At 47.8% G+C, this 141,745-nt stretch overlaps 4 protein-coding genes and 1 long non-coding RNA gene across 13 annotated transcripts; 2 read left to right on the forward strand and 3 right to left on the reverse strand.

Annotated features, from left to right (window-relative positions):
• Nucleotides 1–3,353: 3,353 nt before the first annotated feature.
• Hpca (hippocalcin) lies at nt 3,354–13,195 on the forward strand. Of its 3 annotated transcripts, none has more exons than XM_013120265.3 (4): nt 3,354–3,457; nt 6,035–6,433; nt 12,080–12,185; nt 12,296–13,195. In XM_013120265.3, exons 2-4 carry the CDS (start codon nt 6,056–6,058, stop codon nt 12,391–12,393), a joined length of 582 nt encoding a protein of 193 aa, XP_012975719.1. In that variant the 5' UTR covers nt 3,354–3,457; nt 6,035–6,055; the 3' UTR covers nt 12,394–13,195. The 3 variants fall into 3 exon arrangements, with proteins under 3 accessions (XP_012975719.1, XP_005079537.1, XP_012975718.1); XM_005079480.4 differs by lacking the exon at nt 3,354–3,457 and adding an exon at nt 3,691–3,823; XM_013120264.3 differs by lacking the exon at nt 3,354–3,457 and adding an exon at nt 4,755–4,885.
• Nucleotides 13,144–19,028, reverse strand: Tmem54 (transmembrane protein 54). 2 transcript variants are annotated; one of them, XM_005079479.4, is made up of 6 exons: nt 18,835–19,028; nt 16,576–16,769; nt 14,356–14,415; nt 14,068–14,256; nt 13,838–13,972; nt 13,144–13,458 (listed from the first exon to the last, which is right to left on the reverse strand). In XM_005079479.4, exons 1-6 carry the CDS (start codon nt 18,848–18,850, stop codon nt 13,384–13,386), a joined length of 669 nt encoding a protein of 222 aa, XP_005079536.1. In that variant the 5' UTR covers nt 18,851–19,028; the 3' UTR covers nt 13,144–13,383. The 2 variants fall into 2 exon arrangements, with proteins under 2 accessions (XP_005079536.1, XP_021088392.1); XM_021232733.2 differs by lacking the exon at nt 18,835–19,028 and adding an exon at nt 18,285–18,446.
• Nucleotides 19,029–35,116: 16,088 nt separating this feature from the next.
• Rnf19b (ring finger protein 19B) lies at nt 35,117–64,055 on the reverse strand. Of its 5 annotated transcripts, none has more exons than XR_005881234.1 (13): nt 63,279–64,053; nt 51,780–51,985; nt 50,129–50,270; nt 47,892–48,054; nt 47,335–47,449; nt 44,775–44,915; nt 42,998–43,205; nt 40,293–40,424; nt 39,081–39,575; nt 38,229–38,337; nt 37,554–37,671; nt 36,179–36,368; nt 35,117–35,962 (listed from the first exon to the last, which is right to left on the reverse strand). XR_005881234.1 is itself a non-coding variant. In XM_040756583.1 (9 exons), the coding sequence occupies exons 1-9, from the start codon at nt 63,893–63,895 to the stop codon at nt 39,110–39,112; spliced, it is 2,190 nt and encodes a 729-aa protein (XP_040612517.1). In that variant the 5' UTR covers nt 63,896–64,052; the 3' UTR covers nt 38,765–39,109. The 5 variants fall into 5 exon arrangements, 2 of the variants coding, with proteins under 2 accessions (XP_040612517.1, XP_040612518.1); XR_005881236.1 differs by having other exon boundaries at nt 36,167–36,368; XR_005881235.1 differs by lacking the exon at nt 38,229–38,337.
• Nucleotides 64,056–87,726: 23,671 nt separating this feature from the next.
• On the forward strand, nt 87,727–91,860 carry LOC121143924. Its single transcript, XR_005881237.1, has 2 exons — nt 87,727–88,078; nt 89,046–91,860. It is a non-coding gene; the product is annotated as an uncharacterized LOC121143924 (long non-coding RNA).
• Nucleotides 91,861–105,434: 13,574 nt separating this feature from the next.
• On the reverse strand, nt 105,435–126,590 carry Ak2 (adenylate kinase 2). 2 transcript variants are annotated; one of them, XM_040756586.1, is made up of 7 exons: nt 126,406–126,588; nt 119,781–119,906; nt 116,684–116,794; nt 116,459–116,553; nt 109,782–109,854; nt 108,840–109,035; nt 105,435–106,371 (listed from the first exon to the last, which is right to left on the reverse strand). In XM_040756586.1, exons 1-7 carry the CDS (start codon nt 126,496–126,498, stop codon nt 106,367–106,369), a joined length of 699 nt encoding a protein of 232 aa, XP_040612520.1. In that variant the 5' UTR covers nt 126,499–126,588; the 3' UTR covers nt 105,435–106,366. The 2 variants fall into 2 exon arrangements, with proteins under 2 accessions (XP_040612520.1, XP_040612519.1); XM_040756585.1 differs by lacking the exon at nt 105,435–106,371 and having other exon boundaries at nt 108,669–109,035; nt 126,406–126,590.
• Between the last annotated feature and the right edge of the window lie 15,155 nt (nt 126,591–141,745).

A 141,745-nucleotide genomic window follows, 5' to 3' on the forward strand; every position in this document is an offset into this window, starting at 1 on the left:
TTAGGGTACCTAGGTGCTTGTACCGAGCGCAGGGTACCCAGGCACCACGTGCGGCTGCTCCTCGCCTTCACGACCACCCTTCCAGGGCTGACACTGACACGGTCTCCCTCCACAGAGGACAGAACCAAACCAAGCTGATAGAGGCCCAGGATCCAGTGTGCTCTGCGGGCAGCTGTGCCGCTGTGTGACCTGGGTAGACTGAGTCCCGCATGGCAAGTGAGGCTTCCCCAGAGAGACCCCGGCTCTGGCATGCCCACCCCACCCTGCTGGCCATGATTTCAGGCCCGTGGCCCCGGAGCCTTGGACTTTTCCACTCCTCCCCAGTCATTCCCTACTCGTGGCCAGCTCCCTGGGGAACTGCCAGGCCTGCCCCGCCCCCTCCCAGGCTGTGCTCCTGGCGGCTCTGCCACCCTGGGCTCTGGTCCGGGGGTGGTCCCTGGCGTCAAGAGAAGCTGACAGAGACTAGGATTAATGAGGTTGAGACCCAGGGCATTCGGGAGACCCCCGGATTCCATTTCACAGCCCACTGTGCTCCAAGCGGGGTGGGCCGGGCTTTCTGGAAAGGGGTGGGTTGAGGTTTTAATCACTTTATCAATGTTTGTTTGTGTCACTCAGCCCCCGAGATGCTTTCCCCCCATCTGTCCCCACCATCTGCTTTCATCAGGATTTTCCAAGCCGTTGGGGACCCAAGGGACATGGGATGGGCTTGAGAAGGACCAGACCTGCCCACTTCACTGATAGACCTCCAGAGTGGGGTTGCAGCTCCCAACTCACACAGAGCTGGGTTCAAATGTATACTATTGGGATGTACCTCAAGGAGGAGACCCCAACTCCCTGAGCCTCAGTCTCCACCTCTGTAAAATGGCAGCAATATTAGAGATCGTCAGGACCGAAGGTCGTGAGATGCGGTGGTCGAGGTAGGGCGCTCTGCACACAGTAGGTATGAAGGAGGTAAGTGATGTCCTGGCAGTGTGGAAGAACAGGATAGCCATCTCGGTTTCTGAGGCCCCCATCTCACTTCTCTGCTCTGGAGACGTGCTCCTTCTTCCATGGACCGCCTGCTGCTGTGTCCTGTCTCTCCTGGCCCCACTTTCACGCCAGGCTGTGGCCCTTTCCCTCTTGGACACCTCTTTCTGAGTGAGAGGGTGGGGCCTCAGTGGCTAGAGTCTGAGCGTGCGCACAGCAAGCCTTCAAATACGGCAAACCCAAGGCCCTGGGGACACTGGTGCCTCAGCTGACATTGGCATGTCACCTGCCCAAACTGGGCCAGCAAGGGGAAGTTTTACCTCAGGAGCTGCCGGAGGGATCCAGGCTTCCCAAGCAGCAATCCCTCTGCTGCCTTTCCTTTCTTTCTTTCTCTTTCTGAGACAGGGTTTCTCTGTGTAACAATCCTGGCTGTCCTGGAACTCACTTTGTAGACCAGGCAGGCCTCGAACTCACAGAGATCCTCCTGCCTGTACCTCTTGAGTGCCAGGATTAAAGGCGTGCGCTGTCACCACCCAGCTATCGGCTGCCTGTTCTGAACTATTCTGCAGGGCACTTGTCTTGGACCCAGGGTCTTATAGAGTGTGGGGAACCCCTAGGCCTCCTCTTTGGCTCAGGAGCCTGTCCAGTGCCTCGATGGCTGTTGGAAGGTAGATTGGCTGATATGCGCAGCCAACAGCATCCAGGAGGGCTCAGGCTCCATTGTGAGACACACTCTCACAGTGACATACAGAAATGGGCAGAGAAAGCAGGTGCCCTGGACGAGAAGACTCAGTCCCACCCTTGGAAGCACACTGCTGTGGAGGCAGGGTACAGACAAGGGTGCTGAGGGAAGGTTCCAGAATCATTCTCCCCAAAAAGAAAAGCATGGGAGCCCACTGAACCTGTGCCCATGATAAGTGTCAGTCTAGGGAAATAGGGGCACGCTGAGACCTTCCACCCAAGAATAGAGAAGAGAGACCAAGCCGTGCTGGGCGATCCCAGCTTCAGGCAGAGAGAGGGGAAAGGAGCGGTGGGGACACAGGGGATGCCTCTGGGCTTGGCTCCTTCCCATGCCCCAAGCATGGCTGTCCTGGGCCCACCCGGGAGAGAGGAGGGAGGCTGTCATTGGAGGGGTCCGGGGTGGGGGCTAAGCAGTTCTCCACTCTCTGCCAGCCCGCAGGTCTTCCTGAAGGAGGCAGCTGGGAACCACCCACGCTCGTCTGGCGTCTGTCAACGCCTCCACTGGGGGGTCCCAACACAGGAGCCAAGGCACACAGTGGAGCCGGTGTTCCCAAGGGCCCAGCTGTCCCTATCCATCAGGGTCTGGCTCTCCAGCTCTGTCAGTGTACACCCCCTCTTCTCCTCCAAGTACAAGAGGTGAAGGCTAGACCGACAGCCTGAGAGGCCTGGTCTAGGCACCCGGAGGGGAGCTTGGTTTGGCGTCATGGGTAACCAGAATGAACTACAGGCAGAGAGAACACCCTGGGAAGAGCTGTCCAGGAAGTGAGAAATGCTGTCAGCTCCACCTTCTACGGAGGTTCAGAAACCAGCTTCACTCGGCCACTCTTTTCTTGACATAACGCTCCGGCTCCAGCGAGTTGTTGCATGGACACCAAACCGGCTCTGTTCAATACCACAGAGACTCCTGGTCTAACCTGGAATGCAGTCTGAAGTGCCCATTGCTCTCCATCTGCCACTGTCCCAAGCTTCCTTCAAATGGCTTGTCTAGCACAGTGTGTACGTTCTACCGTTGTTTCTTCTGCGTGATTGCAACCCGACTGTCTGGAACAGCGTGGCATGCAGAAGCAATGCTTGACAAATATTTTTGAAACGGATGAATGAGAGCTCCTGAACTGAAATCACTGACGAGCTGTTAGACACTGGAACAGGCATTTAACCCTTCTAACTCGCAGTTTCCTTATCTACAGTGTAGAACACAGGAATGTCCACATCCTAAAGATGGAGAAAGGACAGAAGTTAAGCTGTAGGGATTGTTCCCAGGGCTGGAGGAGGGAGGGTGAGGCCCCCTATACAGGCAGGAGGAGCAGTGACCGGGTCGGGGTCTCTAGAGAGCAATTGTTCTGAATGCAGACCAGAGGCCTACCCACCTCAAAAACACCCCCCCCACACACACACACAGGTGAAGACTGTTTCTGCATTCTCAGGTCTCAGGCCTGCACCCGCAAAGGCTGGGGGAGGAGAGGATGCCTTGCAAGGAGGGGTACTGGGAAGAACCAGGTACATCGATGGTAGGAGGTGGGATTAATTCTTAGAGGGGGTGAGGGATGACATCCGGAGTAGTAGGCTGGAGAGGGGGGCGTGCTCTCTGAGGCGGAGGTAGGCAGGGGGCGTGTCTGGCCCCTGGAAGACCTCGAGACTGTGGAACGGGCTCTCCTGCCCCCAGCTCATCTGGCTCCGGAGTTGAGGCGCGGGGGCAGCGAGGGTGCCTATCGGATCTCGCCCTCGGAGCGACAGGCGGCCCCGCGCCCAGGTAGGGGTTGGGAGGAAGCCGGTGGCGCTGCCTCTGATTGTTCCCGGCTTAGGAGAGCGGTCCCTGGACATCCGCCTCTTTCCTTGGTCTCCCCGAGTCGATTTGCAGAACTGGGGGTCCCGATCTTCTTCCCACGGCGGGGTGCTCTCGAGAGAGAGGGGGCCCGGGGCAGTGAGGTCGTCTCGTTCCCTCTCCCGGGCGGGGGCGGAGCTTAGCTGCCGGTGGAGACCCCCCCCAGGGGAGGGGCTCCGGGCCAACGCTGCGGGGCGTCTCCCTCGCAGTCCCGCCCGCCCCTCCGGCCGCCTCTGCCGCCGCGCGCCGCAGCAGCGCCGCCTTCCCTGCGCAGTCGGTGTCTCAGCGTCGCTGGTGAGTGGGGGCAGCTCCGGCCGGGGCCGGGGATGCGGGGAGGGCAGCCCCGGAGCCAGGAACCCACGTCCAGGACTCCCCAGCCCGCTCCTCCCGGTCCCTCGTGGGATTCCTCCCACCCGTGGTGGCGCCAGCCCGGGTCTGCCCCGGGGAGGAAAATCGCGTGGCGCTCTCCAGGGTCCTGACCGCCGAGTGGCCGGTTCCCCGGAGTCGCGCGCCGTCTGTCCCGGGCGCCCCCTCCAGGAGGGACCTCGCACCGAGTGCGGGAAGGATGTAGGCGGGGGGCTCAGGGCCGGAGCCGGGGAGGCTTGGAGGGGATACCAGGGCGGGTTTCTCGGATCGAGCTGTGAGGTTCCTCCTATTTTGGGAAGCGGGGGTCTTTGCGGAGAAAAGAGACCCTCCTTCCAGCTGGCAGAGGCAGCGCCGTGGGTGTCCGGGAGGAAGGGGCACCTGGAGGAGCGCTCCTGCCCAGCGCATCGCTCTGCCCCCGCCCCGCTGACCCAGTTCCTTGGACCTTGAGGAGGGGAGTAAGAGACACGCTCCCCTGCTCAACCCTGTGCATTTCCTCAGTCCCTTCCCACACACTTGTTCTGTGGCTCCTCATCCTGGGGCAGACGAGGCTGATCTAAAGGGGAGGGGGGGCACCAACTTACAGGAACATGCATGACACACTGCTGAGGACAGACACAGGTCCCCTTACGATCCCGGGTACACTCTTCTTTTTGTGACAGGTGCATAACCTCTCAGCACGCATATAGAATTCGCATGCAGACATGCATAGAAACGCACAGGGAGACAGACGCGGTGCAGAAGCCAGGACCCACATCATGTATGAGCACACGCATTCCACATGCACCCACACACATGTGCACAGAGCTTCATGTACCTTCATGCACAAGGAAGCCTCTTCATCCTGTCTTACTCGTATCTCCAGCCTCAGGAGTCTCTTGTACATGCCCCTACATCTGTGCCTAGGACTGCCTGGCTACTCCCCTCCACTGCTTGTCCTTAGCCTCTCACTTTAATCCCTGCCCTGAGGAGACCTTTCGAACCAGATAAAAGGTGAGTGTTGAGGGAGGTTTGGGTGGACTGGGTAGGGCTTCCCAAGGAAAAGATCCCTCAGCAGGTCTGGAAGGGTTGCAGCTCCGTCTCCCGGGACCTGGCAGCACCTCGAGTACAGAGAGACAAATGAGAAGGGTCCCTGAAGGTCCCACGTGCAGCTGGCCATGTGAGAAGTGTCAGCATTCGAGTTGGCGTGTGATGGCATGTGTGAGCCATGTGGGGTCGTGGGCTGGTGTGTCTTGATGCACAGTGTACAGGAGTTGCGTGTGGTGCCATGTGTCAGTGCGTGTGAGTTGTGGGGCAGCGGGATTGTTGTGTGTGGTGGCATGGTGACCCATGTGTGGTGTAGGATGGTTGGTGAGAGGCATAGACCCTAACGGCTGCCTTTAGTGACTGTATGGCATTACGTGTGCTGGGGACATGCACTTGCATATCATGCCTGACTCTTGTGGAGTCCGGGTACGTGTAAATCATCTTTGCTCATGTAACGTGTCTACTCAGTCATGGTTCCGCGTGCTCACAGGGATTCACTAATTTATTCCCTCAATAACCCTGTGAAGTAAGTACTATTATTAAACCCACTTTGCAGTTGAGACAGAGAGTTTAAGGAAATTGTCCGGGGCGCATAGCTGGTAAGAGAGGGAGAGCTGGGATTTGAACTCAGGTTAATGCCTCTTGTGAGTACAGGAAGAGAACCTGACAGTGTCTGTGCTGCAGGAGCCTTGCGGGGTCAGCAGGTATCTGGGAAACCACGAGAGGGCAGCAGGTACAGAGGAAGGCTCAGAAGCTTGTGCACCCTTCTAGGAAACCTTGGGGGTCAGCTCTACCCTCTAGTGGCCTTGAGACCTGTAGCAGATCATCTCGCTTTCCTGAGCCTCCTGTCTCGTGGAGGATGGAGCTAATCCTCTGTTGTCTCCTTGGGAGGGGCGAACAGTGCCAGAGGGCGTCAGCCAGTGTGAACTGGCCCTTTCCTCTTCCTCCAGGTCTGCGCTCCAGACAAGCAGGCGGCAGAGCAGGGTGCTGGCTGTGTGATCTGGGGCGCGCCTCTCTCTCCCTGGGTCAAACGAGTTTGGGGTGTCTTGTATCTAAGGGCCCTTCTGGAGTGGTGTCACGTGGCCAGAAGGACAAACCCATTGCTCTCTGTCCCAGGTGGGACTTGGCTCGTCTGCCATGGGCAAGCAGAACAGCAAACTGAGGCCGGAGATGCTACAGGATCTGCGGGAGAACACGGAGTTCTCGGAGCTAGAGCTGCAGGAGTGGTACAAGGGCTTCCTCAAGGACTGCCCCACTGGCATCCTCAACGTGGATGAGTTCAAGAAGATCTACGCCAACTTCTTCCCCTACGGCGACGCCTCCAAGTTCGCCGAGCATGTCTTCCGCACTTTTGACACCAACAGCGATGGCACCATCGACTTCCGGGAGTTCATCATCGCTCTGAGCGTGACCTCGCGTGGCCGCCTGGAGCAGAAGCTCATGTGGGCCTTCAGCATGTACGACCTGGACGGCAATGGCTACATCAGCAGAGAGGAAATGCTGGAGATCGTGCAGGTGGGCTGCCACTGCCAACTGCCACTGGCTTCTCAGTCATGGGCTCAGAACACCCCCTTTTTTTTTTTAAAGATTTATTTATTTATCACATATACAGTGTTCTGCCTACATGCTAGAAGAGGGTACCAGATTGAATTGTAGATGGTTGTGAGCCACCATGTGGTTGCTGGGAATTGAACTCAGGACCTCTGGAAGAGCAGTCAGTGCTCTTAACCTCTGAGCCATCTCTCCAGCCCAGAACACCCTTTTTAACCTCTTGACACACCTGGTCTACAAGTAGTGGTAGGGGCTTTTCTTCCCATCCCATTCACAAATCCTTTAGACAATTTTCCATTTAAAGGAAAGCTGAGGGGCTTGAGAGATGGCGTTTCCCAGGATTGCTTTATCTCTGCCTGTGTGCCATGCTTTTGGTTGTTCTCAGCATTGACCCTTTACCCCTCAGGTAAAGGATGTGTTTCCTAAGAATAATAAGGTATTCTCTTACATAACCACAGCATGATTATCCAAGTCAAGACATTTAACACAGAAACAGCTGTTCTAACATGCAGATCCTATGCCATTGTCCACTCTCTGCAGAGTGTTCTCAGTAGCATTTTTTTTTCTTGGTCCTGTGGGACCCTGCATTGAATTTTGTTGTCCTATTTTGTTAGTCATATTTATTTAGAAACAGAATCTCACTATGTAGCTCTGGCTGGCCTGGAGCTCGCTTTATGGCCCAGGATGGTCTCCAACTCACAGAGATCTGCCTGCCTTTGCATCCCGAGTGTTGGGACTAAAGGTGTGCCACTATGACCATCTTCGCTATTCTGGAATAGCGAATAACTATTTTGTAATAGTTCCCATCTTGCTTTGTCTTTCCCATCTTGCTGTTTCTGCCTTAGACAAATTATATTTGGTTTGATCCGGTTGGCAACAAGTCTCTCTATGTAGCTCAGACTGACTTTGAACTCATGGTCCTTCTGCCTTAGACCCTGAGCCGTAGGGTTTAGGTATGTGACTCTATGCCCAGCTATGCTCCATGACCAGCTATGCCCATTCATTCATTCATTCATTCATTCATTCATCTGTTTGCAGTGCTCAGATCAAACTTGTGCTTGTCAGGGAGTGCTCTCCCTCTGAGCCTCATCCCCAGTCCCCAGCAAAAAAAGTGCTGTTTTGCTGGAAGAAGCGCACTTGCTGGGAACCTCACAGCCTGTGAGTGGGCCACCTGGATTTAATGTTCACATGCCATCTGGGCCCCCAGACGTCTCCTGACTAATTGAAGGAGGCACCACCCGAGCCAGTACCGCATGAGGCACTCAGCCCCCTGTGCTGAGGGCACCCTTTGGGCAGCCCCACAAGTCTCAGGCAGGTGGAGTGACTTTCTTGACGTGTGGGAGCGGACTGAGTTTGGCCACCACTCCGAGATGCCTTTTGTGAAGGCTCTGAGCTTCTGTGCGGAGTTGAGGCTTCCAGTCCTGGGCTGGCTTTAGCTCTTAGGTTGCTCATCTGTAAAACTGGAGCAGCGACAGTGATGCTGATTGCGTGAGGCGATTTAGAGACCTGTCATGCATGTCTTTTCTTAGTACAAATTTAAATATGAAACACACTAGACTTATTTTGAAAAAGACAATTACTGCCACTCAGCATTGAGGGTGCCCGGTGCTATGATTCTGTTTTATTCACCCTGATCCTTGCCGACTTTAAACATTTGCTTTTAGACAGGGTCTCTGTGTGTGTAGCCCTGGCTGGCCTCCAGACATTTTTTTTCTTTTTTTTTTGGTTTTTCGAGACAGGGTTTCTCTGTATTGTTTTGGAGGCTGTCCTGAAACTCACTTTGTAGACCAGGCTGGCCTCGAACTCACAGAGATCCGCCTGCCTCTGCCTCCCGAGTGCTGGGATTAAAGGCGTGCGCCACCAACGCCCGGCCCAGACATTTTTAAATTATATTTATTTAAACATTTTTATTATATTTACTTATTTAAGTGTGGGGTGGCATGCTCATGCTGTAGTACACATGGGGAGGTCAGAGGAAAACTTTTGAGAATCCATTCTCTCCTTCTGTCATGCAGATCACAGGAATCGAACTAAGGATGTCAGGTTTGGCAGCAAGCACCTTTATCCATTGAGCCATATCAGAAAGCCACATACCTGCTGGCTCTTGTCCACTACTCCTCTGAGCCTTGCCAGCAGTGTGTGATGATGTATGTGGGGGTGTCAAGCCCCTACTTCCAGAAGCTCTCACAGAGATCAAGGGGGATGGTAGCTCCATCTAGGGCTTTGTAGGTACTCAGATGACTGTCAGTCATTTTTTCTCCATACGTCATCTGCACTGGCTGAAATGGTCTTGTAAGCGTCCCCAAGACATGCCTTGAGACATGCTGCCACACAGCTTTGCATGAGGCCCCTTCCTGCATCTCTGCTTCCTTTCCTTCCAGCCCCTCTGCTTCACGGACTGATATCTGCTCCGACTTAGCTGACCCACTGGCTCCTCTCTTGCTGGGGATGTGGAGCTCAGCATCTAGTTTGAGTGGAATGGCTGTCTTGAGAAGTGATATGTTCTCTATGCCAGTAGCTTGCTGCCTCAGCATTTGTCCCAGAAGGCCGAGAACCATGAACTCTTCTTTGGAGGCAGGATGATGGGGAACTCTGGGAGTGAGCCATCAGAAAACACAGGCAAGGGTCAAGATAGTGCTGGGGTCGGGCGGTGGTGGCGCACGCCTTTAATCCCAGCACTCGGGAGGCAGAGGCAGGCGGATCTCTGTGAGTTCGAGGCCAGCCTGGTCTATAGAGCGAGTTCCAGGACTGCCTCCAAAGCAACACAGAGAAACCCTGTCTCGAAAAAGCAAAAAAAAAAAAAAAAAAAAAAAGATAGTGCTGGGATCATTTGGGATCTGCTGGATACCCACACATTCAGAGAGATACTCATGTTTTCCCACTTGTACACTGGTAAATCTCAGCCCTGCTGAAGCCACCAGGCGCAGTGCAGTGGTTAAGCTCGCCCGTTCCGTAAGGCCCCTCATACTCGCTTTTCACCAGCTTCCGCCCTCTAGACCCCGACTTCCACTATGACAGTCCAGAGGCTCCAGACAGCTGCTGCAGACAGAGCTCTGTGAACCCCAGGGTCTGATTAATGACAAGTAGGCTCCAGTGAAACTCTGAGCGAGCAATCCAGACTTAATCTAATTAATCTAATCTAATTAATTACTTAGAAGGATTGTCACAAGGAGAATGGCCATTCTCTAAGTCTCCCATTCCAGTCCTACAGTGGGAGGAAAGAGGCAGTGTGCTTCTTGGGACTCCCAGTCTGATAGGAAAAAGTAAGGCACCGGCCACACTAATGAGGTCAGTGACAGGTAAATAAAATAACATCCAGGAGTTCTGGGGACTAAAAAACCAGAGGACACAGTGGATGGATAATGACAATATAAACTGCTGTTTAGCAGTCACTTACTCCAGTCAACCACGGTTCTGTTTTTCTATCCCATTTAACCCTCTAGAGCAGTGGTTCTCAACCTGTGGGGTGCGACCCTTGGGGGGTGGTGTCTGAGTGAGCCTTTCATGGGAGTCACCTACGGCCACCAGAAAACACAGGCATTTACATTACAATTCATAACAGTAGCAAAATTACAGTTTTGAGGGGAAGCAACAAAAATAATTTTATGGTTGCGGGTCACCACAACCTGAGGAACTGTATTAAAGGTCACAGCATCAGGAAGGTTGAGAACCACTGATCTAGACAATCCTGATGAGACAGACACAGTGTTCAGTTTACAGATGGAGACCGAGGTTCAGAGAGGCTAACTTATTACCCAAGGGTACACAGCAAGTGCAGAATGGGCCAGGATGTCACTCCAGAGCTCCTGCTGCCTACCACTCCAAACTGCCCAAGCATCTGTCTAGCAGCTAAGAGGGAGCAAGCCCTGATCTAGAGCCTTCCATCAATTCCCTTTGTTTCTTATCCAGAAAAGGGGAGATTTGATACCTACTTTTCTGAGCTAATGTACAGGTATATGTCAGGTGCTGTGGTGTATCCATTTGGTCCCAGCACTCGGGAGGCAGAGATAGGGAGCCCCTGAGTTTGACGTCAGCCTGGTCTACAGAGTGAGTTCCAGGACAGCCAGTACTATGCAGAGAAACCCTGCCTCAAAAACAAAACCAAGAGGAAAGAGAGAGAAAGGCAGAACAAAAGTCCTGCACATAGGACCTGGCACAGAGTGCTTGCATGAGAAAGGCAGTTACGGTATTCCAGGCAGAGTCTAAATGCCAGGGCGTCTGAAAAGCCCAGGAGTGTTCAGTTGTGACAGAGCTACCCCTCCAGCGAGGCCTGGTGGTGGCGAGGCCAGCATTGGACAGCTTGGGAAGTATCTTGAATGCCAAAAACAAATGGTTTGGACTTGGTACAGAGGGCGGTGGGAGGCGGCAATGGCCTTTAAGCAGGGAGTTCCCTGCCGGTGCCAAGGCACTGTACTGGGATTTGGGAATCTCTGAGGTAGCTGGAGTCACTGTTCTTATCTGAATGGTGGGAAGTAGGCACAATCATCTAGGGAATTAATTATGTCCTGAGAGGTGTCCTCAAGGAAGAGCCCAGGAGGCTCTGTGCAGTCGATGTGCCCCGACCCCGGGGGATCACAGATGCTCTTGCTAGGGGAGCATTCTAACCCCAGCCCCGAGGAATCATGGGAGCCAGCATCCTTAAGTAAGCGGTGCACCGTGTGGGCCTAGAGCGAGGTCTGCGTGTGCTGGAAGCCAGGGGACAACCTGCTGGTTTGGGGCCATGGTAGTGGAGATTTGTGTTTGGGAAGAGCGTGCAGAGGCAGTGTGTGGGACAAGTCTGAAGGAACGAGGCTAGTAAAGAGTAGTGCAGAGACGAAGCTGGACGTGAAGGGGGTGGGGAAGGTTATAGCATGGGGAAGAAAGGAAGTTTCCTGGGGCAGGTGTCACTGAAAAAAGCTGGAAGTTTGAGGTGACTAGTCTGGTCTTTGAGCTCCAGGGAGCATCAACATAGCCCATCCCACAGTGCTCTGTACATTTAGCTCAGAAACTCTCCTTCGTGTTGCCTCCTGGAGCACCTACACGTGGCAGCTGCCGCCCTCAGCCTAACAGAGCTCAGGCTGTCCCTGGCCCGGTGGCAGGTGCTCATTTGCAATCGTTTGCATAATATTCCCGCCCCTTCTGGGTCCCAGCTTGCATTGACGTTCTGCGCCCCCTACCGGCCACAGGCCGCAGCACCGCCCAGTGCCCTCTCCCTCAGCTTAGCGCCCCCTATCGGTCACTGAGCGAGAGCGCTAACTCAACCCTTATCCCCAGACGTACACCCTGGCATTCTAGGGACTTTGCTATCTGCGCTTCGATGCCCTCCAACATCACATGACTCTGTGCACCTCAAATTCTTGGCGTTCGCCTGGAGCTTGCAAGTTTCAGTGCCTTTGTTCATCATCTGTATCAGCAATTCCCGTCTGGCCCTCCAAGGGACCTACCTGCCCCAGGGCACTCTTCAGTCACCCCGCTGCTAGAAAGTCTTTTCCAGACTTTCCTTCCCTCCTCCATGGCCCGAGGAGCATGATCTTGAGATGTTTATGGAGACAGGGATGGGGATGGAGGCTTAAGGTGGCTCTTCTCACTCCCTGATGCCCTCTCCCCTCCTGACCCTCCCATCCCCCCTAGGCCATTTACAAGATGGTTTCGTCCGTGATGAAGATGCCTGAGGACGAATCGACCCCGGAAAAGAGGACTGAGAAAATCTTCCGCCAAATGGACACAAACAATGACGGTGAGTGTCCAGGGTAGGGGTGGGCAACCTCCCTCCCTTCCTCTCCCGCACCACCTGCCTGCCTTTGTGGCTACCTTCTCCTCACCAATGGTCCTCCCTTCGCCCCTCAGGCAAGCTGTCACTGGAGGAGTTCATCCGTGGGGCCAAAAGCGACCCGTCGATCGTGCGACTGCTGCAGTGCGACCCCAGCAGCGCCTCCCAGTTCTGAGCTGGGGAGGAACCAGCTTGCAGCCTCCCTGCCTTCACCGGCCCTCCGCTTCCTCTCCCTCTCCTCCCAGGCTGGGGGCCAGACTGGGGACCCCTTTCTGGGGTCTGCACTGTGGGGGGCCTCTGGAGAAGCGAACCGGCAAGGAAAGGGCTAAGCGAGACAGCCGTTAGCATCCACGGCCCTAGAGACAGAATCTCCCTTAGTGGACTGAGATGACCCTCTGGTTGGTCTGTCCCTGTTCTGTATTCTTTATTCAGACAGCTGGGCCACCTTCCACCCACAGCCCCGAGACCCTTCCACAAAGCGGGGGGTGGGGGAAGTTCCCCTTGGGTGGCCCTCAGCTTGGAGGGAGGTGGGGGAGACAGAGGGTTGATTCTTGGGCCGTGGGGCTTTGAGGAAGTTCCCGAACTACTTCCCAGCAGAAGACTACTTTCTGTTCCTGAGTTTGCTGGCTGGAGGCCATGGTAAAACAGATCTCCCAGGATTCCAGCTGGGGGTCCCCAAACCCAGCCTGCCTCTTAGCATTTGGATGACCACAGATTTAACTCCTCTGTATTCTGTATTTCACCCTCCTTCATCCACTCACAAGCACACACACACAGACACACACACACACACACACACACACACACACGCATGCACGCACGCACGCACACATGCACGCACGCAGAGTCCCTCCACAGCATTCTGTGTGGGAAAGAAGTGCAGGCCCCTGGCAAAGCCCTCATCTCCCTCTGCATGCAGCACATGGAGCTTCTCTGTTCTTTTTATTATCTTCAAAATAAAGTCTTGTTTCAGTGCAGAGTGCTGGGTGGCCAGGGAGGGCCTTCAAAGCCATCTCCCAGGTCCCCAGGGGTCCATTGAGCCCTCTTGGGCCTGCTCTGGGGATCCTGGATCCATCTAGGCTTCCATGGCTCCATGGTCAGTGTGGGCTTGGTCACATGTCCAGGCTTGGTCACATGCCTCAGTAGCCATGGCCCCATTGAGGTGTCAGATGGTCAGCTGCACAGAGCTGGCGCAGCTCAGCAGGTCATGGCCATCCAGGGGCTCTGGGCTCATTTGCATCTGCAGACACAGAAACCTGCCTGTTTCACTGGGTCTGGGCTGGGCTCTCCATCTCCGGGACATCCTCAAACTGGAGGCAGGGAGGACTAGGGGCTTCTGGGGTATGGGAGAGGACATCGCTATCACTCAATCAAGACAGACAAGGCCCCTGAGTGTCTCCTGTTTAAGCATCCAAAATTCGGGCTTCCCCTCAAGACTGGGAGAGCCAGACACAGCCGTGTGGCTTAGCTGGCAGATCTGGCTTCTCTGGACTTTGGAGCCCTTCGGCGGTGGTAAGCAAACTTTTACCCCAGTTATCTGAGGCCCTGTTCAGAGGTGGGTGGGGCTGGCCAGCCAGGGATCCCAACCGGGACTTCCCAGGACTATGGAGGGGACTCACCGTGTGGGGGCAGCTTTTCCCCCACCAGGGCTTCAGTTCCAGCAATCGGTGTACGAGCTGGGCACAGCGCACGGCAGACACGCTCTCCGCCACGCAGAACACGAGAGAGACGGCCCAGAGGCACAGGCTAGAGCTCTGCAGGGCGTAGCGGCACAAGCGCCCACTTAGGGATGCGGTGCAGGTAGATCCCAAGAGCCCTGCCCAGCCCCTGTCAAGGCTGAGGCACTCACGTAAATTCGAGTGGGGTCAAATGGACAGTCAGGTGCCAGTGTCGGGAGTTCAGGGCTCTCAAAAGTACAGGCTGCCAGTAGTGCCCGGCCCTGGGTGGCAAAAGTCACTGCGATGGAGGCCAGGAGTCCAAGGGCGCAGGTCAGAGAAAGCAGCGCACAGGCCACGCTCAAGCTAAGCACGGCCCAGCGCTAGGTACGGAGAGCACTGGTCAGTGGATGCCATGCTTGGTTGGCCCCAAGGGGGCTGCTGACCCTGCCCACAGTCCCATCCAAGGAAGTGCCACATACCAAGGGGGTGCTGCGGAGGTAGCGCGACAGGACAACAGCTGCAATTCCTGCAGTGGTGACCTGTGGAGGGAGTGTGGGTCAGCTGCAAGGGTGGAGGAGCGCTCCCGGGTCAGATAAAGACCCCGCCCGGGTCAGAAAAAGATCCCGCCAACGTCTTCCTTATTCCGCAATCCCCACTCCCTCCCGGGGCTCGGCTTCACTCTCATTAACTCTGACTTCGCAGGGGCTTTGCCTCCTGATCATGGCTCACTGCCTACAACCTTCCAGAGCTCCACACTGCCTAGAGCTGTGAGTCTCCAACAGGGTCCTCTGCATCCTGTTTGTAAACACATGTCAGGGGCTTAGGGTATGGGATACACGTGACATGGAAAAGACTTTGGAAGAAATGCATTCCACTGACAAGGAACGAGAACCAGAATGATCCTAACCAGGAATCAGGCATAGTGACATGCCTACGATCCCAGCACCCAGGCAGGTGGACTGTTGCAAGTCTAAAGTCAGCCTGCCTTACATTTTTTGTGTCCCGGGTCAGCCAGGACCATGTGGTGAAGTGTAGTGAGTTGCTCAGCAGCCATATGAGGAAGGCACGGGGAAGGTGGCCAGTCCTGGGGTCACCGTCTTAGAGAAGCCCCATCTTAGACAGACAGGGCACATTATGAACAGAACTCATAATCTCTAAGAGAGGGGCCGAAGACAGAGTTCGGGAACAGAATGCTTGCCTAGCATGTGTGAAGTCCAGGTTCAATCCCTGAGTACCACAAAAGACAAAGAAAGCCCTAGAAGTATCTGATGTTATCCCAGGCTCTTAATGATCTGTTCCTGGCCCTCTCTCGTCTACCCTGGGCCACCATCTTCCCTCATCACCTGGATAAGGGCACCCAATCATAGCTGTTACCCACAGAGCAACCTCTCCAGGAACACACTTACTGCTCCTGCATCCTAATGCCCCTCGGCCCCAGAGACAGGACCTCCCATGCACTGGTTTTTTTTTTTTTTTTTTTTTTTTTTTTTTTGGTTTTTCGAGACAGGGTTTCTCTGTATTGTTTTGGAGACTGTCCTGGAACTAGCTCTGTAGACCAGGCTGGCCTCGAACTCACAGAGATCCGCCTGCCTCTGCCTCCCAAGTGCTGGGATTAAAGGCGTGCACCACCACCGCCCGGCTCCTCCCATGCACTGTTGAGCCCAGTGGCTGCCCTCCCCCCAGATCACTAGCTCCATTTAGCCTATCTACCATCTAAGGTTCACTCTCTGTAATGGATGTGTATCGTGGTAGTGTTAATTCACTGTGCAGCCATAACAAAGTGCCTCAACTTTGCTGGGCTCAGTCCCTGTCTGCAGGATGAGCTCACAGGAAGTGGGGCGAAGCATGGGCAGCTAAGAGTGGTGAGGATTTGCTGGGGAAAAGGAAAGCAAGGTTGAAGAGGTCCAGCCCAGAGCCTCCTGACCGTGGGCAGGCCACCTTCTGTGTCTTCCTCATCTGGCTGCTGAGCAATAGATACTGATTGGGACATAGTACAATACCCTTCCGGTTGTTGGAGTGTCTACAGGTCAGAGCCTGGCTTACCACACCTGGAGGCAGCAGGTCTCTGAAGTTGAGCAGATTATGCCCAAGTCTGCAGCTGCCTTAGCTGACATTCAGAGAAGAGTTTTATAAACCTAAGTATACTAGGTTATTTCATTTAGTTGTTCATCAAACGGCCAGGTGTCACATGGCTGCTGCTTATCAGGTAGTTCGTGTAGGCCCCTTCTATCGCGGAACTCCTGTCTAATTCCATTCTGGCACTGACACCTGCCACAGTCTGAACACGGAATGCCACCCTGGCATGCTTTTCTGCCTGCTAGCCCCAGCATGCCACATACCTGAGTTGATAATTACAGTCCATTGGGAACACCCACTCCTCCATTAATCCCCAGTCCAGAGATCTCCACTTCCCTGAATCCCTTTTGAACCCTCCCTTGCTAGGCTGGTGTTTATTCTTTCTGTACCACCACGCTGGGAATATTTGTCACAGCAGTTCACCCGAGCCGTGTGCCAGCCCTACGGGAAACACCTTCTGCGGATGACCTCCGATAACCACTAGGAACCTCTGCAGTCTGGGCACACTCTCACCACTTCCATTTTACAGATGACAAAATTGAGGCAGAGAGAGTTTGAATGCCTGCACAGCTGGTAGACGGCTACTAGGGTTAGTGCTTGGGACTGTCCCAGCCAAGCCATACCACAATGGCAGAGGTGACGGAGAGGATGTCCACCACACAGTACTGTAGAACCACGGCGTCACTGGTGGCAGCCACGAAGCGCAGCATGGTGCCGTGGAGCACGGCGCCAGCAATGAAGCTCACGTGACCCAGCACTACCAGCACCAGGCCCGTCTTCATCAGCACCTTCCGGAAGTCGCCCACATTCAGGCCACCTGTGGGGACACATGTCAGGGTCACAGCGAGGCTCTTCCTGCTCAGCAGAGGAGAAAACCCAGGCTTTGGGTCCTCTGAGCGCCTCTGTTTCTTCGTCTATAAGAGTTTCACAGTTGGAAAACACACAAGTGTCACACAAAGCTGTCCTTGCTAACTAGTTAATTATGACTAGTAGGGATCTATCATGATCTTCCCACTGAGCCATTCATTCATTCATTCATCCATTCATTCATTCATCCATACACAGGCGTTTCCTGAGGGCCTGCTTTAGCTGTGCACTAGGTACCTACAAGTCCAACAGGTAGTGTCCAGGCCTCGGGGAGCCCGCAGTATCCTAAACAGGAGTCATGCCCTGCTCAGCAGCCAGTCTAGGAGATGGGGACTGCACACACATGGCACTTAACACGCAGCTGCTAAACAAAACCTGTGGAGAGCTGTCAGTCTCCACTCCTCTCCAGGACAGCAGAGACCTTGTCTCTCAGTGTGGACAAGGCCCATGGGCAGATGGGAAGTCCCTGGGGACTCTTAGTGCAGGGGCTGCTAAGTGGAGGTTGGGGCTAGAAGGGAGGCTGGCAACAAATTCTCCCCTCTGAGTGGCCACGTGCCGAGTCCTACACATCTGAAGAGCAGGAAGCCCCCTTCTCCCCTGTGAGTGGCTTCTCTGCAACAACAAACATCCCCCGCTGCTGTTAACCCTGCCTCAAGGACATGGCCACTTAGACCTCATATATATGTATATGTATTTCTTCAGTAGTATAGCCACTGGTAAGTTCCCCATGTCCCAGTAAAAAGCCCGCTTGTACTCCTGTAAGCAAGTCCAATGAACCTCAGAAACATACACCCACACACACAGGCAATTTTGGGGAGAAAGGAGGAGCCTGTCTAGATAGCACAGAGGTAGCAGGCCCTCCTCCCCTCTGGACCCTGGGTTCTCCATGCATAAAGCCAGGAGGGGCTGGCCTGAGTGGTCCCTGGGCTCTCCCCTAGAGCTGGCGGGCTCTGGGGCTGGCATACAGCAGAGGACAGACCATGGCTGGGAGAGCGGAGGAATTGGCACGGCCTTGTGGAGACACACAGCCGGCCAGACAGGAAGAGGGACTGCAGCCTTGATCCAGGGACCCGAAGTCCCACCCCACCCTCCTATCCCATCCACCCACCCATCAGCCAGGAGCAACCCAGATACTCCTGGGCTTTAGCTGGGCTCAAAAACAGAAACATCTCTAGACCAAGGCTTTGGATAAACAGGAGGCCAGGGTTGTACCTCGGCACTGGTCAGAAAACCCTAGGGCAGTTGTAGGCTTTATTTCTCAGTTCCCATGCGGGGAGCATTGGGCAACGTGGTTGGCAATAGCGCTAAGCCTTCATTGTCAGGAGCCAACTTCATCCTGGTCAAGCAAGAGGTGGATGAGGATGTCCCCATTTTACCGAGGAGAAACAGGCTTTGTATGTGAAGAGTGGGAACTCCTTAGACCCCAAACAGCAGGGTTTGCCCAGGGAGTGGGGGAGGGGCGCACCAGTCCACTCCGTCGGTGATCGCGGTTGACTGGCCCTTCCCTGCAGTCTGGTCAGGTGAGAGGCGGATATGGAAATGGGACCTTTGGTAAGTCTAAGGACCCGAGGCCCTGAACCCCGGATCCCTATCTCTCCAACCTCCAGCATCCTTTCTCCCGTCTGCGGATTCTGGAGCCTGGTTTCACCCCTTAGAAAGGAAAACAGAGCCAAGAGGTGGAGGTGCCACCGGCCAGAGCTGGGCCTCGGTGGCACAAACCTGGAGTCCCAGCTACTTAGGAGGTTGAGGCTGGAGGACCCAGAGTTCAAAGCGAGAGCGAGCTGAGTACTGAGTACCTTCACTGCCTTGAAACTTTGGGGCTGGTGTTAGCTCCCTGGCAGAGCGCTTGCCCAGCCCCTTGTCACCCCACCGCCATCTTACTTATGGGAGAAACTGAGGCTCAGAGTGAAGTGACCTGCCTCAGGCTAGGATGTGAGGTAGGGAGGGATGGGGCAGGCGGCCTGGCTTCGGGTTGGGTCCCCCCAGGAATGGGCCTCCCTTGAGCCCCAGCTCACCCATGCGCAGACACATGTCGCTTTCAGTCGGTGGCCCCAGCCGGCGTCAGCGGTGTCTCGCTCCCATCCTGCTCACCCACGGCCTGCGTTGCTCTTCCCGCCCGAGCAGGCGCTCGGCGGCCTCCTTTCCCTGCACCCCTCGGGCCGCCCAGCCCGGCGCCCAGCGCGCGCTGCCGAGGCCGGTCTGACCGGCTGGGCGACCCCGGGACTGTGCGAATGAGTCACAGCCCCGCCCCTGCCGCGGAGCCAGGTGCCCGGCGCCAAGTCGCCCTCGTTCTCTCTGGCTCGCCCATTCCACCGATGGAAATCGAGGCTCCAAGGGGTCGCCATTGCCCGTGCTTGGGGGTGGTGATGTAAGTGTGTCCGCAGTGATCCCCGAGACCTGGAGGAGGGAGGTCACCTGGGCGAAAATTCCCTCAGGATGAAAGCTGGGAGTAAGCAGGGGCGGCCGTGGCTGCCGTGGGTGTTGAAAGCGCTGTCTGCAGGACCAGTGTCTGCTTTAATCTACCCCGTGAGTTCTGACCAATCACCTTTCCTACCTGGGGCTTCACTTCGCTGCAAAGAATGCCCTGGGTCTCAATCTGGTCTCCACGTTGAGCAAGTCGCTTTTCCTTTCTGTCTCGATGGTGGTGGTGGTAGTGGTGGTGGTGTGTGTGTGTGGAGATGTCCTTATTTTCTTCTTGAAAAACCAACTATAATAATTCTTGTCCCCTGATATAAGAAAACAAACAAACAAAACAAAAACGAAAGAAAAGAAAGGAAAAGAAAAAATTGCAGGGACCAATGAGATGGCCCAGCCAGTAAAGTCACTTGCCACTAGCCTGATGACCTGAGTTCCATCCGTAGGACCCAGGTGATGGAAGGAGGGAACTGGCCCCTGAAAGTTATCCTCTGATCTCCACTGGAGTGCCAAATGGCATTGACATACTATAACACAAGCAACATATGGGTAGACCAGGCTGGCCTTGAACTCACAGAGATCCTAGAATGTCTACTGTGGGGGCTGGAGAGTTGACTCAGTGGTTAAGAGCACTTAGTCTTGCAAAGGCCCCAGGCTTGACTCCCAGCACCCACATGAAGGCTCTCCACCTCCTCAGGCACAGGATGTGCATGTGGTATACAGATGTATATGCAGGCAGAACACTCATAAAATAATAAAAATAAATCTATAAAAAATTAAAAAATAGCCGGACGTTGGTGGCACACGCCTTTAATCCCAGCACTCGGGAGGCAGAGGCAGGCGGATCTCTGTGAGTTTGAGGCCAGCCTGGTCTACAGAGCGAGTTCCAGGACAGCCTCCAAAGCCACAGAGAAACCCTGTCTCGGAAAACCAAAAATAAATAAATAAATAAAAAATAAAAGAATGTTTATTGTGAACAAGTGTAGAAACGACAGGACACATAGTAGGAGCTTTGCTGATTTTATCTGTCATTGAGCCCCTGGCTTTGAGTTACATCAAGTGCCAGGATGGGCATGGCCCTTGCTGCATTCCTGCATCCCTACTGTGCACACAAGTCTTGTGCTCTTCCCTCAGATTCAGACAGCCGGGCACTCACCTAGGAACACAGTCTGAAGTGCTAAGCAGGCAGGAGCAGGATTCCCACCCAGGTCTCCGCCAAGCACTCCGCCCTGGATATGGTAGGGCCACCTCCCTGGACCACTGAGGTCTTTGCAGCAGACCTCTGGGAAGTGACTAGTGGTACCACAACCTGTTCCACACTCTGTACCCCACCAGTTAGTAGTCTCCACGGGAGAGGCTGGCCTGATGTCTACAGGTTCTCAGAGCCTAGAGCCCAGGTGACGGTGACTGCGTGTCTATAGTAACACCTACTGTGTGCCTTGTGTCACCTCGACTAGCACATCCAACTTCTGGAGTTTGAAAAACACAATAGCAGCAGAGTGAGAGCCAAGCTACTTCTCCTTGGAAGCCCCGGGCACTGAGAGGCGACCACAGGTCAGGCCGGCTGCTCTGGTCACTCTCAACAGATGGGTTTTCTTATCAGCTGATGTCTCAAGTGGACGCTGTGCAATGGGTGAAGGATGAGGAGAGAGGCTTGGGGATGAAAGGGAAGATGGAGGCAGGTCACTAAGCCACTAGTTGGCACTCTCCCTCGTGGACGTTAAGTGCGATGTATGTGGGGACCTATTAGCAGTCTCTTGGGCAGTACTTAGCCCTACTGCAAATGGTTACATGTGTGCTCATAATTGTGGCTCAGAAACTCTAATTTTAGGTTTTAATCCTGCAAGAGATTCAACTCCTAATAGAAGCAGGGCACCAGAGCGATAACCACTGTGAGGGCCTGGAGGAGGGCAGGGAGGCCTTCTGCTCGTATACACGAATATGTTGTTGGAGTCCTGCAAGAAACACTTATTCATGTCTTGTTTCCGCTGGAAAAGAAAGGGCTTCCTCACACTTCCCCCTACCCCAACTCCACCAATAGCTCTCAGATGCCAGAGACTCCTCCCAGGGTTGCCCTGAGGAGAGTATGGTCACTTCGATGCCAACGTCAAATCTCAGGTGTTTCTCCATCAGTACAGGGCACCGAGGACGGCTGGGACTTCTGGAGCTGGGTTAGGGACTGGGCTGGAGGGATGGCTCAGTGGTTCGCAGCAAAGGGCCTGGGTGTAATCCCCAGCTCCCAGCCATCTGTAACTCTAGAGGAGCCAATGTTCTTTTCAGGCCTTGAAGGGCACTGTGTGCATGTGAGGTACCTGACCTCGGGCAAGCACATGCACATACACACGAAAATAAATTATTTAAACGCCCTCGTTATCAGACGCATTCACAGTCTGTGTTCCTAGAACAGCAGAGTTACAGGGCCAGGAAAGTAAAGGGCTCTCCCATGATCTCCATACATACAGCACAGAGCTGAAACTTGAGTCCAAGCTGGCCTGCAAGGCAGCTCCTCACTTCTGAGCGTGGCCTAGAGGATGAAGAAAGCCAGAGCCTGCAAAGCTGCCCAATCCTGGGGCCTCTGAGTTGGAAAAACTGCAGCTCCACATGCTTCTCTAGACTGTCATCTTCCAGCGATCACCCAAGTTTAGGGGCTCAACATTATCGCCAGTTCTTTTCCTGGTGACTAAAGGTCACCGTTCAGCAACCTACCTCTCCACACACTGCCTTACATTCAGGAAAAAACCAAAGACAAAAAGCCTCCAGGCCAGAACTTTAGTTTCCTGCCTCCCACCAACTTAACTGTGGTCTTCTATTGGGTCACTGTCATCCTTGGGGCCTCAGTTTCCAGGTCAAATGGGACGGTAATGTGTCTTCCAGGCTCGGTCATTTCTAAGGCGTTAATGACCTGAGAGGTGCAAAAGACTGAATCCAAGTCAGGTAAACACAAGAACACAAGAAGTGACGGTTTTTTCTGTCAGCTTAGCGGCTGCCCATGAATCTACTGATTTTAATTATTGTCTGCCATCCCACGGCCCCTCAGTTAGTGCCCCAAGGGCCACTAAGTCTGGGGCTTCCAGTCCCTTCACCCTGGCTCTGCTGCAGCTGTGATTTATAGGCTTCAATTAAATCTCTACCATTCAATTTATCAATAAAAGTCAGTCTGCTAGTTCAGGGAGAGGTTGAGTAGCAACTAGCTGACCTTGGTTTTTGGCCAGAGACACGCCTTGTCCCTCATCCAAGAGCCAAGAAGAGGAAGCCCAAACTCTCTTCCCTGCCATTTCTCCCTGTGCAAGTTCTCTATCCAAATTGCTGGCTTCTCTATGGGCAATTCCACCAGCTACTCACTGGCTCCGCCCCCCGATTGAAGGTATAACTTTATTGGGCAGTCTCAGGAGTGTCAAGAGTGCAATCAAAATATCCCACAATAAAGGAATGAGGCTCTCTCTCTTCCTGGAACACTGTACGAGGTGTGGCCCTGTGGACTGCACTGGAGGGTTTCCAGGGTGTGACCTCCAGGTGGCTGTTCTGCTGGAGAGGTGAGTCCATGTGAATCCCCCCCCCCCCCCCCCTCTGTCAGCTGTATTGTTGACTTGTCTCCTTTGGGGACAAAATACCACTTAAAGGAGAAAGGGCTCACAGCAGGCACAGCCTAGCATGGTGCAACAGGAGCTTGAGGCCGCTGGTCACATTGCATCCACAGTCAGGAAGCAGACAGGAAGTACTCGACTTGCTTTCTCCTTTTTATTCATCCTAGGACCCCGTCCATGAAGTGGCATCACCACATGCAGGCTAGGCTTAACCCCACCTAGGGAACCACTCACAGGCACATTCAGACGCTGGTATCTGGTGACTGTAGCTTGTGCCAAGTTGACACCATTAACCATCACAAACCCCCAGTCCGTACTTCCTCCATGTAAACAACATGGACATAAAACTGAAGAGAAGCACTGTTGCCATGGCTGGGGGCGGGGGTGGGTAAGGGCACTGCTGTCGACCCCGATGATCCGAGGTTGATCTTGAGACCCACATGGTGGAAGGACAGAATTAGCTCCCACAGGCTGTCCTCTGACCTCCACATGTGTGTCACGTGATTTGTGTACATACAAACATACACAAATAATAAATAGATGTAATAAAAATTTAATGGGGCCGGCAAGACAGGGCAAAGGTTTTTTTTTTTTAGAAAGGCTCTCACTATGAAGCCCTGGCTGTCCTGGGACTCACTATGTAGACCAGGGTAGCCGCAAACTCACAGAGATCCACCTGTCTCTGCTTTTTGAGTGTTGGGATTAAAAGTGTGCACGACTATGCCCAGCTGAATAAAGGCTCTGCCCCTGAAGTTGAGTGTGACCCTGCAGGATGCACATGGCAACAAGAACTGATTTCTGTAATTGTCCTTTAAACACACACAAATAAATAAACATGCCAGCACTTGGGAGGCAGAGGCAGGAGGATCTCTGTGAATCTGGGGCCAATAGAGTGAATTCCAAGACTGCTGGGACTAAACAGAGAAACCCTGTCTCAAAAAGACCAAAATAAATAAACCCAAGCCAATGTGTGTGTGTGTGTGTGTGTGTGTACATGTGTGTGTGTGAAGGTATGCGTGCCTGGCATCTGAAGGCCAGTTTAGCTGTCCCAGGAGGTGGGACATGCAGGGGGTTTTGCAGGGAAACTGGGACTGTTGTAGAATATTCCTTTACACTATGTGAAGATGTGTCACTGTTATTTGTTTAATAAAGAGCTGAATGGTCAATAGCTAGGCAGGGAGAGGTTAGGCGGGACTTCTGGGGACAGAGAGGACTAAGACTAGGGGACATTGCCAGCTGGATGCAAAGGAATTAGGACATGTAAAAGGCAAAATAAAAGCCACAAGCTGGGGCTGGAGAGATGGCTCAGCAGTTAAGAGCACTGACTGCTCTTCCAGAGGTCCTGAGTTCAATTCCCAGCAACCACATGGTGGCTCACAGCCATCTGTAATGAGATCTGGTGCCCTCTCCTGGTGTGCAGACATGCATGGAGGCAGGATGTTGTATTCATAATAAATAATAAAATCTTAAAAAAAAAGCCACAAGCCACATGGCAGTACATAGATCAATAGAAATTGGTTAATTTAAGTTATAAGAGCTACTTAGAAACAAGCCTAAGCTAAAGCAGAGCTTTCATAATTAATATAAGTCTCTGTGTCATTATTTGGGAGCTGGCTGGTGGGACAGAGGAAGACTCGTTACATGGGACATGAGATTTGCATGCACATTGAAATCCGGGAAGCATTTGTGAGAGCCAAAGTGACATTTTAAGTTTTAATTACTATGCCTTAGAGATCCATGAAACAAAGATGTCTCTGATCTGAAAGTGTCTTACCCAACGACAGATAGTTCCTGAAATACTGGAGGCTATTGTTTATGGGAGATAACAAGCCACATGCTTTCACTCCCTAAACAAGTTTGTTTGACCCATCTGCACCAGATGTGCTTGATCACATACATGAGGGTGGGAGGTTCACAGGCAGGGAGCAATGTCAGGATGTATGCTTGTCCCTGATTGGATCTGATGGGAAATGCAATGAATTATAGGTTTTCCTTCTTAAGCCCTTGCCTTACTTGATTCCGGGCCATTTCCCAGGAATCTGGGTGTGGACCTGGCCAGAACCCATCCACCTGCCCTGTTTTAATTACAGCTTGCTTCAAATTTGGCTTTAAACTGTGGTAGTGGTCTTATTCTCTGTTGGTGGGATCAGCACACTGTTCTGATGCCTTCCACTCCCCTACTGCCAAATCCTAGCCAACCCATTCAGGTCCCTGCTCAAGACCATGATCATAGCCCCTGTACTCCTGCCCCACACCTCTTTCTGGGGCATCTTCTTTTTTTTTTTTTGTTTTTGTTTTGTTTTGTTTTGTTTTTTCGAGACAGGGTTTCTCTGCGGCTTTGGAGGCTGTCCTGGAACTCGCTTGGTAGACCAGGCTGGTCTCGAACTCACAGAGATCCGCCTTATGTCTGCCTCCCGAGTGCTGGGATTAAAGGCGTGCGCTACCAACGCCCGGCCTGGGGCATCTTCTTGATTCCTTCTCAGGCCCCCACTGTGGACTTTCTGTCCTCAGCAAGGTCTTGAATGCTCATTTTCCCCCTGCCTCGTCCTCACTCTTCCTGCTTCCTCCATTCTTCCTGCATCCTCCTCTTCCTCCTGCATCCTCCTCTCTTCCTCCTGCTTCCTCTACTCTTCCTTCAGTTCCTCCTGCTTCCTCCACTCTTCCTCCACTCTTCTTCCTCTCTTCCTGCTTCCTCCACTTCCTCCTGCATCCTCCACTCTTCCTCCTGCTTCCTCCACTCTTCCTCCTCTCTTCCTGCTTCCTCCTCTTCCTCCTGCTTCCTCCACTCTTCCTCCTCTCTTCCTGCTTCCTCCTCCCTCCACTCTTCCTGCATCCTTCTGTCTTCCTCCTGATTCTTCCTCTCTTCCTCCTGCTTCCTTCTCTCTTCTTCCTGCTTCCTCCTCTCTTCCTCCTGCTTCCTCCTCTCTTCCTCCTGCTTCCTCCTCTCTTCCTCCAATGTCCTTTATTGTCCTCTTCTTTGGCACACTTGTTTCCTCTTGGTTTGATGGTTGCCAAACCCCTGATCCCTGGGCTGCAAATGCCTATCCACTGACCTTATCATCCCATGTGGGTGTCCCAAAGTCACCTCAAGCCCATCTGATCACTTTATCTCCCCAACATTGTTCTCCTGGCTGTTTTGTCTCTTGTGGTGGCATCGTGTGTCCCCAGGCAAAAGCCTGGGAGATCTGGAGATCTCTACTCTTCTCTGAAAGTCACTCACCAGCTCCTGCTGGTTCGTGTTGTGTTTCTGTAACAAGGGCCTTCTCTGTCTCTGCTCACGCAGCATCCCTCCGCCTCCAATCGCTTTCCCACACTTCTGAGTTGTCCCCTTTAAAGTAGAAATCAAAGTCAGGCATGGTGCTACATGCCTGTACTCCCAGCTTGCAGGAGACCAAGGCAGGAGGACTGACCGCTCCAGGCCAGTCTAGACTACATAATAAGATTCTGTCTCAAGCCATAAACAAACAAACAAAGAAATAAATAAAGCCATTCTTCTGTTTAAAACCAGTAACATAAAAGAAGTTTAGGAAGGGCTGGGCTGGAGGGATGGCTCAGCTGTTAAGTGCACGGGCTGCTCTTCCAGAGATTCCAGGTTTGATTCCCAGCACCTACATGGAAGTTCACAATCATCTGTAACTCCAGTTCCAGGTGATCTGATGCTCTCTTCTGGCCTCCTTGGGCACCAGGCATACAGGTGGTGCACAGACAAATATGCAGGCAAAACACCTATACCCATAAGTAAATGAACAAACAAACAAGTAAATCGAAAGTAAGGGAGCTGGATAGTTCAGAGGTTAAGAGCCTTGCAGTTCAGCTCCTTCTACCCAACTGCTTATAACTCCAGTTCCAGGGATCTCACACCCTCTTCTGGCCCTTTCGGGTACTGTACACATGCACATACCCACCCCACAAATACACTCAAAACAATAAATATAATAAATATAAATCTTTTAAAAATTAAGCAGGGCATGGTAGAGCACTTGGGAGGCAGAGGCAGGTGGATCTCTGTGAGTTCAAAGCCAGGCTGGTTTATAGAGTGAGTTCCAGCACAGCAAGGGTTATACAGAGAAACCCTGTCTTGAAAAACCAAAAAAGAAAACACTAAGAAAGACTTAATGAATGGAAAGATACAAAAAGTTGAGGACTGAAACCTGAAATACTTGCCAGTGTTAGGGTGGTCGCTCTCCCTAGACTGACCCATGTATCAGTGCGACAGACACCAACAGACAGATCCCATATTTTATACAGAAATGCAGACGGTCCAGAGTAGCCAGAGCAACATTGGAGACTCAGACTTTAAAATGTCCTATCAAAACATCCTCAAGACAACGAGGGATTGGCATGAAGACAGAGGTACAGACAAGGGGGAAGAGGAGTAATAAACCAGAAAGGCACAACATGCCCCCCATGTATACACATTTCCAGTTGATTCTTTTCTTTACTGAAACAGGTAAAGCTGTGGACTCTAACCCAGCACTACAAGAAAATCCAAACAAATGAACAAACACCATAAAAAATTCCCTCTCCACACCCCATGTCATTTGATGTAGTCCATGCAGGGGTGGTTCAGTGATGTCAGGGCCAGTGACATGGTTCAGGGGGTAAAGGAACTTGTCACCAGGTGGGTAAAGGAACTTGCCACCAGGTGGGTAAAGGAACTTGTCACCATGTGGATAAATGTACGTCTACCAAGCCTAACACGCCACCAAACCTAACGATCCCCTTCAACTTGTCATCTGACCTCCACACCCATGCTGAGACACGGGAGTGCCCACATACATATACAAACATGGATAAATAAATGCAATTTTTGTCTAAATTACGTCTCTGCCTTTGGCTGTCTGTTTCTCAGTCCTGCCTTCCCTGTATCTTTACAACTTTTTTTGCAGTTCTGGGAATGGCTAGAGCCGGGAGATGCATGGGAAACACCTTACCACTGAGTTACACCCTCAGACCCTGGTACATTCAAGCCCCAGGCAGCCAACTATCTACCTAGTGGCTGCTGGGAAATCCTTGCTCTGTCTCTGTCTTTTCTACTTAGAAATCTCAGGAGAGAACAGTCCATATTCTCTTGGAAATCCCAAAAAGTTCACTGTTTCCGTTAATTGCTCTAGTTTTGCTCTTTGTAGATTTTTTTCTTTACATTGTATGTGTGTGTGTGTGTGTGTGTGTGTGTGTATGTGTGTGGTGTACATGGGCCTCAGCTCGTGTGTAGAGGTCAGAGGACAACTTGCAGGAGTTGGCTCTCTCCTTCCATCATGTGGGTCCTGGGACTTGAACTCTCAGGTCCTCAGGTTTGGTGGCAAGCCCCTTTGCCTGCTGATCCATCTTACTACCCCAAGTTGTGTTCGTTAGCCTTGCAGTTCTCAGAGTAATACTACATGTGACCAAAGAGACCGGAACCTGCACAATGAGAGAAAGGAGGCGGGGCTGTGCCCCACCCCACCCCACCCTCTATTCTATACTGGGAATTTTGCATTTTCTCAGTCAATCAACCAGACTTCCTTCCAAGATGAGCAGGGAGGAGACCGTAGCCGACCCCTCTGCCCGAGGTCACCGCTCTATCTTCTGAGATCAAAGACCCGCAGATCTCTTATGCTGTGCTCTCTCTGTACCGTTTGTCTTTTCCATTAACAGACTGAGCAGAGAGTGGCTGTCCCCCTCCTCACCTCCCACTCACTCCTTAGCAGAAGGAGTCTCTGTCTGTGCTGTCCTCTCCTGCAATTGCTCTCTTTAAACTTACCGCTTACTCTCACGGCAAACCCAGCCTCAGCCGACCTGATGAGCTGCCCTGCTGGAGCCCTTGTCCACTTGGCGTCCATGATGCTGTCGTTCGGCTTCTTCACCCTCCCTGGCTGCTCCATTTCCCGCCTCCGTCACTGGCTGATGCCCCCAAACACACCTTGGGCACTGTCTGCCCCCATCACTGGCTGATGCCCCCCCACCTTGGTCACTGTCTGCCCCTCCACCCTGATCACTGGCTGATTTCCCCCGCTCCCCATTAAGGGCTGGGAGAAAGGAAAGTTGGTCCTCTCTTGTTGGCACTGAGAGTTTCCGGGTGCCATGTTTTTGTGAATGACCTCCTTGGTGACAATGTCTGGGCCAGTGTGTGGGCAGCAATTTCATTGCCTTGGCACAGGGCCTGTGCTGTGTTTGAATGTGTCTCCCCTAAACACATACTGTATTAGAGGCTGTCTACAGAGTGAGTTCCAGGACAGTCAGGGCTACACAGAGAAACATGGTCTCGAAAAAAGTGAAACACAAAAACCACACATGTTGTAAACTTAATCTCTGATTCTCTTGCTTTCTCTTCCTCTCTCTCTCTCTCTCTCTCTCTCTCTCTCTCTCTCTCTCTCTCTCTCTCACACACACACACACACACGTACACTCAATCCCTCTCCCTCGATCCCTCACACAGATGCACACACACACATACATGCTCCCTTGATCCCTCACACACACATACATGTACGTTCACATGAAGTCACCATCGTCCTTCCTGTGCACTACCTTCTACTGTGAGACAACATAGTAAGGAAGCCTTTGCTTTGGTCTGGAGATACTGCTCACTTGTAGAGTACTTGCCTAGCAAGGATGGTTTGGGTTGGATCTCCACTGCTACATAGACTAGGTGTGGTGGTGCAGACCTGTAAGCCCAGCATTTGGGAGACAGGGGCAAGAGGATCAGGAGTTCAGGGTCATCCTTGGCTGTAGAGTGAGGTCAAGGCTATCCTGGGCTACCTATTGAAAGAGAGAGAGAGGAGACAGGAGGAGAGAGAAAAAAGAGAGAAGGAAGGAGAGAGAGACAGAGACAGAGACAGGGAGAGAGGGAGAGACACCTTGCCTTCCACACACAGGCCATGGACGTCCCGACCTTCAGAAGGGTAAGAAACAAATCTTTTTTTTGTAGATTTTTCGAAGTCAGGCCGTCTGTTATAGTTGCAGCAAATAGATTAAGCTTGGAATGAGTCACCTGCCCGCAGCCCGTTAGCAAGGAATTGTTTCCTCAAAGACCAGTACCTGAGGCTAGGCAAAGCCGAGGGCGGAGCCTAGGTGTAGAGGTGGCTCCACCTGCTGCACATGCGCAGACCTCAAAGTGAAGCTAAGAGGCGTCTCCAGCGCAGGCTTGGAGGAGGGCTGGTTTTCCCGAGCTGCTGGTCCTTTTATGACTTCCAGCTTCTGTGCGTCTACAACTAAGGCCTCAGAACTCAACCACACAGTGTCAGCACCTTCACGCATGTTCGCTGTCCACCCACGAAGCCTCAAGACAATCAGCCGTGTCAGAGTGGGAAGAGAGTGTCGCGTGGTGGAATTTGGGAGCTGAGCGCGGAGCCTGCTCTTTTCACAGCAGCCTGTGGGACCCCTCAGGGCTCTGCAATATGTTTCATACTCATCTTGTGGGCATAGCCTGAAAGTGATTCTGCAAAATGTGGCTAGGGGGCCTGTGTTTTGTCCCTGAAGCCCTGAATCGAGCATGTGATTAGCTTGGGGTGGGCAGGTGCTGCTGGGGCCAGACAAACTTAGCTACAGAGCCAAGCCCTGCAGCCAAGAAAACTGAAGCTGGTGGCGGTTGGCGAGGGATCATAAACTTCACACCGGTTCTTCCACTGAACTCTTTTCAGAAAAATCTAAATCCAACTGCTGAAGTCAGGGAGTTCAGCGGCAAGCAGGCTAGACCTGGGGTGCGCGCGGTACATTGGTGAAGCACGAGTTTAGTGTTCAGAGGGCTCTGGATTCAGTCCCCACCAACAGCAAAGAAAACGGGCACACACCTGTGCACACATGCACACACCACCCTGACTGCAACCGCTGCTGCTACCTCCAGGAAGCAGGTGATTGCACACTAGAACTCCGAGCTCAACCATCACAGCCCTCAATGCTCATGAGCCAACACGGAAATGCAGCCGGAGTGGCTCATGGCTGCCACACATCTGAGAGTCGGCCTTGTCTCCCTCCCTCCTCTCCCCATCTACTCGATGCAGTTGGCAGATCCGATTTGTAGGCAGACCCTGGATGCACAGGAGCCAGGGAAAGTGTCTAATCCCACGATAAGGACGTGGTTGTGTGGGCGCTAAAAGCCTTGTGACTATATCCACAGCGGCCCAGTATTTGACTGATTCAAGACCTAGATCCCATCAATCTCCAGTGATATTCATTCCAGCCTGGGCATAACTCTATTTTGACAACCTGTAACCTAGAGACTGAGTTGTCAGCTTACAGTGACACACTTTACAATGCCAGGGGAAATGTGGGGGTGGTTGATAACTATAAATAAATACACAACATAGCAAGGAAGGAAACCGAAAGCCCCCGGAGTCCTGGTTTCTGGGCTTGGCATGAGTCAGTCACTCATATCCACGCTCTCCCTTCTCCCTCTCACCGCGTCTACCTTTTCCCAGCCAGCAGCCCAGCTGGATGACGCCATCAGTCAGGTGACCTGTATCCCACTCTCCATTCCATGGCCTAGCTGTCAGAACGTCTTTGCATGTGTGTACCTGTTTGTGTGTACACATGCACACGTGTATGCAGAGACCACAAGTCTGTCCTGTCTTCCTGGACTGCTGCCCTCTACCTTAGTTTTACAAACAGGGTTTCTTCGCTGAGCCTTAAGATCATTGATTTGCCTAGACTGGCTGACCACTGGGCTCCCTCTTCCCCTTGATGGGGTTACAGACCTGCGGCACTATGTTTGGCTTTTATTTATTTGTTACTGGTTTTTCAAAACAGGGTTTCTCTGTGTATCCCTGACCGTCCTGGAACTCGCTCTGTAGACCAGGCTGGCCTCAAATTCAGATATCTACTTGCCTCTGCCTCCTGAACGTTGAGACTAAAGGTGTGCACCACCACTGCCCAGCCATGTTTGGCTTTTACATGGGTGTTGAGGATTTGAACTTTGGTCTTCTTGCTTGAATGCAAGCACTTTACCCACTGAGTCATCTCCACAGCCCCTTAGCACTTACTGCAAAAGTGCGGGTCACACCTGTGCTTCCCAGACTTACCTCTCCCTGCCACACTGGCCAGCTACTGTGGCACTATTTTCCTGGGTGGTCAGGACCAGTCACTCCAGCTCAGCTACTAGTTCAGTGGGAGAGGAGACTAAACCAGCCTTCAAATTCCCAGTTCAACATTTTCAAGTGTTTGCCTAGAAACAGATATTAGTTTAAAACAAGCACCATGTTCACAGGAAAAAGAAGCAAACATTTGTGAGTGGATTACTGGGGCCCAACATATTCCATTACCATGCTCCTATCCAGTGGCTCCTGGACTCTATATTCTGATGATAAAAGAAACAGCAGGAGAGATGGTTCACTGGCTGAGAGTCAGGCAGTACTAGGAAGGCAGAGGCAGGTGATCTCTGTGAGTTCGAAGCCAGCCTGGTCTACAGAGTTACTTCCAGAACAGGCCTGTCTCAACAAAATGAAACCGAACTGGCTGCTTTTCTGGAGGACCTGAGTTTAGTTTCCGGCACCCATGAAACATCATCGAAGCATAACCAGATGTGTGTGGAGCTCACCAAACACTCAGTGGTGGGGATGGACAGAGAACTCATCTTTCATTTTTGGACAGAGAACTCATCTTTCATTTTTGGAGCAGGTACTTGCCATGTGCCAGGCATTAAAAAAAAAAAACCCACAAAAAAGGCTTAGAGATTCCCTTAATTTCCCGATACTGTCCCCGTCTTCTAGAACCTGTTTTGTCCCTAGATGCTGGCCACTTCCTGTGAGCCCAGAGCCCTGAAGAGTGGTGTTTCTGGATGTGTGGGTGCAGACTAGGCTTCAGCAGAGCTGAAGAGGCCAGGCAACATAGATGCAGGAATGTAGGACAGAGGGACGCACGGTTGGCCTGACAGCTTGTTCTTTGTTCCTCAGGCTGGAGGAAGCCTCAAACTGCAGCTCAGTGTTCACACACCATTGTGTGGCTATGGGCTCCAGGACAGGAAGGTGTTTGCTTCATAAAGAGCTTATTTGCACAATAACAGCTGTGTGTAGTCAACTCCTATATGGGCCAAAGAAACAAGTTCCATGTGACAAGTCCTGAAATGCCAGGGACGTAGCTCAGCTGGCAGAGTGTTTGTCCAGCACAGCAGCTCTCAACCTGTGGGTCACAATCCCTTTGTGAGTCAAAGGACACTTTCACAGGGGCTGCATGTCAGATATCCTGCATATCAGATATTTACAATTCATAACAGTAACAAAATTATGAAGTAACAATGAAAATAATTTTATGGTGAGGGGCTCATCACAACATGAGGAACTGTATTAAAGGCTGAAGCATAAGGAGGGTTGAGAACCACTGATCTAGAAGGCATGAAGTCTTGGGTTCAGTCCCCAGCACATGCATAACAGGCATGGTGGCACACATCTGTAATCCCTGCACAGAAGAGGAGACAGGAGGATCAGGAGTTCAAGCCCATCCTCAGGTATATATGAAGTTTGAAGCCAGTCTGGGTTACATGAGAACCCCGCCCCCCAATGCTTTTGGCTTATGATTTGTTCAGGGGAAGGCAATTCAGGAGTTTCCTTTGCTGTTTTAGTCATAATAGCTTTCACTCTGTGAGTTGGTAGCTTTTGAGTGTACAGGAGTTGGGAGAAGACCACAGAATAGAAATGAGCTAGACCTAGGCCCAAGTTCCTTCTAACTGGCCCTCTTGATAAAGTGCTAAGTTGTGTGGTTTTACAGCAGGAGTTGGCTGTTTTGGGTCTGGGTGCTGTCGACCTGAGATATGTGCTGGAAGCTTCTGTGGCTAGAAGAGGGGATTTGATCCTTGCTTCTGGAAATCAAGGGTCTTACAGTCTTCTGCTTCCTCAGGCTCCCAACTCGCTCTCATCTATGCATGCATCCCTCTCTAGGTGTGCCGCTGGGGACCAAGCCAGGCCTGTACATCACACATGTCTGTCACCGAGCCACATCTCCAGCCCCCAATTCTTTTAGACAGTCCTCAGCCATGTTAGATTGGGGGGGCATCCGACTTCAGAATGACATCCTACTTATACTCTTGAGAACCCTGCTTCCAAATGTGGCCACATTTTGAAGTAGTGGTTAGGGGACAGTTCAATCTATAACACCTCCAAAAACTCTGTTCTAATGAGTGGACCATAAAATGCTTTTAAATCCCTTGTGATTTGTGCTAGCTTGGGGACAGTCTCCAAGTAATCCCTCAAGGCCTAGCGCTTCCACCTCCCTAAGTGCAGGAGCGCGGAGCACAGGCTTAAGGTCTTTGCAGAAAAACTGCATGTCTAACGTGGCCAGGCGCTTGCCGGCTCCAGAGACTCAGCACCATAGCTCCCCATTTTGGTGGCTCCAGACAGGTCTCTCATTGCTAGATCTTGGGTTTTTTGTTTTGTTTATATAAACCAGGTAGGATTTGCAGGTGCCGCCCCCTCCCCCCCAATAACCCTTGACTCCTGTCACTTCAGCATCCCACCATGCCTACCAATGTCAGAGCTTTCGTTTCAACAGTTTTGTCCCTTAGTGGCTTCAGGCCCAGCCTTGGGTTTCTTGATAGAGTACTGACCTGGCATGATGGAGGCCTGGGTTCCACCGCCAGCGTGGCAGAGTTCTCCCATGGTGGTCCACTCTGTAATCCCAGCAGGACTGACTGGGGAGGCAGAGGCAGGAGGATCATGGCTTTAAGGTCAGGTGGTGCTGAACTCAGTTCCTCTCTCACTGTGTACTTTTGTTTTCTCACTGCTAAAAATCCTTTGCAGCCAGGGTTGCCGGGTGTTGGTGGCGCATGCCTTTAATCCCAGCACTCGGGAGGCAGAGGCAGGCGGATCTCTGTGAGTTCGAGGCCAACCTGGTCTACAAAGTGAGTTCCAGGACAGCCTCCAAAGCTACAGAGAAACCCTGTCTCGAAAAACCAAAAAAAAAAAAAAATCCTTTGCAGCCAGGGTAAGGTGGCACACGCCTTTAATCCCAGCACTCAGGAGGCAGAGACAGGCGGATCTGAGTTTGAGGTCAGCCTGGTTTACAAAGCAATGGCCAGGGCTGTTACATAGAGAAACCCTGTCTTGAAAAATAAAAAATATAAATTCTGCTTGCTGAAACAAAAACAAGTTCAAGGTCATCCTTGAAGTTGACTACATAGTGATCTTGGGGCAAGCCTGGGCTATAAAATGTGTTTCAGAAAAAAAAAAACCAGTGTTGCTGTTGTGGTGCTGGCCTTTAATCCCAGAGCTTGGGAGGCAGAGACAAGTGGATCTCTGACTTTGAGGACAGCCTCGTCTATAGAGTGAGCTCCAGGACTGTTATACAGAGAAACCCTGTCTTGGAAAAACAAAGCAAATAAAAGAGTAAATTTTATCCACCCAGTAAGCTGAAAGCTGTTCTTAGTTGTCCGAGTTGGTAAACAGCCTGGATCCAGAGTGTTTCCTTTGTCCACACTAACCAATTCAACCAAAATGAACTAACTTGCTAAACAGCCTGGATTCAGTTTCCTTTGTCCGTACTAGTCAATTCAACCAAAATGAACAAGATTTTCCTTCTCTTGTCTTATCCTGACACCTTTGGAATCAAATCCACACATTCCCCAGGTCTCTGCTGAAAACTGCTGACAGTGTCACGTCCTTCAATCTCTCAGGTCCGACCGCTGCACCTTCCAGAGGAGAACCCCTGACCCCAGCTGTGGCTGTGGAAGTGATGAGGGCCATAGCAGGGCACAAGGATGGACATTGTCTTTCAAGGTGACAACTCCAAAGCCTCTACACAAGACAACGGGGAACACTGCTTCTGCTGGTGTGAGGAACTATGTGGAGACACTGGGGTGACAGGATTTATCCAAATCGGAGTGAATATCCCCAGTTCTCATTTCACAGTCCCATTGTTTTCACTAGGCAATGTCCTGTCACACAGGAGACCTGGCGGTGACCGACCCCATTTTATTTCTGGTACTTCAGCCTCGTGGTGGCTACAAGGGAAAAGGTTCAGGGCTCTACTGCACATGCTCAGAGCCCTTCCTTTCCTCACTCTGTCATCCGGCCTCCTTCCTTATGAGCTGGCCTGTCACTGCCGATGCTTCATCTTTCTTCTCAAAGGCTGTGTGTCAGGTGCCTGGAGTTTACCATATCCCAAAGCTACGACATCTTCATTTCCTTCAAACACAACTTAGTCACGACAGAGCTAAGCTTTGTGCCTGTTACCACTTCTGGAATGATAACAAAAGTAACAGTTATGGGAGAAAAAACCCAAAACTACCAATTTTAAGTAGAGTTGGAAAGCTTTGGGGGCTGGAGACTTCAGGAGGGCCCACAATTATCCTCACACTTGTGAGAACTGCTATACCCACCACCACCCTGGAGATGAGGAACATCACAAACTGCTACCTAAGACTGGGGGTGCCCTTCCACACCTGAAAAGCTACCTCTGACCCTGGAGCGCCAGTGAGCAGCAGTCTGAGGTGTGACGATCTTGCAGGAACATTAGCTGAAGAAGTTAAAGCCTCCCCATCACTCTGTCAATACTGTGTTTGGGTATCTCTCTGCCAAGGTAAGTTATATGCAGAGCCCCAGCTTCAAGGAAGTCATGGCATGAAGCGTCCAGCTTGCTTGTCTCTGCAGTACAAGATGTCGTGTTAGGGACAGGTGTCATCCACCAAGCCCAAAGCCTCTATCTAGCCTCAGGGGACCAGACTCGTGCCCCCGTAAAAAATGGCTGCACACACCCATTGCACTGGAGTGCTACTCCTTCTAACTTTTCTTCCAAACTGTGCTGACACGCTGTACAATCTTGTCTTTTAACCAGCGCTGCTCCCTGACTCAACCTTACCCCATGGCGTTGCAGTCACAGACACTGTGTTGTGTTCTGTCTTCAGTCATGGTTCCCCTGCAGCCATTTCTCCACTCAGGTCTAAAAAATTGTACCCTACCAGGGGATTACACTCCCTACTGTAGTTTGGGCTTGGAATGTCTGTCCAAAGCTTGGTCCCTAGCTGTGGTGGTGGTATTTCTTTGTGATTCCTGGCTGCCCTGAGGTAAGCAGCTTCCCATGGGTATTTCCTCTTTATAAGGTGAGAATCTCAGGTATTTTGTTGAAGTGATGGAAAGCTAATACACTGCCCATCAGAAGCAGCTCTGTCTGCCTCTCTCCCAGGAGCATACCTAGCCTCACTCATTGAGGTGGCATCTGGCTTCTTTCACCAGAGTGTAAGCTCCATGGGGACAAACTGTGTGCTTTCCTCTTTGCTGCGTTCCACACCTTCAGCATCTTTGGTGGTTCAGTGAATGAACGCTGAAGGAGGTAGTTTCTGCACTTTCCCCATGCATCGCTCATGTCTTCCGCCAGGTGGCGATGATGGGCCTTCTTGGCTGTTAAAGCTTGGGAGCCTCAAATAAGCCCCTGGTTTTCTGAGACTTTGGCTCCAGGTTTCCTTTTTTAGAAGATACCCAGACTCTCCTTGACGTTGGTCCTTGTTATCAACATGGGCCTTTACCAGAGCATTTTCAGCATAGCATCTTAACCCTGTGACCCCAGAACCAGTCTAAGAAAAACATGGGGGAGTAAGCTGCCCAGTTCCATAGCATTAGGTCAGCTCAGGTAAAGACTACAGGTTTGGCTCTAGATAGCACACTCTGACAGACTGCCTTTGACTTTATCCAAGTTAAGTGTTTCTAGATGAAACGTCAGAAAAACTGCAAATCTTGAGTGGAACATTTGCATCCCAGGGGTCTCCAGTCTGCCTGCCTTTCCCGACAGGTTCCCTTAGTCACACAGGGACACTCTCTAGGACACTTTCTTACTGAGATGCATAGTCCATTAGCATTTCTGTTCCCAGGTGGCAGTGCCTGAGGTCCGATCTTCCACAGCGGCTGTCTGTCTGGACGGCTCATCCGTTACTGTGCAGGCCCCCAGGTGCCCCTGCAAATGGAAACAGAAGGCAGATGGCCCTCAGACAAAGATGCTTTCGGCTCTGCCCCTGGGCCTGGGGTTGAGGATAGACAAGCTGCCTAATCACAGGTTAAGGACTGGGCAAAGTGGGGGCACAAGAGAGTGGCTGCCTGAAAGAGTCACAACAGTCAGGCTATCGCTGCCAGACCTCGAACCTTGCATTGAAACTCTTCATTGTGTTCCCTGCAACTCTTTGTACAAGCTTTCGTTCCTAAAGACATTATTTATTATCATTACTATCGCTTTATGGTGCTAGGCATTGCACCCTGGGCCCTGCACGTGTTAGGCAAGCATTCTTCTGCTGAAATACATCTCCACCCAGCCCAAGGACCTCATTCTTGACAGTGCTCAAACTGCTAGCACTAACAACTCAATTCTGATAGAATGTCTAAGGTCAGGTAAAATTAGATTCCGAGATTTTGGTGGCATGCCTCCTTTTTTTCCTTTCATTAGAAGCCTGATTTCTTAGTCTTCCTTAAGCTAGATTGGCAAAATCGAGCATGGCTTTTGCAGCAGGGAGTGTGTACCTGAGAGCGTGGCCAACACCTATGCTATGCCTGGTGATCTTGTAGTCACATCTCTTCCTCAGCAAGGATCTGCTCCTGGGGCTGGGATGTAGCTCTGGGGTAGAAGAACCTGCACAGTGTGTACAAGGTCCTGAGTTTGAGCCCCAGTTGGGAAAGAAAAGAAAGAATACTCTCTGATCCCTAACTTGTAGCCCTGTGACATTCACCAAGCCCTCTCCACAGACACTGCCACCCCTAAAGAGTAACAGTGATTATAAAGTGTGCTAAGGCTGTAACAGGAAAACTGCAAGCTGCCTCTAGAGGGCCAACAAGGTTCATTTCATTCTCCTCTCCAGCAGACAGCCAGGCACTCTTCAGCCTGACTACACAGTATCAAGCAAGCCTGGCTTTTCTTCCTGTCAAAGTTGGATGGAACAGAAGCAGAACCCTTTCCCTGGGGTTAAGAAAACCCCTCAGGTCTAGCAACTATCAAAGGCAGGCTACTCTTCCAATAAACACTTGGCTCTTCAGAACTACCCAAGCCAAGGACAGTGAAATGAGGTGAATACCACAGAAATCTTTATTAAAATGTGTCATCAATAATATGTTAGCATACATACAATATACACACATACATATGTACATTCTTTGACACACCTCACAGATTGCCAACATCAGTTTAACCAATAAATTAAAACTAAAAACGAGGGGATAAGGGGAGGGATATTAGAGGCAAAAATTTCATTTTTTATCTGGTAAGAAATTGCAAATTTCTCAGAACTTCCCTGGGGGAACCCTGACCAGAGAATCTTTGAATCAAAATACATAAATCCCCAACCCTCCCCCAAAAAAGATTCCAAAAGATGCAGTTACAACAAGTGTGCTTCTCAGAGCAGCAGCCTTCACTCCACTTCGTCCTCTTCTGGCTTTGAGACAGTCTGGCCCTCAGCTGGAGCAGCGAGGGTCCTGTGGGCACTTGGGCTTGGTGCACTGTGGGCTCTGGGGGTTGAGGGACAGGCTGCGGCATGGGAACGGGGGGAGCCACACTCATCGGAAGTGATGTCTGGCACGTCATCTGACTGTGTGTCAGAGCTCTCTAGGTCACTGCGGATGCTTTCAGGCTGGGCCAGGCTGATATCCCAAGTCTTGCTAGCCAGGCAGTCTTTCTGTTCACAGCTTTGGTGTTTGCAAGGGGGGGCCTCTTCACTGCCACCACCGTCAACGCCAGCACCACCATTCCCCTCCTCTTCATTCTCGGCCATCTGCGCATGGACATGCAGAGAGTCCTCTGTGCTACTTCCACTCACCAACTGATAGTGACTTGGTTTGGCTTCAATGTCCACTTGGATTTCCATATTGTTGCACTCTCTGTGGGGACAAAATTCATTGTGCTGAGTCATACATAGCTGTTCATAAAATAGTTTCTGGGTCTGGCTTAAGTTGTTAGAAGAGATGGGTCAATGTGGACCATTTCCCCACAAACACACGCATGGATGCATGCATGCACACTCATGCATTCCTCAAAAACTCTCCTTAAAACATCTAAAAAGACCTTCCAGAATTCAACTAAGGGCCTCATTCTATCTTACTCCAAATGTGGATGTGAAAGTAACTTGGCAGCTTGCTATGACTGTGCCACAGTCAGAAGTCATTTCCCTTGCAGTAGGGAGGACCTCAGCCACACCAGGTCAGCACAACATTCCAAATGAAAGCCAAAGAGACTATGGGAACCAGATCCAGCAAAGGGCAACAGAAGCCCTAGACTTAGACACCAGACAACATCAATCCAGCTCTTAAATTCCATTTGAATAATTACACTGTGACAACTGCTAGAAAAAAGAAGAGGGAAGAGGTGGAAAGAGAAACAGGGAGGGAAGGAAGGAGGGAGGGAGTCTCTAAGAGTTAAGTGCTAACAAGAATCAAGAGATGCTCAACACTCTGGTACCACCAAAGTATTCAATGGATTCACCAGCATACCACATCTCCCACTAGATGACTCACGGGGCCCTCCAATGAGGAAGTGAACTGTTGAAGACCTAGTGTCCAATGGATAAAGTCTGTCCTGGGCTCTGACTGTTCACATACCTGTCCTGCGGGTTGTAGGAACTGATTATGGAACCGGCCATAGCACGAGTGCTTGCGTTGTCACTAATTGCACCAAGACTGGCTGTGTCTTTGGGGAAAATTTCCTTTTGGACATCGGCTTGGACTTCTAACCTGTGTAAAGAGGGGACGTTGAAGTTAATATGAGACCTGGGTGTTCTGGAGTCTGCTTCCTGGCGTACATCTCTTCCATTACTCTCCTGAGAACTGTGGTGACCTGCTGGATCACCTCCATGCCTGCATAGCTCCTCTCTGACACATCAACTGGAATCGTCCCCTCCTTTCTGTCCCCACTGCTACTGTTTAACTTCAGGTTCTTCACTAAATAATCATCACTGGGCTCTGCTCCACAAACTCCTAACCTAAGTCCCAGTCAAGCAATCTTCCAGAGCAATGTCAATGCAGGCAAAGACCTGACCATCCTAAAATCCTCTCCTGCCAACAGGCACCTGTGGCCTTCCTGATCTGCAACTGTTCAGATTCTTTTTCTTACTGTCAAGTCCGATATCACAACCTCTCCAAGTTTGCATTTGTACTTCCGTGGCTCTGTGAATGCTATACCCTCTCTCAAAAATTCCCCTTCCTCTGCCTGGAAAACTTATGCTAGGTTGCAACAAAGGATTACAGTTTCCTCTCGTTCTTTCCCAGCAACCGACACCTCTAGCTAAGTGCCACACACCTCTCTCCACTTCTGTGTCAGGAAGGAAGAGCTCACACCTCATTCACACTTTGCCCTTCCTACCCTGGTCATAGCAGAAAGAACTCAAACATTTACTAATCAAGTTACCTCCAGGATGTAAGAATGAAGGGCATAGAGGAACCAACCTCCCTCCTAGTCCAACAACACTTTCTCAATGGTGTTTCAAAGCTGGGAGCCCCTAACTGCTTCCTTTCTGGCTCAACACCATTTTGTTCTGCACTTCAGTATTTCCTCATAATGGGTTTCCCAGTCAAGCCCATCTGACTCATTCACTTCCCATAAAGGAAAGGCTTTCACAGGATGCAACAGCTGCCGGCTGCACTGCAGTCTCAGCAAGTCACGCTCCAACTATGTCTGTGGCTCATTCAAGGGGAGTCGGCTTTAAGAGAACACAGTAGTGAATACTCTAGCATGTGGGGGTAGGAGCCCCTAACAAGGGACACCAGTCACAAGATACAGCTAGGTCAGCAGCCTCCATCCTGCTGCCTTAGATGCCCTTCAAGAATGTACTGCGGCCTAGGAAAACGAGGGCAATGTGAGGGGGAGTGCACTCAGGCCTGTGTTCCAGCTTCATCATGGCCACAGATCATTCACTGGGTACAGCCTTTCTCAAAGCCCACCAGGCCACCTACTTCTTGGCTGCCAGAGGCTGGTTCATGCCAGTAGCTACACTAGAATCATCTGGGGAGAAATTTCTAAACATAGACCACCCTTAGGTTCTACCCCAGGAGATTCTAAGTTATTAATTCTGGAAATATGCTCCAAAAATCTATTTTAAGAGGTTCCCAGGTGAATGAAGGACACCAAGGTGAAGGATGTAGTCCACTTGCCATCTGTCGCTTGCATCTTTTTCACAGCCAACTGGCCATCTGGTCTGAGTCTAAACTTCCAGGACAAGCGGCTCAGGATCTGGGAAGGCAGTCTGCCCTCTCTGGGGGCTTCCCACAGTCTCCCCTGTGTTCTCTACACTGCACTGAAACCAGCAGAGGCTGCTGCCAGTCACTTTGGTTCTTTCTGCCAAAATGAGTCACAGCCCTCTCATCCTTTTCCCTGCCGGAGGCCCTCCAGGTGCCTGGAGACAAGTACCTCCCTACCTCCTGCCCTGCTGTGCTCCGCAAGGCCACTGCTCCCCCACAGAACTCAACTAACTGCTTCTGTCTAATGCCAGTTACACATCTCTAAATACATATTATGGTAGGTCTCAATGGCAAAATGCAAGTAAATCAAGTTGCAAGTTATTTTATTGACAAAGCTTTATGTATTCTTTTTTAAAAAAATAATTTATTTAACTTTATGAACATTGGTGTGAAGGTGTCTGATACCCTGAAACTGGAGTTACAGACAGTTGGGAGAGTTGTGAACTGCCATGTGGGTGCTGGGAATTGAACCTGGGTACTCTTTTTTTTTTTTTTTTTTTTTTTGGTTTCACGAGACAGGGTTTCTCTGTATTGTTTTGGAGGCTGTCAGTCCAGCCTGGCCTCGAACTCACAGAGATCCGCCTGCTTCTGCCTCCCGAGTGCTGGGATTAAAGGCGTGCGCCACCACCGCCCGGCTGAACCTGGGTCCTCTGGAAGAGCAGTCAGTGCTCTTAACCTCTGAGCTATCTCTCCAGACCCAGCTTTATTTATTCTTAATACAAATTTATAGACTTGATTTTCCTACTCTATCCAGTGGGAACAGGAAGGTCAGAAAGAGTACAGTTTCAGGGAGTCAATGTGATACAGCATAAAACCATGCCAAGCCTACAAGAGCCTTCTGCTCTTCCTGTTTCCTAGAGCAGGCAGTCTAATGAAGCAGTGAGAGGTCTAAAGTCAACATTATTCTTTAAATGGACAACACTATGATGCAAAGAATTGTGAACTTTGTAGAAGAAAAAATGTCATTGGTGACTAAATCAAAGTGGGACTTCCCTGGTATAGAGAAATGGCTCAATGTGTGCCTTCTTATTTATAATTCCAACTGCTTGCTATAGACCCCGTTTCCTTACCTGCTGTATTTTCCCTTGCCGCTGGAGAGAATGCCACCACTCAGTGTGCCCCCGGAAAGGGCAGCAAAGCTGGCTGTTTCACTATAAGGGCCTTGCATAACACTGAGTCCATCTGTAGGGCTCCCACTGGTGCTTAGCACACTAGTCAGGCCTTCGATGCTGCTCTCCCCAATGCTGGGGTTCTTGAGGGCCCGCCAGGCATCTGCCACTGTGGGGAGAACCACACATGTCCACTTGAGAAACACAGCATCAGAACAGTCTGGGAGGCTTTTCCTGCAACGACTCTACAGAGTGGAGGGTTTTTCGAGACAGGGTTTCTCTATATTGTTTTGGAAGCTGTCCTGGAACTCACTCTGTAGACCAGACTGGCCTGAAACTCACAGAGATCTGCCTGCTTCTGCCTCCTGACTATCCAACACCTGGAGAGTGGAGGATTTTCATGTTGACAAGTATTACAATATTCACTTAACAAACAACAAGTAGACATTTGTATTTAATCCTTCCAATAACTAAGGATTAGCAGCCCTTAGTTTAGATGAGTAAATAAGAATTTTTAGATGAGGAGAAGAGTAGTCAGCCAGTGGTGGTGCACGCCTTTAATCCCAGTACTCAGGAGGCAGAGGCAGGTGGATCTCCGAGTTTGAGGCCAGCCTGGTCTACAGAGTAAGTTCCAGGACAGCCAGAGAAACCCTGTCTTGAAAAGTCAATTTAAAAAAAAAGAACGAGGGCTGGAGAGATGGCTCAGAGGTTAACAGCGCTGACTGCTCTTCCAGAGGTCCTGAGTTCAATTCCCAGCAACCACATGGTGGCTTACAACCATCTGTAATGAAATCTGGTTCCCTCTTCTGGCATGCAGACATAAATGGAAGCAGGATGTTGTATTAATAAATAAATAAATCTTTAAAAAAAAGATTAAAAAAAAAAGAACGAAAGAAAAAGACTTTAAATGACTATTCAAGATCACCTAAGCCATACTAATTTAGAGGCTGTCCTGAACTAGCACCACCAACGCCCCGGCTGGTCATACCAAATTTTAACTGCAAGCCCACTACCATTTCCATTACATTATAGCTACTTTTATCTAACTTAGTCCTGTCTGTGTTTCTTTTCTTTTCTTTCTTTTTTTTTTTTTTCGAGACATAGTCTCATTCTATAGCTGAGGTGGTCTGGGAACTTAATGGTCTTGAACTTGAACTCATGACATCCTCTGCCAGTGCTAAAATTGTAAGCAAGTGTTTCCAGGCCCTCTTATAATACGATTAGTTCATGTATGCGTCTACTATGAAGCTTCAAAGACCTCTGGCCATCTCTGTAGGTGAAGACACAGTGTCCAGAGGAGTCACAAGACCAGCCCTCATCTCAGGTCTGCAGAAGCAGAAGCGCTTGCTAATAAATACCAGCTGAAAGAAGTTCCTACTGAGATGGGGTAACTGCCCTGGCCCTCCTTCTTCACAGTTGTAAAAAGCAAGCAAGATGAAAACTGTGCAAAGTCCTGGAAAACGACAGCATGCTGCAGATGCAAGGCTTTCTTTCTTACCACCACTAGCAAACTCAGTTGTTTCAAGTCCTACTGCCTCATACCTACCACACAGCGGCAACTATCAGGAGTTAACCTAATAACTCTGGAACCAAGACATGAAAGGCTAAAAATACTTTACCCCCCACAAAGCTCATTATCTAAAGAAATCTAATATAATCTCTCTGTAAAAACATGCTGAATTCTATTGACTTTTATCTTTTTGTCCCATAAATTCAAATGGGAACAAAATTCCTTTACCTGTGATTGGACCATCATCTTCATCAAACTCAATTTTCACCCCCTTTCCATTGGCTGTGCTAACTCCACAGCCACCTCCGCGACAGAGAGAAATGGGTACAACCCCATAAACGTATGCCAGCATAATGGGGACACCAATACCTGGGGAAAGAGATGGAAACATGTCAGCAGGTCAGTAGGCTCCAAATGCCGATTCTTCCTCCCAGACTGGGGTAAAGCAAACCTCTATAAAGGGAAAAGACAAACAGAGTGGGCATCTCAAGAGGCTGCCTGGTATAACACAAGAGCAGACTTAGGAGTCACAGAGGTCTGGATGTCCTGGCTTCAATTCATTGGCTGTCAGTCCATAGAACCCTCCCAGGAATAGAGAGAATATACACGTAAAATCTAACATGTGAGATATTATGTTGCTTTTTTTAATTTTAATTTTAAATAGCTTGTTTTACATGTCAATCCCAGTTCCCTCTCCCTCCCCTCCTCCCGCACTCCCCTTCCCCCCCAGCCTCCCACCCTATTGCCAATTCCTTCCACATAGGGGATATCTAGAGTCTGCCATTTCACTCTGGGTAGGGTCCAGGCACTCCCCTAAGAGTCCAGGCTGAGAGAGCATCCCTCTTTGTGCTATGGGCACACGATGACTGTTTGTATTCCAGGGATAGACACTGATCCACTGCTCAAGGCCCCATAGGTTGCCCAGGCCTTCTCACTGACACTCACCACTCCCTTCATTGCTGAAGTGCTAAACTGAGAACCAGTCAAGAATCAAACACTGAAGGTTGGAGAGATGGCTTAATGGTTGAGAGCACTGGTTCTTCCAGAGATTCCCAGCACCCACATGGCAGTTTACAATTGTCTAATTCCAGTTCCAGGGGATCTGATGACATTGTCTGTCCTCCAGGGGTACCAGGCACATACACAGACAACACTGAGTGAATGAGTGATAATAGGTGTTAAGGTTAAGGATCCTCAAACTAATTCTCCCATCACACTGCTGTGTGTGGCAGAGTAGCTCAGTTGTTATCTGCTACAAGGTAAAACTGCCTGAATTCAGGGCTGGAGAGATGGCCTAGCAGTTAAGAGCACAGGATGCTCTTCCAGAGGGCTCAGGTTCAATTTCCAACACCTACATGTCAGCTCATAACTATAACTCCAGTTCTAGGGGATCTGACACCTTCACACAGACATACGTGTCTCTCCTACCCCTACCCCCCCTTTTTCCTAGATAGGGTTTCTCTGTGTTGACAGCCCTGGCTGTCCTGGAACTCACTTTGTAGACCAGGCTGGCCTCAGACTCATAGAGATCCACATGCTTCTGCCTCCCAAGTGCTGGGATTAAAAGCATGCACCACCAAAGCCTTGCTACAATGCAGACAAAACACCAATGTACATAAAAACAAATAAATCTTAAAACAAACAAAGAAAAAGACTGCCTGGATTCATTTCTCAGTGACTCAACTTTGCTCTGCTTGTACAGGCTGTACTTTAATTATCTTTAATTATGTTGTCTTTGTGGATCTTGTGAAGGAAGGTTCAATAGATTCACATGTGAGACACTCAGAACCACTGCTGACAAATGATGAAACTCATGAAATGCTAGCTAAAAATGATTTTTTCTTTTTTAATTTTTCTTTTGTTTTTCTGAGACAGGGTCTCATGTAGTTCAGTTTGGTCTTGAACATGCTATGTAGCTGAGATTGGCTTTGAACTCCTGAGTGCTAGGACTGCAGGGGTGTACCACCAGACCAGAGTTTTCTAAAATAAACTCTCATGCCTCTGATATGAGGCATTAATAGAAAATAAAAGTGATTTTGTTTTGTGAGTCCTGTAACAAATAATAGGAAGAAAAGGATAAAAAGTAAAAATTTGGTGTTTGCCAGGCATTGGTGGCGCATACCTTTAATCCCAGCACTCGGGAGGCAGAGGCAGGTGGATCTCTGTGAGTTTGAGGCCAGCCTGGTCTATAGAGTGAGTTCTAGGACAGCCTCCAAAACATACAGAGAAACCCTGCCACAAAAAAACAAAAACAAAACAAACAAACAAGAAAATTTGGTGTTTAATTTTTGTTAATGCACACTTTTGTGTGCAACACTCTAGGCCCTAGTCTAAGACATACCCTCATAATGCAGTGTAGTGAAAATCACCATAGTAACGGTGTCTATTAAGATTTAATTTCCAGGTTGGGGAGATGGTTTAGTTAGTAAAATGCTTATTTGCAAGCATGAAGACACAAGTTCAATCACATGGAAAAAAGATAAAAGTGGTGGTGCATAGTTACAGTCTGGTGCTGGAGAGACAGCCAGGGGTGGCTCCCTGGGGCTTGCTGGTCAGCCAGCCTAGCCAATTTTGGCAAGCTCCTGGCCTATAAGAGACCCTGTCTTATCTCAAAAGCTAGGTAGATGGCTCCTGAGAATGGCAGCTGAGTTGTCCTTGGGCTTCCACCAGCCCTGCCCTAACACTACATACATGAGCACACAAAGAGGTGTCTCTACAATACCGCTCCTGAAGCTGGCTGATGTGCTACAGTGAGCTAATACAGGAGCTGTAGGCCCCATTAGCTTACCAACACTGACAGCAGCAATCACTGGGGACGCAATGACTGATAAAGTCACTCCTCCTGTGATGGCCAAATTCCTCTTGTGTTTGGAGGTTTTCCTTCCCTCATATCTGCTGTGAATCTAAGAATAAAAAGAGAATCCAGGTCAGCAGGTTAGGACATCAGTAGTTTGCCAGGGTGAAAAAGGACAAATGTTCATTTGCAAGTTATATTAAAATGTACCCTCCACCCAAACAGGGATCTTTCTCAAATTTCAGCCTAACCCAGACCTGGAAAATATAAATGAATGCAGGAAAAGCTAATCCAAGAAAAGACAAAGTAGCTCAGGGGAATGAAGCTAAGCATTTCACCTTAAGTCACTGAGACAAACCAGGCCCAGGATGTTAATAAGAACTTTCAGATCTCATGGGGGTTTATAAAAATCCATTTAAGAAATTAAAGTTATTTTTATCTACAAACGAGCTGGTTTTCACACAGCTCTGAAACCTAAGCTCCTTCCCTTTTCCTTCAAACTACTGTCAACAAAGCCCACTCTGGAGCAGGTATAGAAAGGCATATTTTACCTTCCTCCCAACGTAAACAGGAATGCCAATGACCATGGCAGGAATTGCAATGCCAGCTATGAGAGAGATCCCCACTGGAGCACCAATCAATGTGCCCAACTGCCAAAGAATCTTCTTCTTCCGGCTCCATGGCTTCTTGCCCCAGAATGTACAGCCAGAGGGACTATAGAGGAAGCATGTTCAAGTTAATGTCAGTTTCACAGACCAGATGTTGTCACAAGAGGGTTTGATAAGAACAACAATCATCTTTTCTTTCTTTTCCTTTTTTTGTTTTTTGAGACAGGGTTTCTCTGTGTAGCTTTGAAGCCTGTTCTGGAACTCACTCTGTAGACCAGGCTGGCTTTGAACTCACAGAGATCCGCCTGGTTCTGACTCCTGAGTGCTGGGATTAAAGGTGTGCGCCATCATCATCCAGCCCTTCCTTTCAATAACAGTGAATCACTGATTAAGTGACAGGAGGCAACAGAAAACATATCTATTAGGTAAGGGGGAGCAAAGGACAAAGGGCTTTGTGGGTTTTTTGGTAAAGGTAGACCTCCGAAATTGAAATTCCTTTTCTTTCTTCTCTGCTGTGTCTTCCCTGACACATTACCTACATTTCCTTACAACAGATACCATTACCCTGACTGGCAGGCACTACTTGAGACCCTGCACAGCTTATGCACTCGACACACACCCAATGTGCTGTGTCCTGCAGCTCCTAACACAGGCTGTAGTTTCAATGTACATGTCCCACCATATCTAACGGATACAAACCAGGTTCTTGGGGAAAGATTTAGCGACTTATCATGCCCTTCCTATGAGTTTGTTACTCTGAGTATGGCCCTTAGCCCTTCTGTGTCTGATTCTTCTATCTCGTTCCCTTTGTGCTACCTTCTCTACCTGCTACCTGATAAGGCTAACAATGTATTATTCAATCCTGTGTCTCTAGGCAATGACTGCTACAGATAAACCTTCCGATTTTCACCAAACTGGAAATGAGGTGTCTCATCTCACAGTGCATGCTACAAAAATGTTAGCTCCTGTAGGGTAACAATGTAATATTCACTCAATTCCCCCACCCCCAGACAGGGTTTCTCTGTATTGTTTTAGAGGTTGTCCTGGAACTCGCTCTGTAGACCAGGCTGGCCTCGAACTCATAGAGATCGCCTGCCTCTGCCTCCTGAGCGCTGGGATTAAAGGCGTGCTCCACCAATGCCCAGCTTCACTCAATTCTTTAGAAACTTACTACATGGAAGTAAATATAAAAAGATCGCAGTTAATGAGATTAGATATGCCCATGAAGTACCAAGAAGTAGCAATACTTACAGCAAAAAGTGTTGTTGTAAAGCAGCTCTTACAGCAAAACAGAGATAAAGGGATGGCAGTGAAGAGTGCAGCAGAAATGGGAAGGCTGGTGGGTGATGTTGCATTCATTTAAGTTGCTTTTTGAGAATGACTAAGAACTTCACAAAGCAAGTCTATTGACACATGTCTACTGAGGAAGCTTGAAGCGGTGGGATGTCAGGTTCAAGACAAAATCAGTCAGCCCATTTCAAAACCAAACCAAGGCTGTACCTTTGTGCAGTGCACACTCTTAAACAGGAGGCAGAAGCAGGCAGAGCTCTGTGAGTGTGAGTCCTGGTCTGCATAGGGAGTTCTGGGACAGAGCTACATAGTGATACCCTGTCTCAGAAAAGGAGCGACAAGACAGCTCAGTTGGTAAAGGTTCCTGCTTCCAAGCTTGATGACTTAAGCTCAACCCTTGGAATTCACAGAATGGATGAAAAGAACTGACCCCCACAAGTTGTCCTCAGACCTCTACATGTGGTATGGTGCACAAAAGAAACAACTTTAATAAAAAAGTAAACCCAAACAAACTCATCAAGAACTGAACAAGCTAAGATAAAGGAGGATGAAGTGATCAGAAAGTAACTGTGGCCTATAAGGCAACTGAATAAACCTGGAGGCAAGAGACACAGTGAACAGCAAACTCAGATGATTTGAACAGCATGACTGGGAAGGTACTCTAAAACCAGACTGTGGAAAGCCTTAAAAGTCATGCAGCAGGTAAGAAAGTAAGGTAATGGAAACAGTCACCCAGGCTTCTGGAGAAAACACCAGAGGCAAGCTTTAAAGGAACTTTCTACAGTTTCCTTTTTCTGTAAATGAGATCAGCTATGGCTGTTTGGTATCCTTTTCCCTAAATGAGCAAGTGAATAGGATGACAAAAGCAATGGATACATGTCCCATCTTACCTGAGGTAATGCAAGTCGGAGATCTCTTTCATGCAAAGCCAGCAGAATTCACAGCCACACACTGCACAGGTCATGTGATTACAGCTTCCATCATTCATCTTGATAATGTAAGCACTACATCGTGGGCATGGCTTGATGTCATCTGCTAGGTAGGGAATAAAAAACAGGGAGAAAAACACCCCCAGTTAAATCTAGCATGACTTTATTATTTCTAAGAGTGTATGTAAAAATTGAGGACAAGGCAGAAAGGAGATCTGCCTTAAGATTCCAAATTGTACAACACTCTACTGAAAGGCTGGCTATATCCAGAACTCCTGTGTGTGTTTGTTTTGGGGACAGGGTCTCATGTATCCAGGCTGGCTTCAAACTGCTGAGGATGATTTTGAATTTATGATCCCTCTGCCTTTACCTTCCAAGTGCTGGGATTGCAGGCATGTGCCACCATGAATGACTTCCATCTCAGGGCTTAGTGCTTGTATCAAGTGAGCTGCACCCCAGACTCAGGGATTTTTCATAAAATAAATCTGGTTTCATGTTAAGCTGCCTATTCCAATAATTGGAATCTTACACAACACTAGAGTTACAGCTGGGTAAGGATTCACCCCTAAACAACTGATGGTTCTAAGGTAAACAGAATTTCCACCAGTCAGTAGCTGACAGATTAAAATCAGGCCATCAAAGCAAGAAAATTCTGCAGCCTGGTCAGCTTTAGGTTGACAATGGTTCTTTAGGAAGCTAACTTTTGCTGTTAACAGTTTACAATCCCTTTCTACGACATTTTCAATTTAAATACCATAAACCAAGTCAGGCGGTGGTGGTGCATGCCTTTAGTCCCAGCACTCAAGAGGCAGAGGCAGGTGAATCTCTGAGTTTGAAGCTAGCCTGGTCTACAGAGTGAGTTCCAAGACAGCCAAGGCTATACAGAGAAACCCTGTCTCAAAAAACAAAACAAAAATAAAAATAAAAAATCAATTGAGTATCTATATAGCATGCACCTGGTAATTTTCACAGGCATTTACAAGCCATTCTTTTAAAATGACAATTTCAGAGATTATATTGTGCTAGGAAAAAGCAAAAGGCATAATTGGTCTCCTCCTATTTTGCCCATATGATATCAGTTAAGACAAAGTACATCTAGAAGATGCTGACATCTTAAAGATTGCTTTTAATAATCAAAGTGGGAAGTGACTGTGACATTTCCCCTTTTAGGGTTAATCATTAACATAAAATAGTGTTTATTTTCTTTTCTTATATCTGTGCCCTACTTCAAAATGCTGTGATGCACTTCAAGCTAGATGACAAGCAGGTCAGGCTTAACACTAATTAAACGTTTCTCTGTCCCTCATGGGGAAAAAAAAGTGCTCTTCAAGCTGAGACAAATACTAAGACAGCAACTTGAAAATTCCATTTTGTTGTATTCCAATTTTACATAGCTAGTATTACCTATCATTGTCAAGAAGCAACATAGCATTAAACATGTAACCAAGCCAGGAAATGTGCCTGCAGTCTCAACTATTTAGAAGAAGAACCAAGTATTTTCTGTTCTCTGATCTCAGAGATACACGAGTATATAGTAAGACAATCTCTTTTAGTTTTAGACTCACATTATAGATACCAAATAAGGAGACAGTGAAATAATGCCAACTTATACCTGGTCCAGAGTCTTGCCCATAGCTGAGACCTGAAGTATGCTTGGTCCGAACTCGTAAAGTCTGAGCCCTCTGCTGACGGGCCATATCGCAGGTCTGGTTTGGATGCCATATCTGCTTGCAGTGGTAGCAGAACTCAGTCTGGCAGCCTTCCCTCTCACAGGTTAGCTTTGGGCAGCTGGCACAGCCATAGGCAATAACAGCATAACTGGGGAAGGAAACAAGAAGAGACAACAGTAAGGTGAGATTGAGCTGACAAACACAGGAATTATTCATTAGAGCTTCTACTGTTTGGTACTACCATATATGATGCAAAGACCACATAGACAGACAGACACACACACCAACCAGACTAACTGTACCTACCCTTCTTGTGAAAAAAATACATTACTTCCTGAAAACAGAAGGGTACATATTTAGCCTGAATTCCTAGTATATATTCAATCAGTTAGAACTACTTCAGGAGCAGTTTACCACAGGCAGTTTCATGAATAACAGGGTATACAAAAATTTCTTTTTAATGGTTTGCTATATTTGAAGATACCTGTATTTGTTTACATGAAAATACAGAGCAGTTGTAAAATAAGGAGCTACAGCAGAAACTACGTATGGGCTTCTTCCATTTTTTTTGTTTTTGTTTTTCGAGACAGGGTTTCTCTGTATTGTTTTGGAGACTGTCCTGGAACTCACTCTGTAGACCAGGCTGGTCTCGAACTCACAGAGATCCGCCTGTCTCTGCCTCCCAAGTGCTGGGATTAAAGGTGTGCGCCACCAACGCCCGGCTGGGCTTCCATTTTAAGATCCATAATGGAGCTGGCCTGCTCACAGCTTGAAATAGCTCTCTATAGACTTAAGTCATCTTTACCTCTTGAAAGCTCATTTTTATTTTATGTGTATGAGGGTTTGACTGCATGTTATATATGTGCACCAAATGTGTGTCTAGTGCCTGAAGTTACAGATGGTTCACCAATGAGGGTGCTGGAAACTGAACCTGCAAGACAAGTGTCCTTAGCTACTAAGCCACCCTTACAGCCCTATGATTTATTTTTATTTAATTGCATGTATACTGTGTATCCATGTGTAGGTATATGCATACAGTACCTAGAGACCAGAAGAGGCATTGGATTCTCTGGAATTCCAGGCAGTTGTGATCTACCCAGCAAAGGTGCAAGAACTGAACTTGGGTCCCGTGCAAGAGCAAAACATGGTCTTAACTACCGAGCCATCCCTTCAGCTCCTCACTTTTAGTTTTCTCTTTTTCCAATTTAGTTCTGTACTTTCTAAAGTCTTTCTTTTCTTTTCCCCTCCCTCCTCTTTTTATCTTGTTAAAAAGATTTATCTTTATGTGTATGGGTGTTTTTGTCTGCATGTATGCATGTGTACCACATGCATGCCTGATGTCCATGCCCTGGAACTGGAGTGAATGGACGGTTATGGGCTGCCATGTGGGTGCTAGTAATTGAACCTGGGTCCTCTGGAAGAGGAGCCCATGCTCCTAACCAACCACTGAGCCAGCTTTCCAACTCCCTAATATCTTCCTTCTCGACAACTTCCAAGCCCTTAATACTACTAATCTCTTACCAATACAGCACAGTCACGTCTTCCTTTTTCTCTGCTCATACAGTTAAAGACATATACTTTAAAATTTGTCAGTGCTGACATCAACCATTCTTGTAATTCCTGTTTATTGGTTAAGAATTAGTTCCTCATAAATAATCCAATATATTAAAAACTACTAGCCTTTCTAATTATTTATTTTTTTAGATCAGGCTGGCCTCAAACCCACTGAAATCTACCTGCCTCTGCCTCCTAAGTGCTGGGACTAAAAGAGTACACCACCACCACCCAGCCTCTAATTCTTAATAATGTTAAGGAAATTCTTAGATTGCCCTTACAAGTGGACATTTGCTTAAAACAAAATTAAAGGGCTGCATGTATCAGCAGAACATTTGCCTAGTATGTGCAAGGTCCTGAGTTTGACCCCAGGCACTGTAAAATTAATTAATTAAAATTAAAAAGTAATCTAGAGAACCAACACAGGTTTTTACTGTTGCTTTTGACCCCTAAAATATAGTAAGTCAAGTTGTGAAGATACAAATTTAAGTAAAGTACCAATGGGGAGGCCTTAAACACTTCATAACCCATTCCTACTTCACATGGTTCAAGCACTTATTATAGTGTGTGTGTGTGTGTGTGTGTGTGTGTGTGTGTGTGTGTGTGTAAGGGTGCTGGGAATTGAACTTTGTAAGCTCATGTTCCACCACTGAGCCATATCTTCCAGCCACAAGATTTCTTTTTCTTTCCTTTTTAATGTAAAAAAAATGGCATAATTCGGGCTGAGCGTTGATGGCACATGACTTTAATCCCAGAACTCGGGAGGCAGAGGCAGTCAGATCTCTGTGAGTTCGAGACCAGCCTGGTCTATAAGAGCTAGTTCCAGGTCCTTTCCATCCCTTCACTGTCAAACCTGGGCATGGGCTGCTTTGTTCTCTGCCTGTTCCACGTCTCTAAGACCAGGTTATAAAAAAAATCTGCTGCCTAGTGATGGTGGTGGTGCATTCCTTTGATCCAATCCCAGTTCTTGGCAGAGGCAGGCAGATTTCTGAGTTTGAGGCTAGCCTGGTCTACAGAGTGAGTTCCAGCATAGCAAGGGCTATGCAGAGAAAGGAAGGGTTACACATAGAAACCCTGTCTCAGCTGCGTGTTGGTGGCGCACACCTTTAATCCCAGCACTCAGAAGGCAGAGGCAGGCGAATTTCTGTGAGTTCCAGGACAGCCTCCAAAACAATACAGAGAAACCCTGTCTCGAAAAACAAAAACAAAAACAAAAAAACCACCACCAACAACAAAAGAAACCCTGTCTCAAAAAACAAAACAAAAAACTATCTGCTGCAGTTTCAGACTTCATATGACCCTGTTTTTCTTCATTTTGGCAGATCTGGCATCTTTTCATCAGGCAGTGAGCAGACAGTATTCAAATTTTCAAGGAATGACAATGAGGCCACAGACTGGCACAGCAAACAGGAAGCCAATTTGAGGAGTGGAATTTGGTTCCAAGAAAGTCAAATAACCCCAAATACTGATGACTCTATGGCAGTCTATCACTATGACATAGAGTTACTTAGGGCACAAGACTTGGAATTCTTGTTTTAGAGCACCTACTCTGTGCTGATTCACACTGCCTGACATGGATGAACTTAAACATCTCCAAATCTCAGCTTCTGTTCCTCCAATGGCAGTAGAGCCTGCTGACTGACTTCAAGTATAGCTCAATATTCTAAAACCACATTTATAACCTTGTACTATTTCGACTTTGTCTACTCTTTTCTTTCTGCCCAGCGATGTCTTTTCCTCTCTTCTTTCTGCTAAATAGCCATTTAATAACTAGCTCAAGTCAGGCATTCCAGCACTCAGGAGGCAGAGGCAGGCAGATCTGAGTTGGAGGCCAGTCTGGTCTACATGGTGAGTTTCAGGACCACTAGGGCTACACACATAAACCCTGTCTCAAAACAACAACAACAACCAACCCAGCTCAAATGTCATTTTCTCTATAAAACCTCTCCAGGCAGATGGTGGCCTATTTGTACAGTGCAGTTTTGACTGTCTACCTCTCCCATCACACAGCACCTGTGGTGGGCACATGATAGTGACCCTCTTTTGCTTTGGTTCTTTATCTATCCCCAGGGCATTCTAGCTCTTCTTTTAGCCATCATTAGCTACCTTTTCATCTTAGTTATGTATGCTTGGCTTTTTATATATTGTGCACTATAATTTACTTTTCCATTTTTATATAAATTCGTCTTAAAGATAAAGCTTCTAAATAAGGGAAAATTCCCCCAGTTGGAATGAAACCTCATTCATGACATTCAATTTGCTCTAACCATGTTGTTCCTTTCTTGTATGACCTATACTGGAGGAATCTGCTCTCCTACTCTGCTGTTTAGTTTAACCAAGCATTCAAGTTTGCTAATTAGAAGCTTAAAGTAGGGCATAAGAAATTATATACTGTGTCAAGTACAGAATGCGCTCCTCCAAGTTCACACAACTTTTATGGTAAATCTTCAGAAACATCACACTGTAGCAGGCTATCTTAATTTCAGTCCTGAAAAAAAATCCCATTAATATAAATTATATTACGCCTCTACAGACTCCAACAGTTAAAGAAATGTGTTTTTATATTATGTCTGTACTTCCAATTCTCAAGTCTTAGAAGTTAAAAAGAGTATCCATTTCCAAATGGACCCAGAGGTTCTATAAAGGAGTAGACAAGGGGTTAGAGAGATGGCTCGGTGGTTAAGAGCACTTGCTCTTGCAGAGGACCCTGGCTTGATTTCCAGCACTCATATGGTGACTTACAACCAAATGTAACTCCAGTTCTAGGGGATCTGATGCTCTCCTCTGACCTCCACAGGCACCAAACATGCACTCAGTGAACATATATATGTACATGCAGGTAAGACACCTATACATATAAATCCAGAAGGTAATCCATCCTGGGGTTACTATTTGCTTAAATTCTTAAAAGAAAAAAGAAACTGAGCATGAATAGCAGATGCCTGTAAACCTAGCACTCAGAACAATGAGATCGGAGGAACCCTCACCCCTCAGTCTTCAACTTGTTCAGCTTAGTTGTGTCTATTACCTTGGATCTAGTCTATTTTTCAGACTTATGATCCCAATAATGTAGTTAAAAGCTAAGTGTGCCAGGTTCCATTCTCAGGATGTCGTCTTGTGTTTTTACACCTCCACATATCTCTATTGCTCTCAGGCTTTAAATGCTTTATTTACCTTTATCTGCCAGGTATGCATTTCAACTCATAGTCTCAAAAGTTGTGATCAAATACCACCTCCTCTCCAAGGTCTTTCTTGACAGTTTTATGAAAAACTTATTAATATTTTTACACTTGGTATTTGGGGTTTCCTTGGTATTTATACAGCTATAATTCCTCTATCAATTGTCTATTTTCTCTATAAGTTCAAATCCCCTGTAAAGAGGGCCATGTCTAAGTCCTTCCTGTAATACTCACACTCCCTAGGGTTCTGTACCTGTCTGTCTTTCCCACCCTCCTCTCTGCTCCTGTAAACTATGCAGCTCATCTCTTTACCCCTCTCATCAAAACTCACCTACCCACCACACTCTTTCTTCTGAGACCTAATGGAAGGCTTCAGAGATGGAGTTGAACAACTATCCAGAATATGGGTCTTCTTCTCCCCAGGAGCAGGTTCTTTTATTTTTCTAGCTTTCTTAGAAACAATCATTTTATGTATCAATCCCCCTTCCCTCCCCCTGCCATCCTCCCATGCCCCCTCAACCCTCCAACCCACTCCCCAAGGATAGTGAGGCCTTCCATGGGGGATCATCAAAGTTTGTCACATCATTTGGGGGAGGGGCCCAGGCCCTCCCCTGTGTATGTGGGCTGAAATAGAATCCCTCCATAGGGAATGGGCTCTCAAAGTCCATTTGTGCACTAAGGATAAATACTGGCTCCACTGTCAGAGGTCCCATAGATTGCCCAGGCCTCCTAACTGGCACCCACATTCAGAGGGCTTGGTTCAGTCCAATGCTGGTTCCCCAGCCTTAGGACTAGGGTCACTGTGCTCTCACTTGGTCAGGTTAGCTGTTTCTGTGGGTTTCTCTACATGGTTTTGACTCCTTTGCTCATCCCTCCTCCCACTCTACAACTGGATTCCAGGAGTATGGCTTAGTACTTAGCTTCAGGTGCCTGCTTCTGCTTCTATCAGCTACTGGATGGAGGTTCTAGGATGGCAATTAAGGTAATCATCAATCTCACTGTAGGGGAAGGGCATCAAAAGCAGCCTCTCCACTACTGCCTAGATTGTTAACTGGGGTCATCTTTGTGGCTCTGTGGACATTTCCATAGTTCCAGATTTCTCTTTAAATCTATACTGGCTCCCTCTATTAAGGAATCTCTTTTCTTAGGAGCAGATTCTTAATCCACTCTGAGCAAAAGACTCACTGAGATCGTAATAGGAGGCAAGCCAGGATAGTAATGGTTAAAGGAGTTTAGAAAATGGTGAATAGTTAAGCCTTAAAGATAGCATGGCTGGTTGGGGGTCTATGTTCCTTGGTACTGAGTTTGGAAAGATATCATATTCCACACAACATATTAGCATTGGCAAGATTTATAGTAAATATTAACATACTTAATAATATGGTGGCATATAATGTAATGCATTCAGTATCAGGAATTCAAGGTCAGCCTGAGCTCCATAGTGAGTTGGAGGCCAGTTTGGTCTGCATAAGACTCTATCTTAAAATAAAAGTCTAAGAAGCTAAAAACCAAAACCAAACAAAACAAAAACAAAAACAGCCGGGTGTTGGTGACGAACACCTTTAATCCCAGCAGAGGCAGGGGGATCTCAGTGAGTTCGAGGCCAGCCTGGTCTACAGAGCAAGTTCCAGGACAGCCTCCAAAACAATACAAAGAAACCCTGTTTCGAAAAAACAACAAAAAACAAAAAAACAAAACAAAACAACCCCCCCCACAAAAACAAAAAACCCAAAACAGAACAATAACAAAAAATTCACTTGTTTTAGTTTATTTAAACTAGTATTTCTTGATCATATTTGCCCACAAGAGATTTTTAAGTAATTTCTATAACACACCTTGAAAAACACTGACATAGATGAAAAATAGAACCAAAAGATAGTGGAAATGAGCAGGACATAGTGTCACCTCAGACACAAGACCCAGCACTTGGGTCTTGTGTCTGAGGTCATTATGGACTAGAATACATAGGGAGACTCTATTTCAAAGCAAAAACAAACAACAACAAAAACAAAAACAAGATGGCTGGAAGGTTGGAAACTATAAAGAAGTTTGAAATAAGAATAGATTAAATAGGCAAAGTTTTATTTTTCACAAGGTCTTACCATGTAGTTTTAGGCTAGCCTGGAACTTACTATGTTAACAGAACCAGACTCCAATCTCAGGAAACTGTCTTGTGTTTTATACCTCCATATACTGCTCATAGCACTCAGATTTCAAATGCTTTATCTACTTAAACTTGAAGTAATCCTCCTGTCTCTGCCTCTGGGGTGCTGGAATTATGCAGACCAAACTGGCCTCTTAAACCCAGAACGTATCTTATAGGTCTGGTAACCAGTGAACATTTTTAAGAACTTTAGAATGAGTACTTTGGCAAATAGGGAAAAGAAGTTATTACTGAGCTGGAAGGTGAGAACACATGGAAGACTCAGGCAAAAGCTACAGAACAGGAAGTAAGGGGCAGATTAAGAGAAAAGGTTGAGGGCTATGGGGACGTAGCTCAGTGGTAGAAATGCTCGTCTAGCATGTATTGAGACTGTAAGTTCAGTACCCAGCAGTAATAAAAAAAAAAAAGAGCGGGGGAAAGATTGAGGAAGGCTTCAGAAAGGGAAAGGCCTAGTTGGACATGACGGTGTATACTTGTAGTCTCAGAGCTCAGGAGGCAGAGGCAAGAGGACTACTCAAGTTTGAGACCAGCAGGGATGTACGGCAGACCCTGTCTTAAACAAGCAAAAGAAAAATCCTTTACTGAATGTGAAATATCTCTCATCCAGGGAGCTGTTCCTCTCTTACAAATGTACTCTATGTAAATTAATGCACTATACATAAGTGAACAGAGGCTTCCTGTTTATAGTGTGGGAAGGTCAATAGCTGATACTATCTGCTGGGGCCAGTGAGAAGCAGGACTCTGCAGGGAAGGGAGGCAGCAATGAGAGGCTGAAGTCTGGACCTGCAACAGAATGTAGGTCAAGACAGTCACAGCATTTCTGTTCTGGGACCTGTCCCCGCATGACAGGAAATTCTGTTGCCTACTCTACTCCTCTACTCACCCCTCAGACTCTCAGAGATTCTGAAAATTAAAGATGGACAATAGAACCCCCGAGAGGAAAACAATACAGTTACATCACTTGTGGGTTTCTGAAAGGACGTACTTAGGCAGAGACTCAAAAGTGTAACAGATCAACTGTACCACTTATTAGCTAGGAAGCATTAACCCACATTTAAAATTCCTCAAACAGGTTTTTCCTTTACCACCATCTACCTGTATGTGGATAAAGTGAAATTACTATTTCATTGAGATAATACTTTGAAGACTCACTGCAAAGAACTACAAAAATGCAAGCTATTTGCATTTTAAGCTAATTTTATCTCACTTGAAAGTATATTTTTAAAATTACACGTTACTACATTATTTGGTATACCAAATAATAATGTGTATCTTTTCCCATTGAAATTGGTTCTCTTGATGCTAAAGTCATGATAAAAAGTATCAGAACTCTTTTCTGTTCTACAAATATATGTATATATAAAAGAACAGATCTCTTAATTTATGGTGTTCCCATTAACTTACTCATGGTAAAATGATCATAACTTATATGACCCCTTAGCCTGTAGAGTGTTCACATACATACATGGGAAGACTTGGCCAATTTGGCTGTCAAGGGTGATGCATGGGCAGTAAACATGGTCAGGTGTAGGAAGAGATAAATGAGGTTTAGGGTCACTTTTCTAACACACAAGACTCTTGCCAGACCCAAAAGAATAGGACAGTTTAATTAAAAAGAAAAAAAATCTACACATGGTAGTGCTCACATGTTATTCAGTACTGGGGAGACCTAGGCAGGAGGATCAAGAGTTTTAGACAGATTTGGTTAAGTAGCAATACTGTCTGAAAAACCAAATGGGGACTAGGAATACAGCTCAGCAGGCAGAAAACTTGCTTGGCATGCACAGAGCACTAGATTCAATTCCCAGCACTATATAAAATCAGTGTCGTGGTTCAGAACTGCAGCCCCACCACTGAGCAGGTTGAGGCAGGTAGATTATTAGACAGAGTTCAAGGTCATCCACAAAGCAAAGTAAGAGGCTGAATCTAGGCATGGAAGGCCAGCACTCAGGAGAAAGACACAGCTGGACCTCTGGGAGTTTGAGGCCAGCCTGGTCTACAGAGTGAGTCCAAAGTGGCAGCACATTCTTGGAGCTCAGCCCTGGGGAGGCAGAGAGAGGTAGCTTTCTGAGGCTTACTGGCCACCCTAAGTTGACCTCTGGTCCTCACACACACCACAGAAGCTACTTTTCTTCTGGCATTAAAAAGAGGTGGCAGAACAACTGTCCAGAGGGAACTTAGACAACTAACTATTTGGAGAGTAACTGAATTATAAAGGGACTCTACATCTAGCCACCTTCAATTGAATATTTCAATTACTTTATAAACACTAATTAATTAAGCCTCTTAAGTCTTAAGAAAGGGTTAGGCCTCTGTCAGATAAGAAAAAGCAGGTAAGACTATTAACAGGAATCAGAAGAGAAACTAGAGTCTAGCATCCCTGACCCTTTCATTGTTGTTCCTACATACAACATGCCCAAGCAGTGGCAGTCCCCAAAATTGGAATTGTGATAACAAGCCAATACTTGAGTTGAAGAAATGTTGGGTTTTGGAAGTAAGACTACTATTCCAACACTGGTTTGTTTCATTGCCTACTAGTTAGTTGTAATGACCCTGAAAAAAATACTTAATTTCTATAAATACCAGTTTTCCCACTTGTAAAACTGTTATCAAATCAACCTCACATTGTTGTGAAGATCAAAGTATGCATGCCTGGCACAGGTACCCAGGTGAGGGTTTGCTTTCTTTCCCTAAACTTTACTTTCTCTAAACGCATAGATACACACACAGAAAATGTGCACATGGTTGTTATATTCGCACTAATTAAAATAAAATCTGACAGAATCTCAAAAAAAATAGAAAACAAACCTAAAAAAAATTCCCCCAAAACAAAGACACATACACACATAAACCTCTGAATGAACCTACCCCAATCTTGCTAAATTAAGAAAATAGTTTAACTCGTTAATAACTTTAAAACCACTAGTAGTTTGTTTGGATTTGTCACTAAGCTTTCATATTAATTTCTGTTCATCTATATTGATGTGAGGAAAGACACAGATTTACTTAAAAAAAAAAACAAATTGGTGAGCTTTCCCAGAAAGATTATAGGGAAGTGACATTTCATTGTTAAAATTCAAATAAACTGTCATCTCTAAAAAAGGAGTTAATACGCTATTCTGCAATTAATCAGGCAGTGCTTTCCTAAATTAATATCCCTTTGGTTCAGAAACTAGACCAACACTATCAGCAAAACCTGAATATTCTATAAATTAACTTCCTCAAAGCCAGTAAAGCCACCAAACACAAGCACACCCTTTCAAGAGCTTGTAAGCCCTTCCTGGTACTCACTGAATAGAAAGTGAAAGCAATCTGGGTACCTTTGACCATATTTCCAAGGAACTTGAGTAATTTAGAAACTCCATCTCAGTGAGGTTAAATACACCTACTTCTGAACAAGTCTGCCACTTTGACACCCCAAACAGCTCCTTTTGAAGGGAGACAAATGGCAGCATCATGGAAATCTCAACTCTACCTTGACACACAGGCTGCAATTAAAAGTCTTTAACTCCTTTGAAGCAAGGGTTCACACAGCTTTTTACTAGCATTACGTTTACACCAGGCGCCCGAGGAGAATCTTCTGCCCCCAAACCATGACACACAAGAATGTAATTAATCTGTCCAAGGTCACGGAGCAGGTAATGGCAGTCTGACTCCCCACCACCAGAAGAGCCCCTTCTTGGCTGCATTTGGTCATTCATGGACTGGAATGATAGTGACAAGCAGGTCTTTTAAGAAGGGTGGAGAAGCTCCACTGACCACTTCAGATAGGGAAATCAGGTATTCCTCTGCAGACGGAGTATGTTACCTCACTGACCTTTGAAATTAAGCACACATAGGGCATGAAAACGACTGTCAGACAGATCAACGGAGAGGATGGGCAAACACATTTTCTTCACCGAATCAACTTCGGAGTAGTCACCGTCTCAGTGCCCCGCTGATTTTCCTGGACGAAGAGTCCGCTTCCACTCACCCTGCCCTAGGCAGCACGTTAAGAATCACAAGGTGCCTGCCAGTAGTTTGGCACAGCACGCAGTGCTCAGGGTGCCCCTAGAGCTCTGTCAGTGAGCTGCCTTCCCTCACCCACATCTCAACTTTCAGCCGCGGTTGTCAGGAAGAGCACGCCTTCTGCAATGCTGCGAAGCGCGCCCCTAGCCAGTTGGACACACCCCTCAGAAGCGCTGCCCCTTCTCTAGGGCATTTTCTTTCTCCTTTAACAAGTGTCCCTCCACCATCATTACGAGACACCCGCCCCCCCCAAAATACCTGGCAAAAACAAAACACAAAGCCCCTGCTCACCCTGGTCTCCTGACTTAATGGACAGTTCCCTTCTCTTACCGCTCAGCCACCACCTCAAACTCCTAAGAAAGCATAGGGTGCTGAGTGCCACGGGTCCGGTTGCGGGGCTGGTTCGAGGGTCGGTTACTTATGATCACCCCTCCTCTCCCGCTTGCTAGGTATCCTCCTTTCCTCCCTCAAGGGGGGCTGGTGGTGACACCCGCTGCACCCGGGACGGTCCCCCGCGGCCACGCCCCCGCGCTCACCCGCAGTCCGGGGCCGGACACCAGCGGCAGTCGGGGTCCGAAGCCAGGTACCGGCGCAGCATGAACTCTTCGTACTTGTGCATGAGCGGCGGGTCGGCCAGCAGCAGACGGATGTCGTGTGGGTTGAGGCGCTCGCTGCACTCGGGGCAGCTGATGGGCACGCGGCTCTCGCTGATCTCCAGGCGCAGGTAGTGGCGGAGGCAGTCCCGGCACGAGCGGTGCGGGCAGCTGAGGAGGCGCGGGGCCCGCTCGGGCGGCAGGCGCACCAGGCACAGCGGACACTCCACCTCCTCCGCGCCGCCGCCCTCGGCCACCTCGTCCTCCTCCGGCCCCGCAGCCGCGGCCTCCGCCTCAGCCTCGATAGCCGGCTCGGCGGGCAGCGCCTCCATCGGCGGAGCCTGGGCCTCGGTCGGGGCCGGAGCGGGAGGCGGCGGCGCGGCCGGGGGCGGCGGCTCGGCCTGAGGCTTGGTCCGGGCGCGGCGACGGCGGGCCGTGGCGGAGAAGACGCTGTGGAAGGTGAGGCGCCGGCGCCGGCCGCCGCTGCGGCACTTAGGGTCGGGGGCGGCCGCAGGGAGCGAGGTGGAGCGCGGCGACTCGGAGTCCTTCTCGGAGCCCATGGCCGGCAGAGGCTGAGGGGCCAGGGGCGCCCAGCGCCGCCGCAGCTCCCGCCTCAGCGGCCCCCCAGCCGGCGCCCCGGCCGCCGCCGCCGCCGCCTAGGCAGCCCTCCCGGAGACAGAAGCCGACCAGCCGCTACGAAGTGGTTATAAAGCCTCCGCCCCGCGCGCCGCGGCCCACTGCGCAGGCGCCGGCCTCAGACACCTCACAACCCCCGCGGCCCCGCGAGAGGAGTTGGGCGGGGCTGGGAGGGCGGGGCCTGAGGGCAGCGGTGAAGTCCCGCCTCCTGCAGTCAGGTGGTCTGGCGCAGCCATATTGCACAGGCTCCACCCTCCACTCCATGCCCCGGACCCGGTGGGCTGGGTGCTCATTCCAATAAGGGAGCCTTCAGTTCTTCTGTAAAAAGAAGACGAGCGTTGATCCGGTACAGATTCCCACGGGCCCACAGTCCAACACATCTATTAAGGCTGGCCATTAAGTGGTAGGGAATATTCATTGAACATCTATCTACAAAGTGAGAGGCACCGCTAGGTAAGACAGACAGGGGTCCCGAACTGCAAGGGACCGGTAGAATAAAGTCCAAAGTTCTTAATTTGTCATTTGCTGTTTTCTGCCAACTAATGAACTATACTCCTAAACTCTATCTATCTATCTATCTATCTCCCATACTGTCTTCCAGGTACTCTGGTTATCCGCTGTTGGTAGAAAGAGGACCAACAGTTTCTTATCCGGAAATGCTTTCAGTCCCCCTTCCCCAAACCCTCAGACTTGGTAATGAGAGACAGGCAAACACCTTGAACAGCGGCAAAACATGTTAGGATTAGATTTTGGTTGCAAACTAAAGAAATAAAGAGGGAGGGGAGATTGTGACAAAATTTTCTTTCCATGAAAAATATGTCCAAAGATTGATAGTTCAGGCTTCAGTCTTAAGGTCACCTCATCCTGGTCCATATTCCAAACGATGGGAAGGCAAATGTCTTTTTTCTTTTAAGAAGACTGATTTGGAAGTTCTTGTTTTTGCTTAAATCTCATTGGTCAAAACAGTCATCTTGACACATCTGTTTCTTTCCTTTTTAAGAGATAAAAATAGTACCTCTTATTAATAAGCGGTGGTAGCAGGAGAGCTCAGTAGTAATGTACTTGCCTAGCATGCCTCACAGAGAGGAGAATGGTGCAGTGAAGTAACAAATATTGAACATACATAATAAGCAGTCTTTTTCTTGACTGATATTTAAAACCAGGCTCCCAGATCTTCAAACTTTTTGAGATAAAAAACAACAAAGCAACAAAACCCATTGGGAAAAAAAAAAAGTCCAGTAATGAAAACTGCGACTCAGGGTCTGGTGACCTAAAAGGAAAACCAAGCAGACCTGATGTCATAGATGCCAAGATAAATTGTTTACATTTATCAATTGTGACAAATGCTGCTGAGAAATCAAGAAAGATAAGAACAGAGAAATGACTGCTGGGTTTGGCAATACCACGGAGTCTGATAGGAGGTATTACGGGTATTAAGGTTCAATATTAAGGGTCACCCTTCAGTAGGAAAGAGGTTTGATGCTAGATGGCTAAAACAACAGTTAGTGTCTGTGTGATGATCGGAACAGGCTAGGCTCTGCTGTGGTAGCAAATACTCCAGATAGCTCAGTGACTTCCCACAGGTGCATTTCCCCCACTTGTGTAAAACCCGCTGTGGCAGTTAATCTTCAGTGTCAGTTTGCTTTGATTTAAAGTCACCACAGAAACACATCTCTGTTTTGTCTATAACAATGTTTTCTGAATAGCTGAAATGAGGAGGGAGAATCCACCCCGAGTGTAGGTGGCACCATCCCATGTGGGAGTCCTGGAGCTGAACAGACAGGAGAAAGAGCTGAATCCCCACCAGCATCCTCTCTGTCTCTCTCTCTCTCTCTCTCTCTCTCTCTCTCTCTCTCTCCCTTACTCTGCCTCCTGACTGAGGATACGATGTGATCAGGACTTCCAGCCACCATGCCCTCTCCACCATGATAGTCTACATACTCAAACTGTGCCAAAATAAGCCCTTCCTCCTCCTCGCTGCTTCTACCAAGTATTTTTCAGAGCAGCAAGAAAAGGAATATGTCTGCTACAAGTCAAGGTATTCCCCAAGGTAAGCTACATGTTTTAAAATTGAGACAGGGCCTTATATGGCAACTTTTGACTGTTCCAGAACCCGCTATGTAGACCAGGCTGGCCCCAAACTTGTAGAGTTCCTCCTGCCTCAGCCTCTTAGGACCTGGGATTAAAGTTGTGTACCGACACACCCAGCTGTTAACTTTTCTTTTACTCTTGGATATTTAGGACACTTCTATCCTAACCCTCTCATCTCAAGCGCAGACTTTGAGATTGCCCCAATGAGAAAGAGGGTTGGAGGCTACTCAACTAAACAACAGCTCCCACTCCCAGACTGCTAGCCAGAACTGGTCACACAGGCCCAGTCCAACTGCAACAGGGACTGGAGCAGGCAGGGAAAAGGTCGGCTATGTAGTAGGTAATATTCTTTCGGCCACAGCTCTCTCCACTCTTCTTTGACTCAGCTCTCATCCTCCTAGGAGGAAGGTGGGGAAGAGGACTGCCTTGCTTCTTGGTCAGATTGTGCCAAAGGACAGGGGGACCCCAATTCCAGCCAGATGCCCTGAGGTCCATCTCCCTGTACAGCTGAGAGAAACAGCTGTCGGTTTCTAGTTTGCTCTCTGGCATGTGGTGGTGCATTCCTGTAATTCCAGCAGTAGAGAGTCCAAGAGGCCAGCCTGGGCTACGTGAGACTTCATTAAAGCAAGCAAGCAAGCAAGGAAAGAAGGAAAAGGAAGAAAGGAACGAAGGAACGAAGGAAGGAAGGAAAAGAAAGGAAGGATAAAAAAGAAAGGAGAAAGACTGAAAAGAATTCTAACTTCTTGAAAAACCCAAATGTTTGCTTGTCTCTTCTAAATGCCACTGGGCTTGGCAGTGGCCCCATTTCCCAAGGCTTTGCTCTCCTGAATCATCACCGTTGAACAGAACAAGGCAGGCTCCTCCCACTTTTTCTTCTCTCTCTTGTCTTTAGAAACCGAGTAGTGACTCAGGGAGATGGCATGAGGGAAGAAAGGACTCTCACTCATCAGTAAATACTCATTATACTTCCTTTGCACAGCTCTTTGCCAAAAGCTGGAGTCATGACAGAGATGAAGCGCATAGCTCTCTGGGGTTACAGCTAAGAAAGCAGAGCACTGGGGCACTAGGCGATGAAGGCTTATACGCAGAGTCGATGACAGGCCAGTGGAGGGGATGGCAGGCTTTGCTTGTGTCTTCCAGATGGAGTTCATGCAGAAGAGCTCTCATAGCAAGGTGTCCGTCAGAGCGGACAAACTTGTAAGGGGAAGGGGGAATTCCAAAATGAGGAAGGCAGAAGGAAGCACGTACTGGGAAGGCAAAGGCGTGCTCAGGCTGAGGAAGCATGAGCACCAGGGTGTAACTGGAAAGAATATTTGAAAGGATATGACAGAGAGGCTGGAATGGAAAGTTCTGTGTTACGGCCCCATCAGGTGCCAGGAACAGAGAGGCCTGGCACAAGTGAGTGGAGGTCCAAAGAGAGATTTTTGGCTCAAGTAACCCTCTGAGCCATTGGTACCACAGTAGCTTGGCCCAAGGATCACCGTGGACCAGCTGCATCCAGGAATGCATCCAGCCCCTGCAGTCATTCATCATTGCTTCCTTCCATGTCAGTTGCTTTTTTGTTGTTATTGTGGTTTTTAAAAAAAATCATAAAGTCTCCATTTTAATCAATTTCAAGAATACCATTCAGTGACATCTGGTTTCCACATTGCTAGGTAACCATTATCACCTTGCATCTCTCTTCCTTTGCATACACTCTCACTGCCTCACCATACGCCATAACGCAGTTGGACCAGTCTTAGATGGAAACCTCTGAGTCTGTGAGCCAAAATAAGCCTTCATCTTTTAAGTTGATTTACCTCAGATTTAAGAGAGCACTGTCAGCCTGCACTGTACAATCAGTAGGAGGAGTAACAGCTCTCCAAAGGAAGGAGCTGAGCTATATCATAAGTAAAGAAGGGGAGCTGGAGAGATGGCTCAGCAGTTAAGAGCACTGACTGCTCTTCCAGAGGTCGATTCCTAGTCCCCACATGGTGGTTCACAGTCCTCTGTATCTTCAGCTCCAGGGGGATCCAAAGCCCTCTTCTCCCTTCCTCAGGCACTGTATTATGTATGTGGCACACAGACATACAGACAAAACACCCATACACATACACATAAAACAATTTTTAAAAGGAAGGACAGGTGAACACATAGACTATGAAATATTCACCAGAGACAGATTAAGGCCAGGCTACCAGAAGTCTAGAAGGCCAGGATGAAGAACTCAGCCTTTAATCTTCTGGGCAGCTAGACTGTATAGCAATGTTTGGATCAGGAACAGTCATACATACAAAGAAGTTGGAGTGAACTTTGGACCAACACATGTCCAAATCCAGAGACCCTGTCTACTGTGTAACATTAAGGAACATTGGAATTTCATTTTTATTTTATTTTTTGAGACAGGTTCTACGTAGCCTTAACTGGCCTGGAACTTGCCATATAGATCAAGCCAGCCTCAAACTCATAGAAATTCACCTGCCTCTGCCTCTGCCTTTCTGCCTCTGCCTCTACCTCTTGAGTGATGGGCATAAAGGGGTGTACCACCACATGTGGCTGATACTAGAATTTTAGATGTCCTTTAGCCCTTGGGCAGAGGCCAGCTGTGCCAAGCCCTAACTCTGAGTAGGAATTCTGTCTTCTGACCTACCTCTTGGGACTGGCCACTGAAGATGAGTGGGTCCAAGCAAGGTTCAGAACCCCTAGAGCCATCACCATCACCATCACCACGGCTGCACATCACTATTGGTGATTAAAGCCAGTTCATGGACCGTAGGGACAACCGTCACCACCCACCAGGCACAGACCCTGCTCCAGATACTCTCTCTCCCATCCCAGAGAAACACCTCTTGGAAAGCAACCCTTCGGCTGATTCCACCTACTCCTGTGACGCCCTAGGGGACCACGAACTCCTATTTTTAAAAACAACCAGGTTCCTCTCTGGCCTGTGTGCTCACCTCATTTGTCCAGACCACTGTCCAGCATACTCCATGGACTCATGTGGACAATGTCCTGGTGTGAAAATGCAATTTACCAGTTTGGCACAATGAAAGAGTGCACTGGTTGCCAGGTTTGTATAAGAGTCTGAGATGAAGTGACCGGCACACTTGTGCCAGCTGACCTTGCGACTGAGTCGTCACTGTAGTGGCCTTAGTGATTAAACGGCACGTTGGACTATTACAGATGACTCTTTTCTTACCAGAGGCTCTGGTTTTGAGCTCTCCCTTGCCTTTGGAGGCTACTCCAAAAACTAACTTTTTCTTTATTTTATGCTTTTTTTATTTATTTGTGTATCACTAGGAATTATCAAGCCCAGGGCCTTATTCATCATTCCAGGCCAATGCTGTACCCCAGCCATTGTTTTTGTGTTTGTTTGTTTATTTTGCAACAGGGTCTCACTGTTGTAGCTCGAGCTGAACTTGAACCCATTGTGTATCCCACACTGACTTCAAACCCTGAATCCTTCTGCTTCAGTTTCTCAAGTTCTGGGGTTATTGATGTACACAACAAAACTTGGCCATGAAAGTTCATTTTATTTTTACATATATATTTTAAGATTTATTTAGTTTTTTATGTGTATGAATATTTGTCTGCATGTATGTATGTGTACTATGTGTGCCTGGTGCCCCTGGAAGCCAGAAAGGGGTGTCATATGCCCTGGAACTGAAATTACAGGTTGGAGTTACAGACAGTTGAGTCACTGTGTGGGTACCAGAACTGAACCCAGGTCCTCCACAAGAGCAGCAAGTGCTGAAGAGCCATTTCTCCAGGCTTATGAACACTCATTTTAACCAGATGAATCAGATGTTATCCAAATACTAACCAGGCCTCTAGCTCCTTCCTCTGGCTGCACCAGTGCACCGATGACCTCTCCGTGCTATGGGCCTTGCCTTCTCTCTGATCGGGGTAATGAATGCTCTGTTTGCCTGGCCTGGCTCACCTTGTGTCTGCTGGGTCTCCTGCACTCTCTCTTAGTCTCCATGTCTAGCAAATGGTCTCTCATCCACCTGGAAATCCTCCTGCTTTTGGCCTCTCCTGTGATTCTTGTGTCCAGCTCCTCACTTCCCTTGGTTTATGGTTTCTGTCCTTGTTCAGGCCTCACTAGGTCTGTTGTCTGGGATTTATCCCCAGTTCCTCAACTGGTCTCTTTTGAGAAGCCACTGGTTCAGATCTCCCGTGTATCATCCTCATCTCCCTCCATGACCCCTGACTCTTTTAGTGTTGTTTATTTCCAAGAACCGCCTTGCTGGTCCCTCAGCTGTTAAGCCCTTCCTAGTCCTCTGTTCTTAATATAATCCCATGAACACTGCCAGGCTTGTTCTCACTGTTATTTCTCCAATCTGTTGTGGAATATTACTTTAGCTATGTAAAGAGGTGTTACATTCGTTACATATGTTATGGAATATTTAGCTGTGTGACGGTGTGTTACATTGTTTATGCTGCATTTGTTTAGCAGTGTAAGGATGTGTTGCTTTGCCTGCCTAAGGCACCTACCTGACTGGTCTAATAAAAAGCTGAAGGGTCAATAGCTTGACGCAGAGGGATAGGCAGGGCTGGCGGGCAGAGAGAATAAGTAGGAGAAAGAATTTAGACGGAGAAGAGAACCGGGAGATGGAGGGAAATGCCTGGGGCCATCCAGATAGGCCTGGAGGAAGCAGGAAAGTGGGGCATGCAAAACTAAAGAAAGGTAAAAAACCCCAAGGCAAGACAACAGCCAAGAGAATCAGGTTAAATTACGAGAGAATCAGGTTAAATTACGCTATAGGGGCTAATGCGACAAGCATAAGATAAGGTCGAGCACTCATGACTAATGTCTCTGTGTCATGATTTGGGAGCTGGTGGTACAAGAAAGCCTGCCACACCAATCAGACCTCTTTCCGCTGTGTCCCAGGGCACAATACAGATAACTAGTGTCACTTTTCTTACCAATCTACTGTCTAAGCCGGGAGACCTTGGGGAATAAAAGGAATGCTAAGAATTGCTCGTGTTTGCCGGGCGGTGGTGGTGCATGCCTTTAATCCCAGCACTCGGGAGGCAGAGGCAGGCGGATCTCTGTGAGTTCGAGGCCAGGCTGGACCGACAGCCTCGAAAACAATACAGAGAAACCCTGTCTCGAAAAACAAAAACAAACAAACAAACAAACAAAAAAAAAAGAATTGCTCGTGTTCAGCAGGTGTCCACTGTTCTGTTGCAGACAAACTGGTAGGTGTGGTCACTCTGCTCTACCCAACATCACCAAAAAGAGTGGCATTTGGTACTCCCACCCCTCTCATTCATATTGCGAGGTAGCCCTGTGAGGTGGGATTGCTATCATTTTTCCATATGGAAGATGGAGCCTCAGAGAGCTGGAGAACACAACAAGGAGGCAAAACCAGCCCAGGAACCCAGATATATAAATTCTGGACTCTCTTACACTTAATCCCTCCAGTGTCAGGGTCCCACTGTCTAGACGTAGGACGTGTGCTACCCTGAGATGAAAAGGGACTGTACAAATGGAGGCTTACAAAAAAAAAAAGTCTGGGTGTCAGCAGTGCACACCTGTAATCTCAGCACTGGGGAGCAGAGGCAAGCAGATCTCTGTGAGTTCAAGGCCAGTCTGGTCTACAGAGTGAGTTCCAGGACACTCAAGGCTACACAGAGAAACCCTGTCTCGAAAAACAAAATAAAAAATAGAAAGAAAGAGAAGAACTGGCGGCTTACTCAGAGAGAAGGCTCCGGGTGTATCGGATGGATAGGTGACCCCTTTAAGTTAGAAAAGAAATGGTGTGTTTTGTTATAAAATCTGTGGCCTCCCCAGCACACTAGTTGCTCTCTATCTATTCATCCAGCATGTAAACACATTAACATTTATTATACACCTACTGTGTGTTGTGAAGGTCCCCAGATTACACCTCTCCTAAATATATTGTCTTGCCATATTTCGAGATGGCTATTCTAAGAAACTGCATCCAGAAATAGCTCTGGAAATCTGTTCTTCGGCTGAAGAAGTTTCCATCAATCTGCATGAGTGGAGAAAGCAACGGAAGCCGAGAGTCACTGGATCAGCCCAGGAAAAAATGTTTTAACGGAAAAGTCTGGGAGCACCCACTTCCCCAGGCAGAGGTGACCACGTGGCCTTCTGAGGTGCTACTTGCCTGGTAGAGCAGCCGCTCATCATGGGGCAGCTCCACCCCTGCGCTCCCTGGCTGAAGTCCTCACTTTCCCACACCCAGGAAACTCCCAAACCCTAGTCCTTTGTGTTACACAAAACGTTTAATAAATGGCAGTCGTCTGGTCCTTTCCTTAGGGTTTGCACTTAGTAGATTTTTGCTTCTGTACAGTGTGTGTGAGTGTGTGTGTGTGTGTGTGTGTGTGTGTGTGTGTTTACTGAATCTAGGGTCTCACCAACAGACTTTGCTTGCTTTGAGTGCTTGTGGACGCTTGTATGCCACGGTCAGGCTCCACAGTAGGTGCCTTTATATTTATTCTAAGCCATCTCGCTGGCCCTGCTCTTTTTCTTTTTAATCTACCAACCATTGGTTCATTATTACATCGAGAGAGAGAGAAGAGAGAGAGAGAGAGAGAGAGAGAGAGAGAGAGAGAGAGAGAGAGAGAGAGAGAGAGACCCTAAAGGAGTGTGTTGCTGTTTCAATGATGAAATAAACGGACACATGCCCCTCCCCCTTAATGGGATTTACATTTCAAGCAGAGCCCAGTCAGTAACAACCATACAAATAACCCTAACTACAAGTCAGAATAAATGCAAAGGAGGGAAAATAGTGACTTAAATACTTAATGCGTTGAATAAAAACGAGAGCTGAATATTTAGCAATAAATTTAACAGGCTTTTTAATCTCACAGATTTCACAGTGGAGATAGCTCTCCAGTTTCTGCTTGAGACTCAAGAGCAGACAGGGAGATGAGGGTCTGTTTGGATGTGTGAGGCTTGAGGTGTGCAAAACTCCTTGGTATTCTGCACCCTCTCCAGTCTGAGTTAAGCTGAATTGACCTAAACCGAAAAATTGTTGTAAGTCAGGGGAAACGTGCTCAGCTAGCCCAATAAAGCTGGTCTCCAGGCAGACTCTACAGAAGCGCCGGCAGGTGGAAAGAAGAGGAGCTGGGAAGGGGAGAGGAAGCGATGAGTTAGTTGCCAGAGTCGTAGACTGCGGGGCAGAGCACTCGGGACCCGATCACGGCTTACATCCTTAGTAGGAGCACGACTCCAGCCCTTCCAGACAGGCTGGGCCAGTGCGCGGGGCCACGGGGGGAGGGGGACATGGGTTTCTGGCTCCCCGGCAGCCAGACCCGCCAATCCCGGCGCGCCTGGTCGCGGTGGCTTCTCGCCTCCCTTCAGGGCCTTCCAGGGAAGACCGGCATCCCCGCCATCCCCCGCCCTCCCGCCCCCGCCCCTCGCGTGCCGCAGTCGCGTGGGTGGGCACTCCTGCCAGGCTGGGATTCCTCCGCAGTCCTCTGCATTGGAGAGGAAGGGAGAGCCAGCAAATTGTAGCCGCAATGCCCGCAGTGGTTTGCGCCAAGGTCAAGCGAAGCGTACCCACTCTTTGGCAGGGATGCCTCAAAATCCTTTCTCTGCAGTCCTTCCAGCCATTCCCACTGCCTCTGGCTCAGGCAGGTCGGCTGCAGCATCCCGGGTCCTCCTGGATCATTCACTACTTCAGCTTCTCTGTGAGAGGGAGTGTGGGGCAGAGCTTCCCCGCCGCGTTTCTAATATGCATAGCTCTTGGTTTAAACCCCTGCAGGGACTAGGGGTGTATTTCTGTGATAGAGGCCCTGGGTTCAATCCCTAGGACTGCAAAACTAAATAGGGTAAAACTGTATAAGAGGAAACACTATGTTGGCCTCGAATGCCCCCTCCAGCCCTATTAACCCTTCCTGTTGGAGACCCTAATCCTCTGGATTGCCTTGTCACTTGAATACTGCCCACAGCCTGGGAAATTTCAGACCCAAATTCATCATAACAAGGTAGCAGAAAGTGGGAATGGACCCTAAAACGCCTCTTAGCAAAGGCCACGTATTTGAAAGCATCCAAGATTCAAGGAGGGAAGATAAATATGGCGGTGGGCAGAAGCATAAGAAAAAATCTGTTTGAAGGGCGGGGACCCCCCTCCACTCAAGCTACATGCCTCTTGGGAAGAAGTGTGTTTTGTAATGCGGGATTTTCTGAGGGGAAAAAAGAAGCCACGTTCCATGATCTGTCTTATTTGGAATCTTTCAGTGTTTAGGTTTTAAAAACACTTGAAGACTAGGAGTTACCCACCCTCAGTATGTGACCTCCACTTTTGGGAAAAGGCTAATTCTCATTGGGAAAATACCGTTTAAGGTGAGGGGGTGGCGTTGGATTTCTGAGAGGCAGATGCTGTGGAGTCCACAAAGAGGAGGGTATGGACGTGGGTGTGCTCCCCAAACGTCTTGAGAGTAGCCAGTGAGAAGAGGTGGGGTTCAGGTAGATCTGGGGAGTGGGTGGGGGCTGAGGGAGTGGTGGGCAGCAGGAAGTCTGCTGAGGACTCCTGCCATGAATGATGGGATAAGTACAATAGCTGTGTTTACTCGTTCTTGAGGGGCTATGTGAATGACAGAGCAGTACCACTATACTTTTACATGAGGTGGTAGAGAGATAGGAGGGGACCATACCCTTCATTCTCCCAACCCTACAATGGTATAAGGCTTGGAAGGGCGGTTGGAGAGACAGAAAAGCATGTCTATTGTCAGGAGCTACCAGGAGATGGCCCACGACTAAAGGCTGCGGACTGTGTCAGTGGAAATAACAGGTATCTGTGAGCTGGGTGTGTTGGCACATACCTGTAACCCCAGCACTCGTGAGGCTGAGACAAGAGGATCAAGAGGTCTAGACCAGGGGCCGATGAGATGGCTCAGTAAGTGAAGGCACTTGCCACCAAGCCTAATGACCTGAGTTCCATCTCTGGTACCCACATGGTGGAAAGAGAGAACTGACTCTTGCAAGTTGTCCTCTGACCTCCACACACACACACATCCATGTCCTCCCTCCCTCCCTTTTCTCCTCCTCCTCTCTCATACACATTAAATGTCGTTTATAAAAGAGGTCCAGGCCACCTGAGCAAGGTGGTGGACTTCTGTAATCCCAGCACTTGGGACACCCAAGCAAGAGGACTGTTATAAGTTTAAGGCCTCTGTAATCTACACAGTGAGTTCTAGGCTGACCTGGCATGCATATTAAGAATTTACCTCAGAGGCAAAACAAAGGGGCATTCCTTTAATCCCAGCACTCAGGAGGCAGAGGCAGGTGGATCTCTGAGAGTTCAAAGCCAACCTGGTCCACAGAGAGAGTTCTGAGACATCCAGGACTACATAGACCCTGTCTCAAAACAACGTAAGAAAAAAAAGCCAACTCAAAACAAAACATAACCCAAACAAACAAAACAACACAACAACAATAAAAGAGCCAGCTGCATGTATTTGGGGAGCATAGGGTTATCAGCTCACCCTGAGCTATATGATGTCTCTGACTCCTACCCTGGAACTCTATAGAGAAGTCTTACTATACCAAGGGGCTGCCTTGAGTAGGGTGTTGGTGGAAATGGCTACAGAGCCCAGCGGTGCTGCATTTTGTTGTAGTGCTGGTTCACAGGTTGAACAAAGCAGGAGCTAGACCAGGAGAAGTAATACTGATAATTCCTGACCCCCAGGGATTTGCAGGAATCTTGATACTTCACTTTTTTTTTTTGGAGGGGGCAGTTTTGAGACAGGGTTTTTCTGTGAAACAGTTCTGGCTATCCTGGAACTTACCCTGTAAACCAGGCTGGCCTTGAACTCATAGAGATATGGCTGGCTCTGCCTCCCGAGAGCTGAGATTAAAGGCATGTGCTGCCAATGCCTTGCTTCTAGAAGGTCATAAGGGATCATGAGACCAGCTGATGCTTACAAAGTATTTGCTACAATTTACTGAGTTCCTACTTAGTTGTAGAATGCACTGTACTAAATGCTTTATGTGCATTATCTGCCTCCCCCATAATTGCTATATGAGGAAAATAATATCATAACCCCACTTCACAGATGAAGAATGAAGGCCCAGGGCATGCCCAAAGCTCTACCAGTGAGCCATAATCCCAGCCCCGCTTGACAAGGTTGCAAATAAGATGAGATCAACAGACCGTAGTAGATGTTCCACCAATAAAGGATGAATGGTGGGCAGGGCTGTGACTCAGCGGACGAGCACTTGTCTAACATGCATCACGCTGGCTGTGGTGTAACACACTTAGAAGCCCCTAGTACTCCAGAGGCTGAGACAGGAGGATTGCCAGTCACTGCCAGTCACTTTGAGGCCAATCTGACTCACACACTGAGACTCTGTCTCTAAATAAACAGATACTCAAATTGTCTTCATTTTTTCTCTTTCTTTCTTTTTTTTTTTTTTTTTTGGTTTTTAGAGATATGGTTTCTCTGTGGCTTTAGAGGCTTTTCTGGAACTAGCTCTTGTAAACCAGGCTGGTCTCGAACTCACAGAGATCACCTGACTTTGCCTCCCGAGTGCTGGGATTAAAGGTGTGTGCCACCACTGCCTAGCTCAAATTATCTTCATTTAGAACTGGGTTAGAGATGGAACTAGATATGGCCTCCCCAAATTGAGCACAGGTACAAGGTGACAGTGTCTGGATGTAGCTTTAAACCATTCACCCTGTTCTCCACAGCTCAGCTTCTTCTGCCTTCTCTTCATTCACCGGAACACTTCAAGTGGCAGACCTTCTCTTCAGGAGCAGAGGAGACACATCTAGATTCTAGAAGATGGTTCTTGTTTGCTGGGGAAGCAGATGACTCACATTCAGCCTGACACACTCTTTACTGGGGTAAATTCAGGTGTGAGAGGAGCAAACTACTGCCTCGCTTAATTAACTGATAAGTAATTAATGTGGTTCTGGGGACTGAACCAGGACCTGAGCTGGTCCAGGGAGCTGTGTTCAAGTGTTCTACCACTGAGCACAGTTACCCCAGCCCTGGGCCACTGCTCTGAGTTAGAAATTTTCCTTTCAAAGATGCCTTTCCATTCTTAGTTCCCTAAAGTGAGCTAGAAACACATTCTCACCCCTTAGGTCTGGGGAGTATAAGGTACATTGCATCTGGAACCAAGCAAAAGTCAGTCTGTCGCTGCCTCTCTGTCTCTCTGTCTGTTTCTCTGTGTCTGTCTGTCTCTATGTGTGTGTGTGTTCTGAACTGTCTTTTCCATCCTTTAGCATGCACAGATGGTCCAGATGCTCCATCTGGGATATAGTGGTCCTTGAGACTCTTTGCTCCTGCCTCAAAGCCCAGCAGACAGGCAGCTCTTACTTCTGGAAATTCAGGAGCATCAACCTCACTATCGGTAGAGCTTACCTCTGTATGGCGAGGTTATGTGTAATCATTTTCTTTTTTAATTCTTTGCTTTTTTTGTCCTACCATGAACTTACTTATTTTGTCACTAGTTAAGGTATGGCTAGAGTTGTGGTTTAGTGACAGAGTTCAGTCTCCAGCACTGCGAACAACAACAAAAAAGTAAAAATAAAATTATTCTCTATTATAACAATTATTTGTGGCTCCAGTGATGTAGAGTATGTCTGTTAGAAGCAGCCACAGGGTCAAGGAGAAATGAGGACATCAAAGGTTGAGAACTGGTCCCTGTTCCTGAGAGATCATATGAGCCACCTCCAACTTGCCTCGTGGTGGGCAAGTCTCAGCTAATCTTCCAAACCAGCCTAGAAGATTAGCTGATAGTCTGCGGCTGAGAAACCAAATATCTGCCTTATAGATCAAGAAACCAAGACTCAGGAAGTTTCCATTACTGTCCCAGAAACACACAGCTAGAAAGGGACATGGCAACATTTGAATCCAGGTGTGAATAACTTCAAGTCTTCGTACTTTAACCTTTGGACTCAGCAATCAATCAGTCCAAGCCTCTCCAATACATCGAAGTAAAGACTACTGTCCCATTTTCCAGATAAGAATATTAAGGCCAGGGAGGGGACTTGTTTAATATGTCAAGCCAAAGTAGCCGAGTTAGTCAAAGTAGCAGTGTTCCTTCTAGAATCCAGGTCTCTCTGCGCTTCTCAGAGAGCTCTCCTCTCAGCTATCTCTGCCGATTCCTGAGGCTTCCTTCACAGAACCAGTGACTCATGGTAGACTGTTGGGTGGACTTCCCCTTTCTCAAAGGCCAGGACAACTGTGTGTTGACAGCCCCTGTGGGTGAACAATTTCAAGTCAGTTATCAAGTGGGCAGGCAGTGTAGAAGATCAGGTTTGTGTGGCCTGTGACTGGGAGGGGTTTGCTGGTCTGTCTGGTAGAGGTTGGTATTGGCTTGTCTGTCTGGGAAGGTCTGGCTGTCTGTCTGGTTGGGATTGACCATTTGACTGGTAGGAGTTGGCCTGTATGTCTGTGAGGGGTTGACTGTGTGTCTGGTAGGGTTAGTCTGTCTGGGAGGGTTTGGCTGTCTGTCTGGGAGGGTTGGCCTGTCTGTCTGGGATGGGTAGGCTGTCTGTCTGGTAGGGTTGGTCTGTCTGTCTGGGAGGGGTTGACCTGTCTGTCTGGGATGGGTAGGCTGTCTGTCTGGGAGGGGTTGACCTGTCTGTCTGGGAGGGGTTGACCTGTCTGTCTGGGAGGGGTTGGCTGTCTGTCTGGTAGGGTTGGTCTGTCTGTCTGGGAGGGGTTTTCTGTCTGTCTGGTAGGGTTTGGCTGTCTGTCTGGTAGGGTTGGCTGTCTGTCTGGGAGGGGTTTTCTGTCTGTCTGGTAGGGTTTGTCTGTCTGGTAGGGTTGGTCTGTCTGTCTGGTAGGGTTGGTCTGTCTGTCTGGGAGGGGTTTTCTGTCTGTCTGGGAGGGTTTGTCTGTCTGTCTGGTAGGGTTGGCCTGTCTGTCTGGGAGGGATTTTCTGTCTGTCTGGAACGGTTTGTCTGTCTGTCTGGTAGGGTTGGTTTGTCTGTCTGGGAGGGGTTTTCTGTCTGTTTGGTAAGGTTTTTCTGTCTGTCTATCTGTCTGGTAGGGTTGGCCTGTCTGCTACCTTTGCTGCCACACCAGCATGAGAGCCATGTCAGAGCACTTGCCAGGTCACCCTTGAAGACTTTCTCCAGCCTGGAAGGCTGCACCATTAAGCAGTGTAGAAAATGAAATCAGGAAGACAGAAATCCCCATTAATAACAACTCAATATTATTTGATGTTCTAGCATATTAACTTTCTACCAGGCAGTATGCCATGCGACTGACCTGGGGACTCATCTAAGCTTTGCAATGGCCCTAGAAAGAAGGTTCTGTAGTGTTGGAGCCAAACAACACTGGATACAAGTCAAAGCTATGCCACTTGCCCACTGTGTGGGCCCAGAGTAGTTCTCATATTCATTCAACAAATACTCCTGCTCTCTTGCTGTGGCTACCCTCTGGAGTGAGCACAGGAATACCAGCTCTCTCGGGGTTTGAGGGGAAGCAGACAAGCCATAGGCATAAAAATGCATAAATAATACTAGAAAATGAAAGGGCTTCAGGAAAAGCTGACTGTAGAACGGATCAAGAACTAAAAGTGCTGGGGGTTGGAGAGGTAATGCAGCAGTAAGAGCACTTGCCTGGTGTGCACAAGGCCCCGGGTTCAATTCCCAGTACTAGGAAGGGGAAAGATGAAGCATGCCTCTCTATCTAGGCATTAGAACTCTTCTGCCGTGGAGAGCACTGCTTCTCTGCAGAATCTTTCTGCACTCCAGTGTAGATCAGGACACGGGAGAGAGGGGCAGGAAGTAGGTAAGGGCATCACTATAGTACCAGACAGGCGCCACTGCTAATCAGCTGTGTGACCTCTGCAAAATTAGAGAAATTGCTCAGCATCACTTTCCAAACCTGTACACTGGCACGTAACAGAGCCTTTCTCTACTCTAAGCAGCCTTATCTAGACAATGCTTACATGTGTTTTTCCTATTTGGCTCAGACGCAGGAGCCAGAACTCTACTTCCTTCATCCTATGTCATCCTAAAAGTAAAGAGAGAGGGACAAAGGCACCATGGTAGCAGTATGCCTGTGGAATATCCTAGGTGCATGATGGCAGTTGGAGACTCCAAGATCTGCGTGCAGGTACCTTTCTTGGGATGTTGTTCTTGGCTGTATAGTTTTCCAGCCTGTTCTGTTTGCCCTTTTCTACCAGGTAACCTATGGTGGAGCCTGTTTGCAATGGAGAAGGCTGACCAATGCATACAGTAGGCAAGTACTCTGCCTCCGAGTTACTTCCTAAGCCCAATGACCAATGCAGATAGCGATAATGAGTGTTGGAACTGAAGGGATTGCTCAGCAGTTAAAAGCATTGGTTGCTATTTCAGGGGACCCAGATTCAATTGTCACCATCTACATGGTGGCTCATAACCATCTGTAACACAGTTCGAAGGAATTCAATGCTCTTTTCTGGCCTCCATGGGCACCTGGAATGCAAGTGGTATGTATGCAGATATACATGTGGGCAAAGTATCCATACTCAAAAATAATCATTTAAAAAAGTCAAGTATCTGGGCTGGAGAAATGGCTCAGAGGTTAAGAGCACTGGCTAGTCTTCCAGAGGTTCTGAGTTCAAGTCCCAGCAACCACATGGTGGCTCACAACCATCTATAAGGAGACCCATATCCTCTTCTGGCATGCATACGCATAAGAAATAAATAAATCTTTAAAAAGTCAAGTATTTCTGTGAGGCAGAAGGACATGACCAAGGTCACATAGCCAATGAGTGAGGGAGGGTTCAGGCTTTCCCCGGGTAACAGACAGGCCTGAGAGGGTTTTAGCTCTCACTGCTTGCTGTTGTCTGTGATGACAGGCCAGATCTACCTGCGGAGGCACTGTGTGAATCTGGTCTCTAAGTCAGAAAGACATGGTTCTTGGCTGCCTGGAGGAGTTCTAGGCCCCAGAGGATCTGACCTTACCTTCCTTGCATCATTACTCCTCCCTGGAACTGGAGTCATTTTCTCTGGAAGCACTGAGCCCAGTATTGCTGGGTGGCCAGATTCCCATGTAATGTGGAGAGAGCAAGCATCTGGGGGCAGCCTGGGAACAACCTACCATTCGCTGACTTGATGCAATTAAAAGAGGCTGCCTCATTCTGGCACATCAGTGCGTCTGTGGCCTGGGAGACTTACATTCCGATCTGCTGTGGGATTTCCAGCTTGTTCCTGCCTCTCTCTGGACCACAGTTCCACATCTTCTCTATAAAAACCAGTCAGACTACATAACGCCGTGAAATGAATAGACACCAGGCGCTTAGAATGCGATTGATATGGGGCCAGCCAGAGACTCCCGGGCAGGTCATAGGAGAAGGAAGATGATGTGCCCCGACGACCACTGACTCCACCAGTTGAGGGTGAAGGATATTTCTTTTGCCACCCCGCAGCTACTCTAACCACTCCAGGCCCTCTTTTGTAGGACAGCATTTGGGGATGGTCTTCGTGCCTACCGCGGCCATCCACCAAGCAAGCTTCTCAGAGAGTTTCCTCAGTTTCTGCCAAGGCAGAGCCACCCAGCCCTGGGTGTACCCCGGACTCCTGTCGGAACCTTCTGTCACAGCAAACCCTGAGGGTGAAGGCATGTTTCTCGGCCGTCAGCAGCACTGGCACATTCCATGTCACGTCCATTACAGAAGAGAATGACAGCAGCTGCCATTTGCTGGGTCTGGCACAGCACCAAATGCTTTATGTCTATGATCTCACTTAATCTCCATATGAGGCAGAGGCCGCCAATGAGGAAAGAGAGCCTGAGAGAAGAGAAATGGTGGGCCCATGTTCCTGTAAATGCTGGGGGTAGGATTTGAACTCATGATCAGGGATTTAATCACTATAGGGTGCTGCTTCCCCAAGGTGCCATCAGAGGTCCTGGAAGGACTCAACTTGTCCTAAGCTATTACTTTTCAGAGGGACAAATCAAGGCCCAGAGAGAGGTGACTGCTCCACTGTTACACGGCAAATCACTTCCAGAAAAATTCTAGGGCCACTCTCCACAGCCTCCTCACAGCGTTCCAGAAAACAGAAAGTGTCCCAGGTGGTAGATGAACAAGAAGTCTCATCCTGAGCAATCTTAGGAAATCAGAAATGTAAAGGATGGACAAGCATCTCCCAGAGGTCCTCAGGGTTAGGACAGAGTTCCAGCATACCTCTAGGCAGCAAGGAGGCTGGGGGGGGGCATTTTATTGAACTTACCACCAACTACTGGACTGGGGTGACATCTATGCCTAGAATGTTCTCTCCTTCAGCATACTTATGCACTCCTGTATTCTCAGCACTTGGGAGGTAGAGGCAGGAGAATCAGAAATCCAAGTTCATCCTAAACTACATAGCTAGGTAGCTTCAGGCTTGCTTGGGATACACAAGACCCTGTCTAAAAGAAAAAAAGAAACCCAAACAAACAAGCCAGCAGTGGCGATTGCTGGGTGGAAACGACTCTCTGATTGGCACAGCTGCCTGCAAGTTTGAGCAGGCAGCAGAGAGGTTCGGGACTTTGGCCTTCTGTGAACTGTCACCCATGGAGGACTGGGCTTTGCAGTGATGTCATTTATGCAGCTGAAAGTAACCTCAATAGAATTACTGGTTCACTAGACTAGGTTTGGATGGGATGATCCTTTGGTCCAGTGGTTCTCGAACTGTGGGTCATAACTCCTTTGGGGGTTGCATGTCAGATATCCCGCATATCTGATATGTACATTATGATTCATAACAGTAGCAAAATACACTTATGAAGTACCAACAAAATAATTTTATGGTTGGGGAGTCACAACGTGAGGAACTGTATTAAAGGGTCCCAAGTATTGGGAAGGTTGAGAACAAGTGCTTTGGTCTGGCACTGGTGCTCTATCTGGGCTGAATAGACTCCTCTGTTTATGCTTCCTCAGCAAAAGTCTCACAGAGTGAATAAACACCCGCAAACACAACCTGTGAAAAAGAAACAAAACAGTGAAACCTGATTAAAACAGACTGGAGTCAGTCCTGCAGACTCCAACATCGGTCCTGAGTTCTCTCCCCAGCCTCAGTTAATCCCTAGGGAGCACCCCTCCCTTTAATGATTTATTTTTATTTTATGTGTGTTGGTGTTTTGCCAGCATGTATGTCTGTGAGAGGGTGTCGAATTTCCTGGAACTGAAGCTACAGACAAGTGGTGAGCTGCCCCTGAACCCAGGTCCTCTGGAAGAGTGGCCAGTGCTCTTACCCTCCAAGTGGCTTCTTTTTTTGAAGACAGATTTCAGTGTCCAGATAGTGTGGGACAACCTTTCTTTTATACCATCATTGCTTCTTAGCTCTGGGCATGTCAAAAACAAAAACAGAGTCAAGCAGTGGTGGCACATGCCTTTAATACAGCACTCTGGAGGTAGAGGCAGGAGGATCTCTGTGAGTTTGAGGCCAGCCTGGTCTGCATAGTGAATTCCAGGACAGTCAGAGCTGTTACAGAGAAATCGTGCCTTGGAAAACCAAAACAACAACGAAACAAAAACAGTGCAGTGCATAACAGTATCTTTCCTTTCTTTTGAGGTGGTATGGTGTGTTGGAGTGGCTACTAGGGATTATACCTGGGGGCTTGTGATGCCAAGTAACTGCTGTGCCACTGAGATATACTTCCAGCAAACCCCACCTAAGACCTTTCTGTCATCTTGAATGACAATGGTCTTTTCACCTCACTGACCAGAATCACACAGGTGAAAGTCTAACTTTCTGCACACTGTCCCTACCCACAACCCATGGCCCACCTCCATGGGATCCTGTCCCTATCCCCTCTGAAGAGACACTGGCCCACTCAAGCATGTGTCACTGACAGGCCTTGCCCATCTCCCCGATTCCCTCTGCCTTGCTAAAAACCGTTAGGTTACATTCCTAAAACTACCTAGCAAGATCCATTCCCTTATTTGGATTCTTCCTTCTCCTGGGGTTGACTACCAAGGTCCAGTTATCAAAGTGTTGAAGTCCAGAAATCAGAAACTCCCTTTGGCTCACCTAATTACCACGCCCAATTAAAACAAAACACCTCATCCTAACAGGGGTTTTCCCCTTATACCTTTATAAACTGCCATTTTCCTGTGTGCCCCCCCCCCGTCCCTCTCTATCCAGAGGCAGTCCTTTCTCCCTCCGTTCTGAAGGGTGAAATGGATCTTGGGCAGCACTGTTTAGAATCAAGGTGTGGCAGGGCTCACACTCCCTGGAGTCTCCAGGGGAGACAGGGGAGAGCCACTTTCTTAGACTTTTCCAGCATGCAGAGATGTGTTCTTTGGCTCATAGTCCTCTTGTCCATCTTCAAAGCCAGCAACAGCATCCTCTTGCCTTGTCTCAAAAGACTAGACGGTTACTTCAGGCTTCCTCAGATAATGATTCAAGATGGTCACCTCATTTTAGCATTCTTCATTTTGTCTGAAAAAACAAAACAAAACAAGCAAACACAACCCTTTGCAGTCTTAAGGCAGCCTTTGCAGGCACTGGGGATTATGAACTGGTACCCTGATGTGCTGTTATTTAGCCTGTTTGTAGCTCATTCTTGCTTGCTCTATGACCAAGACACTTTGTACATGTTTGGTAAATTGCATCATAACAGTGGAAACTTCCATCCAGCAGACAGCACAACACCTGAGAACTTTGGAGCCACAGAATGGTGAAATCTCCAGCTTAGCAGAGGCTAACCCAAAGTCCCTCCAAGCATGAGAGACTGGGCTAGCTAGCCAAGCACCTGCTTCCCCCCACTCCTGTGGTCTCTCTGACTCTCTGTCCCCGTGTTGGCAATTCCTTCTCAACCTCTTCTAAACATCACACTGTTTATTCTTATTTTATGTTTTAGAGAGAAAACTTGCAGGGTTTATTGTTACCAAACATTTTTTTATTTCTATTTGCCAACAAATGGGGGGGCTGATTGTTTTTGTTAAGGTTTAACTTCAGAATCAGGAAGACCTGGATACCAACTTGGTAGCTGTAAACAGTAATTTGCCCCTCTACGAGGGGCCTCGGCTGATGGCTGTGCTCATCTGTGAAGTGGGGATGCTAGCGGAACCTGTCATGATGCGGTTGTGATAAACGCAAAGATAAAGCAGATGGCGCTTTTCCAAGCTCGGTCCAGAACCACAGTGTTAACGTCATCTGGGAATCCGCCCCACCCCGACGCCCTGACTCAGAGGCCGGGCATGCGACTCTGCGATCCCTGTTACAACACACCTTCCAGAGAACTCTGGCCCTGTGCTGCGCACAGAGCCTGGTACACAATAAAAGGAGACGGGCGATTCGCCCTGTCACCACTGGTGTTTGCTGCCATCATTTTAGCACCTACCCTTTCCGTGAAGTTGAGTGAGTTAATGCGCCTGCCCCTTCCTCGCCCGTATCTTGCAAATACACTAATGTTTAGATTGCTAACAGAACCAGTTGCCCACACAGCTTCCCTTTACTGAGCCACTTGCCCAGCCTCTCCTGGCATAGTCCTAGCAACAAGGACCTCATCATTTATCTGGGTAGGTTAAACTCCAGCTAAAGCTCTGGCCATCCCTGCATCTCAACTGCACAGCCCTCCCTGGGGTCTCTTGTCCAAGCCTCTGAGCTGTGCTGAGTCCTGCTGAGTCCTCAGGCAGCTGCTTTCCTGCAGGCTGAACCTCAAGTGAATTCTGGCCGGTCCCAGCTGCAGGGAGGTGGCTCTGAGGAAGGACAGCTCTGTTTGCCTGGTGCTTTGGCAGCGGTTCAGCCCTGACTCACTCTGGTCAACCAAAACCCGGGGCCTTTTCTCAGGAACTGCAGCTGCTCCTCTAGGGGATGGGGTCACCCTGTCCTTCCGTGACGTGTAAAACTTACTTCTTAAAAATAACCCCACTTTCCAATTATGAAACTGATCTGTGAGGTGTGCCAAGGCATACCTGGAACCCCAGCATTCAGGAGAGGGAGGCAGGAGGGTCTTGGGTTTGAGATCAGCCTGGTCCTTATCTCAGAAATACTAAAACCAAAAGCAACAACAACAACAAAATTCTGCTTACTACAGTAAGCTAGGAAAACACAAAAGAAAATCTAACTAGCAATGGACACTAAACTTTTTTTCTGATTTAAAAGGAAAAACTCAAACAAAATTGACCTTTGAAAATTTTCTTTTCTTTTTCTCTCCTTTTTTTGTGGGAGAAAATACAAGTAATACAAGAATACTTTCAAATTCTAATGTCTATGGATGAAATTCAAATGTACATCGGTATAGCAATGGAAACTCACCCCTCCCTTCCTGTTTCTGCAGATGTGGCTTTAATTCTGGCTTCTCTACTTACTGGTTACATCACAATCCATTTAGTGTCTTAGAGCCTCAGTTTTGTCATCTGTGTAATGGGTGTGATAATCGCCATTTCCCAGGACTGTGGTAAAGATGGAAATAAAGCTTGTGGCTTAATTCCAGTAAGGGTCTGTAGAGAGCTCAGCGTGGGACTGATTCTCTTAAGAACTTGTCACCTAGCCAGCTGCTGCTCTGGTCCTGTTCTGGATCTTGTTACCCTGGTTCTTTTCACTCCGTCTTGTAGCTGCTCAATAGCATTGGTCCCTAATTGCTCTATGCCTGGCTACTTTAAGCTCCCCGGGGGCCGGGGCCACATCCCACCTTGTTCATTTCTATGCTCCCAGGGCCTGGCAAGGGGTGTGTGACCTGAGTGTGTGGCCTGAGCACTGGGCAAGGAGTTGTTGGAGAAAGGAGTAAAGCTTGGGAGCCTGAGTGTGTGAATGGCTGGCTGGGTCAGCGCCAGCAGACGTCGCTTACTAGATCCACTACGAGGAGACAGGGTCTCACCTCCCATCCAGGCCTTGTCAAGTGCACAGACCAGGCTCTCTGATACCTGGGATGGGTAGGCCTAGCTCGTCCTGGTCAGGGTGTCTGGAGACTTGGCCTCCCTAAGCCTGGGCAGAAGAGTACATGGGGGGCCAGGTGGGGCAAGATGGGGCTGGAAGAGTGGAAACAGCTGGAGTTTCAGGGGAGCTCCCTCACCACCTGCCCCACCCCCTCATCACCCCCCTCCCCCGGCTTGACAGCTGACTGAGTCGGTTTTGGACTGCCATTTTGGAAGGCAGTTCTCACCGTCTGTAGCCCTCTTGTGACCCTGGTAGGGCCCTAGTTCAGCAAGCCTAAAAACTGAGGCCTTGGGGATGGGAGGCTGAAGCTTGGGTGGGTCCAAGCCTGACTGGCGCTTTCTGCCAGCCCTGACCCAGACGTTTGGCTTGCTGGCTTTCTGTGTGGTCTTTTCTGTTTCTGGACCTGGAAACACTCAGGGGTGGAGGCGGCGTCTCTTCCTCCTTTTGACTGCTTAGATAGCATCTTTGCTTTCTCCCAGGCAACCTCCAAAAAATCTCCAAAAGCAAAAGCAAAACAAACAACTCAACACTCAGGACTATTTTAAGCTCGCCGAGTAGGCTCTTCAGAGAAACCAGGACCTTAGCGAGGAAAACAGGGTTCCCCTAGGTTGGGTTCCATCTGTCTTCAGCTTCCTTATCTATAAAATGGCCAGGGATGACAACTGCCCCCACCCCTCTGGGGACTAAGGTCTCTGCTTAGGAGCTGCATTGCAGGATGGGAGCAAGGAGTTTCTCACCCTAGCAGAGGCGAGCACCCTGAGACCCAGCCCTTCCCTTCACCCTCCATCCTGCAGCTTGTAGCCAGATGGGAGGACCTTCTGTGACATCCTGAGCCTGGCTTGGCCACTGCTAACAAGCCAGTGCCAGGGGACTCTCTTGGGCTGAAAGCCTGGCTGGTGTCAGGGCCTGCAGGAGGGAGTTTTCAAGAAAGGGAAGTGGTTGTGGCCAGACAGAATGATGGAGCAACTCTGCTAGGACCTGCGTGGAAAACCCCTAACTCCCGCTGTGTTCTCATAGCGGGCTGTGCAGGCAGACACTGTAGCCACCCCACCCCCACCTCCACGAGAAAGTACCTGGTGTTCACCCTGGGTTTCGCTTGGGACTGTGTGAGAGCAATGACACATGTGCTCTGGTGAAGCCTCACACCGGCCGAGTTGCCATCTTTGGCCACAGAACCTGCCCCTCCCGGAGCAGCTTTGCATTCAGAGAGTGGTGCCGTCATCCGGCAAGCCTCTGCTCTACTGCTCTGAGGTATGATGGGGGTGGGGAGAAGGACCTTTTGCAGTTAGCTCCTGGTTTTCTGGGTGTCGTTGGAAGTCCTTCCCCTTTCTGGAGAGTAACAGGTGCTCAAGTGGGCATAGTCTTGAGCCCAAGATACTGTGGCTAAGGCAAGCTATTTTGTAAATGCTGGGCGGTTGGACAATCCTGTCTAGAGATGAAGCAGCCCTGAGGACAAGGGGGAGGCTCAGCGGCTGCTCACTGAGGCTTAGAGGACCTTCTGTGTCTACTTCCTCGTCAGCTGAGTAGGGCCGCTCCCATTTGGGCCCCTTTTCTCCTCTCTGTGAAAGTGTGAGCTTCAAGGGCCTCAGGCCTCTGACCTGCTTTTGAGACATGACCATGGCAAGCCACTCATCTCTCTGGTCTAAGTGTCTCTGTTTGTCCAATAGGTGCCTCACCCCTTCCTACTCTTGGGGGTCAGTAAATTTAAATAGGTGATAAGCATAAAAGTATTTTGAACAGAAAAGTAGACACAGGCAGACTCGAGGACCCAGGCCTGAGATCCCAGCACTCGGGAGGCTGAAGCAGGAGGATGTCAGGGTAGAGTCTAACCTGGACTACCAACATAAACCCTGTAAAAATAAAAAAGTGGGGGGAGACATAAAGCGGACACCAATGCGTGGGTTAACTCCATGTCTCCCCACACACCAAGAAACCAGGGATATAAGGCTCTTTCTTTTTTTTTTTTTTTGGTTTTTCGAGACAGGGTTTCTCTGTAGCTTTGGAGGCTGTCCTGGAACTCACTTTGTAGACCAGGCTGGCCTCGAACACACAGAGATCCGCCTGCCTCTGCCTCCCGAGTGCTGGGATTAAAGGCGTGCGCCACCAACGCCTGGCCTAAGGGATATATGGCTCTTAAGACGCTACTGGAGGAAGCCATTAGAGTCCTCTCCCATAGGACCTGTGATGACACCTTCAGTGGTTCTCTGTTGTCCCCCAGGATCAAAACCAACTCCAGCTCCACTTCTGTTCAGTTCTTCCAGCCAAGATGACCAAGAACCTTCCTCAAACACACTCCAGACCTTCATCCATGAGTCCAGGTCCCCACTGCGTTTGTTCCTGATGTGTGTGCTCGTCTTCCACTCTTCTCCAAACTAGAGGCCACTTCCTCATACCGAGGAACCAGAGTGTAACTTGGAGTGTCCTCAGCAACTTCTCTCTCTACCCACATGTCCACAAGCCCCAAGTCATGGAGATACTGATTTCTGAGAAGTCCTTGTGTCCCTCTCATGTACCTCAGGCTGTGAGGAACACCTTGGAACATTATTGACTGGTCACACACCTCTGTGCTCAGCCCTGTGCTGACACTGGAGGCACACAGTGGGCATCTTCGTCCTTAGATGCCTCAGGTTGGTGGGGAAGGGGTGAGATAACCGCAGATCTGAACCTGTGCACTGGTTATTTGTTTATTTTTGGTCAACTTGACACAAATTAGAGTCATCTGAAAAGAGGAACCGTGATAGAGAAAATGCCTCCATCAGACTGGCCTGTAGGCAAGTCTGTGGACCAATTTTCTTGATTAACGATCGGAGTGGGAGGGCCAGCAGGGGCAGTGCCACCCCTGGGCAGGTGTTGTATTAAAAAAGCCAGCTGAGTGATCCATGGGGAGCAAGCCAGTAAGAGCATTCCTCCATGGCCTCTGCTTCAGCTCCCGTCTTGGGCTATTTATCCTTAGGGATGGGCTGTAACCTGTAAGCTAAGCGAACCCTTTCTTTCCCCAAGTTTATCACAGCAACAGAAAGCAAGCCAGAACAAAGACTTCGACCAAGATCACGTGGTGCTGTCATGACAGACATGATGACATTTTAGGGACAATTGTGGTGGTATTTGGAATCTTGAGCTGGAAAAGTCAGGAGTGCTTGGAGCTTACTGGGCTGTTCAATGGGAGCTTGGAAGACATGGAGCTGAGAGCAACGCAGATGGAGGTCTGGCTTGTGAAGTCTCAGGGTCCCTTAAACACTCTCACCATCTATTCATGTGATGTTGTGGATTAAGAATCTGTGGTTTCTGGTCAGCTGGGGCTGAAAAAAAAAGCATGATTAACAAGAGACCAGTTCTACTGAAAGAAACCTTTGCTTTACTGGGGCAATGGATGCTGGTTAGCTGGGGCTGAAGAAACAGCTGTGATTACCAAAAGACCAGCATCATTGAGGCAAAAATCTAGAAAGTATTTCCTTAGGCTCAGCATTCAAAAGGGTGTGGTCCAGAGGGGCCCAAGGCTGTGTGTGTCTCATGCTGATAGCTGAACTTGATTTTGTCAGCATGGAAGCTGTGGGGTGGAAGGGGTCTTGAAGAGTAGCTGAGACTTGACACTGTGAGGGTCTAGGGGGGGCCACTGGTGTGGGCTCAGCTTCTGTTGCAGTGGAGGCCACAGACCATGCAGGGACCCACTAAGGACAGCAGCAGGTGTGAGGTAGAATTAGTGAGCCCATTAATCTTCTGAGCACTGGGGGCCTTTCCAGCTCAAGATGCCAAACGCTGCCACAATCCTCCTGAGAGATCAGCTGTGTGTTGTGGGTAGCAGAGGTGGAGAATTGGGTTAGCAAGCCATTTTGGAGCCCAGAAGATTATGAGTGAGTCCAAGACAGCAGACACTGAACTTTTCATAGTGTTGAATTTTGGTTTTGCTCTGCTAGGATTGTAACTGTGCCCTGGTTCTTACCTTTGGAACTAAGCAAGCATGTAACTTCTTTTGGATTTTACAGGAGCTTTGCTTCAATTGGTTCCTACCCTGGCTTCCTTTGATGATGGGCTATAACCTATAAGACAAACTCCTTCTTCCCGATGCTTTTGGTCCCTATCCCATCATAGCAACAGAAATCAAACTAGGCCAACTTGCCTTTTCACTCCATATATATGTTAAAGAGTAGGTCTTTCAGAGTAAGGACTATTAACCAGTGAGTGGCTGTGGGGAGGCCCTTTACCCCTCTAGACTTGTTTGCTTCCTGTGTCATGGTGGAACTGAAAAGCAGACAGATAGAGGTTTTGCAGTTCCAACAATCTTAAAACTCATGGCTTTCCATGTTGGGAATCAGTGGAAGGAAGACAGAGGCAAGGAGGATTCCTGACTGATGAGGGAGCCCCACTCCTGCCAATGGCCACTTGGGCAAGGTGCGTGGGGGGTGTCTCCTTGTTCTCACCTCTCCTCCCATGAGGGTGCAAAGTCTTTTGTGGACTCTTGCCTGAGCCCTGCTGAGTTATCTGACTGGCCTGTGGGCTGGTGACTGGCTGCTTCTTTCTAGCTGGCTCAGGCCTGGAGTCCAGGGGTGGGAAGGGGAGACTTGGATCCCTGCCCCATGCGGCAGCAGAGGGCTCTCAGGCAGGCAGGGTGACGTGGGCTTAACTCTCAGCTCTGCTACTTTGTTTCAGCCACTTGACACTGTCGTGTGTCAACCACTAGGTGCCCAGATAACTGCAGACTCCAATGGCCACTTAACCATTGGCTTTCCTGGGTCTCTTCAGCTTCCCCATTTACCTTGCTGGTCTTAGGTCCTGCTATCCTCCACGGCATGTGATTACAGATAGATGCTATTGGCTCTGTCCCCCTGACATCTATGGAGATTTGGGACAATGCTTGCCCATCCGAGCCTCTGTTTGCTTTGTTTTGGGTGGTGCTGCAGATTGAATTTAGGGCTACACCTTCAGCCTCTGAGCCTCTACTTTGAATTTGTTTAAGATGGAAATGATTACTAATATAAGTGCCACCTTTCTGCTTTAAGATTCCTATTACTTAGTAAATTCCAAATCATACAAAATATTGTTATATTCTAGTTTATTGTGTGTAGGTTTGTCTGCAGGCATCTTAACCTGCTGAGTCATCTTGCCTGCCCCAAATCATTTTTGCAAGTATTTCGTGGTCTTCTCTGCCCTGCTGGTCAGTTTTGCCAAGAGTCACTGCCCCATCACACTACTCCCTCTGTATAAACTGTCCCTGGGCCATAGAGATGACTTCGTGAGTCAAGGCCCCTGCCGTCAAACTTGAGCTGAGCTCAGCCTCTAAGACACACACGGAAGGTGAGAACCAATTCCTACGAGCTGTCCTCTGCCTCCACACATACCCTGTGCCACATACATGCCCCTTCTCCACAAAATAAAATGTAACACCCCCTCCCCTTTTTTAAAGCTGAATGTGGCTGGGCATGGTGGTAGATGCATTTAATCCCAGTACTCAGGAGACAGAGGCAGGGGGATTTCTGTAAGTTTGAGACCAGCCTGATCTACATAGTAAGTTCCAGGCCAGCCAGGGATACATAGTGAGACTCTGTTTCAAAAACCAACAAACATTTAAAAGCAGGATATACTGGTATACACTTGTTTTGCGGGATTTTTTTTGTTGTTTTGTTTGTTTGTTTGTTTTCAAAACAGGATTTCTCTAAAATAACAATCTTGGCTGTTCTGGAACACTTGTAGACCAGGCTGGCCTCAAACTCACAGAGATCTGCCTGTCTCTGCCTCCTGAGTGTTGGGATGAAAAGCATGCAGTTTCTTTTGTTTTTTAGTTTTCTCTCTTGAAATGCACCTGTTCCCTTCCTGGCTGGTCGGTGAGCTCTCTGCATCCCTCAGGGCCAGTCTCCATTGTGTGTTCCTCTTAGGATTTTCCCTAACTCCTCAAGAGCTGTCTGGCCCTCAGATGCCTGATGTACCTATTGGTTGTTCCATTATTTATTCCACATTGAGCTTGTGGGACTGTGTGCTTACTTCCCCCAAACCTGCAAGCCCTTCAAAGTCCTGGCTCCAAATCACCCATGCTTGTACAACTCTCTCCTTCCTTGTGCTGGTGGGTAAACATTTTTTTTTCAGGTTAAGAAGCATTTAGGAGCTGGAGAGATGGCTCAGCATTTAGGAGTGTGCACTGGTTTTCCAGTTCCCAGCACCACATCAGGAGGCTCACAAATACCCGCAGTTCTAGATCCAGGGTGGTCAAAGGCCCAAGATTCTGAATTTGCCGGTCGGTGGTGGCGCATGCCTTTAATCCCAGCACTTGGGAGGCAGAGGCAGGCGGATCTCTGTGACCGACAGCCTCCAAAACAATACAGAGAAACCCTGTCACGTAAAACCAAAAAAAAAAAAAAGATTCTGAATTCAAGTGCACATATGCTCAGACATACACACAATTAAAAATAAGAGCTGGGAAATAGTGGCGCACGCCTTTAATCCCAGCACTCGGGAGGCAGAGGCAGGTGGATTTCTGAGTTCAGGGTCAGACTGGTCTGCAGATCGAGTTCCAGGGCAGCTAGAGCTACACAGAGGATCCTGTCTTGAAAAAAAAAATCTTTAAAAAAAAAAAGCAATTTCAGGACTGGAAAGATGGCTCAGTGGTTAAGAGCACCAACTGTTCTTCCAGAGGACCCCGGTTTGATTCCCAGCATCTACATGATGGTCACAACCACATGTAACTCCAGTTCCAAGAGAATCTCACTCTCTCTTCTGGCTCCTGATGGTACTGCACATTCTGCACTGAAACACATGTAAAACACAGAAATCTCAAAAAAATTTTTTTTGTTTTTCAAGATAGGGTTTCTCTGCATACCCCTGGCTGTTCTGGAACTCATTCTGGTCTCAAACGCACAGAGATCCACCTGCTTCTGCCTCCCGAGGGCTGGAATCAAGACCATGTGCCACTACTGCCTGGCTCAAACAACTTCTTTGTTTGTTTGTTTTTAGAGACATGGTTTCTCTGTTTAACTTTAGAGCCTGTTCTGGAACTCACTGTGTAGACCAGGTTGGTCTTGAACTCACAGAAATCTGTCTGCCTTTACCTCCCAAGTGCTGGGACTAAAGGTGTGCGCCACCACCGCCTGGCTTTTAAAAAAATGTTTTTTTTTTTTTTTAAAGAAGTACTTTGAGATCTACAGTTTCAAATTCAGCCACTTTAAGGAGGCAGAGGCAGGAGAAAAGGGCCCAGTTCACTCCACATCCCTGGACACGTCCCTTTCAGAAAGCCACACTCGGGTAACATATTCCGCTGGTTCAGCAGGGGTTGGCAGAGGTTGGGACCCCTGGCTTGACAAAGAGCACAAGGGCAGGCAGAAGGTGCAGAAAAGGCTCAGGTCTGGGGCAGGCCCAAGGGGACAGATGGGTTCCAGATGTGTCCCCCTCAGTGTGGCCTTGGGCAGTTCTCATTCCAGTCGCTGTTGCTTCGTAAAGGTAGTCCCCGGTCAGTGTGGGACACAAGAGATAACTGAGGGATGAACCATCTGAGAGTGAGAGGGTCTGAGGACACTATGTGGACACAGCAAAAGTCCCCAGAGACACTCAAGGGCTTTAACTTGACGGTCCTGCTGAGAGGTAGTGCTAGTGCTGGAACTCCCTCCCTTGGGTCTCAAGTATCCATAAGCCTCCTGCCGGACCCTTGGTCAGGGCTTCTTCCCAAATGTCTCCTCCCTAAACGGGACTGAAACCCTGAGGGCAAAACGCAGCACCTCCCACTTGAGGGCATGGGAGTCCAGGGGCAAGCACTTGAAGTCGCCCATCACTTTGGAGCTCTGAGGATGGCCCCCACCTTCCCCCAGGGTGACCAAAGGAGAGGCAGGTCCTATGTAGTGTGGGGCTCACACCGCTGGCTCTACTTTAGTCACGACAAGAAGAACCACGGTCTGAGAACACAGCTGCAGGGCGTGTCTGGGCACTCTCAAGCTCAGGACAGGATGGCCCCCAAGTCAAACTTAGTTCCGGAGTTTTCATAGCTCCCTGGGAAGGCTGTTTTCTAGGAAAGCTCTCTGGGTATGTGTCATGGCCCAAGCAAGACTGGGAAGAGAATTCTCTTCCATGACCTCAGCAGGCTGGAGACATGGGTTCTTGTCTGGCTCGGTCCTGACTCTGCGTACATGACACATCATTCATATTTTCCAGGTTTCAGTAGACCTGGAAATAGGGAGTGGGCTCCACTTTTCTGGGGTGCAAGATAAGGGGAAAATTACTTGAATTTTGAACTTGAATGATGGGAGAATCCCAATGGTAGGGCCCTGGGAGGTAACAGGCCTGAGGTAGAGGCAGGAAAGGCCCGAGTGTTGGCCCCAGATCCCCCTTGCAGGCCAGGTGACCTCAGAGAATTTAACTTGCACTTGGTAGCACCCCAGGCCCTGCTGCTTTGATAAGCCACACCCCCAAACTGCATCATCATTCAGGGGCACCTTCTATGTCTGGCAAGGGAGGTCCATCACCACTCTAAAGTTCTCTGGCTACCTCTACTTGTCTACGATCAAAAAAAATGTAAACATTACTGGATTGGTCACATGTTAGCCTCTGTCTCCCAGCCAGACTCAGGCTCCCAGCGGCACCCATGACTCAGAGTCCAACACACACTTACTGCTTCTCCTCTTCCCGATGGGCTCTTTGCATCCTGGCTGCTTCCTTCTTAAGTGCCCAGGAAACCCAGAAGATGGTAAGTGAGGGTTAGGATGAATAGGCTGCTCTGTGAAGAGCATCATAAGTGATTATGGGTGCCATGTCCTGAATAAGAAGGTAGAGCTCGGCCTCTGGCCTCCCAGGAAGGGAAGGAGATGTATGTGCGCCCAGCCGAGACTCCAGAGTCCTCCTCCCTGGTCTTTCCAGCCCTGGAGGTCTCAGTGATGACTCAGCTCACGCCCTGCTGCCGTCTCCCTGCCCGAGCCTTGCTTCCTTGGACTACCATATCTAGCTTTCTTGCTATCTGATGCTTGGTGCCCACCCTTTCTTTCCTCTAGACTTGGTCTTTCCTGTCCTCGGGCCTTTGCAAAGGCTGTTCCACCAGCAAGAATGCACACACATCCCTTCTGTACCAGAGAACGCAACATACAGTTGGCTCCATGTTCTTCAGCTTGGTGTCCTCCAGGCAGTTGCAGGGAGCCAGTTGCTCCCTCCCTGAGACCTGCAGTCTGGAGCATCCAATGTGTGGTACCAAACTTAACCATCCTGGGCTAATTGTCCTCTCACCTACGATGGGAGCTACCTGAAGGCAGATATCAACTCAGCCTCTCCAACGCCCAGCTACACCTGGCACCAGAAGATTCTAAACAGACTGGAGTCTGGGTTTCTAGGAGGGACAATTATTCTTTGGAGCCTTCCGTGGCCAACTGATGATGGTGATACTCACTTAGTGTCCAGGAGACTAGCGCCCACAGATTACCCCGGACCACACAGCATCTCAGTTACCAAACTAAGCTTGGAACCTGAGGGTCCTGATGCTTGATCCATGGCTTTGGCTGTGACAGCAGTGAACAGCATCCAGGCATTAAAGACGGGTGCCTGGAAGCCCCAGGGGCCCAGGCCCTGCAGCTGCTCACTCCATGCTGGCTCAGTCCCTCTGGCTGGGCGCTCAGCCAACAGCAGCATGAGGCTCTGCCTGATCCTGCCAAAGGTCGTGCTGTCAGCATTCTGAGAAGCAGCCAGGCCACTTCCCCATGGGGGCAGCTCAGACGTAGGACCTGGGACAGCATCTCTGGACTAAGGGCTCTGGACTCCCAAGCAGAGTTCTTCCGAATAACTGGATTAGAACCTGACTAAGCTCAGGCAACAGTCTCAAGTGCACATGAGAGAGCCCTGGATGGAACGTGTGATGATGACAGCTCACACAGCACAGTAGGGACAGGAGAGGCTGCGTGGGGGCAAAAAGGTGAGTGCCATCACTCACCAGCTCTGCGAGTTACTTTCATATGCCTCCACTGTCAGTAAGATGGGAGGAGGGGAATCATTTAACACACATTCTTCACCACCTCTACGCTCTAAGGCACTCACTTCTCTGGTGCCCACATAACCACACACCTCACTCACCACACCCTGGCTCGTTACGGGTTTCATGACTAGGAAAGTTGGGGCCACGGCCCAAGTTCAGCCTTCTAGCATCCTCTGGGTTGTTTCTGTGGAAGTGGAGGATGGGGACAACCTTGCAGGAGTAAGCACCAACGGGGGTAATTCACAGAGAGTTCTATGCGCTGCCGGCACCTCACGGAGGCACTGATGCTCTGCCCTGCATTCCACCCCTCTCCAACTCTGCTGCCCACACCTCCTCGCAGACTTAGCAGTCTCTCCTCTTCCCTGCAGCTTCCCTCAGCATTGCTCTCGATCCTGCATCCGACGTCTACACCACACAATTGCTTTTTTCCCCCAGACAGGGTTTCTCTGAGTAGCTTTGGCTGTCCTGGAACTCTCTCTGTAGACCAGGCTGGCCTCAAACTCAGAGATCCGCCTGCCTCTGCCTCCTGAGTGCTGGGCCTAAAGGCGTACGTTGCCACTGCCCGGCACAATTCTGTTTCCAATTGGGCCTGATTCCTGTGGGTCACTTTCCCAGGCCACATCCTTCTTTCTCCCTCCTCAGACCCAGAGTTCATTTCAGGGGTCTCCACACAGCTCGAGGGAAGCTGGTTCTCCTCTCACATCCTCCAGGTCTAGGCAAATCCAACAAACAATCCCTGCCTCTACTGGCAGACTTGGAGGTGTAGACATGTGATCTTATCCAGTCCTCACCGAATCTTGGAGCTTTTGCTGAGAGTTCCAAGATTCTGATCTACTCTCTTTTAGACTTTAGATGGGATGCTTGGAACTTCGGTGGTACCATGAAACCTGCAGAGATAGAATACTGATCAAATCATGTCTGACTCCCAGACTCCATTAGGCCAGAGCCAACGAGCATGCTTTTGTGTTGGGCACGTTCTCTGTCATTTGCAGTGCAAAGCGTCCTGACTAAGCACCGCCTGGAAAAGGACTTGTCTGGCTTACTAGCACATGCATTTGTCTGCTTAGGTAACTGGGTACCCGAGATAGGCCAGGTTCTATGCTGAGTGCTAGGGACAGGTGGGAAGCATCCGAGACTAAAATGCTGACCTGGGGCAGCCTCTGGTGCTGAGTTTGACCTGCTTAACATCAGCTCCCCTCTTCTGGATGGCAGCATCCTGACTTCTCTTTGGGAAACCACCTAAAGGCCCAGTCAGTAAATCTAGCCAACTAGCATAATTTACATTCCTGGCCACTCAATGTCATCCATTAAGTGGCAGACACAGGTTAGCCCTGAGACTACAGACTCCTGTCTTTTTCTTGGGTCACTAAACAGGAAACACAGCCTGCAGTTTCCTCGAACTGAAGAAGAGTGCCAAGACCAAGTGCTTCCTGTGTGTCTGGTCCTGTGGTGGATGATCCAGACAGGGATGAACCAGACATGCTCCCGCTTCTTGAGCTCTGTCTTAAGGACAAATGAAAAAGTGATCACAACACAGCCACACAAGAGACAATCAGAGGGTACCAACTAGTTTGAAGACATTTTTTCAGCATTTAAAAAGCATGGGACATGATAACTGAAAAATTAGAACACGCTAAAAATTTAAAAAACAAACATCGTTAGTCCCATTATACAGCTCTGATCACATAGTTAATTGTTTTCAACCATTCCAAATGCTTTTCTATGCAATTTTTTTCTTTGAGACGGGGTCTCACACAGCTCAGGCTGGCCTCTACCCCACTGCACAGTGGAGAATGACCTTGGTCTTCTGATCCCCCTACCTCTCTTTCCTCAGTGCTTGGATTATGGGTGCACAACACACCAGTTTATATGGGGCTAGGGATCCAATCTAGGACTTACTGTCAACTTAGGTACATCCACAGCTTGCTACACAAACTTGAAAATACAAAAATGTTGGGCCATGAAATGGCTCAGTCCTTAAAAGCACTTTTGCCAGGCAAGACTGGCAACTTGAGTTTGATCCCTGGAACAAACAGTGGAAGGACAAACACACACACACACACTTTTTAACAATAGGGGAATCACTCACTAAAAAAGTTAAATGTAATGTGGGAAAAAAGTTGGATGCCACGTGGGTGTTGGTGGCACACACCTTTAATCCCAGCACTCGGGAGGCAGAGGCAGGCAGATCTCTGTGAGTTCGAGACCAACCTGGTCTATCAGAGTGAGTTCCAGGACAGCCTCCAAAGTCACAGAGAAACCCTGTCTGGAAAAACCAAAACCAAAACCAAAACAACAAAAAAAAGTTGGATGCCAGAGTAGCAAGACAGTCGTCAGTGGAAACTGGTGAAAAGGTGCCACAGTTATGACGTTGGCATCAGTAGCAACACAGTAGACAGAAGCTCCACACTATCTTTGGAGCGTTTCTGTAAATGTAAAATGCAGTCCAGAAAGTTCAATTTTAAAAATAACCCCATGATGGGCGTGGTGAGGCACAGATATGAGCTCAAGGGTAGAGCCAAGAGGATCAGGAATTCAAGGTCATTTTCAGCTTTGTATTGAGTTCAAGGTCATCTTAGACTATGAGCAACTGACTAAAAACCAAAGGGGGGGACTCCAAATCCCATTCTGCATTGTTTTAGAACGTGTTTACTTATCCAGTAGCTTATCATGAGACTTTTCTGTTCTGAAGAGATTATTTCATAATGGTATACCATCCTGTCCCACAGTGAATCAGCCACTCTTCCCTGCTGTTGGAAACTTAGGTTGTTTCCCCTCCATATCCTGCTAGACGAGTTTTCAGCACACACTTACTCATTTCCTTAGAATACAGGAGCTGGAACCCCTCAATCGCCTCCCCTGTTACAGGGCAATTTTTGAAGATTCTAAGATAGGAGGCAGCCAGTTCTCACAAGGGATTTTTCTTGCCCAGTGCAGCCCCTCTCTAGTGTTCTGTCCTAGCTTGAGAGGCTTCAAGCAGGGCCGTCGGATAGACAGCCATGCAGTGGGTTTGTGATACACGAGCAGGTGCAGCCAGCCTGAGTGATGCTTTTAGCATCAGCTCTGGTTCTCTCATCAACTAGTACATGTCTGACTCTCTTGTGTCAAGGCTATCCTTATCTGGCTGGCTGCCATGTTGGGTCCACATTCTTCTCGCCACTGGACTCAAGTCAGCATCCCCCAAAATAGAAGGGATCCCCATCCACCCAATGGCACATCTAGCAGCTGAGGAGAAACCACAAGTTTGCTAGTTTTCCATAAAAGGCAGAGAATGCAATTGGGAATTGAAATGGTGAAACCAGCCATTCTAAACTACCTGCTGGTCTTGGTGAATGCCCCCAAGGTAGTAGAAGGGACCTCTGGCACCTACTTTTTAACTTATATGAACGCTATCACCATGGGCACTACCTTCCCCGCTGCACAGTGAATTCACTGAACTTTAGGAGTTGCCTTCCCCAAGGTAAGAGTGAGCTATCAGTGGGCATGGAACATAGCTGATAAAACTGAGGAACCCCTAACCCCACTCTTCAGTCCCAGAGCAAAGACTGGATGATTCATAGTCAAAGCGCTGACTGTGGAATTTGGGCGGGGAGTTACAAAGGCCCATGGACAGAACTCGGGGCCATCAACTGTGTCTTCTGCAGTATTCATGTGGAGAAAACCTCTCTTGTTTCCTTGTATTTTCTTTGAAAAAATACCATTTCCAATCATGTGCAGATTTCCCCAACACTCTGGCTCTGACACACTCGATGGGAACTGTACTTTCTCAGCCGTGCCCTCCGCTGTGATCTCCACTCTTCTGCATGGAGCCTCTTCCACCCCACACCTCACAATCATCAGCCTACCCTTTCCTCTGGCCCCACAGGTACACACGGAGACCGGAGTGCGGCAACCCTGGCTGGCAGAGTAAAGCATGGCAGCTTACTTTATCTGAGTTCCTTCATAAGCAGGACAAAAAGCAGAAACAGAAAACAAAGCATCTCTCACTTGGAAGAGTGGGAACCAGAGCCAGGGAACTCGAGGACTTCCTAGCTCGAAGCCTAAGTCTTTAGAGGCACAGCATCTTAAATTGAGCCATGAAACCCTGAGCGTGGGGGTCATGCAAATGTGGCGAGGATGAAGTTTCTACTTGGCCATATGGTTAATGACGCCGGTGTGGTGTTTCTGGCAGTGTGCACCCGGGTTATGCCACCTGTCACTGCAGCCTGTTTCTGAACGTGTGCACCTAGCTGGCCCAACCCACTAAGCCAAGTGACTCAACCCTAGACATCTCAGCTCAGATCCTAGACTACGGTATGTGACAAACTGCTAGGTTTTTACTGGATGTAGTTTTTCTGCCCTAATATTAAGATAATGGTTTAACTACAGAAAACAAAGTGTTTTCCTACTGTCATTCCTTGGTGCTTGGCATGTATCAGATTAGTTTACCTCTGGGTTATATTATGCGGGATGTTGTCTTTTAAGTATCTTTACATTGCTCTTGTGTGAGAGCAGGTCAGTCAGTGGACATGTGAGAGTTGGTTTTCTCCTGCCACCCTGGGGATCCGCGGTTCAAACTCAGGCTGTCAGAGATGCTGTAAGTTTCTCTACTTACTGAGGCATTTTGACAGCCCATGCTAGAGAATTTTCTGCAGGGTCTGAAATGGTTCTAAACACTTCTGCCACGTTGCAGCACATATCTATTCAAAGTGGCATTAGCACCTCAGCCTTGACAATTATAAACATGAAAATACTGATTAACTCTGAAACGCTGGAGAAGCTCTAGGACCCACAGTATCAAATATTTAGCCAAAGTTCTTTCTTTTCTTTTTTTTTTTTTTTTTCGAGGTTGTCCTGGAACTCGCTCTGTGAACTAGGCTGGCCTCAGACTCACAGAGATCTGTCTGCCTCTGCCTGGCTAGCCAAGATTTCTTAGTATAAAGTACTCTATCTCTCAACAGCATACACACCTGCTTGTCTGTGACAGATGGTAAATTACACAGCAAAAGGTTTTTTGTTTTGTTTGTGTTGGGTGCATGTATATGCCCATGATTATGGAGGTTAAAGGTCAGCCGCAGGCGCACCTTCCCAGGAACACCTTTTTAAAAATGATTTTAAAGTATGTGTGCTGTGTCTGTGTGGGTAGGTCATGAGGGTGTTGGAGACCCCAGAGCTGCAGTTCTAGGCAGTTCTGAGCCACCTCAAGTGGGTGCTAGAGACCAAATTTGAGTCCTCTGTGAAAGCAGCAGGAGCAGCCAAAAGTGCCCTCTCCAACTCCCTCCCCTTTGTGAGACTGTATCTCACTGCAAGCCCAGCCTCACCAATGATGCAAGGCAGAGTAGCTTCAAGCCCCAGAGGTTTGCCCTTTTCTCCCCCCTAGCACTGGGCTGCATGGGCATATTATCATGCCCCACTTTCTACCTGGGTCCTGGATGTGGGTCAGGGCCTCACAGCTTTCACAAAGGCATTCCCTGAGCTATCTCTTCAATCTGGAGAACTGTTTTAAAAACATTTACCGGGGCTGGAGAGATGGTTCAGAGGTTAAGAGCACTGGCTGCTCTTCCAGAGGTCCCAAGTTCAATTCCCAGCACCCATATGGCAGCTCACAGCTGTCTGTAATTCCATTTCCAGGGGATCTGACATCTTCACAGCAATGCACACAAAATAAAAATAAGTACATAGTTAAAAAAAAAAACATTTACCATGATCAGTAAATGCCTGACCTTTTAAAACCTTTATTATTTATTTTTAGTTTAGATCTCATGTAACTCAGACTAGCCTCATACTCAATAGCTGAGGATAACTTTAAATTCCCGATTCAGAATGAGTTCCAGGACAACCAGAGCTGTTGCACAGAGAAACCCTGTCTTGAAAAACCAAAACACCAAACTTAGTGAACGAAAACTTCCTGATCCTCTCTGCCTCTGCTTCCCGAGTGCAGTGATTGTAGGTGCTGCTGATGCACCATACTAAATGTGTCATGTATGTACTGACTCACAGAGCTGGACAATGGGGGTCACATGGGAAGGGGCTGTTAGGGGGAACTGCTCTGCAGCTCTGCTCTAAGGACTGTACAGTAGGCTTTCCTGCTTCAGAGCAACTTTCAGAAGGGGTCTATTTGTCTGCAGGCCTGAGGGTTATCTGTACAGGATCTAAGCCTGGCCTTGGCCGCCATTCCAACCTACTCTGTCAGGGCACTTCCGCCAGGAGTAGGCATGTAGAGTGGTCCTCCATGAGGGAAGTGCATCACCACACACTGCTAGGGTAGCCTGACTCCAGCAGCAGTGCTTCTTCTGGAGTAATGAATAATGCAGTGCCACCAGACTCGGGGATAGAGATGCAAAGCTGCGAGACAGAGTCAGCACACACCTTCCTGGACTTCTTGTTCCTCACACACACTCTGGCCCCGCTGGCATACAGGTGGTCTTAGGAGCTCTGAAAAGCCAGCTCACTGGAGCTCTGGGCCAACAGCAAGGGGCCAGAGAACTGTAACAGATCTTACTTGTGGTGGCATGACTCTCAAGTTCGTCATCATGAACACTTGCGTGGATTCCTTTTTTCATTCATTCATAGCTTATAGCTGTTTCTGAACCAGGATGTTTGAGAATCTCTTCCCTATCCTTAGCGATGTCAAAGCTGCCAGTCTGGCGACTGGAGGACAGAGTCAGAGACCGGCTGGCTCTGGTTTCACTGTTCCCAGATGTATGAATGTCCAAGTGCACAAAGGTACCATGGAGGTAATAACAGAACTTACCCCTGCAGGGCTGAGAACAATCGACACCCTCCCACACGTACACATTCTATATACATCAAACCACCAGCCGTGAAAATACAGAGACGCTGGGCGTTGGTGGCGCACGCCTTTAATCCCAGCACTCGGGAGGTAGAGGCAGGCGAATCTCTGTGACTTTGAGGCTACCCTGGTCTATAGAGCTACACGGAGAAACCCTGTCTCGAAAAACAAAACAGAAATACAACAAAACAAACAAACAAACAAAGAAATACAGAGAGGGAATGCTGCATACAATCTCAGTGGTTCACTTCTGGGGGAGCTTCAGGTGAACAATCCTCAGCTTGGCTCCTGATGCTCAGCAAGACAACAGTCTCCCTGGTACCGACGACGACGACGACACTTTCTCTCCGAACTCCCTCGCCCCTTACTAGCCACGCTGACCCACAGGAGCATCCTGCGAATGAGCAGTGAGCACACCTGAGGTCAGGAGCCACTCCACTCTCCACCAGGGTAAAGGCTACCCAGTGTCTCGTGGTAAAGGACGCACCAAGCCCAGTGTCTCGTGGTAAAGGACGCACCAAGCCCAGTGTCTCATGGTAAAGGATGCACCAAGCCATCTTCTGAGGCTGCTCCTTGTCTGTACACAAGAGATCCTAAGAGGTAACACATACCCTGGTCCTCAGAACTGGCAGTGACCGCATGAGAAAGAGCTCTTGCTAGGGAGAACGTTCTTGCCTACACAGCTGCACAAGTCACTGAGTCACTTCAGCAATGTCACGGGGACAAAGCCATGCTGGAGAGTGTTCCAACTGTGCCAGTTTGTGATATAGAGGACTGCTTCCTCAGTGGCGAGTTCCTCGCCTGTAAAACAAGGTGCTGGTTTCCACCGAACAATGTCTTGGTGGGGATGACGTTTGTGGGGCGTAGGGCATGAGGCCCGTGCAGTGTTTGGTACAAAGTCAATCCTCAGAGCAGAGCTGACTCTTTGTCCTGACACTTGGTGAGGACCCAAGGTCCACAGCAGCACATGGCTCACTCCGACTTGGCTCAGTTTATCCTTCTTGGCCACAAGGTGCCATTTTCCAGGTCTGTCTGACATTTTTTCCGAATTGTACATGACAACCAAGAAAAGCCAAAAAATTTCAGACATTCAAACAGCCCAGAGAATACAAACATTTGAGCAAACCAGCCATGCTGACACCTCAAGGAAACTCCAGAGATGGGGCACAGATGAGTCGAGGGGGCTGGCTCAATGAGCACAGGATGTCATATTCCAGCAAGTCACAAGATGCCTGAAGAACAGTGGTGTTTCTAGCCCAGTCCACTCTGGTTTCGGGAACAGCAGCAATTTCTCAGAAACCTCACCAGCAGAGGCAGCTTTCCAAGAGTGAGAGCTTTGCTTTGTACCAACTGCTTAAGGTCACTTTTGCTGGGAAGTAAACAGATTTCAAACAGGACAAAGTGGCAATCTGGGGTGCTGAGAGTGGCAGCTGGGAAGGTAGCCAGAGACCTAGCACAGGCTTGCCAGGCAGCGGATGACTTCCATTCCTAACTATCCAGCCCAGGAGGAAGTGGGTATTTGTCTGTGTATGTTCTGACCCAACATTTATCCGATGCCTGCTGTGTGGTGGGCACCAAGCCAAGGGCTGGCTTCTTACAAACTCTGTGTAATGCGGAAAGTCCTAGAAGCCAGCACCACACTTTTCAGATGAGACAGGAGCAAAGTATGACTAACACTGGAGTTTCTTAGCCACCACTAGATTAAGCTGCCTTGTCTGGCTCAAGAAAGGTCTGCACAGGAGCTGACGGCTACAAGGGGACAGACTCCTTAGGCATGCACACATGTACTTCCCCATGACACTGCGTCAACCCATGAATGGGATGGGCTTTAAAGACAGATCCAGGATTTGACATCATCTTTTGTCTTGTAGTTCAGAAGTCTTCAAAAAATGCCACAACAGGGATACAAATTTTCAACATACTTTATTGACTCAGGAGCCAAACATGGCAGCATTTGGTCAGTTATGAAGGCACCTCATTGAAAAATATATCACAGTGTTGTTGGGTGATCCCAGTCACAGGATTTGAGGACGAGAAGGACAATCTTTGGAAGATTTAGCTTAAGACATTTTAAGTTTTGTTTCCCCCTTCACTGTTAAGGACTGAACCCAGGGTCTTATAACTAGGCACACACACGCCACTGAACTACACTCCCTTGTTCACTGAAAGGGTCCCATGGATGAACAAAGGCAAAGTTATAAGGACTTGTGTGCTGGGTGGCTGCTGAAGGCTTTGCTGCTACCACAGGGGACTGTAAGTGACAGGATATGTGGGATGTCTCCCCTTGCTCCCCACAATTCCAGTAAAAATGATTTGCTGAACCATCCCCCCATGAGATCACATCCCTACCCCTTCCATACACGCAGATGCACAGGGAGCCACCGGCAGCACCCCCACATGATACATAGGCCCAGTTGACGGCCGCATTCTTGGTCTGGTAATCCATGAGCTTCTTACAAAGAAGCTGAGGTCTCTCACAGCATTAGCTTTGTGGTCCAGAGTAAATGAAAGCTTGATTGCTTAAAAAATAATACCGTAGCTCCTCATTTGCGCCGATGCCCTCCAATCACAGGTTGTTTTTTAAAAAATTAATCTTTCCCCTCGCTTACACTTTACAAATTCCCATCTATGTGCAAAAAAACAAAAAACCCCCAAAACAAAAACCTTTCTAATTACAACACTGCCACTGTTCCAAATACTTGTCTTGAGCCCCTTACCACCTCCCTCACCATCCTTCCTTCCCGTGACCACCCTTTTCCCTTCTGCCCAGCACCTAAGAGCAGGGATCACGTGGCGGGGAGATGAGCAGGGTGCAGTCTCGCCTGGCCTTCTTTTACTAGGCTGAAATAGAGAGGAAACAAGAAAGAACAAAATGGGTTTTAACAAAACCAAGTAAATATCAGGGAAGGCTGGCATGCAACCAAACGCATTAAACACTGGACATTTCTCTGCCAGGTGAAAGCTCTCATGCCCGGTGAGGTTACGACTCTGCAATCAAACAAAGCAAAAATACAATCCCCACCACCACCAAACAGCTTCTGTACCCCTATGGTTTTCCAGCTCTTACCTGAAGCTCAAATGTTACAGGTATTTGGTGTATGTGCACACATGAATGCGTGTGTGTGTGTGTGTGTGTGTGTGTGTGTGTGTGTGTGTGTATGTATGTGTGTATACACATACATACATACATACATACATACATACATACATACATACAGGTGGCAGATGTCTACATTCAATTAGCAACCACTCAGGGGCCTGTACTTAGAAACAAGTGCCTCTAGCTACTCTCAGTCGGGGAAAGTCAACTGTCAGACCAATGGAGTTGCCCTCATTCTGAGAAAGACCTCATATTCTTGCAGGCCCAGCTGGTAGTTTTGGTTTCACTCCTCTCCCTTGCCCATTCCCAGCAGTCATGTGCTTTCCAGAAACACACAGAGCCAGACTGGGTTTCTGTTAAGAGCAGACACAGTTAATTTAAAGCCAAGGAAACAAGGCAAGGCAGTGGCAGCAGACACTTAGAGGTTAAAAGGGAAACAAGATAGCCACATACCCATGGAGTTTCCATGTGGAGAGAGGACAAGCCTTCCGACAGACAGTAGGAGAACTCAGGCCAGATGGGGACCGAGGACATTAGAGCCAGCAGGTTACACCAAGGCAAGCACCATTATTTACTGGTCATGTCACTAACTTTTTAATGACTGTTCCAGAGGCTGAAGGCTTTGAGGTCTTGTCACAGCAGCCTATTATCCTATCTGCCACAAATCATCCAGGGACTAAAAGGCACAGCACAGACCACATGACATTTGTAATAATGGGCGCTAAGGCTACAAATAAAAGCTTGTTTTGGTCACAGGTGGTCTTGTTTTTAGGTGATCTTTTCTTGGGGAGTCTGTGGCTAACCATCATGGAATATGGGGTACAGGGTTACATTTGAAAGGGACACACACATTTGGTTTGGGTTTTACATATCGTGTTTGCCTTTCATCCTAGCACTTGGGAGGCAGAGGCAGCAGGATCTCTGTGAGTTTGAGACCAGCCTGGTCTACAAGAGCTAGTTCCAGGACAGCCTCCAATGTCACAGAGAAACCCTGCCTTGAAACAGGTCCCCCTCCAAAAAAAAAAAAAAAAAAAAAGATTATCTCCTAATCACTGGTTCATCCCTACAAACATGCAAACAAAAACAAACCTAACTGGATCTGTATCTGGGAAAGTAGATTTGGCTGCTCTTAGTTACCTGGCCCTAATGTTCAAAGACAATCTGAATCCCAAAGGACCTTCTACCTGGCTTAATTCTTGGATGACAACTCATTTTGTTTAGACGGAAATCCCAAGTGGTCTCAACTTTACAGCATTGTGATATGGATCACAAAAAAATACTCCAACAGTGCCTGCTCTTCATGCAGATGTCTTATCCTAATAACTGCTGGAATCCCAGGTTTGTCTTTAAAATTCCATCTAAGGGGAGAAAATTAGTTATCTTTGTGCATTCACTGACTTGTGGCTTTTGTTTCCTATCAAGGATGTGTATCAGGAGCTGTGACACTGACTGACTTCATGTGACTTTAGACTTGGAACCAGCTGTTTATTACGGGTGAGCATTATGAGGCTTTGCACCTGGGGTGCCTGGCAAATATATACTCACATTTCATTTTGGTCAAAAAATAGAATTAGGAGTGTGGCTAATTTGTGTGTTTATGTGTTGGGGGAATTACATCATAGGAAGGGGGATTATAGGGCACGAGGGGGAACAAAAATCTACTATAACACACCTTGCTTAAAAAAAAAAAGCTATGATGAAGTGGGCATAGTGGGCCTTTAATCCCAGCACTTAGGAGACAGAGACTGGCAGAGCTTGGAGTTTTCTGCCAGTTTGGCTGGTATAATGATTTCCAGGACAGTGGAGATATATAGACCATCTCAAAAACAAACAAACAAAAACAACAACAAACTAACAAAAAACACCCCACAATGATATCTAATACCTTGTGTGCTAATTTTTAAAGATGATAAAAAGAAAAGTATGGGTAAGAAAAGTAAACAGCTGGTAAAACAACATAGCCCAAGATACAGAATGTAAGAGAGTGAGCACACGCTCACACCAAACACATACAGATGAGCGCTGCACATACATGAGATACATCCAATAAGTGCTTTTTAATCAGTACATTAGAAGATACCCTCACTGCCTGAGGGAGGAAGTGTCCCTGCCTCCCTTGCCGTGCCCACCCATTCCTTTAACAGGGACAGAAAGGAGAGAGAAATCCCTTTTAGAACCCAACATTAGATAAACATAACCAAGTCTTTACATGTAGCTTTGGAGAAGGCCGCTAGGATGCTCGCAAATACGACGTCAGGGGTCTGGCATGCATCGATGGCAGAATGGATCCCCCGTTTCCTGTAGTACTCCACAAGCGGGGTGGTCTGCGTGTGGTAGGCCTCCAGGCGGATCTTCAAGGCCTTCTCATTGTCATCTGATCTGCGGATCAGGGGCTCTCCGGTGACCTGAGAATGAAAAGGAAGGAACGGTGGGATTGTCATGAGAGCTGTCCACTCTGCCGGGATGCTGGCCGACCCCACAGCCTGTTCAAGCAGGAAGCCCCAGAAGCAGGCTGGGGGTCCAGAAATAGAGATGCTTTTTGTCTATTGTTCTGTGTTCAGGCTACTCAACTCCTAACACAAGCCCTTCTACAGTGGGAAGGAGAGAGAGGCCCCAGAGACTGGGAAAGTACATCCCAATAAGCTGCATTAGCAACTGCAGTCTTAGCTGCTTAAATATTTAGCATAATTAGTGAGCATCACCCACTAACATCGTAAAAGCAGCAAGTGAAGTGAGAAAGGACTCAACTTTCTGAACCGTGGTCTGTATTTATAGACCCTGGACGACCTGTACTTGTCTCACATGACAAGGCAATTTGCCCCTGTCGCCTGTATGTTCTACAAAGACCATGTAGACTCTGTAACCATGGATGAGACCCCAGGGCAGCAATCACTGGGTACCCCAAGAGCAGGGCATTCTGGAGCAGTGGTCAGCAAAATTCTCTTCAGTGCCACCTCCTGACAACATTCTCCTGACAGGACAACTGCTTAACTGGCCATGGTGCAAGGAAGGGGCTGCTGTGACAGAGGATAAACATAGAGCCACCTGGAGACACTGTCCAGATCTGTCACCAGCCATCTCATTAACAAGACAATGACATATTTCTCTGGTTAAGTGATAGAAGGAGGAAGGAAAAAACAAGCAAGCATACATCATCTTTCATGGGCTCCTTTGGAGGGTTGAACTCCTCATGGTAAGACCGGCCACTATTGGGGTGAATCAACCTGCAAGACAGCAAATGATTGTGAGTCAGATTGCCTGGAAATAGCTCTGTACTCCAGGGGACTCTGGGATGACAAGCAGAGGCAGAGAAGCAGAATGGAAGACTTGAATCAGCAGAGAACCCAGCTAGCACCTCACACCTAGGAAAATAACTGGCTTTTTAGCAGAGGCCCAGCTATTGTTACCTCTTGTTTAGGAAAATAACTATGTCAATTACCCTGCCTGTGGCAGAGGGTGTTTCCTGCTTTGCCCAAGTATAAAGAAAGCTGCTGGCAGACTGCCTAGTCCAGGCCTTAGGAGGGAGGACGCTCATGTTCAGCACACAGCCATCCACTCTATTCAAACATGTTTTCTAAAGAAGTTCCCAGCTGATATCAGATCTTATGTTGAATTCAGCTGGTTACAAAGTGATGGGTCACAATCTCTGCTACAAGCAGCACTTAGCAGCAAACACGACAAGATTTGTACAAAGTGTTGGGGAACAGAAGACAGAAATTAACTCTGGCTGTCTTCTGCTTTTTGTTTTTTTTTAAAAGATAGGTCTTGGCATGTAGCCAACAATGGATTTGACCTTAAGCTACTCTGAACCACCCCCAAATGTCTTAGATCACAAGCATGTGTCTGCTTGTACTGTTTTCTAACCTAATTTGGTTATAAAGCAAACACATAAAAACACATTATGGATATGCAGACGATGATGCACACCTCTGTGACCACACGGATAAATGAGAGCATAAGCAATGTCCAAGCCACTAGGAGAAAAGACATATTAAGCCAATCATGGAGATGGACACTACAGTATGTGTTCATGGTCTCAGCTACCGGGAAGCTAAGGCGGAGGAACTGGTTACTTAGGCCCAGGATTTTGAGAACAGCTTAGGCACAGCCAGACTTTGTCTTAAAACAAAGAAGCTGGGTGTGGTGGCTCATGCCTGTAATTCCAGAATTTAAGGAAGCCGAGGTAAGAAGATTCCCATAATTCAAGGCTAGCCTGGGCTACATACTTGAGATCCTGTCTCAAAAAACAAAAACAAATGAACAAAACAAAGTAAAAGAAAATTATTAGCACTTTCCACCAAGCTTGATGACCTGAGTTCAATCCTTGGGACCCACATGGTAGAGAGAACTGACTCGTTTGGTCTCTGCCTATGAGCTGTAGCATGCATGTACATACCCCAAGATTCACCATAAAAAATAGAATGTATACAGGGCAGGAGAGATGGGTCAGCAGTTAGGAGTGATTTCTGCTCTTGTAGAAGACTTGAGCTTACAGGGTACCCACACAGGGCAGCTCACAACCACCTGTGACTCCAGCTCCTGGAAATCAGACACCTTCTCATGTGTGGCCACCTGCACTCATGTGTACATACCCACACATTGACACATTATTAAAAAAAAATCAAACAGCAGGGCAGTGATGGCACATGCCTTTAGTCACAGCACTTGGGAGGCAAAGGCAGAAGGATCTCTGAGTCTGAGATCAGCCTGATCTATAGGGCAAGTTCCAGGACAGCCAGGGCTACACAGAGAAGCCCTATCTGGAAAAATAACAAAACAATGAACTCAAGAGCAAACAGTGTTTATTTGGCATTGTGAACGTGGTTGGTGGCTGTATCTGTGCGGAACCCTACTAGACAACAAGCCTGTGTTCCTGATGGGGAATGGCCACATAACGAGGAAGCTGGAAACTCAAGACAGGGGGCAGGCTACACTCTGCACAGCGGCCAGTGCTGGCTTGAGTTGTGTACTTTCTTTTTGTTGTTGGGTGGGTGTTTTGTTTGGCTTTTGAGACAAGGTCTCTCTGGCTGTCCTATAACTTGCTATGTAGACCAGGCTAGCCTTGAACTCAGGGTAATCCACCAACCTCCACCTCCTGAGAGCAGGGATTAAAGGTGTACAGCGCCACCACTCCTGGCTACTAGTACTTTCTTTATTTCCCCTCTCTATTCAACTGACAGCTTGTCTCCTGTGAAAGTCTGTCCAATCAGAGCTTCTAGCTTCTGACCAGCTTTTGGCTTTTGGTGTGCCTGTTCCTTCTGCGAGGGCAATGGCTCTTCTGGGCCTTACCATTGCTCAGAGGTTGGGGAAATCATATTTTGCCTATCATATGGGAGATTCTATTTATACTATTGAAGTCCTATCCTACTGAAGACAAGACAACCCATTTACACTATATAAGGTGGTATAGTACTAACAACAAGGTAACAGAAAATCAGTTATAGTGAAGAATGAGTAGGCTTGTGACAGCAACTACTTATGGAGAAGTTGTGTCCTCCATTATTTGAGTCCTGAAAAACTTTCTCTGGTATATCCATTCAGAAACAGCATCCAGCCGGGCGGTGGTGGCACATGCCTTTAATCCCAGCACTCTGGAGGCAGAGACAGGCAGATCTCTGTGAGTTCGAGGCCAGGCTGGACCGACAGCCTCCAAAACAATACAGAGAAACCCTGTCTCATAAAAACAAACAAAAAAAAAAGAAACAGCATCCAGTAGGAGATCCACAGAGAGGGAGAACACTGGCTACTGGCTACAGCCTCAGCACCTCTGGAAAGGACTAAGTTTTAAAAAAAAAAGACTACCAGCATTTCTTTATCTTCTGGAGAACAGGGGGCATCTAACATAACAGCAAGAAATACAACTCTTTTCTCTATATCCCTAGGCTGTCACTTAAAAACACCCAGATTCCCCCAGCCCTCTGATTACACACGTTATTCTATTACCATTCAAAAACACTGTTTTTAAGAACACGGGGCATATACCCCTGAAGAAAACTAAAGGCAAATGAAAGAAAGCCTGATCCCTAAGTTCTCAAGACAGGAGCCCCTGGGCCTGGTGGGCAGTGATTAGGGCTAGGCTTCTACATCACTGCTACCTGTAGCAGGACACTTTGGAGCAGTGGTTCTCAACCCTCCTAACGCTGTGACCCTTTAATACAGTTCTTCATGCTGTGGTGACCCTCAACCATAAAACTTTTTTTGTTGTTACTTCATAATTTTGCTACTGTTATGAATTGTAATCCGTTTTCTCTTGGTCTTAGGCAAACAGGGTTGTTGGACCTGAGACCCACAGGTTGACAACTGCTGCTTTAGACCCTTGTTTTTTCATCCACAAAAGGGAGACAGATGCTACTGGACTCAGGGAAGTAACACCAGGGAGCCAATCGGTAAGATAATTAGCATACCAGAGTGCCAACAGGAAACACGACAAAAAACTCAGACCTTTATGAACAAATACTCAAGAAACAAAATAAGTGACAGTCATTAGAACTGAGGTCACAGCTAGTTCAAGACTGCTATGGTAGCCGGGCGTTGGTGGCGCACGCCTTTAATCCCAGCACTCGGGAGGCAGAGGCAGGCGGATCTCTGTGAGTTCGAGGCCAGCCTGGTCTACAGAGTGAGTTCAGGGACAGCCTCCAAAGCCACAGAGAAACCCTGTCTCGAAAAACCAAAAAAAAAAAAAAAAAAAAAAAAAGACTGCTATGGTGAGATCCTTAAGTTCCCAGTTCCTGCCATACCCTCTTCCATCCATCAGGGAGGCAGAAAGCAAGTTTCAGGTACTAGTCCTACCACACACCTGCTGAGTGAACCTGGACAAACTCCTCACTCACCGGCATACCCTGTGAGGCATAGGGTCTTCTAAGGAGGAGGAGCCACACTAAACTAAAGTTTCTAAATGGATAGGTCCTCCCTCTACTGTCACCCTGCAGCCTGTTCTTAGATTCTCACCCTGCTCCCTAGCCAGTCAGAAGTCTCTGTCACTTCATGTGAATATGAGCAGGCTCCCAGACGGGGCCTTACCTACCACTGCCCCCAGTTTACAGTTAGCACCAAGGCAATGTTTTTAGGATGCAGTTATTGCACCAATACCCAGTGGCTCCAGATCACGTGATGACTCCTAAACTCTGTCAAGCCCACTCTTCTCGACGCTGCAGATCTCCCCGAACCCATCCTTTCTTCCCAACTTCATTCATTTTGCCCCTGCAGCTTCCAAAGCATAGCTCCTACTGTGGGTCAACTAGTCTACCACAGACCCCAGCCTGAGCCCATCTCCTAAGCAACACTCATTCCTGCTTCCCCGCCCTTCTGGGAAAGTGCCGCTGAAACCACCCTCATTCAACTCCACATTGATGGCATACCTCCCCTAGACAGCCTTTTCACCTATCCCCGGGCTCTTTTCCTACAGCACTGAGAATCACCCAAATTTCAGACATGACTCTTCGACATCAAAATAGATATCACTGTACTATTCTCCTAGAGATTGTCATGGCCTTCAGCCCTGGGGTGTGGTTTGATGTAGGAGCAGGTACCCAGGATGCTGACCCATCAAGTTAAAGACCTCCAGTGTCACTGATCCTGTTACTGCCTGCTTTGTACCTCAAGGATACTAAGCCTAGGGATGCTCCTTACTGTCAACCCCTACTGCTTCTTGGTCTACATCAATTTTGTCTCCTTCATGCCCAAAGGGACTGTAAAGAAACACAAGTCTGTTGTGGAGAAGCCTATGAATTAGCTGGAAACATAAAAAAGGTAAATTTGAAAAGAAAATTAATGTAAAGTAGGTTTAAATGTACCCTTCAGAGCCTTACAGGATACCACATCTCACACCGCTATCTATTCATTTTCTTCCTAATTAAATATAAAATTTACATACCCTTTTAACAGTGGCAGCATCAACTAGGAGAAACACAATTGCATACCAAGAAGGGACTAACAAAGAATGATTTATGGAATACTGTGCAGTACCACACAACAGTCCAAACTAATGATCACGAATGTCCAATCTTCCAGAGGGTCATGAAAATGGCAAAGACATAAACAGCTACATTCCTTACAAGCAATGCAGTATACCAGGTTCCTTTACCAGCCTCCAAGGGCACTCAGCCTGTTATTAACGGGCTGACACAAGGGACTTGTACAATTTGGGAGTAGTGTTCATGCCTTTGTTCTCATGAGGTCCCCAATCTAGGCTCTCAACAGGTATGCAGGGTAACTTTGAAGAGCCCCAGGGTCCACATTGATCAGGTCATCAAGAATATCTGTGCTTGGCTGCAGAGTAAGAAACATATGATTGAGGCCCAGGACAGGGCCAAGTTCAAGTTCCCAGGCCACCAAAAGATCTACATCTCAAAGTGGGCCTTACCAAATTTAAATCAAATGATAGCTGAGAAGCAGCCCACCTCTGATGATTGTACCCCGGACAAGCGGCAGGCCCTGAACTCATGAGAGCTTCAACTGTGCTACAGCATGCTCTAATGATGCTCATCAGTAAGTCTCCTCCTCCCTCCAGACACAATAAGGAAGATTACACGGGTTCTCACAGTGGTGCTGGCAGATAGGAAGCAGATACAGAAAAACAGAGAAGAGAGAAAACACAGCCCAAATAAGTGAGGATTTCTTATAAAATTGTTTACTTGACGCTATTTTGGAGAAATAAATAAGAAAAACACGCTGTACTATGAACCAAATTTCTTTGATTAAAAACAAAGGGAGGGGGCACATGAAGAGATGGCCCAGTGGTTAAGAGACTAGGATGCTCTTGCAAAGGACCCCGGCGCATTCCCAGCATCCACAAAGCAGCTCACAACTGTCTTAACTCCAGTCAGGGGAATTTGATGCCCTCTTCTGACCTCCATTGGCACCAAGCAAGCAAGCAATGCATACACTGAAAAAACAAAGCAAAACAAAACAGGCAGGGGTGGGGGGAAGGGTGGTGGTGTTGTGCACCTTTAATTCCAGCACGTGGGAGGCAGAGGCAGGTGGATCTCTGTGAGTTCGAGGCCAGCCTGGTCTACAAAGTGAGTTCCAGGACAGCATCCAAAGCCACAGAGAAACCCTGTCTCGAAAAACCAAAAAAAAAAAAAAACCAAAAAAACAATACATAACAAACAAAATGCAAAGAAAAAAGGAGAGGAGGGCTGAAGAAGTGACTCAGTGGTTAAGAGCACTGGTTGCTCCTCAAGAGGATCTGAGTTCGATTCCCAGCAACCACATGGTGGCTTACAACCATCTGTAACTCCAGAGGTCAGAGAAGACAGGAGCAAAATAGTATTTTCTGGGCACAGTAAGAACCACTGTATTCCTGAATTCACAGCACAAGACCAGTACAAGAGTAACTAGTCAACATTCTAGCATGAAACCAGAGGGACCCATGAAACCCCTACTCCTAACTGAGGAGCTATAAGTCAGTGTTCTTTAAGGGTACGGCCCCTGGTAGGCTGATTCCGCTCCAGTAGATGATCCCATATCCATAAATAATATGAGCAGCACAAATTGGACTTGAAGGGCATAATTAAAAGGGGAAGAAAGTTTATAAGGCAAGATGGGGGATCTGGGAGGAATGTGATTATCATATATAATGTATTGTATGAAATTCACAAAGAATGCATTAAAAACATAACACCAAACAATAATAAAAACAAAAAGCAACATGCCTAGACAGAGACGCTGTCTGACTCTGAATCCTTTGCTCTTGTCTCCATGTCCCCACCCATGTTACCACATCAGTGGACATCAATATACAAGATCAAAATATCTCGAAATGGCACCAAGCATCTGCCCTACAGAGCTCTGGGGAAGCATGAGGGCTGGCTCTTCGGGGACACCTACCTTCCAGTGATCCTCCGGATCAGCAGGGAGTCTGGAATGCTGAACTCAATCACCGAATCAAGCTTCTCTTTCCTCTTGTCCATGAGGTCATCAAGCTGCAAAAGATCGTGGGACCCACCTAAGCTCGATCAGCCTTCTGCTCGACAAGCTCGATCGTCTCCTTCAAAGTAGTTCATAAAGAAGGCCAGCACTTGCCTTCATGCAACAGTGACAAACACTACCTACCATTTCAGCCTGCCTCACAGTCCGTGGGAAGCCATCTAGAAGAAAGCCATTTTTGCATGAAGGACTCTCCAAATTCTTCTCAATGAGCTCCACAACCATTTCATCACTCACCTACAAGAAAAGAGCCCTGGGTTCAAGTATAAGCTCCAAGGTTGCCTGGTGTCAGTATGTCTGAGCCTGCTCTGAAATACTATGGAAAGTATGTGTTAGAGCAAAGGATGCGCCTTACAGAGGCAGAGGGACGGAGTGAGCAGGCAAGGTGGCTAAGCAGGTAAAAGTGTGCTCTGCTCATGTCTGATTCCCTAAAGCTCAGTGCTGAGCCCAAGCAAAGGTAAAAGGTGCAAAGTGGTGGCCCCAAGCACGTACCATGGATGTGTGCCCTCCCTCCCCATCATACACACAGAGTAAAATACTTAAGTTTACAAATATAGTTTTGGAGATCAGGCCTCCAATACATGGACTTCAAGGGGGGTTCATCCTTTTGTTTATGTGGAGTCAAGCTGACTTGCTGTTTAGAAACCAACCTTGGACTGTAACTGAGCTTAGACAGTATTTCCTTCTTTAGCTGGTTTCTCTTAGAGATTTATCACAGTGGTGCAAAGCTGAACAGTACAGACTCCATCTGTAACACTCACTTCTATAATTGTCCAGTGCCCAGACATGTCCCTCCCCTTGAAACCCTAATATGTTCCAATAAATCGGTTAAGGGAAGAGGGATCCACAGCCCATTGCCCCAGCAAGACAGCTTCATGTCTTAGGCCCTATGGGCCTCTTCTGCCAGTACCTGTTTAACCACCACGTAAGAGCTTATCAGCAATAAGCTGCTCTCAAGATGATGAGGGTCCATGGCAGACATCACCCGAGAACTAGTTTGACTAGAAATGTAGGGATGTACCAATTATCCTTGATTCACAAGTTCACTAGACTAACAATATCACAATTGATATGTTGGCTTGATTATTTATCTGGGCTATCTAAGACATGAAAAAGAATTGCACTGAATTGGCAATATTGAATTAGAAACAAGGAACCTAAAACCACCACAATATAGTCTAAGTCTCTCCAAAAAGATTCCACCAAATATCTCTCCCAGCATTAAAATATCTTTTCTTTAAGAGAGAAAAGTTCCCACCTACATTATAGTAAAGGCTGTCTATCTTAGCAGCTAAAGCTTTTATCTTCAGAACCAGTTATGAACTTAGGGACAAAGTATAAACTCTGCAACTGATCGAAGGCTTGGAGATAAACAATCTCATTGCCACATCCCAATTTTCTCTCACACAGAATTTTCTGCCAAAACCCAAAGTCCAAAACATTTATCTTTCTGGTTTGATTCATGGCCTCACTGACATAAAGGGAAAGCTAGAGAGGACTGTATGGACAGACAGGTGGTGGTACCACCCAATACTGCTCTAGTATCTCCATGAGCCTAACATGAGCTAACTGTGGGAAAAAACCAAGTTCAGATTTCAGCCAAGCAACAGATACAGACACAGGGACCAGAGAAATCACCTGTGTTTGTCCATGCCTACAATCTCAACACTCGGGAGGTTAGCCTGGGACACCCGTAAGTGCCAGGTCAACCAGGTAAACATGGCAAATCTTGCTTCAAAAACCAAACAGAGGTGAGGAGATGGCTCAGTGGGGAGCAGCGCTTGCCACCCAAGCCTGACAACCTGAGTTAGAACTCAGGATCCCATGGTGGAAGAAGAAAGAACTGATTTCCAAAAGTTGTCTTCTGACCTCCCCACTGACAGAGTATAATTTAGAAAATTAAAAACAAGAACAAAACAAGGGATGAGAGGAACTGCAATGTGGCTCAGGGGTCCAGCACTTGCCTACTGTGTTCAAGTACAAACAACTTCTGAAAGTATTAGCAGAAGTCAAGCTCTAGAATAAATACTAGAAGCAAGAAAGATCTGGCCCTAACCAAATTCACTGTATTGTCAAATACAGTGGCTCATTACATAGGATTACTTTTCCATAACTATCAAGTAACTCCCTTGTTAGAAATACAGAGGACTGGAGAGATGGCTCAGCAGTTAAAAGCTAGGCTCACAACCAAAAACATAAGAAATACAGAGCAGCGAGCCACAAAAGAGGTTTAAAACATTTCTGTGATCTCCCAAATCTCTTTTGCATACATCCTAGAGTCTTGTCCCAGGAATAGCACTTTCATTTTGTAATATTTAATTTGGTGAACTACAAAAAGTATTATAAAGCATCTTCAAGAATAATGTGAACACATGGGAAGGGCTGGAGGAAAGAAAGGAAATGGGGAGTGATATAATTATATATAGATACACATGTGTGTGAGTACATATGTATTGTGTGTTTCTGTGGTTTGAGAGGTCTCACTGTATAGCCCTGGCTGATCTGAAACTCTAATTCAGAGACCTGCCTGCTTGCTTCTCAGTGATGGGATTAAGGTTTGTGTGTCTGGCTGATGCATGTGCAAACACACACACATCCCGAAATTTAATTATTTTTATATTTATGCATGTTTTGTTTATGTATGTTTGTGTACCATGTGCATGCCTGGTGCCTGCTGAGGCCAGAAGAGGGTGTTGGATCTCAGTAACTGGAGTTATAGATAGTTGTGAGCTACTATGTGGGTGTTGGTAATCAAATCCAGGTCCACTGAAAGAGCAGTAAGTGCTCTTAACTGCTGAGCCATCTCTCCAGTCCTTATAATTCGACTTTAATTAAAAATAATAAGAGAGAAAAAAGAATACTGTAACCAGGGCTAGCAAGATGGCTTTATGAGAAAAGTGCCTGCCCACATCACAAAGTAATAAAATTATATAAACACATGTGAAGAAACAATAATAATATATTCAGAATAAACCAAATAATGTGCTCTGCTCAAAGTTCCTATTACCTGCCAGTCTGTTAGAAACATCTCCACAAAGGACTGCCTCAGAAGATTTTCTATGATGGTGGAAATGGTCTGTGTTTGCACTGGCTAGCAAAGGCTTCAAGTGTGTCTACGATGAATAAGGAAGTAAATGTTTAATGACATCAAAACCAAGTAGCCACACGCAGCTGGGGCCACCATTCTGGACACAGCAACACTCATGGGTATGATCAAACCTACCAGTTTTCCAGCATCCATCGTCGCCTTCAGCTTTTTTCCCAGCTCAGAACCTGAAGCTACCATGGCTCTCAGCATGTCCCCAGTGGCCAAATGGCAGACACAGAAGTTTTCAGCCAATCTGGGTGCCTGTGGAGCCAAAAACAAAAACCAAGAAAGAGTTAACACTGTAGGCCCTGGGAATGAACCTGGCCCTTACTGGCTATGTGAGCTTAGCCAAATGCCTACTTCTTCATTTGTAACTGGAATGCATCTTACCTTACATTCTAATGTAAAGCATTATAGGGTTATTGTAAGAATTGTATGATTACATGATATTGCATGTAAAGTACTTGGAATACACTTACCACTCAGGAAGCTATTCTAACTATACACTGACACACAAGCTCACATTCCCTGTTGCAATAATTCACATAGCTGCTGGAACACTTAGATGAGTTCATTTTATAAAGCAGACAGACCAAGGCCTGGCATACAATGTGCTGAGTATCTACCACAGGGTAAAAGTGGTATGCTGTGCCACTAGGCCTGGCAGCTGGGGTAGGCAAGGCAGACCTGCTGCAGTATCTTGGCTAAACTGTTCACTCACAGACTCAGAGCGGTCTCCACATCTGTTTAACATGAAGAACACCATCCATCTGAAAGTGTCTGTGATACATAATGACACATGCAGGCAGAGCATTTCTGCAGTGGTCACCTGGAGGTCAGTTCTAGGAGTGTTCTGGTTGGTTTTGTGACAGGGTTTTACTATGTAGCTCAGGCTAGCCTCGTGATCGACATCCCCAGACTCCTGAGGGGCTGGGATTACAGACAGGTGTCTGCCCCCACTGGCTCAACTTTTGGCTTAAGTTAACCCCCAGTACCTCAATCCTTAATATATGGCTTGAGGAGCTACTTCTCCTTTTTTTTTTTTTTTTTTTTTTTTTTTGGTTTTTCGAGACAGGGTTTCTCTGTGGCTTTGGAGGCTGTCCTGGAACTAGCTCTTGTAGACCAGGCTGGCCTCGAACTCACAGAGATCCACCTGCCTCTGCCTCCTGAGTGCTGGGATTAAAGGCGGCTACTTCTCCTTTCTAGGCTTGAAATTTCTAAGTGAAACGGAGAGGGCAATGATACCGTCTCACCGAGCCCATAAGGACTCTACACAGGACTGGCGCAGGTAAAGTGCAGCCAGTAGACCCAGTGAGCACTAGCTATTACAGCAACCTCTGCCCAGCTCTGTTTATTCAGACGGGAAGGAAATATCCACTCATGCCTCTTCCATGAACCTGAAGCCAAGGAAACGGAGGAATAGGAGACACAGACCCCAAGCTCACAGATTGTGCTGGGATAGACATAACTCAGCACACACAAGGTTCCCTATCACCACACACATTTAGCTTTTCCCACAACGACATCAAACAAATGTGCACCTCAGAGTCTGGTAGACTTTAAATGGAAAAAGGTTCAGATACTCCAGTATTGGTTCTATATTCATAGATGCTCAGCTTTCTGTTGAGTTGTTTTAGAAGATAAGTAACTGGGATCCCTGTTTAAACTAATTCATTGGGTGTGCTCTTGGGCACAAAACAAAAATCGATGAGGGCTTAATGCAGGAAATTCTGGTTTGTGATTCACAGACTGCCTCCACAGAGGTGAAGGAATCACATCATAGGGAGGTGGGACCCAGTGAGACAGTGTTGCGGACTGGACACCGGGAAAATGATGGTCAGCAGCCGATGGCAATGGAAAGCCGGCTGCTGCACTGTGGACACACCCCAGGGAACAGAGCTCCCCACCAATCTACTCCTCATTTAGTACAGTTAACTTGAGTGGACACATCATAGAAGCTGGGTCAAAACTCCTGAGAAAAGCTGCGCTGGGAACTCAAGTGTTCAACTATTACTATTAGCCTGCAATGGTGGGCTGCTCACACTCCTTCCCAGGTGACTGACTCTGCAACTGCACGAATATCACACACCAGTAGGGAACATGTGGCCAGGTGTGAGACTCTGCCTTCGCTTCCTGCTGGTCCTGGGGGAGATCCTATCGACTCTGAAGAACAAGGATGGGTTCAAATCTTGTCTAAGGCATTCAACTACTGTGTGATGGGGGTTGGGGGGTGTGGGGAGACAGCTCGGCTGAACTGGAAAAGCATTTGCTGCACAACAGCCTGAGCTTTATCTCCAGAAACCATATTTAAAAAAAAGTTGGGTGGGATGACTCATGCTAATGAGCCCTGCCAACATTGGGAAGGCGGAGACAGACAGATGCCTGAACTCAGTGGCCAGCTAGTCTAACCTACCTGATGAGCACCAGGCCAGTGAAAGAGCCTGCCCAGAATTGTCACAGGAAATTTCCTTTAGCCATGCCGACATAAATCATGTACTATGGAATTATACAGGTACAAGAGGAAGTGGTGAGAAGAAAGCAAACATCACTGAGCAGGTCCTAGGCATGACCAGGTCACGAGTGTAGTCAGCTACTAATAGGGACCAGGCAGTCTATGCAGTGAGCTGGCGGGGGTTGGGGGATCCATGAAGGGATCACCCAGAGCAGATATGCAATCAGCTACAAGTGACTCCTGTCATGATGGAACAGAGGCCCACTGCTGTCAGATCTGATTTTCACCAGAAAAATGAGCTGTAATTTATTGCTTTTTAAATTCCACAACTAAAAACCTTCCACAGCCAACTTAGACAGCTGACAAGAAGTGGGAACAAACCAAGCATTTAAATGGGCTTCATAAACCACATCACTGGGTAAGCAAAGAGGGAATGGAAAGTTTTTCTCTATAGACATACAAGGTAAGCACCAGCTGTGGTGCAAGCTTGGAATCTCACACTTTGCAGGGGCGCTGTTGAGTTTTAGGCCAGCCTAAAACTCAAAAAACAAAAAACAAAAAAAACAAAAACAAGAGGGAGGGGGTGCAGGGAGGAGAGAGGAAAAGAGATATTTCAGCCACGGAATGAGAAAGGAGTTACATAATCAGAACGACACCACTTTACCACCCATAATTAATTACTAGACTTAGGCAACCGACAGCAACTGCTTCAAACCCAGCAGAGACAATATTGGAAACGTCTGACTGAAGGCCAGGACATGACAGCACCTGGGTAGCCAGGCCGAGAAACAGAATCTGATCAACTGGATGCAGTAAACTAAATATCTGCAGGAAATGGAAGAGAGGAGGATGCTAAACACACCAAAGGAATATGAATAGAAAACTTCTAGAAAAGGGACAATATTCTCGGGACAAGCTAGTTTCTTCCACACACAGGGTGGAAAACTCTAGCATAAAAAAGGAGGAACAGGACAAGCAAGATGGCTCAGCAGGTAAACACACCAAGCCTGATAATTGCAGGGACCCATATGGTAGGAGACAAATGACTCTGAAAGCTGTCCCCTGACCTCCACACGTGCACTCATGCATGCACACACCCTCACACACATGCTGCATAGTCGTTTTTTAAGATTGAAGAAAACAAAAAAGACAAAATTATCACGCGTGAGACTGATAGAAATTTGAACATTAACTTTTGAGATCTGTTAAATCTTTAGGGGATATTGTACTCACGTATTTTAAAATTTGTTTTAGAGACACTAAAACATATTAGAAAAATGCTATGGTGCCTGGAGCTGCTTTAACATAATCTGTAGGAAGAGTGGATGGGGGGGCAGAGGCCATCATCAGCTGATGGTTACTGGAACTCATTACATTACTCTTTTGCTTCTTGTGGTACTGAGGAGGGAACACAAGGCCTTACACAGCGAGTTAAATGAACTACCAGCAAACACATTCCCAGTCCTGTTATTCTGAGGCAATCTCTTAAGAAGATGCCTAGGCTGATCTCATCCTTAGCTCAGACAGGACTTGAACTTGTGAACCTCTTGTTTCGGTTTCCCTAGTAGCTGAGATTACAGGCTTTCACCTGCACCCTTATGTGTATTTAAAACTTACAATAAGAAGTTTGGGGGTGTGTGTGGGGGGTGTGAATGTTCCTCCGGGCTGCCGCTCTGCAGTCTCCGTGTGAACTTTTGTTCAGTGCTGTAAAGCCATAACGACCAATATTTTTATGTTTCCCGATATGGAAAGGGAGGAGGATGGAGGTTAAGTGATTGTTGTATATTTTCTGCAGCCCCAATTATTTGTTTTGTGGTCCTGTTTTAGGACACAGGGTCTTACTCTGTAGTCAGGCCAGCCAGTCTGTCTTCAAACTTGTCCTTAAGTCTCTGGGATTATAGACAGATATGAGCTGCCTGAGCTGCCACTCAAGTCTCTCTGTCTCTCTCTCTCTCAATCTCTCTCTCTCTCTCCCCCTCCTTCCTCCTCCTTCCTTCCTTTCTTCCTTCCTTCCTCCTCCTCCTTCCTTCCTTCCTTCCTTCCTTCCTTCCTTCCTTCCTTTCTTTCTTTCTTTCTTTCTTTCTTTCTTTCTTTCTTTCTTTCTTTCTTTCTTTCTTTCTTTCTTTCTTTCTTTCTTTCTTTCTTTCTTTCTTGTTTTTTTGGAGTCAGGGTTTCTCTGTGTAGCCCTGGCTGTATTGGAACTCACTCTGTAGACCAGACTGGCCTCGAACTCACAGAGAACAGCCTGCCCCTGCCTCTGCCTCCTGAATGCTGGGGTTAAAGGTGTGCAACCACCACACACTCAGCTTTAAAGCCAAACTTCCAATCACTTCACAAACCCTTCTTCTCCCTTCTTCAATAAGCTCATCGGTGAAATGTCCCACAATCTGAATAAATCAGCTTGGCAATGGACTACAGCAGAGCTAGGTGCAGAGAGATGTGCTACTGAAGAGTCACCATTCACTGTGCCCTGTATCATGCCATACCAGCAACTGGGACTGTGTGGGTGCTCCCAACATAAAGACTATAGCTTCCAATATCCTTGTTAGCTTTTCGTTTTCCAGGTGAAAACACTGGAGCTAAGAAGTTACATAACTCGCTAGACTATAAAGTCCGACTCAGCACTGTGCAAGCTGTCCATTTCACTACTGAAATAATCAACTTCAATATAAACTAAAAAAAAGTCGCATAGGAGCCATCCTGTCCATGCTCAGTAACTCACAGTAGAAGTGGTCCACATCCAAGATTAAACACACTTACGACTGCGGATTACCTATTGCCTGAGAGTGACAGCAACAGGAATAAAGAGATGTCAACATCACTGAGTACAGGTAGTGGTGGAACCTCAAAAGAAGGACCTAGAAGTTGACAGAGAGAAGGTTCGTGACCTGCAACCCAGAGGTGGAGGTAAAGTGAAATGAACTAAGCTTCTAGACCTCCTTCCTCGCGCCTAGTCACCCCATTAATCTTCATACCTCATCCATCTCCAGCAACTCCATCAAGTGTCAGGTGACATGCTGGGTGTCATGGAGTTGCAACAATGAGCAAGATGACCATCTGCTGGCCAAAACTTTTAGAACTTGGCAAACAGGACAGGACAGGTGACATGGCTGAGCAGGTAAAGTAGCTTGCCATCCAGTCTGATGACCTCAGTTAGATCCCTGGGCTCCGCATGGTAGGAAAGAGAAAATGACTCCAGCAAGCTGTCCTCTGACCTCCACACATGCACCCTGGCACGCATGACTATCTTTAAAAAAATAACAATAAACTCAGTAGTGCTAGCAAGCCTGGGGACAGAACAGGGCCGGTCTGCTGAGAACCCCGCCTTGAAAGAATTACCTCTTTAGAGGTTAAAGATCAGCAAAGCCCCACCACAGCGAGGTAGGGGTGAGAAATGGGAGGGTGTTATCACACACCGGGCAAGAAAGTGACACCAATAATGCAACACAGGAGCTTCCAAATCCTAAGTGAGATCATAAATCCCAACCCTGACCTGTGGCCCAGATGCCAAGTGAGGCCCTGCAGTGGGGTAGAAGGCAACTCCAGTCAGTCTCTTTGGAAAGCCATTCGACCTCTGGGCCTGATTGTCCTGCCTGTTGACCTATTGGTATCGTCCCAAAGATCCCCTCAACTAATATCATTAAGAGTTATCGCGCTGCCCACCATCACTCCTTGTGCTAACTCACAACCCGCATGGCTCCCGCGGTTTATAAACCCGATCAACATAGCCACCTCCAGCCTTCGGGTGAACTGGAAGGGTTTTCTCTCATCCCCCTAACTGGTGCCTCATACAGATCCTGCCTCCCTCTTGGCAGCACGCCTCGATCAGCACTCGCCAGCTCCCACTCTGCCCCACGTGTTGGAGAGACTTCCTTACCCCTAGTTATTAATCATTAAAAATAAAAAAGTTCTACCGCCTTGTGTATGGAAGTTATCCCTGACTCAGGACAATGCGCTCCCGACTCGGAGGGCGTCCGGGCCACAAAGCTTTTCATCACTCAGGCCTGTGATCCGGGCTTCAGTCGTGGGGATCGCCCTACTATTCACGATTTTCAGCTAACAGCCCCTGGGTTCCCTAACACGACCCCTTAGCCTGGGTTCCATCAAGAACCCCAACCGCACCTCAGCCTCCTCCTCCGACTGGGATCCTCCCCTAAGCACCGCGCCACAGCCTGAGACCCCACGAGGGTCTCTGCAGGCCAGGGCTCACTGCCCAGCTCCGGGGCGGGAAAGGAGCTTCCGGCTCTCCGACCGCCCTGACCTTGCAGGTCCTCGGGATCCGCCGCCGAGCGTGGAGCGGACACTCACCTGGGTCCCCTTGCCAGCCCCGGGCGGCCCCAGCAACACCGCCCGGATACCCTTCCGACTCTCGGGTTCGGGAGCCAGCGCGTTGGGAGCCATGTCTGCCAAAGTCTCACTCCGCCAGCCGCCAGCACACCTCACCGGTGGCTCTAGCGCTTCCAGGCCAGAGCACAGACTATTCCGGGCTCGCACTGGCCGCTCGCCGTGTCCGTCAGCCCTCTACGCCCGCCCCCGAGACTGACTGATGCTTGTATATACCAATAGTACGACGAACATGAGGATTCCAGTTTCTGATTGGACAGAATAGTTGAGGGAGCGAGGAAGAGGCGGGCCAGCCTTGGAATGAGAGGCAGAGAGCGCGGGCGGCTCTCGGCTGGTGGCTGGTGTGTGGAGTGGGCGGGAAGAAAGGAAGCCCCGAGCTGCAGCAAAGTTCCAGTTTGGCGTTTGACAGTTAATGACTCCAGAGGCTCTGAGCCCTGTGAAATTGCCTGTGGGAGTGTAAGTGGGGAAAATCACTCTTAGAAAACAAATTGGCAATAATGCATCTCATACCCTTTGGGCCAGTAATTCCACTTCCAGGAATTGAAAGGACCTAACCCAGGAGTGTGTAATGACTTTCTAACAAAGATGTTGATCGCCTTATTATAACATCCCCAGAGCTCAACACTGAAAAGTAAATAGCTCAAATGTCCAACATTAAGATTGGTTAAATAGCCGGGCGGGCGTTGGTGGCGCACGCCTTTAATCCCAGCACTCGGGAGGCAGAGGCAGGCAGATCTCTGTGAGTTCGAGACCAGCCTGGACTACCAAGCGAGTTCCAGGACAACTTCCAAAGCCACAGAGAAACCCTGTCTCGAAAAACCAAAAAAAAAAAAAAAATTGGTTAAATAGTCGGGCGTTGGTGGCGCATGCCTTTAATTCCCAGCACTCGGCTCGGGAGGCAGAGGCAGGAGGATCTCTATGAGTTCGAGGCCAGCCTGGTCTACCGAGCAAGTTCCAGGACAGGCTCCAAAACAATACAGAGAAACCCTTTCTCAAAAAGAAAACAATTGGTTAAATAAATTCCAACGATTTTGTATTCTGGGACCCCCACCCCCACCCCAACACACATACACCTTGAACAGCACTGTTTAATCATAAGGACAAATGCCCACCCATACAAAATTGCAGCAGTTACAAGAAAGCCTAGTTTCATTTGACCCTTTCAAGTGCAGACTTCTGGAGTGTGGTTAGGGGAACATCTCCCCTAAAAGCTGTCCCTGTAAAAAAGTGTACAATGAGTTCTACAATAACCTGGTGTGTAGACTTTGATCTGGGAGGATCACAGCTTGTCTAGGCTACAAGGTGAATTTAATGAGACCTTGTCTCAAAGTGAGAAGGAAGAGGGCTGGAACCCGTAGTACATCGAGTAGGGTTTCTGGGCTCACTCCCCAGGACTGCAGACAAAATAAAACACACATATATATGCATACACAATCTCCCTGACTGAAGTCAGGAAAAAAGAGGGTTTGTTTTTGTTTTTGTTTTTTCCGAGACAGGGTTTCTCTGTGGCTTTGGAGGCTGTCCTGGAACTCACTTTGTAGACCAGGCTGGCCTCGAACTCACAGAGATCCGCCTGCCTCTGCCTCCCAAGTGCTGGGATTAAAGGCGTGCGCCACCAATGCCCGGCGAAAAAAGAGTTTTTATCCAGAGAGATGAGTCTGTTTTTGACAAGGAAATGATGTCTCCAGCTTTTTGGTGTGTCAAAGTTTCATCCTGTCCCAAAGGACCCTTTCTCAATCTTTCATGCAAATGTGATTAGGAAACCATTGCTTCCCCACAGGCATATAGCAACACTTTTCTATATCCTAGTGGCAAATTTGCTGCCTCTTCAAGCCACTTTAATTCCTGGACCGCAACAGGCTGGCTAGATAGCTCAGCTAATAAAGACATTTGCCACCAAAGCCTAAGAACCAGCTTTTGAGTCCAAAGACCTAAAAATGAAAGGAGAAAACCAACTCTCATAAGTTGTCCTCTGACTTCCACATGTGTGCTGTGGCACATGTAAGTCTTCCTGTGCACACATGCACACATATACACAAAATATAGTAAACTAATAAATCTAAAGAAAAAGAAGCTTGGCAGTGGTGGCCCATTTTTTTTTTCATTTTTCAAGACAGGGTTTCTCTGTATTTCCCAAGTGCTGGGATTAAAAGCGTGCACCACCAACACCTGACTTGGTAGCCCAGCATTCAGGAGGCAGAGGCAGATGGATCTCTGTGAGTTTGAGGCCAGCCCTGCTACAAAGCCAGTTCCAGGACAGCCAGCACTACAGAGAGAAACCCTGTCTCAATCACCACCACCACCACCCCCCAAAAAAGAAGAAAAGAAAAACAGAGATTCTGACATTCATTCTTCTTGCCCATCTTGGGCTTTCATGAGAGTCTGCTTGATCTTGTTGGATTCTCTCAGTGGCCCTGAAGGAAGCAGTGGTTATTGAGTCATTTTGAAGAGAGGAAGATGAAATCTGGAGACAGGTAGTGTCAGCTCAAAGTTACATAGTCACAGGATTACAAGTAAGACTATGAAACAGGGATGTGGCAATAGCCAGTCAATAATGCCCACCACTCAAGCATGAGGACCTGAGTTCAGATCCCCAGCATTTGTCTGTAATCCCAGGGCTGAGGAGGTAGAAATAGACAGATTCTTAGAGCTCACTGGCCAGAAGGCCTAGCCTAATCAGTGGGCTCCAGATTCAGTGGACCACCTTGTCTCAAACGATAAGGTGGAAGGCCTGGAGAGATGACTCAGGGCTTAAGAACACATGTTGCTTTTGCAGAGGACCCGGGTTTGGCTCCCAACACCCACATGGTAACTCACAGCCATCTGTACCTCCAGTTCATAGGATCTGATGTCCTTCTCTGATTTCCAAAGGCACCAGGCACACACACAGTGCAAACATACACACATGCAGATAAAACGCTCACACTTATAAAGCAAAACAAACAAATCAAAACCCAAAAGGTGGAGAGAAATAGAGGACGACAGTTAATGTCAACCTCTTCTCCCCACCAATATGCATACACACATGTATGTTCAGACAGGCAGGCAGACAGGCAGGCAGGCAGACAGACAGACAGACAGACACAGACACAGACACACACACACACGGTCAGGGGTTAAGACTGGAAGCCATTGTGCTGATGCATACCTGTGGTTCTAGCATTTGGGAAGTGGAGGCAGAAATTCACAGCCATTTTGAGCCACATAGCAAGTTGTAGGCCAGCCTGGCCTACATGAAACCCTATCTCAAAAACCACAACAACAACAGAACAAGCAAGCAAACAAAAGGCTGGGGGTAACCAGGAGGTAACCCAGAAGGCACAGGCTTGTGGGAGCAGGCACATTTTCTCTGGGGGAAGCTTCTGTGTAGCCAGAATTCCTTTTCATCATTCCCTTTCACTGGTGATGATGAATCCCTGTTATAATTCTGACCAGGAATGGGCTCCCTTAACCCCAGTAGGGAAAGCAGCTAAGACTACATGTAAATAATACAAAATGTAAGGTTTGTTTGTTTGTTTAGTTTTCTTGAGACAGGGTTTCCTGACTTTCCTGGAACTTGCTTTGTAGACCAGATTAGACTTGAACTCAGAGATCTGCCTGCCTCTGCCTCCTGAGTGCTGGGATTAAAGACATGTGCCACCATGCTTGACTGTTTATTTTTTCTTTCACTAACTTACCTATCTATGTATCTATCTATGTACCTATGTATGTATGTATGCATCTATACCTATGTATGTATGTATGCATCTATCTATCTATCTATCTATCTATCTATCTATCTATCTATCTAGGGACTAGGTCCAGGTTGGCTTTTAACTGGCTATATAGTAAAGATTGACCTTGAACTCTTGATGCTCCTGACTTTACCTCTAGAATGCTGGGGCTACTGACTTGTATTGTCATGTCTGGCTTTATGCAGTTCTGGGGTTTGAACCCAGGGTTTCAGGCATGCTAAGCAAGCATTCTATCAATTGAATGATATCCCCAGCTTTATTATAAAAAATCTAGTCTTTGAGGCATAATAAGAACCATAAGAAAAAGCCCAAGAGAAGAAAGCAGTATCTTTATTCATGAGTTACCCAACTATTAATTTTTAACACTAACGGCTATTACTGTGGGCCAATCAGTAGGCTAAGCGATTTGTGTCCGTTATCTCATCCAGTTCTCACAGCCACCCATGCACGCAGTAGCTACTTTATTATCAGCATATTTTTATTTTTTTTGGTTTTTCGAGACAGGGTTTCTCTGTATTGTTTTGGAGGCTGTCCTGGAACTCACTCGGTAGACCAGGCTGGTCTTGAACTCACAGAGATCTGCCTGCCTCTGCCTCCCGAGTGCTGGGACTAAAGGCGTGCACCACCAACGCCCGGCTTTATCAGCATATTTTAGATGGAACAAACTAAGACACAGGAAAACTAAGCACCATACCACGCCCAGGGTCACATGACTTAACCTGTGACTGAGCAGAGAGTTGAGCTAAGGTCTGTCTGTTTGGCACTCACAGTTCAGCTGGTTCCAGCTAGAGTGATAATGACGGTCTGGGAAACAGAAAGACCTTGAAGAAAGAAGAAGGCTTGGCTTTGGGGTAGGAGACATTTCAGATCTTGAGAAGATTGGGAGGAAAGACCCAGGAGCAGGAGAGACTACTATTCAGTGAGCTTTGGAGAACTGGACTTTCTAGGGGCAATAATAATCAGGTTCATGTTAAAGATCGCTTGCAAGACTAGAGTGGAGAGAGCGTAGGCAGAAATAATAGCTTTAATGCTGATTAGTTTTTGTCAGCGTGACACAAACTAGAGTCATCTTACAGCAGGCCCCCAGACCTTAGCATAACTGACTCCATGATGGAAGTACCATTCAGGCCATAAAAGTCAGCACATAGACAGCACCACCAGTCAAAATTTAAAGACAGACCTAATCCCTCACATGATGGGAATATGATATAGAAATGTATACTTTGCACTGGGATAGATTTTGGTTTAATGATGCAAATTAAGGTCAATTTTGTTACATGTATATTTCTATTCTTGTTTAGATATTGTGTTTATACAGCTCTTTAAAAAATGTAATATATAATTAAATACAGATTATAGATGGTCACCTGTAATAGTCAAAACTTATGTTAGTTAAGTTTTCCAGATATACAGAGATATATTTCAAATGGGTAGTCATTCTTCAAAATCTTTCAAAGATCTGCAGAATACGGCATTTAAAAAGGCTTATTAGGGTTTTTTATGACAATGAGACACAACTGCTCCTGGCAACACTCATTACTTCAAAGACGAGAAACTCGGTATGGAGTTTGTCTTCAACATGGCAAAATAGTCATTTGGGCAAGAAACCACTTTTGTCTGGACTGTTTGACTGGATGCTGTATAAATTGGACATGCAGGACCCACAGAAAAGTGATTGCTAAACTTGCCAAAACAAGATGGACAGTTTTACAGGGTTCCTGCTTCATGGAAGAATCTGCCAGATATTCTGCAGGATACAGAGAAAAATGACTGGTAAACTGTAAATACAGGCAAGACAGTTTCAAATTTCCTGCTTTGATAAGAAATCTGTTAGACACTCTTTGCCTATAGACTGAAGATGGAAACCACAACTTTATAGAGGAACTTAGGGTAACTGTCTAGGCAGCAAGGTGTCTCTGTCAATTCTAGTGTTTGTGTATTAACCTTCTGAGGTCTTTGATGAAGTCAAACACAGGTAGTTAAGGTTATGGTTTTCCTTAGTTATGATAAAAGATAAGTTACACATAAAACTTTAGACCTGGCTGGGTGGTGGTGGTGCACGCCTTTAATCCCAGCACTTGGAGGCAGAGGCAGGCGGGTCTCTGTGAGTTCGAGGCCAGCCTGGTCTACAGAGAAAGTTCCAGGACAGGGTCCAAAGCAATACAAAGAAACCCTGTCTTGAAAAAAGAAAAAACAAAAAACAAAAAAACCAAACAACTTTAGACTCACAAAGATAAGATATATGATAAAATATTTTCTTTAAATTTTGCCAAATGTTAATGAGCTAAATATTGTTAGCTATAGTTCTTGCTTGATAACTGTTTTGTTATATATAATTTTACTATGTTAAAGTTAAAACCTTTCTTTTTATTTAGACAGAAAAGAGGAGATGATGGGGGATATCCTTCTGTAAATATGTTTCTCTTATTGGTTGATGGAAAAAAAAAACCACTGATTGGTCAGTAGCCAGACAGGAACTGTAGGCAGGGCTCCCAGATGAGGAGAATTCTGGGGAGAGGAAGACAGAGAGAAGTCGCCAGGGAGATGCCATGTAACTGCTGAGAGAAGCATGCTGGAGCATTCTCTGGTAAGATAAGACCATGTATAAATACTTAAATTAATAAAAATGGATTAAAATTTAGGAGAGAGCTAGTCAATAAAAAGCCTGAGCCATCGGCCAAACAGTTTATAATTAATATAAGTCTCTGTGTGTTTATTTGGAGCTAAACGTCTGTGGGACCAGGTGGAACAAAAACTCTGCCTACACTCACAGTCCCTAGCTTTGGGAAAGTCTCTAAATGTACTAACCTTGCCTTTTGTTTTCTAGTTCTGCTTTTGGCAGACCCAGTACCTGGGTCAGGCTTGATTTTTCTTCATTATACCCTTTGGGCTTCTGGCCTTCAAAACTGTAACACAAGGGGTTGGTTGTACTCCCAGCACCTTGTAAACCAGTATAGTGAGGCATATCTCTGATCCCAGAACTGGGTAGTAGAAAAACGAAAACCAAACCAAAAGACACACACAGACACACACACACACACACACATACACACACTGAGAGAGGCTGTAACATAATAAATCTGTAGTATTCTATAAGCCATCCCATTAATGACATCTGTTACAGCAACAATAAGAAAGGCATATAACTTCTGAGAGTGTGAATAGTAGAAACAGATTTTGGCAAAAAAAAAAAAAAAGGAAGTCATTGGGAAGATACAATTGTACAACCACAGGGCTCAGGAATGACAGGAGCCAGGGTAATTCAGATTGGAGGAATGAGTGAACAGTGATGAGGGGAACTTTTGCTCTCTGTTCCAGCTTTTTCCACAGGGAGGGACCTCCTTTAGAGTGGCACTCTTCCATCTTCCTGTTCCTCCTGGAAGAGGAGGAATGACATACAGTGTCTGATTGGTGAATGTACAGAGAATCAGCTGAACTTGAGATAATAGGTGTGTACCCACTCACCAAGCCTAGAACCTTTCTCTTTGAAAGAGATGAGGTCTTGTTATGTTGCCCAGGCTGGCCTTGAATGTCAAGGTTCAGGTAATCCCCCTGCTTCAACCTCCTGAGTAGCTGGTTGGGATAGAGCCTGGCTAAAAGTATAATTTTTCTAGCACTGTCTGGGTGAGTGGAGAAGTACAGTTTTGGTATCTAGTATTAGCATTTCACTTGTCTACCAGTAAAGATGCATCTCAAACAGCCTTTTCAGGTATAAAAACAATATCCTGAAACCCCTTTCCTTACTTCTATGGCTGTCATCACTTATAAACTTGGATGAGGACACCCCAAATCCAACAATTTCTATGATTCATTCCAGATTTTCTGTCATTGCAAATTTCTGTCTTGGCTTGGACCTCATTGTCGTCTCTTGGTGAAAATAGAAAAGTTTTGATGTATAGTTCCATCAAGACTGCAGGGGATAGAAAAAGTCGGCTCTCAAAAGTATATGTGGTAGTTTCCCAACTAAGAGGAGATATCAAGCAAACACACCTGACAGATGTCCTGGCAGGGAATTTCAAAGATCCAGGAGAAAGATGATGAGGGGCTACATATGGAGGTAGAATTAATGGGTTTTGACTCTAGACCAGAGGAGGGTAAGTCTTTAACATCCCTGACTATCCTGGAACTCTCTTTGTAAATCAGGCTGGCCTGGACCTCACAAGGATTCACCTGCCTCTGCTTCCTGAGTGCTGGGATTAAAGGCATGTACCATGCCTGGCTGAGAATAAGTCGGGGTATAGCAACTTGGGTAGTGCCATTAATATTCATATTAATATTTCTGGTATATAGCTCAATGGTAGATAATTCGTGTAGTGTGTGTAAAGTCAATCTCCAGCATGGAAAATAATCATCACCTCCATTTATTGATTGATTCATTTTTTAAAAATATTTTCTAAGCAATTAGTTTAAAGTATTATTTTTTGTGTATGAGTGTTTTGGTTGGTGCCCACAGAGGTCAAATCTGGTGCTGATCCCCTGAAACTGGAGTTGCAGATTGTTTTGAATGGTATGGGTGCTGGAAAGGAACCTTTGCAAAAGCAGCAAGTGCTCTTAACTACTGAGATATCTCTCTAGTCACCAGTGAATCATTTAAAAATATATAAAATGCATTTAACAGTGGGATGTCAATATGGCTCAGTTAGTAGAATGCATGTCTAATACACAGGAGGCACCACATAAACCGGCACAGTGGCCCATGCCCATAGTGTCAGCACTGGGGAGGAGGGCAGGCAGGAGTATCAGAAGGTCAAAGTTATTCCAAGCTGCTTAGAGCCATATAGGCCAGTGCTGGGATTTGAAACCTGAGCTTCCTGCATGCTAACAAGCGTTCTAGCATCTGAGCTATATCCTCAGTCCTGTCTTGTTTTTTTTGTTTTTGACATTTTTAAACAATATACTGTAATGGTTATTAAGGTAACAACAAATAAACAATTCAATATTGGCAACCACGATTCTAATGCGATTATGTATAGGACTGGTGAGGAGGCTCAGAAACTAAAAGTACTTGCTCTGAGTTGGATCCCTGTTTTTCCTTCATGTGCATCTATGTGAGAGTGTCAGTTCCCCTGGAACCGGAGGTACAGACAGTTGGGAGTGCTGGGAACTGAACTCTGTTCCTCTGCAAGAGCAGCCAGTGCTCTTAACCACTAAGCCTTCTATCCAGCCTAAAATAAAAATAATTTAAAATAAAAATAGACCAGGTGTACTAGGGGGTTTCACTCTTTGGCTCTTTTGGGGGCCTGCCACCCAACTCCCAAATAAATCACACGAAGGCTTATTTTTTATAAATGCCTGGTTTTAGCTTGGCTTGTTTTTAGCCAGCTTTTCTTAACTTAAATTACCCCATCTATCTTTTGCCTCTGGGTTTTTATCTTTCTCTATTCTGTATACCTTCCTTTACTTCTTCCTTTTTTTTTTTTGTTTTGTTTTACAAGACAGGGTTTCTCTGTATTATTTTGGAGGCTGTCGGTCCACCCTGGCCTCGAACTCACAGAGATCCGCCTGCCTCTGCCTCCCGAGTGCTGGGATTAAAGGTGTGCGCCACCACCGCCAGGCCTCTTCCTTTACTTCTTAATCCATGGCTGGCTGTGTAGCTGGATGGCTGGCCCCTGGAATCCTCCTCATTGTCTCACTTCTAGATCTCTCTTCCCAGATTTCTCCTCCTATATTCTCTCTGCTTGCCAGCCCTGCCTATCCTTTCTCTGCTCTGCAATTGGCTGTTCAGCTCTTTATTAGACCAAATAGGTGTTTTATACAGGCAAAGTATCATAGCTTCACAGAGTTAAACAAATGCAACATAAAAAAATGCAACACATCTTTGCAACAATAAAACAAATGTTCCATAGGATAAACAAATGTAACACATCTTAAAATAATATTCCACAACAGTCAGGCACTGGTGGTATACACCTTTAGTCCCAACACTTGGGAGACAGAGGCAAGTGGCTCTCTGTAGAGAGTGAGTTCCAGGACAGCCAGGGCTACACAGAGAAATCCTGTCTTGAAAAATCAAATTAATTAATTAATTAAAAATAAAAATTAACTAGCATGGTGGTATATAGTTTTGATCCTAGCTCTTGGGACACAGGGGCAGATATAGTTCTGTGAGTTCTAGGCCAGCCTGGCTACATAGTGAGACCTTGTCTCAAAAATTAAAAATAAAATTATGTAAGTACAAACAACCACATGGAAATGTGTGCAATTTTATTTTTAAACAAGAAGTTTTATATTAATGGCTAAAAGATTTTAAAAGGCCAGGCATGTTAGTGCATGCCCCCAATCTTAAGACATCAAAAGCAGAGAAAGGCAGAGCAGGAGTTCGAGGTCATCCTTAGTTACATAAGGAGTTAAAAGCCAGCCCGGGCACCCTAAGATTCTGACTCAAAAGAAAGCAAACAGACAAAAAGACTAGGAATGAAGCTATGTGGGGTGAAGTGCAGGCTGTGAGGAGATCACAGTGGAGGGGCTGCCAAGCCAGGTTTGAGGTGAAATTTCATCCACACGCCGTGAAGCTAAGGAAGGCTTGCATGGAGAAAGATGCTTATTCCAAAGCAAGCAGTGCTCACATTCTAAAGCCAAGAGGGAGGCTGGCCAAAGTGCTCGGCGCAGGCCTGACAATCTGCAGGCCTGACAATCTGAGTTCACTTCCAAGAGCCCGTATAAAGATGGAAGGAGACAACCAGCTCCACACATGCACCACGGCATGAGCCCCACAACAATAGTACACAATAGGGCCAGCGAGACAGTCCAACGGGTAAGTGCCTGTTGTGCAAACCTGGCAATTGTGTTTGCTTCCCAGAACCCACATAAAGGTGAGAGAGTCAGCTCCATAAAGTTGTCCTTTGACCTCCACACATGCACATGGGTGCTTATGTGCATGCACACACACGATAAGTAATAATAGTAATAATAATAAAGACAAAAGAGACTGGAAAGTCAAGAGGAAAAATGATCCCCAGGAGAGGTGTGTCTTCCTGTTGCAGGAATCCTCTATCACTAGGGACTTGGTAGAAAACAGAGTGACTTTCCCTCTGCTTAAGTGGAAAGGGCAGTAGTTAGTTGTGGTGGAGCACACTTGTAACCCTAGCACTTCCAGGGGCAGGGCTGAGGCTGGAGGATGGCAGTGAGTTTGAGGTCAGTCAGGGCTACATGCAAAAATCAAAAAAACAGAACAAGTGGATAAGGCAGAATTTTGCAACAGGAGCGTGAGCACATGACTTTGACCCTTGAAAGGGAGCCGTGCAGGGGTGACGCCTACGTGGAAGAGGGGAAAGTTCAGCAGAAGCCAGTAGCCTACCCCAGCACTTTGGCTACATTTTTACTTTCAGTTCCTACTTGGGCTTGTAATTGGTGGGTTGTTGAGGAAATTTCTCTACTTTTCAGGTTAATCACCAAGCACGGATTGGTGCAAAGCCAAGAAATCAGTCTGGCTAGAGTTACATCCTGGGTGGGTAAGGAAACAAAAAGCATGATAGGCTGGGTCTTTGGGGAATTTCTCCTTGGAATATTGGGGAAAGGCTTTGCTTTACAGAAAAGAAAAAAAAAAGAGGTGCTAAGGAGAAATGTCTCGTGTGTGTGTGTGTGTGTGTGTGTGTGTATGAGTATATGTTTGAGTGTATGTGTGAGTGTATGCATATTTGTGCATGTGTGTGTATGTGTGTGTGTTTATGCCATGGTACACCTGTGGAGCTCAAAGGTCACCTCGTGTGGTGATCCTTACTAAAAGGGTCTCTTGTTTGTTCCAGCTTCCTACACCAACCAGGATGACTCTGTAAGCTTCCAGGAATTCCCATCTTCCATAGGAATTGCTGGGAAACACATGTGTACACACTGTGTTTGGTTTTACACGGGTTTTGCAGGTTCAAACTCAGGTTCTCACACTTGTGCGGCAAGCATTTTTACCCACAGAGCTGTCTTCCAGCCATGTACACACAGACATATCATATACTTTTTGTTTTCTGACAGGGCCTCACTGGAACTCCTTGCAGATCAGACTGATCTCAAACTTGCACGCAGCAGTCCCTCTGCCTCTGCTTCCCAAGTGCTGGGATTACAGGCTGTCACCACTGTGTTTAGTCTGAAGTCTGATTTTGACTTTTTTCCAAGGCTTTTCCAGGCTGTTGACCCACACACAACCTTGTGTTCCAAGTTAGTTGTCCTGATGTTCCGACTCCCAAAGCCCACTCTTTTGAATGCATTGTGGCTTATTGTGCCCTTCTGTTATGAGTTTGCCATCTCAGAATGTGAGTAACTTCCTGAAAACGCAGCTGTCTCGACCAAATCTTCTGCCCCTAACTTATTAGTTAATCCTGATTGGAATCTATAGTAAAGTCTATCACTTGGTGCCAAACAAGCCAGGTAGATGCCTGTCTATCTAGATTGCAACGATGAGGGAGTGTTACCAAAACCAAAGAGAGAGACAGCTAACGGAGTGGTCCAGAGGGTTCATTTGTCAGCTTCAGCTGCAGTGGCAATAACCCATTAAGATCAGAAAGCGCTAAGTGTCCACTGTGGGTTAGTCACAGTTCTGTTGTGTGCCAGGGATCTGGATTCCAGAACAGTACTGATCTCAGGGGAAAGGAAAAGGTCCACGACTGAAGAGGTTGGCTCTCATTCCTGATCTCTGCCACAAACATTTCTTCCCAATCCCTGGTTCCACAATTTTTCATCAGCAGCTTGAAATGAGCCATGCTGGACTGGAGAGATGGCTCAGCAGTTAAGGGCACTGACTGCTCTTCCAGAGGACCAGGGTTCAAATCCCAGCACCCACATGGCAGCTCCCAACTGACTGTAACTTCAAGATCTGTCACTCTTACACAGATGTACCTGCAGGTGAAACACCAATGTACATAAAATAAAAAAAGAAGAAACCAGTCATGCCCAAGAGTATCTGTGCTCTAGACATTGGCAAATACTTCCCCGTGGAAGACCTGGAGTTGAGCTACCAGCACCTCACTGGGAAAGGACAAAGATGAGGTTTTATGTTGGTCCTCAAAGCTCTGACTTCGAGTGGCACAGGTCACATGCTTTCACAGTTGAGTAAGCAAAGCAGGTCTGTGGCCAAGCTACTGTCAGCTGGGCAGAGGTGGTATTTTGCCCACTGAGGGGGACTCCATGGAAGCAGCAGCCAGTACTCGGGAACAAGCTACAATGTGCCTTCTCGGCAGTCAGAGGTGAGGCCTGAGAAAGCCCTTGGAATGAGAAGCCGGTGGCCTTTACCACTGGACTGGTGTCAGTTTAAGAAGTTGTCAGGACTTCCTTACAGCAGTCAAAGTTCGCCACGGTTTAATTTTATAAAGTTATTCTTTACTGAGCATTTGTACCTAGCTCAGCCCACCACACCTGATGTCACGAGTCATCTGTATCATCAGCACTAGTGTCCTCGCTCCATGTCCTATGAGAAAATACCCGGACCAAAGCAAGGGAAGAAGGAACTGGTTTTGCTTTTTGTTTTTTTTTTCTGGCTCACACTTCTGGGTTTCAGTGCATCCCAGCAGGGAAGTTAAAGCCCAGACGAGTCCCAGTAAAGAGCAGAGAGAACAGCCGGGCGGTGGTGTCGCACGCCTTTGATCCCAGCACTCGGGAGGCAGAGGCAGGCGGATCTCTGTGAGTTTGAGGCTGGGCTGGACCGACAGCCTCCAAAACAATACAGAGAAACCCTGTCTCAAAAAACCAAAAAAAAAAAAAAAAAAAAAAAAAAAGAGCAGAGAGAACATAACTTCATGTATACCTACTGTTCATCTCACCCACTCTTTCCACACTTACATAGTTCAGGACCCAACCCCGGGGAAATGGCCCCACCCACAGGGGTCTGGATCTTCCCACATCAATGACTGCAATCAGACAGGCCCTCATTGAGAGTCTCCTGTGTCAAAGTGACGAGGAGAACTAACCCTCACAGTTAGCTATCCTTTTGTGGCTTGTCTAAAAGTCCCATAGCCAGTGAAAACTGTAGCCACATTTTTTTTTTGTGGTAGCCAGTTCCATTAATCACAAATATTTGCTGTCTGTCCTGATGGCACAATCATGTGTCCCCTGTCTGTTGAACTTTGATAAGGGTGGATGACTTACCTTGGCCAACAGGACATGAGCAGAAGTGAAGTGTGACTTAAATTAGAAACCCCAGGGAAGGATTTCTGTGTTTTCTTTCCCTCCCTCAGCGGCCATGGAAGCTCCATGAGCCAGAGGCCCTGAGAGACCACGGTGAGCAGACAACACGACCATCAATATGAACTGGGATTTCATTTTGTTGTTTTTGGCTACTGAACAATTTCCAGTTGCTTCTGTTGTTGTTGACTAAGGGTTCCATGTAGCTCAGTCTGGTGTCTACCATCACTCCTAGTCCATCTGTCTGCTACTATAGCAAAACTCAGTCTGTCCTAACTGATCTCTCTCTTACCGGGGTCGGAACAAACAGGCTGACTGGGTGATCTTGCCCAGTGGCCAAGATCTGCTTGCTTTGGTGACTAGAATATAGACGTGGGGTTCCTAGAGATTTGTAAACTTTGAGCTCCAGTTGCCACGAGAGACCTGGCTGCTCTCACCTGGCAGGGAGCATGCCTCACTTTGTGCCCACCTGACCTGTTGGGTCTTTCCAATTTGTGTAGTATACTTCCTGTCCCTTTGTCACCCAAACCACAGCAATGAGATGTGGTTTTCTCAAGAACTGACTAAGTTTAGGCCATCTGAACAATTTAAGCCATTCACTACTGTTTTGAGGTCATTGTGGCCAGTCGTGGAAGGTCTATAAAAGCTGCCAGCCTACACACACATACACACACACACACTAAAACTAAAACATCTTTATAGTATTGGCAGCAACTGTTAAACAAAGGGCTATTCAATGACATATGGCAAAGTCAACTTTGTCCAGGACCATTGTGCTAGATAAAGGGACCAGTGTGGGGGAATGTTGCAGGTGGGGGTGGGCGGTGTGGAGAAGAGATTAGGTTCAACTCCCAACAGGGCAGAGAAGCAAGTGAGAGTGAATACCAGGAGCAAGGTAGGGCTGTAGATGGAAAATTACCAAGAGGAAACCTCGGGGGTAGGAGGGACTTCTTCATAACTGACCTAACAGGATTCCTGCTGAAAAATAGGCCAGGAGGACCAGGCATCGGGTGGTGGAGGAAGAGGAACTGATCCAGGATGTTCAGCTCTGGGACGAGGAAGTTCTTACTGACTCAGGGTTCTTTTCTGAACCTGGATTTTCCAGGGAAGTTCACAGTTGAAGTTATATGAACTTGACTCCAACTGGGCCAAGCAAAGGAGACTGTCACGACAGACACACACTCATTGGGGGAGACCCTACTCGTGAAACACAGTCTGTGAGGAAACCCCTGTGGAATGCACCAGAAGTTCTACTGGGAGGTGACAAGGCAGAGCTGAGGGTGGTGGATGGGAAAGACTTTGCCTGGGAGACCAGATGCTGTAGTTCCTGAGGCAGGGGATTCATTCCAAGGTGAAGGCAAGCCACTGAGCAGAGCATTCTTAGGCCTTGGGTTAACAAAGTTTCAGTTCATTCATTTCATTTATGCAATTGTTTGATGGCTGCTGATTTTACTGGCATTTAT

This window comes from Mesocricetus auratus, unplaced genomic scaffold, assembly GCF_017639785.1.
Source record: "Mesocricetus auratus isolate SY011 unplaced genomic scaffold, BCM_Maur_2.0 Super-Scaffold_100014, whole genome shotgun sequence".
NCBI classification, from domain to species: domain Eukaryota; kingdom Metazoa; phylum Chordata; class Mammalia; order Rodentia; family Cricetidae; genus Mesocricetus; species Mesocricetus auratus.

Coding starts and splice junctions, on each gene's coding strand:
- Ak2 (XM_040756585.1), bottom strand. CDS start 126,498: ATGGCTCCCAACGCGCTGGCTCCCGAACCCGAGAGTCGGAAGGGTATC. Junction 116,795..119,780: donor CGATGGATGCTGGAAAACTG/GTAGGTTTGATC, acceptor CTTTTCTTGTAG/GTGAGTGATGAAATGGTTGT. Junction 109,855..116,458: donor ATCCGGAGGATCACTGGAAG/GTAGGTGTCCCC, acceptor GCTGTCTTGCAG/GTTGATTCACCCCAATAGTG.
- Tmem54 (XM_021232733.2), bottom strand. CDS start 18,429: ATGCTGGAGGTTGGAGAGATAGGGATCCGGGGTTCAGGGCCTCGGGTC. Junction 14,257..14,355: donor ACCTCCGCAGCACCCCCTTG/GTATGTGGCACT, acceptor CTCCGTACCTAG/CGCTGGGCCGTGCTTAGCTT. Junction 13,973..14,067: donor TTGACCCCACTCGAATTTAC/GTGAGTGCCTCA, acceptor TACGCCCTGCAG/AGCTCTAGCCTGTGCCTCTG.
- Hpca (XM_013120265.3), top strand. CDS start 6,056: ATGGGCAAGCAGAACAGCAAACTGAGGCCGGAGATGCTACAGGATCTG. Junction 6,434..12,079: donor AAATGCTGGAGATCGTGCAG/GTGGGCTGCCAC, acceptor CATCCCCCCTAG/GCCATTTACAAGATGGTTTC. Junction 12,186..12,295: donor AATGGACACAAACAATGACG/GTGAGTGTCCAG, acceptor TTCGCCCCTCAG/GCAAGCTGTCACTGGAGGAG.
- Rnf19b (XM_040756583.1), bottom strand. CDS start 63,895: ATGGGCTCCGAGAAGGACTCCGAGTCGCCGCGCTCCACCTCGCTCCCT. Junction 51,986..63,278: donor TGTCCGGCCCCGGACTGCGG/GTGAGCGCGGGG, acceptor TTCCTTCCCCAG/TTATGCTGTTATTGCCTATG. Junction 47,450..47,891: donor CTGTTTACGTTGGGAGGAAG/GTAAAATATGCC, acceptor TTTTATTCTTAG/ATTCACAGCAGATATGAGGG.